Here is a 138,625-nt window from a genome sequence, read left to right on the forward strand (position 1 = left end):
TTTGTATGTTTTTGTTTATGTTTGGTCTGACAGGTGGGCAGGATGGGGGAGCGGACCGTTGGCGGCCCAGTGGCTGCGATCTCTCCAGTGCAGCAGATGCTGGCCTCTGGCACTGGAGCCCTCCTCACATCTCTATTTGGTTAGCTTATATAGAAACAACGAGAGCAAGAGTCGTAGAGTTTTTACTCCCATGTTTTCTTCCTTTTTGATTCTATTTGCACCTGTTTTGCTGCCTCTGTTGTGATTGGCTGTGTGGATTTGTTTGCAGTCACTCCGCTGGACGTTGTGAAGATAAGGCTGCAGGCTCAGCAGACTCCCTTCCACCAGGGTAGGAAAACTGATTCCTCGCTTCGCGTTAAGATGGCTGGTCTCTAACTGCTTCTTCGTTTGAAACTAACCCCTGCAAACGGCTTTCTTTCTGCTCCGCCTTGGCTTCGTTTTCCAGCTTTGGGCCGTGAATCCGCTCCATGGGGTGGAGTCGGCCGCTCATCCAAATGTGAGTATTGATCTGCTGCAGCAGTGCACCCCGGTCTGATTGGAAAATATATAGGGCTGAAACGATTAATCGGATTAATAGGGATTATTGAAATAATTGCCAACTAATTTAGTAATTGATTAATCACTAAGTGCAGTATACAGATTAAAAAATATTCAATTTGCAGAAAGAACACAGAGCTGTAATTAAGCCAAGATGTAAAATAATATAAATAGATTTTGCAGTTTAGCTAAAAAAAATAAAATGTTTCTGCAAATACATTTTTCAGTAAAACTCCTCAAGTGGCAGTTTAACTTCACTCGGTTCAAATTCTGTAAATAAAACAATTTCCTATTAAGCACCTTTCACTATTCAATCATTAACTGGAGCACACAGACTGGAAAAGGCCATTTGCTGAAAAAAAAAAACCAACAGACTCTGAGCTTTAATTAAGCCAATACATGTATACATTTTGCATTTAAGATCCAAAAAAATATTTTGTCTGTGATTATTTTCTACCCAGAACCCCTCAAGTACCAGTCTCAGCTTCAAATGGTTCAAATTCTGTTTTTAAAAATCTCAACGTTAAACACGTTTTGATATCTAATTATCAGTTAATCAACATATCAGCCCTACACTGTATTGACATGTCGAGGAGAAGGGGCTCAGCCATTATTGCATTTTATGTAATAAAATGTTTATTTGCTTATTTAAGATGAATCAGATTTTTCTTTTACATCTTTTCATGCATATGTAATATTGTAAAAAAAGTGCCACTTATTTTTCATCTCAATAATTGATAACTAAAATAATCGTTAGCTGCAGCCCTATGAATATATTCCTGTTCAGCCTGGATGAACTCTTTCTGCTTGTGAAGCTAAAATAACCTCCGATAGTTTATTTATTTGGTCACTAATCAGCCCAAAACAAACTGCATCAAGGTCGGCCCTGGTCTTATCTTCAGTGTCGTTGCCCCGTTTTTGCTGTTTCACATCCAGAAGCCAAGTTTGAGGGGAGAAAGTAAACATGTACGTTATTGATTAGCATGCAGCTTCTGAAGCTTTGCTGTGCGTTCTGTCTGCAGGGAAATGTTTTCTGTACTGCAACGGCCTGATGGATCACATCTACGTCTGCCAGAACGGAACCAGCTGCTCCAGCTGGTACCGAACGCCGACGCATTTCAGTGGCACTCTGGTGAGCTGCATCGCAGCTGCAGGTTTCAGAGGATTTTTTTAATATCTGTAATTCACTGAGATGGGTTTTTTTTTTTTTTGACGCAGGATGCTTTTGTGAAAATCACCCGCCATGAGGGACTCCGCTCTCTGTGGAGTGGGCTGCCACCGACGCTGTGAGTTTCAGGGCGGCGCTTTGGTTTCTTTCCATTTTTGAGACGTTATTGTTTTATTTAAATGCCGTCCGGCTCGTTTTGCAGTTTGTTCGGCTCAGATTCAGTTTTCCCTGAACTTCAGGAAACTTTGAAACATGAATTGAAAAAAAAAACAAGCCGGAGGCCAGAGGGGCGGGGGGGCGGACATGTTTGTCCGCTCAGCAGGTTTCTGCTCAGAGCTAACGTTCTCAGACAGTCTGGCTACAACAGACAGAAAGCTGCTCATGACTGCAGCGATGCGGCCTAGTCAAAGGTTTTTCACACATTATCCGAACCGATTCAAGTTTTGCCTGAATCTGTTTTTTGGTTAAACATGAACATCACGGTCTGCTCCTGGATGATTTTTGAGATTTTGTTCTCCAAAGTAAAAGGAACTCGAGAGTCAAACTGAATAAAGTTTCAGAGCAGATCATCTGAAACTTGTTTTACCAGAAGGTAAATCATAATTTGGGTATTCAAAGTTAAAAACGAATAAAATTCAAATTTCCATAAACCTTTCTGTTACTGAATGCCCTCTAGTTTTACAAATGTTTCTGACATTGTAACCTTGCTTGGCCTTGCAGATCTGTGCATATTTAAAACTGGATTTGTTCTTGCAAAGCTGTATTTAAATGCATAAAGAAATTATGAATGCAAAATAAACGTCCGCTTTCAGAAGTTACACAAACATTACAATGTGACTCCCAGATCAGTTTTATGTTTAACATTATAAAAGTTGAGCATAACCTTTATGGGTCAAAATCTACATTTACGCACAGACACAAATGCAGCATGGTGTGTTTAGGTGCTGTTGGAAAACTGGGTCATCTGCATGTTCTGTTATTTCCTGTGATGGAGAATCAGGGCTAAGTTAGAAAAAATGTAATTATCAGAATAAAGTCCTAATAAAGAGAATAAAATCATAAAGTCATAACAATATGAGAAATGTTTGTTGATGTGCTACACAAATAAAATTTGATTGATTGATTGAAATATCTAATGATATGAGAATAAAGTCCTAATTTGATGAGGCCTTGAAAAATAATTAAAATGTGGAAATGAGGAATGTTTAGCATCTTGTGAAGTTATGCTTTGGTATCGATTTAACAAGTAATTAATCTTTTAAGACATTTGACCAAATTATAATCCATAGCAGAATTTTGAAGTGATTGTAGAAACAACGGAGTTTATTTTTAAAGATTCAATCTGTTCTTGTCAGATCCTGATCTCTGGAAACTTTGTTTTTATTAAAATAACTTTTTTTTACTTTATTCTCCTGCTGTTATGACTTTATTCTCGTAAATAAAAAAATAATCTTAGTCTGGCCCGATATTCCGTCGTAATTTCCTTTAGTTATAACACAGACACTTAGATTTATTTTTTAATGTTGAAAAACAGTTTAGACATATATACATCTATAATCCGAACAAATGTAAATATGGGGTTAAAAGAAACGCCCACTGGGAGGTGGAGCGGCTTTGACTGGGAGAAACGATCCGTTTTTAACTCTATTGAGTCATTTATTCATTTCTAAATAAAAACAGTGTTTATTTGTATGTTTTTAATGTGTGAAGCGTGATGGCCGTCCCAGCCACAGTGATCTACTTCACCTGCTACGACCAGCTGAGGGACTTCCTGTGGTTCGGTTTGGGCCTCCAGGGCAGCCATGTCCCTCTTCTGGCCGGAGGGCTCGCCAGATGTAAGAAGAAGAAGAAAAAAAACCCTCCTGTTGTTGTTTTTCTGTTGTTGTTTATCTGTAACGTGTTGTTCTGATGGCAGTGGGCGCCGTGACGGTCATCAGCCCTCTGGAGCTGGTCAGGACCAAAATGCAATCCAGGAAGCTGAGCTACAGCGAGCTGCGCGTGTGCATCCGCTCGGCGGTGGCCCAGAGCGGCATGCTGTCGCTGTGGAGGGGGTGGGGGCCCACCGTCCTCAGAGACGTGCCTTTTTCTGGTGAGATTCACTCACATCCTAGTTAAGGAGTCTAATTTCAATTCCTTTTCTAACTATTTGGAACTAATTTGTGATTGTAGATCGGTCTGTCACAATAACAGATTATCGTCTGCTGGACCATAAATGGTCCCAGAGTTTATTACTATAAACGATAATGTTGGTTTTTTTAATATAACGGTAATAATGGCATAATAACGCAGGAACACATTCTCAGATAAAAAAAATTTAATTCTAATTAACTTTTAACACTGGAAATGAAAGACATTTTAAATATCCAAAATAATACACAAAACAACAGAAACAACAAATACAATTAATTATAAAATGTCCTTTAAAAAAAGGGCAGATTGAGACCACACCAGACTGAAGACTTTTATCATCCAGTTTTTGGTAGAAAAAGAGAAAAGAAATGTACAATAAATCATGGAAATGATTGTATGTGTTCTAATTTCTCATGCCATTAATAGATTAATTGTTGTAGATGGGTTCAGTGGCACCCGGGTCTTTGTTTTATCGCTGTTTGTGTTGTTGTTGCTGCAGCTTTGTACTGGTTTAACTACGAACTGGTGAAGGCCCAGCTGTGTGAGCAGTACGCATCGCCGAAGGCCAACTTCTCCATCAGCTTCACTGCCGGAGCCGTTTCTGGAGCCGTGAGTCTTCAGCAGCGCCAACACCGTCGACCCACTTTGAATGACTTACTGTAGAGCAGATGCTGGAATCAATGTCTCCTCAACACCAAGAGTGTTGGAGAAGAGCTGAATTTAATTTAGCATTTGGGAAAAAGAAGCTTGAGTTTGAACAAAATATGTTTATTTTCAGGCTGCATCCATCTTATCATATCGTTCTACCTTAACATGATTAGTTGGATTGTTTAAATGTAGTAATTTATTATTTCTTATGACCCAATAACTTATTAGTCTGTGTAATTAAAATAAAGGTTGGCTTATATTTTGTACGTTAAACTAACATTAATGAAATTCTGGGATTTTTTTTTTTTTTGGTTAAATTTGTTTTTTGTTCCCAGATGTAAGAGAGAAACATAATTTTGTTTGAAAATTTTTGAAAAATGTTTGAATTTTACAGCGTGTGTGTGTGTGTGTGTGTGTGTGTGGGTGTGTGTGTGTGTGTGTTCAGGTCGCTGCTGTCCTGACGCTGCCGTTCGACGTGGTGAAAACTCGGCGGCAGATCCAGCTGGGCGAGATGGACTCTCTGGGAGGTTGGTTCTTCTTCTCCTGTATTTAAACAGATTTAAAGTTTCAAAAGGTTTAAAATGAACTTGCTGCTGTTTGTTTCCAGTTTCCAGAAAGGGAACCGCTTCCACTTGGCACATCATGAAGGAGATCTGGTCTGAGCTGGGCTACAGAGGCCTCTTTGCAGGTGTGACACACACAGACATATTTTAAATAAAAATCTCTTGTTTTCTTTGCCAGGAAGTTAAAAACATATTTTTTGTTTAGGTTTTCTGCCCAGAGTGATCAAAGTGGCGCCAGCCTGCGCTGTCATGATCAGCAGCTATGAGTTTGGGAAGGCGTTCTTCCAGAAGGTGAACCTGGACCGACAGCGCCTGGCGCCATGAACTCCACCAGCAGGGGGCGCACCTCCATCCTTCCTGCATGCCTGATGAAACTTGCTAAAGGGTTGAGGAGAAGTTTGCGTGCTCACGTTTAGACATTTGGACTCACCTGTGAACCTGAACCCGCTCGCCCGCTGTGCATGGCAGTGGCGCAAACTCAAAGACTGCAACTTGATCCGTACTGTAGCATGAGGTCCAGATAAAATGCTTTACCACGTTTTCGGTTGTCCTGTTGCAGTAAAACATGACAATTTTAGCAACTATCTGCTGTGTAGATAACTTTACGAACATTTTTGAATGCGGATTGAGTTACATTTCATATGCAACGAGAGACCTGTGGGTAGAAATTGAAACTCATTGAGATCTTTCAGGAGATTCTCAGAACTTGGTGAGTGAAAACTTTAGACACTGGACCAGAAAATGAGAAAATGTTGAAGGATGTAAATGTTTTCTGTTTTATAAGAAATTGTATTAAAATGTTACAACCTAGTTTTTGTCCAATGAGGGATTTCTTTCCAGTTTTACTTAATTATGAGAGAAATCTAATTGGGGCTAAAAAATATATTCCAAAATTTATTATCTAGATATCAGGCTGGTAAATAAAACTATTCAAAAGTAAGTCATGAGGAAATGTGGATTTAATGGCGACCCATTCACCTTCCCATCCATACTGTCCAGCTTCCCTTTCTGAGAACAATTGTCCATGAATCATGATGTTGCCACCACCGTGTTTCAGTGTGTGGATGGTTTGCAAGTCTTTTTGTTTGTTGATCTAATCCAGGGGTGTCAAACTCCAGTCCTCTGCTGTCCTGCAGTTTTTAGATGTGCCACAGGTACAAAACACTGGAATGAAATGGCTTCACCTCCTTGTGTAGATCAGATCTCCAAAGCCTTAATTACCTAATTATTCTCCTCAGGTGGTGCAGCAGAGGCACATCTAAAAGTTGCAGGGCAGCGGCCCTCCAGAACCAGAGTTTGACACCTGTGGTCTAATCTAACAAGATATTCTTCATTAAATGTTCCAAAAATTGTTTCTCTTTTCAAGGAGGTGCAAACCACCAGCAGGTGGCGGCTTTGTACCATTTTGTAATTTTAAAATACAACTTAAGTATTTTCTTGTTCTTGTTCACGAATGAGGGAAGAAGGGAGCGGGAGATCGACAGGCGGATTGGGGCAGCGTCTGCCGTGAAGCGGGCGTTGTAGCGGACCGTCGTGGTGAAGAGAGAGCTGAGCCAAAAAGCGAAGCTCTCGATTTACCGGTCGATCTACGTTCCCACCCTCATCTATGGTCATGAGCTTTGGGTCATGACCGAAAGAACGAGATCACGGATACAAGCGGCCGAAATGGGTTTCCTCCGCAGGGTGGCTGGGCTCTCCCTTAGAGAGAGAAGCTCGGTCATCCGGGAGGGACTCATAGTAGAGCCGCTGCTCCTCCACGTCGAGAGGAGCCGGTTGAGGTGGCTCGGGCATCTGGTCAGGATGCCTCCTGGACGCCTCCCTGGTGAGGTGTTCAGGTCCCACCGGGAGGAGGCCTCGGGGAAGACCCAGGACACGCTGGAGGGATTACGTCTCTCAGCTGGCCTGGGAACACCTTGGGATTCCTGGAGGAGCTGGAAGAAGTGGCTGGGGAGAGGGAAGTCTGGGCCTCCCTTCTGAAGCTGCTGCCCCCGCGACCCGACCCCGGATAAGCGGAAGAAAATGGATGGATGGATGGATTCTCTTACAGGAGCTTATAGTGTATGCTGAGAAAATCCGTATGAGCGGTTTCCGTCAGTCTGCAGATGGGATGCTTGGTCGTGGCGTTTACCTCAGCAGAGACCTGCAGAAAGCAAGTCGCTATCCTATTGGTCATCCTGATGAAGACAAAGAGGTCATAATGGTTCAGGTCAATGTGGGGAAAGTGAAAGTAATTAATTACCAGAACCACCCTCTGCAGAAGACCTGGCATAAAGAAGGGTATGACACCGCCTGGGTGCCGCCCAACTGCGGGATGGTGGAGAGCGGCCTGGAGGAGGACTGCGTCTGGGATCCTACTCGCATCAGGATCCTTCACCTCATTAAACTCATTATAATCCCAGGCCAGTCCGACTCGGACAGCGCTGATTACAAGTTAAATGTTTACATGATTTACAAGTTAAAACAAGTGATGACTGATTCAAATGTTGTATGAAGAAAATCATGTTTTACTCTGTCATTTTGACCTGAGAAATAAAATTTTTAAAGTTTAAAGTTGTGACTCTGATTCTAAATTAAAACATTTCAGTCTCTGATATCAGTTAAAGAACTGCAGTTGCTTAACTTGATTTTAAAAGTTATGGAGATATATGAGCCACTCAGACATACCTCCATGTCTCCCAAACCGTTAGTCATTACTTCTAAATTAAAATATTATCGAGAAGTTAATTTATTTTAGTAATTGAGTCAAACTCTTATAAAGATTCGACACATATAGTGTGTGGTAGGAGCAATAAACAAAAAAGTTATTTATTTCAACTTTCGTTAACTTTGTTGATTCTGGATTGTAATGGAAATCCAATGTTCAATTTCTCAGAAAATTAAAAAATTATATCAGATAAACAAAAAAGATATTTTAAACTGAAATGTCAGGCATAGTGAGATTCTTTTACAAACAATTTGTTCTACACAAAGTGACCTGTAAGATTGCAGTAAATTTTATATTGGGGTATCAGATAAAAAGACTGAATTCAGGTGAAGATTTTTTTTTTGACAACTATCCATGAATTTATATTTTGATCAAATTATTTTCTTCACACCTCACATCACATAAAATTTTGTTGTAAGTGACAAAATGTAGAAAATTTGAATTTGAATACTACTGGTGTGCAATTTACCAAACATAGTTTAAATGTTGGAAACTGTGATTTTTCATTAAACCAAGTCAAGAAAAAATCTTGTTTACTCAGGATAAGCAACAGCAAATAAAAGTGCAACTAGAATGCTTTAAAAAAATATATATGTAAATGTTTAATTAAATTTTTTTTTCAGAAGGTTGTGGATATGTATGTGTTTGGCTGTTTCTTAATCTTTTCTTTTTGTTTTGTTTGGATCTTGAGTCTGAAATAAAGTTTCTATCTGATAAAGTGAACAACTGATATTTTTGTTGTCAAATAGAACAGCGACACCAAGTGGCTACATGTAGAAAGTGTTTTGAAGAGTCATAACGTATTTAGAAAATAGTCACGCAGATTCTCGCGATAGCTCCTGAGCTATATATTAGCAGTTTTCCTCGTTTCAGGCCTCTTTCAATCGGACGGGAGACAAAATGGTGAGAAGGTTTGCTTTGATTGTTGTTCATTGATCAATCCATTACTAATCTTATCCATCACTCATAGTTCCACACATAAGAACATCTAGAGTACCTTTATGTTGGTGTTTGATTTTATTTTTGCATACATTTCTTATAGTTTTAGTAGAAATTTTCAACTTTTTGGAGCGCATGTGTAGATAGTCCGCAGGCTCTGGATCCAACATGGCCTTATGAACCAGGCTGAAAGGTTACGCTTATAACAAATGATGCCCCTAAGCATTTAGCTTAATTAATTTTATAAATGAAAACAACATTTTTGTGTGTCAAGAATAGAAAGCTGTGATGTTAATTCAAACTAGTTGCATGTAGGCTAATGGCTAATAGCATGCTAAAAGCCGCTTTCCGCACCACTTCAATAAATGTAGGCATATAATGTTAACAATTTCTAAACTAATTATCCTTTACTCAACAGTCCCACCGTAAGTTTTCGGCTCCGCGACACGGATCCCTGGGCTTTCTGCCCCGCAAAAGGAGTCGCCGTCACCGCGGTAAGGCCAAGAGCTTCCCGAAGGATGACCCCAGCAAGCCGGTTCACCTGACGGCCTTCCTGGGCTACAAGGCCGGCATGACGCACATCGTCCGGGAGGTGGACAGACCCGGTTCAAGTAAGCATCGTTACTCCTAATGGCACTAAATCATGAAAGGCATAAATAAGACGCTTGAAACTGGTGACGGTTTCCAGCTGAATGCTACAATAAAACGACCATTTCACTACTTTTATATTGAATTATTGGTGAATTATCACTTATGATCGGTTATAGTTTAAGTTCTTTAATCAACTGTTAAATTATGACTTGATGACCAGAGGTTTTCTTTTCTGGTATTTTTAAATGAGGTTTGTTGGATGAATACTTAACAAAACTTAAAAATTGAGAGAATTAATCTTAATATTGCAATGATTTTTGTGACATTTGTCACCCAGCAGATTCAGTTCTGTTTTTTGATCAGTGAAATGTTTTTTTTTTTATGGAAGCATTTGTTGCAGAAACCTTAATTTTTTGTTTTTAGATTAAATATTTCTCATTGAGTTTAAAAGCGCCAGAGTTCTGCCTGTGATGAGACTCTCGACGGGCGGACAGAATGGGTTCATCCCCCTTGCTGAATGTCGAGTCCTGAGCGCAGCCGATCTATTCAGAGTGGTTACATATGGAAGTCTGTGTTAAGAGATGAGCATAATACGTTTTTATTTCAACGCAGAGGTCAACAAGAAGGAAGTGGTGGAGGCCGTGACCATCGTGGAGACTCCGCCCATGATCGTAGTCGGGGTCATCGGCTACGTCAACACGCCCCGCGGCCTGCGCTCTTTCAAGACCATCTTCGCCGAGCACATGAGCGACGAATGCAAACGCCGCTTCTACAAGAACTGGTGAGTGCTGTCCGTAGTCGGCCATCTTTGTTTGAAGCAGATGTTGGTCACCAGTGGAGACAAAGTTGAGCAAGTCTTAACGTTGGCGGCGATCCTACGGTAGCTCCGCTCGGGTGCAGCGCGCCCCGATGAGCGCCGGGCTCCGCTGGCCGGTGGAAAGTGCTGCTTAGAAACCGAGCCATGAGCCGAAACGTTGGTCCAGCCCGGTCTGATCCGGCTTGGCAGCTGTGCACCGTGCTCCTCCGCTGACCCCTGCAGGGGTCATGAGGGGCCGGCGCCAACCTCTGCTGTAATCTCAGGTACAAATCCAAGAAGAAGGCCTTCACCAAGTACTGCAAGAAATGGCAGGACGAGGATGGCAAGAAGCAGCTGGAGAAAGACTTTGCTGCCATGAAGAAGTACTGCCAGGTCATCAGAGTCATCGTCCACACACAGGTTGGTCTCCAGGAAACATAGCTCTGTATATTACTGGGTTGGACAGCGCCGGTTAGCCGCTGCAGCTGGTGCACAAGTTGCTTTTCCATTAATGATAAAGTTGCGCAATTTGAAATAATTAAAAAATAATTATTTTAGCTAGGATGTTTTCACACTGAGGTGATTTTTCAGCCAGATTGAAGTAAATTTATTTTGTGAAACTAAAATGGAAACATTCGTTTTCATTACAATAGTCACATGATCAAGATATTACTACTGGCAGAAACAACAAAGACGGCGACAGGAAGTCGTAGGTCTTAATGACTTGTTCATGTGTTCAGTTTTTCATATTCTTGGTGTAATTGTATAATTTTTGCTTAGCAACGGCGCAAGTTTACATTTCGTCCAATCCAGTAATATATACGTAAATACTCTGAAAGAAAATCCCTTCCCTGTCTGTGATGAGACCACGGAAACCGCGTCAGGCATGGCGCCCGATTCTTGTGAGGAGATCTTCCATGCTGCCTTCCTTCTGAGACGACGCAGCGTTAAACCGCGTCGTCTGCGCTACAGGAAGTTCATGCTAACGCCTTACATTTCTGTGCAGATGCGCCTGCTGCCTCTGAGGCAGAAGAAGTCCCACCTGATGGAGGTGCAGCTGAACGGCGGCACCATCTCCGACAAGGTTGACTGGGCCCGCGAGAAGCTGGAGCAGGCAGTGGGGGTCAGCACCGTCTTCACCCAGGACGAGATGATCGACGTCATCGGTGTCACCAAGGGTCACGGCTACAAAGGCGTCACCAGCCGCTGGCACACCAAGAAGCTCCCCCGCAAAACGCATCGCGGCCTGCGTAAGGTTGCCTGCATCGGCGCCTGGCATCCGGCCCGCGTGGCGTTCTCGGTCGCCCGCGCCGGTCAGAAGGGCTACCACCACCGAACAGAGATCAACAAGAAGATCTACAAGATAGGCCAGGGCTACCACACCAAGGACGGGAAGCTGGTGAAGAACAACGCCTCCACAGAGTACGATCTGACCAACAAGAGCATCAATCCCCTGGTAAGAGACTCGCCTTCCTCTGGTCAGAAGGTCTGAAACTGAAGTTTCTCAGTCGGTTTGTGTTCTGGTTTCAGGGCGGGTTTGTTCACTATGGAGACGTGACCAACGACTTCGTCATGGTGAAGGGCTGCGTCGTAGGAACCAAGAAGAGGGTGCTGACTCTGCGCAAGGTGAGGAGGAAAAGTTTTGTTTTTAATTTTTCTTTTATGCGACCAGGTTTTTCCAAATCTTTGGATTTTGAGGATGTAATTTTTTCATCAAACTTTTACATAGTTCATAGTAATATTTTATTACAAAGCTGAATAAAGACACAATTTTATTTTAAAATAACTAGAAACTGCAAAAAAAGCTTGTTCTTTTGTGCAACAAGTGTAAAACTTGATTCATGATGGTCTTAAAAAGGTCTTAAATTTGAGCTGATGAAACTAAAACCCGTTCTCTTCTTACTCAGTCTCTGCTGGTGCAGACCAGCCGCCGCGCTCTGGAGAAGATCGACCTCAAGTTCATCGACACCACCTCCAAGTTCGGCCACGGCCGCTTCCAGACGGTGGAGGAGAAGAAGAGCTTCATGGTGAGAAGCGCGCCGCCCTCTGTGAACTTCGCTCTGCACTGTTCGTAACCTGGTTCAGCCTCCAGTGTGAACTCTGGGTTCCATTCCAGTGCCACAGTGACCTCCAGTGAGGCAGGGGAGCCGGTCCCGCTTGTGCTGGCTCCCTGTTCACTCTCTGGGAACACGGCCCGCTCCGAGCCCAGACCGGGTTCTGTTTTGTCGACGTGAAACTGACCGGGTTTGTTTTCTGTTTTCCACAGGGGCCACTGAAGAAGGACCGCATCGCCAAGGAGGAGACGGTTTAACGTCTGCTGTGTCGACGCAAAATGACACTGCTTTTCTGCAGAGTTTAATAAAGATCTGGAAAGAAAAACAACTTGATTTATTTTTTTTGCTTAAGAAAAACTGCCCTGAAACGTCATGAAAGGGCAGTGTTGTGTGACAAATTCTTACGCTTTACGTTATAAAATTAAATCTTAAGAAAACAGAATCAAAGAAATCAAAACAAAAGATTTGAGCAGGATTTACCTTTAACATCTGCCTGACTGAATGGTTGGACTTAGCTCCGCCTTTGACGTGTAGCTCCTCCCCCACTCAGCTCCTTCAAACTAGCCAGCAATTGGCAAACACCTGGTGGGACTAAATCATCTGAACTCATTGGAGGAGCGACTTCTCAGAAACGCTGGGAAAATTGTTAAAGGTTTAGTAGAGAAGCCATGTGATGATTTCCTGAAGGCAGAGAGCAGTTAGAGGCTCCCAATTTAAAAATTATTACACCATGTATGCATTTACAGGAAGTATCTGAATGTAAAACATTTTAATACTCCAGCTTTAATCTACATCAGGAACCTAAATGAACCGGTTTGATGGAGGAAGAAGCAAAACGAGTTTGGTTTAGGAAGTTTGATATTCAAACTGCTTTATCGTTTGATTAAAATCTTAAAATTGGAAAACGTTTATAGCTGAAACAAGATATTTTTATACATTTGATGAGATGACCAGAGCTGGGTAGTAATTAGTTTAATTTGCTCAATTACATTTGAGAATTTTTTTTTGAAATATTGTACTTTTAGAAGTATTTTTACTACGCTTTGCTTTTTTACGTTGAGGTTATTCTCCTAAGAAGTATTTATACTCTTGAGTAACATTTCTGTATTTTATACCCACTGAATGAAAAACATGTTTTAGCCAAAAATTTACCGAAAACATTTCTGGACAGTAAGTATCACTGATATAACTGACTGGTGATGGTAACAACAAGGCAGACAAAAACAATCATGTTGTGTTTGATGCAACTGAGATTACAGCGGGAGAAATCAATTTGCTTGTGAGCCTCACACTGCTAATCTGTCAAATGAAACATATTAGGGAAACTACAGAAACATGTTTCAGCAATAAATGCTGCACAGAAATCAAAATAGACCAATGTGTGGAACGCTATGGAGCCGCATATCCCGAATTCACTGAATATGCCAAGGCAACACATGTCACCTACAATGAGGACTTTGCAGAGGCGCCGATGCCTCTGCATCAGGTGGGATGTGTAAGGATTTCCATACATTTCTCCAGGAAGTTGCCCACCTGCACAGATTATCTATGCCATACCTGGTTTTGGTTCTGTTTAAGTTTAGAAGACGGAGTTAATAAACCAGATTTTTAATAGAATTACTCCAGAGTAGAAAAAATATGTAAACAAATCACATTTTGTTCAATAATAACAAAGGAAAATTAAACAAAAAATAAATTACAAGAAATGTTTACTCAATAAATGAACAACAAACTAGTGCTTATTTAATGTTTCAATTATGAGTTCATTAAATTATTTTTTAAAAATGCTGATTTAAAAAAGAAAAAAAATCACAGAAGAATGTATTTCGCTTGTAACAAACCAGGTGACAAACGAACCTGCAGTGCCATCAAGTGGTTAAACTGCAGCACTGCAGGACATTTTCAGATGAAATAAAAATGTAAGTTTGAGACTTTTTCAATAGATGATCCACCAGATGCGTTTTCATTATCCTGATCTCTCTTTTTTTGTTAGATCAGATCCTAAAACCTAAAAGACTTTCCCCCCTCCACCAATCACAGCCGCATTGTGAGGAAAAACCCGCCTGATAAAAGACACTTTGCGGCCGCATTTGCGCAGAATCGTGGTGCCGCGGCTGCGCAAATGATCCATTTTCTGGATCGTTTGTAGTAAGTTCGGTTATTGAAGTAATCTGAAAACAATCCTGCTTGTGTTTACTGCTGCTGTGTGTCAGTCTTGTCTCAGTCAAGCACTTAAATCTTTTTTTCGCGCTACATCATGGAAAGAGTGGAAGTATTCAGTGAGTGGCGGAGTCCTTCTCAGCCTCAGAGCCTCTAAAACATGTAAACTTTCACTTTTCCCCCTTTAAATTAGACTTTATTTCTCTGAGCTGCACACAGCTGGTGACACCTAGCAACGGTTGCTGAGCTGACGCAACGTTCTTGGATGGAATCTGGTCCTTTATGACATCACAGAGTTTTCTGAGTATTTTGTCTTTCCTTCTGCCACTTTCTTTGTGAGAGACAGTTGAAGTTTGGTGAGAGACTGAGATAGTTTGCGATTTAAACAAAATTTGCTTTACCTTCAGTTACAAATCCAAGAAGCTATGAGCCACTTAAAGAATCCAAAGCCTCTTGCATTACCGGCTTTAACCGGGAATATGATCACACCGATGATGGAAGAGTTTCTTTTGTCCTTTTCATTGGATCAGATAAAGGATTTGGCCATGGGGAAACCTGATTGTGACACAAAGTCCAGCTTGAAGGATCTGCTGTTGAAGTTACTGGATAAATGTTACACTTTTATTCTCTGCAATATCCCTGAACAGGACATCAGATCCCAAGATGTGGACACGATCTTGGGCAATGCGCTGCTAACATCATTTTCAGACATCTTTTCGATTACAGGGAAGATTCATCCCATGAGCTTTGACATTTTCAATGAGTTATTCATTAAATATGTCAAAGAATCGTTGAGCTCTGTCTTCTCCACGCACGATCCTGATACTTCTGTGGTCTGCCACTTGTCTTGGTCGGAGGCCGTGGATTCCATCTTTCCACATGCACTCCAGCTGATAGAGGAATTACTACTGATTTACCTTGAAGAAAATATTGAGACAGAACCAGAATTTGCTGAATACCTGCAACGGAGAAACGACCACCCAGGTGCCGGCTCTGATGTTGGTAATGTCCAAGCTGTGGAGAAATTTCCAAGCCCTGAGAAATTAGACTCTGAGGAGGCAACGGATGAGACGTGTGACAGAAATCTTGTTTCTGAAAATCAGGAATCGGACTTGAAGATGGTGGATGAATTCATTTTGGAGGAACTTTCAAAGACCACTAATGAGAGGGAATCAGATCTAAAGATGGTGGAGGAATTCATTTTGGAGGAACTTTCAAAGACCACTAATGAGAGGGAATCAGATCTAAAGATGGTGGAGGAATTTATTTCTCAGGAGTTTTCAGATCCCAGTTTAGAGATCTCAGATGATACATTGGATGCTCTTCCACCAGCTGAAAACCGAGGGTCCAGAGATGAAGAGGCTTCTGTTGTGCTATCGGAAGAGGCACCAGCTGAAAACCCAGGGTCCAGAGATGAAGAGGCTTCTGTTGTGCTATCGGAAGAGGCACCAGCTGAAAACCCAGGGTCCAGAGATGAAGAGACTTCTGTTGTGCTATCGGAAGAGGCGCCAACTGAAAACCCAGGGTCCAGAGATGAAGAGGTTTCTCTTGTGCCTCTTCCCATAGCACAACAACAGAACGAAGCAGCTGGAGTCAAAATGAAGAACCACCTTCAAAATGACGGAAAAGATCAATGCGAGGGAGTTTCACCAGCACCAGGACATAAAGAAACAAGAGTTTCATCAGTAGAAAACGTTGTTTCCACTGAGCAGCATCTCTCAGAGGAATCAACCCTCTCAAAAGGGAGACAGTTAGTTGATGCAGAGCTGGAGTCAGTGGTTACCACAGAGCTTGAGGAACCGCTGCCAGTGAGCTCAGAAAAGGAGGAGCAGCAGTCATCCATCATGCTGCTAGTTAATACCATCATTACCAAGGCCCTAACAAAATCTAGGATAACCTGCAAGTACAAACACCTCCAAAAAATCACAGAGAGGTTGTCTGAGAAAATCTGGGCCGAGGTCAAGGAGCAAGAACTGAAGATTATTCAAAGTAAACTGGACAGTCTCAGCAAAGACATTCTGAGAGAAGTCACCAAAAAGATAGGCTGCTCAAGAAAAGACATTTTCTTACTGTTGGGCTTAAACAACTCAGTGGTAGATGAGACATTAATTTCTATTTGTAAAGAAAAAATAGTAAAAAAAGCCAAGAAACCCAACCTCATCAAACGTTTCTGGACCTCTATAGGCAAGACTTTCAAGTCCCTATAGATAATTTTCTTATTTTTATCCCATCCATAATACAAATGTATGTTGGTGTTTACTGTTTCCCCTGAGACAGACTGGCGACCTGTTATGTAGCGACTTGTTATGTTTTTCTCATTTGCACAATATTTTGGTCAATTCAAACACAAAGGGTTCAATTGTTAGGGGCTGCACAGTGGCACAGTTGTCTTGCAGCAAGAAGGTCCTGAGTTTCATGCGTGGGTTCTCTCCGGGTACTCCGGCTTCCTCCCACAGTAAAAAAAAAAAAGCCTGTCAGGTTAATTGGTCTGTATAAATTCTCAGTGTGTGTGTGGACATTTGTCCAGACTGTCTCTGTGTTGCCCAGAGACAGACTGGTGACCTGTTATTATATAAATCTAATTTGCCCAATTTTTTGGTCAATTCAAACAAAAAGGGTTCAATTGTTAGGGGCTGCACAGTGATGCAGTAGAAAGAGCTGCTGCATTGCAGCAAGAAGGTCATGGGTTCAAATCCTGGGCCGGTGTATTTCTGCATGGAGTTTGCATGCGTGGGTTCTCTCCGGGTGCTCCGGCTTCCTCCCACAGTAAAAAAAAAAGCCTGTCAGGTTAATTGGTCTGTATAAATTCTCTGTGTGTGTGTGTGTGTGTGTGTGTGTGTGTGTGTGTGTGTGTGTGGACAGGGTCGTGCAGAGACTAAAGGGGCAGTTGCTCAAAAAAAAAAAAAGGGCACATCTAACCGGATTTTAGGACAGAATATTAACAGCCTCACAGCTTTCAGAGTTTAATAAACAATGATAAACTACAAAATTGTGAGATCTACAATCAAAGCTAACAAACATCTCCATTTAGAGCATAACATTATGCCTACGAAAGATATTTTATTAGTAATTTCTTTCTGCAGGTCTGTTTTGTTATAGGAAAGTGTTGCAATATTCAAACACGCAATTTAGCAAGATATGTAAATCAGAGCTGGACCACCAGACATATTTTGTCTTTACAGAATTACTAATAAAAATATAAACAATGGCACAATGCAACCTTTTAGTGACTGTAATCTATAAAAGAGCTGCCCGTTTGCTGAACTTGCAGTGGAGATGAAGATGATCCATTCAGGAAAGCAGAGCTGCATCAAACGTTAATGTGGAACTGCAGAAAAAAATACATTTAAATTTAATTGTTAATGCATGTCACCATGAGAAAAGCCTGCTGAGTTTTGCTTAAAAAAACTTGTTTTAAAATTAAAATCCCACATTTTTGTCTCATGAAGTGAAACAATTATTTGCAAAACAAACTTATTTGCACTTGTCATAAATCTTTTCTTTCTATTCTAAGTTTTTGTTTGTGATTCTCACATGACGTCGTGGGCAAAAGATTTCTGATGTGCAAATAAATGTTTATGTTTGGCAAATAACTTTTTAAGTTCACGAGACAAACATGAGTTGATTTTAAAAGTTTTTTTAAACAAAACGTTTTACTTTTTAAAAAAAGAAATCATTACAATTCCAAAAGTTTTGATTACAGCTTTATTTTACTTAACTGAGGTTTGTTTTTTTCTCTCCATTGAATAATTGGGGGGGAAAAATTTTAACTTCATACTCTGTGAACCAGACATGAAGTCTGGATTGAGTTTTTCCCCCTTCATTAATGACACTTTAATTGGACAGGAGCAGCTTGATTGATTGTTACATACATTATATCTATCATGGTAATTCAGGGTGAGTTATTTTTAATTCTAAATGAATATCCTTGTTGGACTTTTATTCTCCTTTAAGATACATTTATCTAACGCTAGAATAAATTAAATGTACATTATGCAGCAAAGGAAATTAGAAGATCCATTTTAGAGTTGATCGGTTTTGGACGGGCGATGTTCCCCTATTGTATAAGCGATACTGAAGAATGACTGATATCATTAACAATACAGGGAATAAGCTTTTTAGTTATCTAGCTTTGCTAGCAAAGTCGTTAGCTAGCAGCTAGCTAATAGCACATCAACAACAGCCTAATGTCTGTATGATAGAAATAGTGAATCGATAGATAAGAACAGTTTCTCCTCACCTGGCTGTCTCCTCCCCTCAGTAGTTCTTCAGAGAAAGACAGACGCAGAGGCCTGTCAGTGTCTGTTGTATTTCATTACCTCTCTGCTTAAACCGCGACTCCGAGCTGAAGCAGAAACGATACTTCAACGTTTTCCATCATCTGACAAGCAGCAAGTTACTCCACTTTATTCACCAAAAACGTTTTTTTATAATTCACCAAAAACTGTTCTGTAATCTGGAACGTTCGCTACGTTGAGCTCCAGTTAGCCGCCCTGTCGCACTGCGCGAGAGGCAACTGCGTCATGCGTCACGGGCAAAAGGTCAAAGGTAACAAGGTGACCGGAGGGCTTATTATGTTGTACAAAAAAACACAACAAAAAACAAATAATTTTAGTACATGTTATTATGTGTCAGAAGAGGGCTTAGGAAATAATAATACAAAAATAAAAAATAAAATAAAAATTTGACCAAAAGGGCACTTGGGGGCAAGGAACAAAAGAGGCAGGTGCTCAAGCCCCCCCCGCCCCCCAGCCCTCCCTCTGCACGTGCCTGAAACCAGTGGTGGAGAAAGTACTCAAAAAATTTACTTAAGTAAAAGTACAAATACACAGTCAAAAATGTACTTAAGTAAAAGTCAAAGTACCACATTAACATTTTACTTAAGTAAAAGTAAAAAAGTCCTGGCTTTTAAAAATACTTAAGTATTAAAAGTAAAAGTACTCGCTGAATGCATTACCTAATCGCTAATATCATTAAGTGTACCGATCGTATTTAATTTTAATACATCAGAAATGTGCCATTTTAATTAACACTACCACAGATTAAACATGTTTTTATTTTGTTTATTCTCTGTAACAGTTTAGACTTAGATATGTGATTCTATGCATCATAATTTCAGGGATGGAAACATTTTGTCTCCTGTCCTAACATAGCATAAACTTCATTAGTCACATTTATTTAGAAAGAAATCTAACTGAAAGGGGATGTAAAGAAGGTGCGGGCGAGGTGGAGGACATGCAACCAAGGAGCCATGTAGCAGAGTTGTACTCAAGACCACCGAACCCAAGACCAAGACCAGCGCCCCGCGCTAAATGACACAATAACATTAAGTTTACCTATCAAAATTGGTTTTCAGATTGATCTGAAAGATCCACATTCCCATAAAAAACACCTAGATATTAAATACTTAGAGCTGAAATATATTTAACCAGTATCAATTAAAACTCACTTCATTCTGTTTTGCTTTCATCGCTGTGCTACAATCCGCAGAGGTCTCCTGCTATTCCTAGAAAAATAACGCCCTGGGCGGTTGCCCATATTGCATATGTCAGAAACCACAACTGAAACATCGCAATTAACGGTAAATAACGTTCAACTATGAACACTGTCCAACGGCGCAACAAGTAACTAAGCAGATGTTTGCCACCATGACAGGAGACGAAATCAATCAATGAGCAATGAGCATGCTCTGTGTTCATACGTTCAACTTTTACTTATTCAGCGATTAAATGAATGTCTATATATATATATATATATATCTATCCATCCATCCATCCATTTTCTTGCACCCTTTTTCCCTCAGTGGGGTCGGGAGGGGTGCTGGTGCCTATCTCCAGCCAACGTTTCGGGCGAGAGGCGGGGTACACCCTGGACAGGTCGCCAGTCTGTCGCAGGGCAACACAGAGACACACAGGACACACAACCATGCACACACACACATTCACACTTAGGGGCAATTTGGAGAGGCCAATTAACCTGACAGTCATGTTTTTGGACTGTGGGAGGAAACCGGAGTACCCGGAGAAAACCCACCATGCACAGGGAGAACATGCAAACTCCATGCAGAAAGACCCCAGGCCGGGAATCGAACCCAGAACCTTCTTGCTGCAAGGCAACAGCTCTACCAACTGCGGCACTGTGCAGCCCCTATATATATATATATATATATATATATATATATATATATATATATATATATATATATATATATATATATATATATATATATATATATATGAACGGCTCTCAGTGAGGCTTCAGTCCTTAGGATCCGTCCAGAAGAATCAGATCGTTCCTGAATGTCATATCACAATATTGCAGACTTTGGTCACAGCGTTGTCCCATATATGCGACACCTCAGTCAACACCTCCACACAATAATTCAGCGCATGAGTGACAACCTTTTTCATCAGATGCAACATGTGTCTCAGTACAGCTAGCTTTGCTAGCACAGATCTTACCTTTCTTTAAGCTTTCCTTCCAAGTGACGCTAAAAGTTGGACGAAGTCCCACCGTCTGTGAAAGCGAAGCGCTGCTGATTTTACATGTCGCCATATCAATTTATGCAGCGCTATTATATTATAGACAAACATCTCCTCCCGCTCAGAGGAAACCACTGCGCATGTCTGGAGCTCCGAGTGCGAGTAAAGGTGGAGCCGATGGGTGACAACAGACACTAAGTCACGTTATTGCTTGGATTTTACGGCGCCACCTTAAATCCCTGAACTTCACATTTTAACGGAAGAAAAGAGCAACGCGACTTGGATGTAACGAGTAACGCGACACTTTTGTAGAAATGTAGTGAAGTAGAAAGTACAGATACTTACTGTAAAATGTAGTGAAGTAAAAGTAGAAAGTCCCCATTATTAAATCTACTTAAGTAAAGTACAGATACACGAAAACTGTACTTAAGTACAGTAACGAAGTACTTGTACTTCGTTACTTCCCACCACTGCCTGAAACACACCCCTGTAGTTTAGTTACAAAAGTTTTTTTTATTAAAAAAACTCCGTTAAATTAAACTAAACTTTTCGTGTTTTGTGTCAGAATTAGTAAAGTCATTCCAGCTCCTAGATGTCGTGTGAAACACCGCCCTCTGGTGGCGCGATGTGAGAACTGCAACGCTGCTGCTGCTGGAACGCTGTGTTCATGAACGGACCTCGCATACTAATGCTGCGCTGCAGAGAGGGAGGTTCACGTCCAGTTTCATCTGCAGGACACCCGATTGACCTGTGGAGCTTCCTGCCGTGTGTGACATGTTTAGACGGCCGTAAAGGTAGATTATTGTCTGGCAGGAGGCTAAACATCCAGCAGAACAAAATGATAAATGCATTAAGGAAATTCTTACTAGACCGTTTCTCATCATTAGAGTTCCAAACATTTCAAAATGTACAAGTTTAAAATATATTTTTTCATTTAAAGAATAATACATAAGGAAAGTATGTAAAGTGCAAACTTTAAAGGGACACTGTTAGGTAAAATAAACTTTTTTCATCTTTCCATCATGTGAATGTTATTCCCTAATCAAAAACGAAAGAAAAACAACTTGATTTATTTTTTTTGCTTAAGAAAAACTGCCCTGAAACGTCATGAAAGGGCACTGTTGTGTGACAAATTCTTACGCTTTACGTTATAAAATTAAATCTTAAGAAAACAGAATCAAAACAATAAAAGATTTGAGCAGGATTTACCTTTAACATCTGCTTGACTGAATGGTTGGACTTAGCTCCGCCTTTGACGTGTAGCTCCTCCCCCACTCAGCTCCTTCAAACTAGCCAGCAATTGGCAAACACCTGGTGGGACTAAATCATCTGAACTCATTGGAGGAGCAACTTCTCAGAAACGCTGGGAAAAATGTTAAAGGTTTAGTAGAGAAGCCATGTGATGATTTCCTGAAGGCAGAGAGCAGTTAGAGGCTCCCAATTTAAAAATTATTACACTATGTATGCATTTACAGGAAGTATCTGAATGTAAAACATTTTAATACTCCAGCTTTAATCTACATCAGAAACCTAAATGAACCGGTTTGATGGAGGAAGAAGCAAAACGAGTTTGTTTTAGAAAGTTTGATATTCAAACTGCTTTATCGTTTGATTAAAATCTTAAAATTGGAAAACGTTTATAGCTGAAACAAGATATTTTCTACATTTGATGAGATGACCAGAGCTGGGTAGTAATTAGTTTAATTTGCTCAATTACATTTGAGAAATGTTTTTTTGAAATATTGTACTTTTAGAAGTATTTTTACTACGCTTTGCTTTTTTACGTTGAGGTAATTCTCCTAAGAAGTATTTATACTCTGGAGTAACATTTCTGTATTTTATACCCACTGAATGAAAAACATGTTTTAGCCAAAAATTTACCGAAAACATTTCTGGACAGTAAGTATCACTGATATAACTGACTGGTGATGGTAACAACAAGGCAGACAAAAACAATCATGTTGTGTTTGATGCAACTGAGATTGAAGCGGGAGAAATCAATTTGCTTGTGAGCCTCACACTGCTAATCTGTCAAATGAAACATATATTAGGGAAACTACAGAAACATGTTTCAGCAATAAATGCTGCACAGAAATCAAAATAGACCAATGTGTGGAAGGCTATGGAGCCGCATATCCCGAATTCACTGAATATGCCAAGGCAACACATGTCACCTACAATGAGGACTTTGCAGAGGCGCCGATGCCTCTGCATCAGGTGGGATGTGTAAGGATTTCCATACATTTCTCCAGGAAGTTGCCCACCTGCACAGATTATCTATGCCATATCAACAGACTTCTGGATTCAAACGAATATGTTTGTCGATGTCCCACTGGATTCTATGGAGAATATTGTGAGCAGTGCATCGACAAAAGCATAATCCCGAAACCGGACGCCATCTTTCCCCCCATTAAAACTGTACAGGACAGGCTGAAAATCCTAGAGGACGGCCTGAAAGAACTCAGATGTCACAATTTTTAGAAGATTTTCACAAAATCCTGGAAGAAGAAAGAAACCATGGCTCGACAGAATCCTAGCGCATCCCACTGTGATTGAATACATCACCACCAGATGGCGCCAAACTTCAGTCCTGCCAGTTGGAATATAGTCACGTTTCAGATTATGTTAATATTCACCAACAACTGAAATCTTTTGTTTTTTTGTTGACAGGAACTACTCATGTTTCTGAATAAATTCTGAATAAATGACTGAATTGATGATTTACTGCTTATTCTGAATAAAAACACATTTAAATGCAAATATTTAAGTTGAATGTCTCTTTGCTCACCTGGTTTTGGTTCTGTTTAAGTTTATAAGACGGAGTTAATAAACCAGATCTTTAATAGAATTACTCCAAAGTAGAAAAAATATGTAAACAAATCACATTTTGTTCAATAACGATAAAGGAAAATTAAACAAAAAGTAATTAATTACCAGAAATGTTTTTTCTCAATAAATGAATAAAAAACTAGTGCTTATTTAATGTTTCAATTATGAGTTCATTTAATTATTTTTTTTAAAAAAAGCTGATTTAAAAAAGAAAAAAAAAATCACAGAAGAATGTATTTCGCTTGTAACAAACCAGGTGACAAACGAACCTGCAGTGCCATCAAGTGGTTAAACTGCGGCACTGCAGGACATTTTCAGATGAAATAACAAAAATGTAAGTTTGTGACTTTTTCAATAGATGATCCACCAGATGCGTTTTCATTATCCTGATCTCTCTTTTTTTGTTAGATCAGATCCTAAAACCTAAAAGACTTTCCCCCCTCCACCAATCACAGCCGCATTGTGAGGAAAAACCCGCCTGATAAAAGACTTTGCGGCCGCATTTGCGCAGAATCGCGGTGCCGCGGCTGCGCAAATGATCCATTTTCTGGATCGTTTGTAGTAAGTTCGGTTATTGAAGTAATCTGAAAACAATGCTGCTTGTGTTTACTGCTGCTGTGTGTCAGTCCTGTCTCAGTCAAGCACTTAAATCTTTTTTTCGCACTACATCATGGAAAGAGTGGAAGTATTCAGTGAGTGGCGGAGTCCTTCTCAGCCTCAGAGCCTCTAAAACATGTAAACTTTCACTTTTCCCCCTTTAAATTAGACTTTATTTCTCTGAGCTGCACACAGCTGGTGACACCTAGCAACGGTTGCTGAGGTGACGCAACGTTCTTGGATGGAATCTGGTCCTTTATGACATCACAGAGTTTTCTGAGTATTTTGTCTTTCCTTCTGCCACTTTCTTTGTGAGAGACAGTTGAAGTTTGGTGAGAGACTGAGATAGTTTGCGATTTAAACAAAATTTGCTTTACCTTCAGTTACAAATCCAAGAAGCTATGAGCCACTTAAAGAATCCAAAGCCTCTTGGATTACCGGCTTTAACCGGGAATATGATCACACCGATGATGGAAGAGTTTCTTTTGTCCTTTTCATTGGATCAGATAAAGGATTTGGCCATGGGGAAACCTGATTGTGACACAAAGTCCAGCTTGAAGGATCTGCTGTTGAAGTTACTGGATAAATGTTACACTTTTATTCTCTGCAATATCCCTGAACAGGACATCAGATCCCAAGATGTGGACACGATCTTGGGCAATGCGCTGCTAACATCATTTTCAGACATCTTTTCGATTACAGGGAAGATTCATCCCATGAGCTTTGACATTTTCAATGAGTTATTCATTAAATATGTCAAAGAATCGTTGAGCTCTGTCTGCTCCACGCACGATCCTGATACTTCTGTGGTCTGCCACTTGTCTTGGTCGGAGGCCGTGGATTCCATCTTTCCACATGCACTCCAGCTGATAGAGGAATTACTACTGATTTACCTTGAAGAAAATATTGAGACAGAACCAGAATTTGCTGAATACCTGCAACGGAGAAACGACCACCCAGGTGCCGGCTCTGATGTTGGTAATGTCCAAGCTGTGGAGAAATTTCCAAGCCCTGAGAAATTAGACTCTGAGGAGGCAACGGATGAGACGTGTGACAGAAATCTTGTTTCTGAAAATCAGGAATCGGACTTGAAGATGGTGGATGAATTCATTTTGGAGGAACTTTCAAAGACCACTAATGAGAGGGAATCAGATCTAAAGATGGTGGAGGAATTCATTTTGGAGGAACTTTCAAAGACCACTAATGAGAGGGAATCAGATCTAAAGATGGTGGAGGAATTTATTTCTCAGGAGTTTTCAGATCCCAGTTTAGAGATCTCAGATGATTCATTGGATGCTCTTCCACCAGCTGAAAACCGAGGGTCCAGAGATGAAGAGGCTTCTGTTGTGCTATCGGAAGAGGCACCAGCTGAAAACCCAGGGTCCAGAGATGAAGAGGCTTCTGTTGTGCCTCTTCCTATAGCACAACAACAGAACGAAGCAGCTGGAGTCAAAATGAAGAACCACCTTCAAAATGACGGAAAAGATCAATGCGAGGGAGTTTCACCAGCACCAGGACATAAAGAAACAAGAGTTTCATCAGTGGAAAACGTTGTTTCCACTGAGCAGCATCTCTCAGAGGAATCAACCCTCTCAAAAGGGAGACAGTTAGTTGATGCAGAGCTGGAGTCAGTGGTTACCACAGAGCTTGAGGAACCGCTGCCAGTGAGCTCAGACGCAGAAAAGGAGGAGCAGCAGTCATCCATCATGCTGCTTGTTAATACCATCGTTACCAAGGCCCTAACAAAATCTAGGATAACCTGCAAGTACAAACACCTCCAAAAAATCACAGAGAGGTTGTCTGAGAAAATCTGGGCCGAGGTCAAGGAGCAAGAACTGAAGATTATTCAAAGTAAACTGGACAGTCTCAGCAAAGACATTCTGAGAGAAGTCACCAAAAAGATAGGCTGCTCAAGAAAAGACATTTTCTTACTGTTGGGCTTAAACAACTCAGTGGTAGATGAGGCATTAATTTCTATTTGTAAAGAAAAAATAGTAAAAAAAGCCAAGAAACCCAACCTCATCAAACGTTTCTGGACCTCTATAGGCAAGACTTTCAAGTCCCTATAGATAATTTTCTTATTTTTATCCCATCCATAATACAAATGTATGTTGGTGTTTACTGTTTCCCCTGAGACAGACTGGCGACCTGTTATGTAGCGACTTGTTATGTTTTTCTCATTTGCACAATATTTTGGTCAATTCAAACACAAAGGGTTAAATTGTTAGGGGCTGCACAGTGATGCAGTAGAAAAAGCTGCTGCATTGCAGCAAGAAGGTCATGGGTTCAAATCCTGGGCCGGTGTATTTCTGCATGGAGTTTGCATGCGTGGGTTCTCTCCGGGTGCTCCGGCTTCCTCCCACAGTAAAAGAAAAAGCCTGTCACATTAATTGGTCTGTATAAATTCTCAGTGTGTGTGTGTGTGTGTGGACATTTGTCCAGACTGTCTCTGTGTTGCCCAGAGACAGACTGGTGACCTGTTATTATATAAATCTAATTTGCCCAATTTTTTTGATCAATTCAAACAAAAAGGGTTACAACTTAAGGGACTGCACAGCGGTGCAGTAGAAAGAGCTGCTGCATTGCAGCAAGAAGGTCATGGGTTCAATTCCCAGGCCGGTGTATTTCTGCATGGAGTTTGCATGCGTGGGTTCTCTCCGGGTGCTCCGGCTTCCTCCCACAGTAAAAAAAAAAGCCTGTCAGGTTAATTGGTCTGTATAAATTCTCTGTGTGTGTGTGTGTGTGTGTGTGTGTGTGTGGACAGGGTCGTGCAGATACTAAAGGGGCAGTTGCTCAAAAAAAAAAAAAGGGCACATCTAACCGGATTTTAGGACAGAATATTAACAGCCTCACAGCTTTCAGAGTTTAATAAACAATGATAAACTACAAAATTGTGAGATCTACAATCAAAGCTAACAAACATCTCCATTTAGAGCATAACATTATGCCTACGAAAGATATTTTATTAGTAATTTCTTTCTGCAGGTCTGTTTTGTTATAGGAAAGTGTTGCAATATTCAAACCCGCAATTTAGCAAGATATGTAAATCAGAGCTGGACCACCAGACATATTTTGTCTTTACTGAATTACTAATAAAAATATAAACAATGGCACAATGCAACCTTTTAGTGACTGTAATCTATAAGAGAGCTGCCCGTTTGCTGAACTTGCCGTGGAAAACAAGATGATCCATTCAGGAAAGCAGAGCTGCATCAAACTTTAATGTGGAACTGCAGAAAAAAATACATTTAAATTTAATTGTTAATGCATGTCACCATGAGAAAAGCCTGCTGAGTTTTGCTTAAAAAAACTTGTTTTAAAATTAAAATCCCACATTTTTGTCTCATGAAGTGAAACAATTATTTGCAAAACAAACTTATTTGCACTTGTCATAAATCTTTTCTTTCTATTCTAAGTTTTTGTTTGTGATTCTCACATGACGTCGTGGGCAAAAGATTTCTGATGTGCAAATAAATGTTTATGTTTGGCAAATAACTTTTTAAGTTCACGAGACAAACATGAGTTGATTTTAAAAGTTTTTTTAAACAAAACGTTTTACTTTTTAAAAAAAGAAATCATTACAATTCCAAAAGTTTTGATTACAGCTTTATTTTACTTAACTGAGGTTCGTTTTTTTCTCTCCATTGAATAATTGGGGGGGAAAAATTTTAACTTCATACTCTGTGAACCAGACATGAAGTCTGGATTGAGTTTTTCCCCCTTCATTAATGACACTTTCACTACATACATTATATCTATCATGGTAATTCAGGGTGAGTTATTTTTAATTCTAAATGAATATCCTTGTTGGACTTTTATTCTCCTTTAAGATACATTTATCTAACGCTAGAATAAATTAAATGTACATTATGCAGCAAAGGAAATTAGAAGATCCATTTTAGAGTTGATCGGTTTTGGACGGGCGATGTTCCCCTATTGTATAAGCGATACTGAAGAATGACTGATATCATTAACAATACAGGGAATAAGCTTTTTAGTTATCTAGCTTTGCTAGCAAAGTCGTTAGCTAGCAGCTAGCTAATAGCACATCAACAACAGCCTAATGTCTGTATGATAGAAATAGTGAATCGATAGATAAGAACAGTTTCTCCTCACCTGGCTGTCTCCTCCCCTCAGTAGTTCTTCAGAGAAAGACAGACGCAGAGGCCTGTCAGTGTCTGTTGTATTTCATTACCTCTCTGCTTAAACCGCGACTCCGAGCTGAAGCAGAAACGATACTTCAACGTTTTCCATCATCTGACAAGCAGCAAGTTACTCCACTTTATTTACCAAAAACGTTTTTTATAATTCACCAAAAACTGTTCTGTAATCTGGAACGTTCGCTACGTTGAGCTCCAGTTAGCCGCCCTGTCGCACTGCGCGAGAGGCAACTGCGTCATGCGTCACGGGCAAAAGGTCAAAGGTAACGAGGTGACCGGAGGGCTTATTATGTTGTACAAATAAACACAAGAAAAAACAAATAATTTTAGTACATGTTTTTATGTGTCAGAAGAGGGCTTAGGAAATAATAATACAAAAAATAAAAAATAAAATAAAAAATTTGACCAAAAGGGCACTTGGGGGCAAGGAACAAAAGAGGCAGGTGCTCAAGCCCCCCAGCCCTCCCTCTGCACGTGCCTGAAACACACCCCTGTAGTTTAGTTACAAAAGTTTTTTTTATTAAAAAAACTCCGTTAAATTAAACTAAACTTTTCGTGTTTTGTGTCAGAATTAGTAAAGTCATTCCAGCTCCTAGATGTCGTGTGAAACACCGCCCTCTGGTGGCGCGATGTGAGAACTGCAACGCTGCTGCTGCTGGAACGCTGTGTTCATGAACGGACCTCGCATACTAATGCTGCGCTGCAGAGAGGGAGGTTCACGTCCAGTTTCATCTGCAGGACACCCGATTGACCTGTGGAGCTTCCTGCCGTGTGTGACATGTTTAGACGGCCGTAAAGGTAGATTATTGTCTGGCAGGAGGCTAAACATCCAGCAGAACAAAATGATAAATGCATTAAGGAAATTCTTACTAGACCGTTTCTCATCATTAGAGTTCCAAACATTTCAAAATGTACAAGTTTAAAATATATTTTTTCATTTAAAGAATAATACATAAGGAAAGTATGTAAAGTGCAAACTTTAAAGGGACACTGTTAGGTAAAATTAACATTTTTCATCTTTCCCTCATGTGAATGTTATTCCCTAATCAAAAACACACCTGGAGTATTGTTTTGAATCTTTCAAAGCTTTTTGGAGAAATCCTTTCATCTCCATGGAAAACATTCAGCTAAAACCCCTGGGTGGACTTGGTGGTCAGCTCCTTCAGACTAGCCAGCAGCAATTAGCTGTGAATCAGCTGAGATCGTTTTAGGAAAAATCATTAAACGGTTAATAGGAACCATGTTTTCATGACTTCTTGAAGGCAAAGCTTCTTAAAGAAACAGAGGCCCAATTACAAGGTGTTAAATCAGGAAATTTTTTTTTTATATATTACAACTTGAAGGTGGGCCCTATATGGGGAAAAGGAGGGCAGACAACATGGGTCCCATATGAGTTTGCCCATGTAGGGGCAAACCCATGTGGGGCCACCATGGAAACCGCATACAAACCCATATGGGACCCATGTTGTCTGCCCTCCTTTTGCCCATATGGGGCCCACCTAGAAATGCTGGCAGGGGTAGTTACTTGATTGTGCTATAAAATGCCATTATATGGCTGGAAAACACACAACACCGCCTCTTCCTGCCCCTCTCTGTTGGAGCAGGAGCTGGATCATGTGTGATAACGGTCCTGAGTCTGAAGTCGTCCCCTCCTGTCAGACGCACAGCCACTTCCCCGGCCGCTGCCGCCGTGCCAGCCGGACGTCCGCGGTGCCAGGAAGCACGCTGACATGCGTGTGTGCATGCAGAGCGCTCACTCACACCCTGATCCACACGAATCAGAGTCCTGGCCCTCCGCTCTGCTGGCCCAGCATGTCCCCTCGTTACCTGGCTGCCGTCCCACTAACAACAGCTGCTACCACGGCTCTGGACTGGAGGTCCCTCTGCAGGGCCACACACACACGCACACACACACACGCAAAGATTGTTTCTGTGTTAGGACAATTTCTGACTTCTGTTCCCTTTTCTAAACCCAGATTTAGCTTAATCTAAACATAGACATTACCCAAATACGACAGTGTAATCGGGTCATTGTAGATAAAAAAAAGGGTTGAATTTTTCCCAAAAAACTACAGAAAATTTAGAGGTTAACTTCAGAAATTTTCAAGAAATTTCTTTTAAATTTTATGAGTTTCCCAAAGTCAAAAACAAAACGTGTGTCTTTTCCAGAAGCCATTGTTCAGCGCATAGAGCAGTAAAACCAGCTTACCAAACTTGTTGGAACTCTGCTGGGGTTGCTAGGTAACTGGCAGGACTCTGCTGGGGTTGCTAGGTAACGACCATACTCTGTATTTGTGACTGTACAGACAGCTTATTTTCCGATTAACTTATTACTAGAAAATATCTGGGTGTTATTTTAAGCAGCTGGTCTGTTTTTAAAGCAGCTGAAGCCAAAATGAAAACATAAAAAATGTGCAAAATGTGACTTCTGCTCAGTAGGTCGCCTTTAATCCTTTAACGAGTCGTCGTCCTTCAGCTGCCTCTGCTGAAGGCTTTATGTGAGGTGAGCGGGACCTTGAAAATCCTCCCAGTAAATCCAGATTTCTGCAAAGAGCGCTGAATATTATGCAGCAAAGTTCCAGAGAGGCTTTTTCAGCCGGACACCTAAGTGGCCCTCAGGGGCCTCCTCATTACCTGCTGAAGTGGAGGGCTGGAGTTCTGGCTTAATTACCGTCCGCCGCCGTCAGCTGAATGAAAGCGTCACAGCTCAAGGACACGGAAAACATGCGATGGTTGCTGAAGCTGCTGTCCATCAGTTCTGCAACGGCGGCTGCTTTCATCGCAGCTGACTGCAGCACAAACGGAAAACCAGGAACAACGAGACAAAACGAAACCTTTCGACCACAATCTGAAAAATGAAGACATGCATGAGCTCAGAGGCCGTAAACGGAGACCGATCAGAAATAAAACGATCATTTAGCTGGAATATTAACTGGAAGCTATGTTAGTAAATTTAATATTTAGTTTCTAACAATAACATTTATAAATGCAGAGTTGGGCAGTAACTAGTTACATTTACTAGAGGAACGTTTTTGAAAAAAATTACTTTTAAGAGGATTTTTATTATGCTCTACTTTTTACTTTTACTTGAGTAATATTATTTTGAAGTATTGCTACTCTGAATTTCTGGATTTTCTACCCACTGAGTGAAAAACAAACATGTTTTAGCTAAACATTCGCAGACAGACACACCTGCAGTTTCTGTTAAAGTTTAGTCAGTTTTTTATTGACAGAAACTGATTTGGAAACATTTATTTTGACTGATTTTGTTATTTTTTGTTGCTTATATGAATTATTGTCATTTTGGCCCCTAAAATGCCAAAATGTCCACTTAACTTTATATTTTGGTCTGTCTGATTATATACATTTTAAATATTAAATGATAATTTGATTACTCAGTACTTGAGCAGACTTTCTTCTAAATACTTTTTTAGTCTTCCTCAAGTAATTTCTTGGTCAGCTACTTGAGTAAAAATATGTTGAAGCAGTGCTACTCCTACTTGAGTATAATTTTTGGGTACGCTACTTGAACATCCTCTATAACAAGCTAAATAAACCAAAATCTTGCTGTTTGTTTTGTTTTTCACTGTGTAACTTCACACACGTCTCCCAGGTGAACCAGATCTTCTCTGCTGCAGACATCAGTGAGTCCAGGCTCTTCTTTCCCCACTGCAGCTCCTGCAGCCCTGCATCAGTATTCCAGCCCCGTTCATGGACACAGCGTTCCCTGAGCTGATGGAGGCAGCAGCAGCAGCAGCAGCATCCCTGCGCTGCTCCATCCGCGCCACCAGGGGGCAGAGTGCTTCGCTCGTTCTCCTTCACACGTCCAGCAGAGCTGTGTGTGAGCTCTATTTTAATTCCTCTTTATCTCTCTCTCTTTTTAAATAGCTGTCCTCTTTTCAAAGCTGGATTTAAAGGCTTCAGATTATCTTGACTCAACTTTTCATGCTCGTGTAAACTCACTGGATGGACAGGGAACAGATATTGGGTTCATTTGCACATAAATTGAGATATTTTGAGTTGAATTTTATTTCCAGATCAGTCCAGCAGGCTCTGTAGTGACTTTGGTTTAGTCTAAGTATAAATGTTACACCGTGAGAAACAGAAAACTGAAGCTTGACTCCTTTGTTGGGTGCATTCACATCAGTCATGTTTAGTTCGCTTTAAATAAACAGTTTGTTTTCTAGAAAGTTCGGTTCTTTTGGGGAGGTGTGAATGTGCAATCACACTCTGCTCCGCCTGCAAACCTGAGTTCGGTTCGGTTGAAGTGAACTCTGGTACGGTTTGAATGCATATCTGAACGCCAAGCAGATCGGAGACCGCTCCAAAAGCAGGAAGTGGACTACAGCACAGGGCATTCTGGGTAAATACAACCAAACAAATACATTAGCCTAGTGCTAGCGGGAGAAATGACTTGTAGTCTTTTGCCAACAACAAATCTGACGGCCCTCCAATTTTGTTAACATTTTGTGAAGAAGGAAGTTGCGCTCAGTGTTTTCTTCAGAGGGTTTTCAGTCGTTTCCTTCAGTGGTTCTTGGTGCAGCGCCCCCACAGGCGAGGAGGGGAACAATTTTTTCAATAAGTTTGGTTCATTTGATTCAATGCAGAGTGAAAATACTGAAAAAGTAAAAAAAAAAAAAAAAATTAAAACATAGTTATATGTAATCTGAGAAAAACATATAATTCATGCAAAGCTTTCTATTCTGTTTTATCGCTGACTGTAAGTTTAGTGGAAGGAGAACCATCACCCTGGTCTCAAGTCTTTTCCTCTGAAAGATTTTCTTCGTGGATTAACTTCTTTCTTTTCGCACTCTGTCCACCCTCCCGTTAACTTTCCCCACAGTATAATGCTGCCAACACCACATGTCACAACCACAATGGTTTGTTTTGCATCTTCACTCTTGCACTTTCTTCCATTTTTTTTCTGTCTCTTCATGATTTATAGTTTTCTTCTTGCTGTGAATAATGTATTTTTATAGCTAATTTGCACCTGCGTCTCTGTCTGAGCGTTTAGTCCAATGAGGTCACAGAAAGGGCAACGTTAGGTTTGATGTGAGGTTATGCAACACTGCAGCGCCGCAGGCGACAGAAAGCCGGACAGTGAGAAAACGCCACCGTGTTCGCTCTGAATGTTCTCAGCCGCATCTCTTCCTGCCTGGCCCTGATCACACAGCACTGCATGCTTTGATCGCCACAGCAGGAAGAATGGAAAGGGAGGAAGAGGAGGAGAAAAAAGGAAGGGCAGGAAAAAAAAGATGGTTATTCATGGGAACTAAAGCTCAGATTGCCAAATTTTAGAACCTTTTTACTTCTTCTAAATATTTAAGATAAAATTACACCTTTCAGACTTAAAACAATGTCTAATTTTTTCTAACTTAATCTCTAATCATCTCTGGTTTGCAGGGGCAACCCCAAAGTGGGGCCCCTGTTCCCCCCCTTGGGGACAGCACTGTTTAAAACATAAAAATAAACTGTTTAGGCAGATAATCCAAACACCAAACCTCATAAGCCCTTCGTGCCAATGATGAGTGGATAGAAGCTTCTCTATATTTTTCAGGTACCAACTTTCCTGATCTACAAACCTTGACGAAACAAACCGATTTTAGTCTGACTGTATGTATCAGGTTCAGTATCATACGGCGTGTGAGAACTTAGAGCCGGATGCGAGGAAGTGAAAGCTATCCTTTTAGTGTGGTGGAGTAGAAAAGTGTTGCAGGAAAACCTCCAGTAGCAAAAAACCCAAGAATCTAGTGTTTCTTTTCCAAAGTTATGGCATCAGGACTCAAAAACGGCCTTTTCTGAAGCTTCTCTGCAGCATAAAATAAACATTCTCACTGTCCACATGCAGTAAACTCAGATATTTGATGGCTAGCTCTGATATTTTTGGATTACAGCTCCCAGTGGTCGTTTACAATGTGTTATCACCATTTTACAACAGCAGGCTGAGGCCATGATTTCTGCAGAGCACACAAGGCTTTACATCTGTCAAGTCAGCTTTTATTTTTATGGGAGCGCTGATGCCAATATTTTTTAGAGCTAACTTGCTTTTTTTTCTAATTTCTGTCTAAATTCATTCACTCTGTGTCCTTCCACAGGATTAAAATCATGGTTTTCTATCTGACTACACTAACTTTGACTGCACAAAAAGATCATGTAGTTGTAAGTATTTAAATTATAAGTCAGGATTTTATTCTTCTCTGCATGTGCACCACATTATTGTCAAATTAGATAATTCCTTTTAAGACCCTTTGCTGTTTCTGTCATGATGTAGCGTCAAGATAAATAAAAAAACTACGAAATGCCAAAATAAATAAATAAATAAATGTAGTTAAAAGGTGCAAATAAAAGCAACATAACATGGATACAAACCACTAAAAATAACCTAAACATACATAGGAAAGAACCAAAATCAATGTAAACTACTAGATAATTACCAAAATGTATTAAAATAAGGTCAGATGTTTCCACATGCTTCGCAGCTACTTATTTCAGTACCAGTGCTTGCTAATTATTCTGGTGAACTTTGTACTTGAAAATGTATTAATAAATTAGTCATTTTTATGACATACTACAGTAACTACAGTGCAGTGAGAAAGTACTGGTCCTCCTAAGAGATTTCCTCTGATTTGAGCTTCTTTTTTATTCCACTTCAATGTTTTTGCACATGAAACCATATGTCTACAGTAGAGCCCCCGTATTTACAGGTTTTAGTGTCCACAGCCGTCCGCGAACAACTAAAACAATTTGAAAACAATCTATAACACATATAAGTACCTATTTTAGCAGTTTAAACAACGACTACACCGCAATATGAATTAATATGGACAGCGAAACCCGTTAGTTCAACCGCAGAAGCCAAGCTAATATCCTCGCTAGCTTAGTTGTCCTTATTTCCGCCTTTTGGGTTTTCAGCCAATCAGTGCCAAGGAAACAATAGCGTTCCTGGATTGGCTGCTTTGCAAACGGCAGCCAATAGCGTGTCAGGTTGCATTATTTCTTTGCATTTAGCTTCACAAAACGCTGTTATTGTCATTTCTCCATTAATGTATGACTGTTATATACCTAAAATAATAAAGTAAGACGCTTGTTATAAAAATTTCATATGACTAAATACACAGAACTTATTCCTGTGTCTAAAAATATTTAATTTATTCCTCATGAAGTGATTCAATGTCGGATTTGATTCTATGGTTTCTACTCTTTAAATTACAATCATGTTAAAAAGAAAGTTAACTCTTTTTACGCGCTGGGATCATTAGAGTGGACATAATAAAACTGATCTTATTTTACCAGGTTCTAAAATAGCTTAATTGTATCCCTAACTGTATAAAAACACACAGCAGATTCCACAATATTATGTTTTATTAAACTAAGCACACCCTTACTGCTGCCACAGGATTTAAGACAGGAAGTAGATTAAATAGTTTATTAACTGATGAGTATCGGTGCGAACAGCTCTGTAAAAGCAGAAGATTGGGCAGTTTGACTCTTACTACACTGTCAAGGTGGAAAAAGATTAGAAATGACCTCAGAGAAGCAAATTATTTAAAGTTTTTCACTGTATGGCGAGAAGACTGTAAAAAAAAAGAAGACAGTTGCCTGGAGTGAACATCGCAGCAGATTTTCCCCAAGGTCAGGCTGTTTAATCCTCAGATGTCCAAATCAGATTCTGCAGGCCTCATTTAGCATAGGTGACCTATAATGCTTCCTTGAATAGGTTAGGATTGATCTATGGGTGATACGAAACATGGTTTTGCACAAAATCATTCTTAAAAAGTGACATTTTATTCTGCTCAGTTCTGCCTGTGTTGAGCTGTTTTAGGGCCTCCTGTCACTCTAAATCCAAATAAGCTGCTCCTGGCCACTCCCCCCAACTCAACGATTATATTCACACAGGAAAATGGCTGCAAACAGATGTGCAATTATACAACCATGCCTCTTTGAAAAGCAGAAGCGGGGCCTTCTGCACACCCAACAAGAATACAGCAAGTGGATTCTGGATGGTAAGTCAACAACAAAACACTTGACTTTTCCATCCCATACTGCGGTAAAACCAGCCGACTAAATGTGCTGGAGCTCCGCTTGTGTTGCTAGGTAACGGGACGGAACTCTGCTGGGGTTGCCAGGTAACGGCGGCGTTTCCTTCGAGGTTCTTGAAACGGCTCAATTTTCAGACATCAAAAAACATAAACTTGTTGCCAAAAAATGGTTGGGTGTTCTTTTAAGCAGTTTGGCTGTTTTTAGAAGCAGTGGAAACACAAATGGAAGCACAAAAACGTTTAAAAAGTAAATTTAACACCTGTCCCTTTTAAAATTAACATTTGATGTATTATATATTGTTAATTTGTAGTTTTGCTCTTGCTGAATCCCAAATTTCATGCATTAAACGTCAACAAGAAAACACTTTTAGATGATTGTCTCACAACAAACGTTCAAGGCCTCCATCAGAGGTCAGTGGCCAAAAATGAAAAGGAGCAGAAATGGTTTTATATCTGATTTCCATAACTACTAATGCAGGAGCGTGTTTGCAGATTTGAAGAATCAACAGACCGTTAGCAGTTAAAGCTGAGAGAAACGAAGGTGTTGTTTGGTGAAGTGTGTAAGAGACACGCAGAGAAACGTGATGATTTGTTCCCCCTGGGGTTCGTTTTTTATTCATCAGGACTTGATGCATCCAAGTTTAGGATCATTCGGTTTTTGGCACCTTTTAAAGATTTCATTTTCAATTTGAACAGCACATTAAAAATGAACAGAAACAAAGAAATGACTAAGGCTGTGTGAGTTTTAAAAATAAAACAAAAATACATACATACATACGTTTATTTATATATTTATAAAGAAACCAACCAAACTGTTTTAAAAAAGCCGCTTTGTTCAATGTAAATTGTTTGGCTTGTTTGACAAATGTAATGAGATAAAATGTGCTAAATAATAGTAATAAAAAATTATTTATAATAAAACCACGCATGAAAAGATTAATACTTTAAACTCTAGAGCCTTTGCTTTTTTCCCCTTATAATAATTAACCTTTAAAACTTAAGTTTCTCAAGAGCAAATTTGCTGTAATTTTATAGCATGCAATTAATTTCTGAAATTGTGAGTCTCTTAGCTTTTCTTGTTCTATTTCATATTAAACTTGTTTTTGTTTTTATGTCTGGCGTCCTCATCTTTTTCTTCCCCCCTGCTCATTCCTTTTCGTTTTGCAGAAGTCGTGTTTTGGAGTCGATCGCTGCGTTTCCATTACAAATGGGATATCCGTCAATATGTTGCAAATGTAAAATAATTGCTGTGTTTCTACAAAACACAATTAAAATCACACCTGAATAAATTGGTTCACGCAATAAGTCATCAAAAAATGTGCTGCACCATCAACCTCCTTTCACTTCCTGCCGTTTTATTTGGGGTTTCTGCCAGTAGTAACACCTGAATGTTGGTCATGTGACTCGTGACGTAGAAAAATGGTTTCCATTGCAGTTCATTAAAACGTTTTTTTTTAAGTTATCTTGTTTCCATTATGCACATTTATTTTTGTAACTCCAATTTGTGCAGTTTTATGTTAATGTCTATTACTAGTGTGGGCAAAACTGTCAGTATTCCACTGATGTAAAACAAAAAACACAATTTTGCATAACTAAGAAACGCAATTAAAATTACATGTAAATAAGTTTATTCACACAATAAGTCATTAAAAAATATGCCGCCTCATTATCCTCCATCTACTTCCTGTCTTCGTCCTCTTCATGGTTTTTGCCAGTAGTAACATCCGGTGTTGATCACGTGACTTGTGAGATTCAAAAATACGTTTCTTCTATTACAGTTTTGCAAAATAAAACAATTTTATATGGTTGAAAGAAACACATCATCCTAGTGCAAAAACTTTTTTTAATGTGTTTTTTCAAAATTGCGTATTTATTTTTAAAACGTCAAACTGCGCTGTTGTAAGGTCAATGGAAACGCAGCTATTGACTCATTTTCTTGGCTCTTTCTGATGGAGGGTTGGGGTTCAACGCCATCGAAAAAGAAAGAGAACAGAGACGGAGAAAAAGACGAGAAGGTTCTATTAAAAGAATATATAATACTCTACTGTTGAATGCCTGCGTCTGCTGGACCTTCGCTTGTTCTTGACCTTCGAATGAAGAGATAGAAAAGTCTTTTCTAGTATTATCAACTGCACTTGGTTGAATTTTTTCTTTTTTTTCGTTTTTTGCTTCGGTAAAGTCTGTTATCTCTTGATTATTAACGTAATAATTTATTTATAAAAGTAATACATATATTTATATATATATATATATAGTACCTTTGTTAGAGATTACAGATTGGGGTACTTCTTACTGAATCCCAAGCTGTAACAATTCACAGTTTTAATGCAAAAAAATTAACAGATGAGTCAGTAAATAATAAAAAAGGGTGCATGTAGCTTAGCGGTACGCTGGCTGAGGGGAGCTCGACCTTTTGCTCCAAACGAACTCAAGGGCAATGAAATCATGGAACTGATTATCTGGCAAATGCCCCGCCCTTCCCACCCGATTTTTGGTTCCCCCGAATCGTCAAAAAAATAAATAAAACAAACCTGTCACAAAGTATGACAGATCTTCACTTACTCGGGACCAGTCCAGTTGAAACTCTCTCAACAATGGCTATGGAAGTCATGCATCTCAACAAAAATAAACAAAAACCAAAACAAAATGTCTATAAACATGAAAATCCAGCTTCTCCGGGGGGGGGGGCGTACCGCTCCCACAGGGCTTTCCCGTGTCTCCAGGGTCGCCGGGCCTGTTCGGACTCTCATACCGGCGTGGTGCGGCGGTTCGCTGTGTTGGTGTGGCTCGAGTCTTTCAGGTCCTTCTGGATGCAGTTGTGGACCTGGAGGAAGTTGTGGTCCCTCTCGGAGTTGTAGGTGGCCGTAGGCGTGCCAGACGACTTGAGGGTGTCCCGGGGCAGCGTGTACATGGAGATCTCCGTGGACGGCAGCGCGCTGAAGCCCTTGAGGCCCACGGGCGAGGCGTCGCGGGAATGCGACGGATCTGTGGAGCGGGAAGAGGAGCGCGAGCGGCGCCGGTAGCGGTAGCGGTAGCTGGGGATCCGTGTTATGGCCGAGCCTTGGAGGTAGTCGGCGGCGCGCGCCCCTATTCGCAGCTGTCGATGGCGGTCGATGAACATGTGCACGGCCAAGACGCCAACCATCTCGGCTATTATAAAGGAAAGGGCACTAAAGTAGAAGGACCAGCCGTATGAATAGCTGTTCTTCTTTGAGTCGCTTTTTGAAGGGTCCCCAGCATTGGCTGATATGTACACGATGATCCCGATAATGTTGCTCAGACCTGGCAGGACGTTGAGGGATCATCGTCAAGCAGATTAGAAAAAAAAGGAAAGAAAGAGAAAGTGTCAGCTGAAAACAAGTGGCAATTGATTAGATTGAAGACTTTTTAATGCTTAAATACTAGAAAAATATACAAATGTTACCAAATGTTTTGGTCTACTTTCTAGTACACTTGAAAGAACAGCAACAGAGTACCTCCCTACCTACCTACCAACCAACCAACCAACCAACCAACCAACCAACCAACCAACCATTTCAGCAAGATATATTAGCTTGTTTTAGTCAATAATTCCTTAATATTGATGAAAAAATACTATATCCACTGACACTTAAAACACGTGAAAATGTCTTGTGGCATAAGTGAATTAATCTACCAGTGGAACTAACAGTTTTTATAACCCTAATATAAATGTCATATATTTTTCTGAATAGTTACTTTAAGTTTGTTTTGTCTTATTTGAAATGTACTAACATCTTTGCACTAGAAACAAACCTTGGTACTTGGTAAGATGTTGTGTTTTTACAGAGTTATTTTCTAATCAAATGTTCAATGTCATGCCAAGAGCAGAAAGTATTCTTCAGTTTGTTAGGTTCAATCAGAGAGAATATTTTGACATGGTAAATGTTGATGGATAAAAAGGAAAGTGTGTCAGGGACACCATATTTTTAGAGATGACTCCCAAAGGGTGACGTTTAGCCTAGCAACAAGATAAAAAAAACAGAATACAAAAGATGAAATGGTGTAAAGCTCCAGTACAACAGACAACCAAAAATCTCGTCTCTCGTCCACCCTGCCTCACTTTGCTGCTGCTTGACTCACCTGCAGACACAAAGAAGATCCCTGCACTGAGGATGATGTTGTGGCGTGACTTGTAGAACTCACTGGCAGCTATACACAGGCCTCCCATGAAGAGTAGGATAACGCTGAGGATGGGGAAGATGCTGGAGGCTCGCACCGCACCTGGAGGAAGCAGGACGACAAAAGCAGCTGCCGTCACAAATCTTCACAAAACCTCCATAGCTGTTTCCATTGACACATAATCGTCCATTTAGACGTTGGGAAATAAATTAGCTTAATATAAACAAACAGGGTAATTTAAAAAAACTTGACTTTTGATAAAAAGTTTGGAGCCAGGATGAGGTAGATTGTTGGCCGTATCAAAATTGGTTTATTACAGCAAAACTGTAATGGAAAAAGTTTTGTCAGATCATATTAACAACCATAAGTTGCTACTGGTGCAAACGATGAAGAAGAAAACGACAACAGGAAGTAGTTGGAGGATGATGGTGTGGCAATTTTTTTATTGATTTATTCTGTGAACAAACATATTTGTGTATGGTTTCAATTGTTTTTCTTACTTAATGGAAACACAGAAATAGCAAAATTGTGTTTTATTGGCATTAGCAGAATAGCAGCTGCGTTTCCATTTACCAAACAGTTGCGCAATTTGACATTTCTAAAATAAATTCGCTCAGTGGAAACAAGTCAATTCTGAAAAAAATTGTGTTTTTTGGTTTTAGGGGATGAAACTGCAATTTTGTGAAATTGCAGTTTCGCAAAACTTCAATTTAAACACTTTTTTTGCATCACACCATCACAATTTATTGTTGAAAAGTTAAATTGTGCAATTATATGGCCAACAGAAACACAGCTAGTGATTTAAACAAAAAGAAAAATTGGTGACAGTTGCTTCAGAGCTCAGTCAGAAGGAACGGTCAAAGAAAGGAGCGATAATCGGAGACAGAAGAGCCGTTAGGATCTACTTCAACGCTGGATCTTTGTGGGAAAGTACATCCTAATCAACACCCTATCAGGTCTGTGAAAGACTCCATCAACACTGTGAAGTGAGTGTGTTTCCCCACAGAGAGCCTTATGTAATCACCGCTCTCGTGGTTCTGAACAGTTCTGCACCAGGCGCAGGCAGCCGGTTGTTTCCAGGACCAGAACCACTTCATCAAAACTGAGTTCAAGAACCTGAATACGGATATTTGTACTAATTATTACAGTTGCACTTATTGCAACTAATTTGAAAGTGTTTTCCGTTGAATGCATTTTTTGGGTATTTCTCATACAAAGAGCATTTTTCTCTTTACAATTTGAGAGGCAGTGGAAAGTAGAGCTACTATTGTAATAAACAGAATAAAGTCATCATGCTTCGACTTTAAGGTAATAATTTTATTCTCGTAATTTAAATTTTTCATTTTATCTTAGTATTGCCCTAAAATTCTGCTTTAAAATACAAAGTAACATGGAGATTTTGGTATTTTAAAGATCAAAATGAAAAAAATAATATAAATAATGCAGCTAAAAAACATAATTAAGCAAAATAAATTAGCCAGTTTTTTAGTTTCCAAATTCTTTTTGAGAAAAAAACAGGATTTACAGATTTTCAGTAAAACTCAGATATTTGCTGGGGTTTTATTTTATTTCTAAGATTAATCTGATAATTTCAGATTTTTCTTCTAGCAAATTTTTGACTTTTCAAACTCAAAAAATTTCTTGTTTTTTTTTTTTTTAGAAAATGTCTGCGATTAATCTGAAAATGCATTTGTTTTTTTTCTGGCAAATTTTCAAACTCAGAAATTTTTTTGTTTTTTCTGAAAGATTTCTGATATTTTTAGTGAAAATTTACTTCTTTTTTTTTCTATCTACAATGGCCCTAGTACGTCGTCGTAGAACAAAACACAAATCAATCAATATTTTAAATGTTATGATGCTTCATAATAAAGATCAGCATGGCAAAAATACTACCACAGAACCATTTTTCCAAAACGTAAATGTAACTAGTTACTACCGAGCTCTGCAGACATTTTGCTGACATCGGCGTCGGTTCTTCCCTGGTTTTCGGTTCCTTCATGTGAGGCTCTGGCATATTTATCGGCCAGACTGCAGTGCAGAGAAACGCTGCCGATGTCCTTGAAACCAAACAGCATCCTCACCGCCAATTATGAAGAAGCAGAAACTAGGAGCGGGGCAGGATGTTACTTTTGAGGTGAAGCCAGGGTTAGTGCGGTGTCAGGTAAAATCAGGGTCTGCAGCGCAGTCCGGAGCCATTCAGAGGAAACTGTGTGAAAGTGTCCCATGCAGTCACCTCCTGTTTAACATGTGCACTTAAACTTTCATCAGGGTGGTTAAATTTTCACCACTTCACCTCATCTCCCCGTGCAGTTGCCTGCCTCAGCACTTTTCCCAGTTTCTCCCCCAAAGTGCTGACGCCGGGCCGGGCAGCTCATGCTGAACTTGGCTGCCTGCAGCTCCACAGGGACCGGCCGGGGGGTCCCGAGGGCCCATCTGCCTGCCTGTACCTGCTGACATTCATCACTGCCTTCCTCGCTTCGCTCTTTCGTTTATCCCCAGAACCTGAAGGCATCATGGCGGCTGCGAGGCGCGGAGGGAAAGTCACCCTGAGCTCACAGGCGGGCTGACAGGAGACGGTTAACAGCTGGCTGGACGCGGGAACAGCCGGGCTCCCGACTTCAACACAGAGGAAACTTAAGAAGCGGTGCTTAAAGGAGACATCTTTAAGTTTTCATACTTCCATTTGGCTTCTAAAAACAGCCAAAGCACCTTAAAAAACACAACCCAGCTGTTTTGACAATTAGTTCACGTTTTTTTGGTGGCTGGAAAATGAGTCATTTCAAAAACCTGCCCGTTGCCTAGCAACCACAGTGGAATTCCATCCGTTACCTAGCAACTCAAGCTGAGTTCCAGCATGCTTGACCAACTTCCATCAATTTCCATGTGAAAAGTGAAATAATCTACCAATGGAACTACTTTTTATTGATTCAAAACAAGTTCTCATTTCTTGCTAAGAGCTAGTTTAGTCTTATTTCATGTGCACTAAGATATTTGCAGTAGAAACTGGACCCAATTACTGTTAGGTTTTGTGTTTTTGCAGTGTAGTTTGTCGTTACATGCCCTCAGCTCCAATCTAAGCAGCCACCTCACAGCTCTCTGGAGAGCCTCCCTTCAGAAACACAAAACGCTGTGAAGGTCGTCTCCATCGTTAGCTGCTAGAACAGAGGTCACAGCTTTCATCTGGAAAAAAGTGACAGGGTTTTTACACGGCGTTTACGGCCGAGTCCCAGGACTGCAGCGATCTGAGCCACCCTCTGTCTCAGTAATGTCACCCTGGCAGAGATAATCGGCGTCCAGCAGGACTCCACTGAGCGCCGCGAATCTGGAACAGATGTACGACTAATGAGCGTCACAGTCACTCAGAGAAAACTGTGACGAGGTTTTCATGGCGATTCAGTCCTACTGTAAATGTGATCAAACGCAGATATTTTAGGGAATAACTAAATACACCCCGCTGCTTCCATTAGATTTAAGTGTGATCACCTTTAAAACAGCAAAGTAGGGATATAATTTATTGTCACATAGTGGGAAATTAAGAGCTGCCACCTGGAAGTTAAAGGAAAATGGAAGCACGAATATTCACTCAAATGTAAAAAAAAACCAAAAAAAAAAAAACCTTCCAAATAAGAATAAGTACTGAAGTGTTTAACCACCAGAGCTTGGAAATAAATTCGGAAGCGGTATCCTGTTCTAAGGAGAACATTACTTGCTAAAACAATAAAAGTTGATCATTTTAATGAGATGCAAAGATAACCATTACCATCTGCAATAAGTCTTTGAAGATTTTAAATTATGAGTTACAATAACATTTATTTTCCGCTTGGGATCGATAAAGTACTTTTGAATTTTAATTGAATTTGAAAACTCAACGAGAACATTCCTCCGTTTGGTGAGAGGCAAAACTCAAGCGAGACACACGACTTTGAAAAGCAGAAATGGGGCCTCCTGCACAGCCAACAAGAATGCAGCAAGTGGTTTCTGAATAAGTTGTTAATAACAAAACACTTGTCTTTTCCAGCACCCATTGAACACACTGTGGTAAAACCAGCTGACCAAACGTGCTGGAGCTCAGCTCCGGTTGCTAGGTAACGGAGCAGTGCCTGTGAAACGTTAATCTTGAGGTTTTTGAAACGGCTCATTTTCCAGACACCTAAAAACATTAACTTATTGCCAAAAACCAGCTGGGTGAGTTTTTTTTTTGGTGGTCTGTTTTTAGAAGCTGTTAAAATCCAAATTGAAGAACGAAAACTTTAAAGATTCCCTTTAAGATTCGTCACCAGTCAATTAGATAAAGCCCGAGGGTTGTGTTCAGAAAGTTTTTCAGGTTATTTTTAAACAGAATATAAAAGTATAATATAGGTTTGCGTAGCTGCATCTGAATAAACTACAATACTTATGGAAAAATGTCCAATGAGAAAAATTAGAGCAAAGCAGAAACCGTAGGCAACAAACATAAAATCCAGACATTCTGATTTCACAGCACGGTGGTGGAGGGGTGGTGATCTGGGCTTGTTCTGTAGCCTCAGGGAAGGAGCTTTCAAATCATTGATTAGTTTTGAGTCTGGCAGCCATGGTGATAACGCAGCCCAAACTGTGTTATCACCATGGCAACGGACCTAAACACAGTTTCACACCTACAAGCAAGATGCTGGAAAGAATAATCTGAAATAATGCAGAACTGTGCAGAGATGAAGCTATGAAACTGCTTCAAAACACAAAATGTTACAAAGTATTTGTAGTTTCTAGTGCAAATGTCTTAGTGAGCTTGAAATAAGACAAAAATAACTTAATAATAAGTCATTTGTCAGAAAGAGTTTGTTTGAATATTGATAAAAATGTTAGTTCCATTGCAGATTTGTTCACTTTTAACATGGAAAAATGTTAAAAGTGAAAATATTATTTCTTAACAATATTAAGAAATTATTAATTTAAAACAAGTTTCTATATTTTGCTATAAAGTTAGTTTTGTCTTTTTTTAAGTGTACTGAGATATTTGCACTGGAATTTAGACCAAAATTACATGGGAAGATGTTGTGGTTTTGCAGTGAAATCCCCATTTTTGATTAAATTTCCAATAAATAGGAAATACAGCCAAAATTTGAACCTAAAAACCAAAAACATCCCAGATAAAACAGAACTATTCAAGTAAGAAAGGCTCGTTTGGTACTAGATGTGCCAGCATGATGTAATATTTAATGAAGGCTAAGTGTGCAGAGTGTATCTGATTTCCTGTCAGCCTGCCAGTCTTTCTACCTGCTTCCCCCCAGGGATGCTGCCATGTTTAAGCATCCCTCCAGGCAGAATACAGCATCCTGACGGAGACAATCCTTAAAAACTAAACCGTGAAAATGTGTAACCTGGAGAACACGGCGAGAAAAGAGCGACTGTAAATAAAGCAGCTTGCCACACCGCCTGAGGAAACTGGCTCTGGCCGCGTCGAATGGCAAACGCAAGAACCGGGTCTGCAGGGACTTGAGCGTTTCCTTCAGAGGTGGAGCGGGGTCAGCCAAACCCAGGGCCACGTTGGTGCAGCGACCTGCAGCGCCGTCCCAGCGGAGGCCGGCCGGTCGCCTCGAAGGTCACTGCACTCCGTAGAGATCTGGATGTTCATGCAGGGGATCATGTGGATGGGAGAATCTGAAAGCCATGCAGATGCACTGGAGCCTTTTTTTATTTCTTGTTGGAAAGTTGAAGCTCCACTTTGCTTTTTAGCGAAGCAGCAGGAGATAATGAGAGAGATTTAATAGTTTAAAAAAAGATTTTTAAGAATTAGTAGCTGTTCACCATAAAATTGCACAAGTTGTAATTACGAAAACGAATTTGCTTAAAGTAAATGTAACATTTATACATATTTTTACATATTTGTTTAAATTGGTATGAGACAGATAATCGATGAAAAGTATTGATCTCCTCTGGCTTTTCTTAACTAGAACGAACCAATCAGAGTCAGGAGGCGGGTCCATGCTGCAGCTTCTTCCTATTAGCAGAACTTGTTGTAAATGCTAAGGCTAGTTAGCATTGCCAATGATGAGAGCGAATAAACGGTTTTCCTGTAATAATAAGTTGTTTTTCCACCATTAGAACATTTAGCAGCGAGTACATGAGTTTGATTGACAGCGCCGAGCTCCTCCTCCTGACTCTGATTGATTCCTTTTGTCGGTAGCGGTGCAATAGAAGCTCAGGCAGGAGGCACAGAAGATCAATCTTTTCAGATTATTTGTGACAGTTTTAACTTTTTTTATAAGCGTTGCATACGGCAGCTTTAACGGAAACACTGACATTTTGGAAAAAACGTGGTTTTTGCTTAAAATGTTTTTGTGCTAGTGTGAGGAGGTTTTTCAGCTACGTTGAAATTTGTTTATTTGGCAAAACTGCAGTAGAGACTCTTTTTTTGTATCACATTAGTCACATGATCAACAACTGGATGTTACTGCTGGTGAAAATGACGAAGAAGACAGGAAGTAGTTGGTGGATGATGGTGGATGTTTTTTAATGACTTATCGTGTTAAACTTATTTATGTGAATTTTAGTTTAGTTTCTTATTTAAAGGAGACAACACAACTTCAAAATTGTAATTTTTTAAAAATGGAGTTTTGTCAAAATTTTGCTCACATTTTTAAAGAAAATGCAGCTATTGCAGTACAAAAATCCTCTGCTTCATTTTGTAAGAAAATGTAAAAAATGATCGAAGAGCGCTCCAGAAGCAGGAAGTGGACTGCAGCGCAGGGCATTCTGGGTAAATACAAACAAAACAAACATGCTCGTCTCGTGGCTTTTTACCAAAGATAAAAGAGAAATCCTCCAGCTGCTAAAATCTGACTCCATGTTTGTTTACGTTTTGTGAAGAACGAAGTTGCAGTCAATGTCTTGTCAGACGTTTTTGTGTCGTTTCCTTCAGTAATTCTTGATGCAGCGCCCCCACAGGCGAGGAGGGGAACAACTTTTTCAATTTGTTTGGTTCGTTTGCAACATTTGTTAAATTTTTACACTAGATTGAGTCAATTTTGGTCCACCAGGTCTGAAAACACCCTAAAGACCAACTCTCCTTTTTCTCAATTTCTCTCCAAATTAGTTTTTTTTCCTTCAACTTTTGTGTCACCTTGAGATCTCACATCATTAAACATCCCACTGTCAACAATCAATAAATCCAGCTGGCCCTCTTCTCCTCTTTTGTCTTGGCAAATGAAGCTGATGGATGAAAGCGAGGCCCCATGCCCTCTCCCACGTAATGTGCTGTGAACGACCGCGTCGATACTTCCAGGAATGGAGGCAGCAGAGATGTTTGGAGATTTAAAAGGAGTTCGGGGCGGGACGGAGAATGGGGGGGGTCAAACTCTTAGGACAACTTAATATTTAATCAAGCTGCCCTCACAGGTAACTCTAAACCGCACGACTCCCCTCGTGGACGGGTGAGGAGGAGAGGAGGCAGAGATGAAATTTAATCTTTTACACCGTCCCGTACTGACTGAGTGCAAATTACATAAGAGATTGGGGTGAAAACAGGCAGTTTGAGGGACGTTTGCTGTGTGAAGTCGACAGAGAAAGAGAAAGATAGGTTAAAGGAAAACCTGAGGGGAGGAGTGAACTGCGCCGTTAAAATCCTCTTTATCAGATTGGATCTCAGAGGTCAAAAAGCAAATCATTATGGTTAAAAATGACACAAAGAATACAGGCAGAAAAATATATTAAAATATATATAAATGAGTGTCATTTAAAACACTTTACGAAAGCAACGTAAATTAGACATGGTTCTATCTCGCATCGTTCCCCAGCATTAAAGAGACAGAAGCCCAATTGTAAGGCATCAAATTTCCTTTAAGTTACGTTTGATGCATTTTTATAACAACTGAAGGCAACATAGCTACTTGATTGTAATATAAAATGGCGCCATGTCTCTGGAAAAGACACAATACTGTCCCTTTAAGGATAGGCATCTCTGGGTTATGGAGCTCCAAGACGTGCTAACAAACCAGAGTGAAAATCTGGCCTTAAAGTTGACCTATTGTACTTCCATAACAGGTTATGATGGGCCTATGGTCTATACAAAACTTATTAATTGCATTTTCTGAATAAAATCATTCTTAGGTAATGAAATTTTAGCTCATTTTAGGGCCTTGTGTCAAAGCAGAAGTGAAAAGCAGAAGTACAGCCTCCTGTACAACCAACAAGAATGCAGAAAGTGGTTTCTGGATGGGAAATCGACAACAAAACACTCTGTACAGCACACACAGCGGTAAAACAAGCTGACCAAACATGTTGGAGCTTAGCTTGGGTTGCTAAGTAACGGGCGGAACTCTGCCGGAGTTGCTAGGTAACAAAAATCTGGAGGATTTTGAAACAGCTCATTTTCTAGACACTATAAAAAAAGTTGAAACTCAAACGGAAGTGTGCAAACGTGCAAAATGTGAATTTTGGACAATAGGTCTCCATTAAGCCTATTTACAGTTACTGGGGTAACAATTCTACAAAAAAGAGCAAATCAAAATTCACCCACAGTGATGTAAAACATGCTTTGCCAATTACCAGAAACACTTGATGCCAGTTATTTTAACCAAGACTGAAATAATCAGGTGTTTTATGTAGAATCTGATTGGTTTGGATCACTTTTCCCCCTCAATAAGTGAAATCACTATTTAAAAACAGATTCCTGTATTTATTTATTCTAGCCTGAACTATGATTGTAATATTTTCAGATGTATCCCATTTTGCTCCAACCGAATATAGATTTTTGTTCCCCTTTTCGACTCCTCTAATGCTAAATCCAAACATGGTGGAGCACACCAAGCGCCACAGTACAGTAATGAGTCATATTGAGTAACAGCGCTGCCGTTCGGAGCGGTACAGTGGAGGCTGTTCCTGCCGGCACGCGTGCCAACACGCTCGCAGTCACAGGGTGCAGGAGTGGATACTGTGTGCCCTGTATTGATTGGCACGGCACCGACTCAGGCTGCTGTCCGAGCGCCACCAGTCCTCTGCTGCTGGCTGACAAACGGCTTAATGAGACTTAGCACCCATGCAGCGCTGCAGCTCGGTTTCGGAGCAACAGCGGACTCCTGCGCGCGCAGCCTTTGTTCAAACGGTGAAGAAATCCACACATCAGACCGAGTGGACTTGGCTTGGAGGGAGAGTTAGATTGGATGCAAAAATAATGATTAATGGAGCAAATTGGCATTAAAGGTCTATCCTAACCTGCTCAAGGCATAACATCTTTAATTCTTCTTTGCAGGGTTAACTTATGTTTATAAGTTTATAAATGTCTTCTGAAATGTTTACCTCATAAAAATCTTGTCACTTGTTTTATATTTTCTTGATCTTCATTAGAAAGATTTATATAAATTTATGTGTCCAGACGACCCGAATCAGTGAAACTCAGTCAAAATCTGCTGGTCTAAAAACATTAATAAATAAAAAATATCAAGAAATCTCAGACATTTTTTGGGGGAAAAAACAAGAAAATCTCTGACCTCAAAAAGTCAAAAAAGGGCAAGAAAATAACTCAGAAATTTTGACATTAATCTTACAAATTTTCTAGAATCCCCCTTCCCCCGATATTTCTGAGTTTCAAAGGTACGGAAGCGCATTGCTATCACGCAGGAAAAAAAAAATTCGAGCGCTATCACGTTATAACGTGATACGTATCTTGTTAAAATGTGATACATATCACGTTATAACGTGATACTATCTTGTTAAAACGTGATACGTATCTTGTTAAAACGTGATATGTATCTTGTTAAAACGTGATATGTATCTTGTTAAAACGTGATATTTATCTTGTTAAAACGTGATATTTATCTTGTTAAAACGTGATACGTATCTTGTTAAAACGTGATACGTATCTTGTTAAAACGTGATACGTATCTTGTTAAAACGTGATACGTATCTTGTTAAAACGTGATATGTATCTTGTTAAAACGTGATATTTATCTTGTTAAAACGTGATATTTATCTTGTTAAAACGTGATACGTATCTTGTTAAAACGTGATAATTCTATGTCCAGGAAGTGGCGGTATTATGCTAGGCTAGTACAGTGGCTGACATGAATTGGTCAGGTTTCCCTTCATGTTTGGTCTACACGGATATGGATGCTGTGGTTAAAACCATTAATAGCTACTCTGAGCAGGATCCTACACAGAACGGGGCTGCACAGAAGGAAACGTCAGTTTGGTTCTCTAGCTGTGGCGGCGTTCCTGACTGTCTGGATCGAAGCTGAAGTTGGCTTCCGTTTGTAGCTTCTGATTCGGGAAATGGCTAAAGAGCGATTAGAACGGAGGCTCAGATGTATTTGCTGAACATTTTCTGTAAAACATTTTTATTGAACAGTACAATAGGTGCATAACGGCAACGGCTGTTCGTAACCAAGCAACCAAAATAAACAGAAGGCTAGATAGTGGCAAAAGACAAAAATTAGATCCTGTTAAGCATACTTCAAAATAAAAGACTTCCTCTCTCTTCCCTTTTGTCAAAATAAATCATAAATAAAGCTTTGAATTTAATTATTTTTCACATCACCTTTTTGTAATTATGTACAATCAAGTTACATTCAGTAAATAATAATAAGCATTTAAATTATACTTAACATATGACTGTAATTAAGTAACTCCGTCCATTTTCTTTACACCCTTGTATGTTAGTGGGCTCGGGAGGGGTGTTGGTGCCTATCTCCAGCTGACATTCTGGGCGAGAGACGAGGTACACCCTGGACAGGTCGCCAGTCTGTCGCAGGGCAACAAAGAGATACACACACACACACACACACACACACACACACACACACCTAGGGACAATTTGGAGAGGCCATTTAACCTGACAGTCATGTTTTTGGACTGTGGGAGGAAACCGGAGTACCCGGAGAAAACCCACGCATGCACAGGGAGAACATGCAAACTCCATACAGAAAGACCCGTGCCAGGAATTGAACCCAGAACCTTCTTGCTGCAAGGCATCAGCTCTACCAACTACACCACTGTGCAGCCCTGTAAATAAGTAACTAATCATGGAATTAGATTTAACATGCAAGTGTTAAGAAATCACCTGATATGCTTTAAAAACAAACATACATCGACACTTCAAATCTGGAGTAGATTATTCTACGCCAATGGCAGAATATTTCAAACCTAGTTTGTGATTTGTGAAACCTTTATCTGAATTGTGAAACTTCAAACATGAGAGATTTAAAAATTTTTGTATCTGGAATGCATTATAAATGAACTATCACATTTACAATATTTGCTATTATTTTAGCTTTCTGTTTTCTTTCATTTTTTTGTCCTAGAGCACCTGCCTTTCTGTTTGGCTGTTGTGGCTTACAGGGATGCATTTTAACTTGAGAGGAAGTCTTTTATTTTGAAGAATGCTTAACAGGATCTAGTTTTGTCTTTTGCCACTATCTAGCCTTCTGTTGATTTCGGTTGCTTGGTTACGAACAGCCGTTGCCGTTGTTCAGCAAGTGTACTGTTAAAAAAAATAAATCTGAACAGAAAATGTTCAGCAAATACATCTGAGCCTCCGTTCTAATTGCTCTTTAGCCATTTCCCGAATCAGAAGCTACAATCGAAAGCCAACTCCAGCTTCGATCCAGACAGTCAGGAACGCCGTCACAGCTAGAGAACCGAATTGACGTTTCCTTCTGTGCAGCCCCGTTCTGTGTAGGATCCTGCTCAGAGTAGCTATTAATGGTTTTAACCACAGTGCAAAGCAGCATCCGTATCCGTGTAGACCAAACATGAAGGGAAACCTGACTAATTCATGTTAGCCACTGTAAAAGCCTAGCATAATATCGCCACTTCCTGGACATAAAAGTATCACGTTTTAACAAGATACGTATCACGTTTTAACAAGATACATATCACGTTTTAACAAGATATCACGTTTTAACAAGATAATATCACGTTTTAACAAGATACTATCACGTTTTAACAAGATACATATCACGTTTTAACAAGATACATATCACGTTTTAACAAGATAACTATCACGTTTTAACAAGATACATATCACGTTTTAACAAGATACTATCACGTTTTAACAAATGTATCACGTTTTAACAAGATATCACGTTTTAACAAGATAACTATCACGTTTTAACAAGATACATATCACGTTTTAACAAGATAACTATCACGTTTTAACAAGATATGTATCACGTTTTAACAAGATAGTATCACGTTATAACGTGATATGTATCACGTTTTAACAAGATACGTATCACGTTATAACGTGATAGCACTCGAATTTTTTTTTTCCTGCGTGATAGCAATGCGCTTCCGTACAAAGGTAAAAAATTGCAAGAAAAAAAACTTTGACACTAATTTTCCAAAACAAAAACAACAAACTTGGATTTTTCTGAGTTACAAAAATATTTGCAAGAAAAAAATTGAGATTTAAATAAAAATTTTCTAGAAAAATCTTGGATGTTTCTGAGTTTCAAATGTCAAAAATTTGCAAGAAAAAACATTTTTATATTTTTAGATGGATCTATAGATCTATCCCAGCTTGTTCAATGAAGCACAACAGATCATCTTTAGCTCTTCTTGGAAGTGTCATCTTGTCTATCATGTTGTTTTGGAATTTCACTAAATATCTCCTGGAATGTCAAATCTTGTCCCTTGTTTTAAATTTCCTGATCTTCATGAATTCCTGACGTCCTGAATCATTGAAACTCGGTGAAAATCTGCTGTGTGACGCTGGCAGAAAGCGCCGCCTCTCTCTACCTGCCGCCCCCCCACTGCTCCTGACAGGGTGGAGAGGAAATTAGCATTGGCTCCTAATCAGCCTCCCCCAGCCCTGAATGTGCTGATGTGCAGGACAGGGTCATGCTAATCAGGTGCCTGAGCTTGCAGGCGCATTGATTTAATACAACAAGCGCTTATTAATCCCCTCCATGCCTCCTCCTCTTCCTCAGCCCTTGTCCCCCCCCCCCCCCCCCCCCCCCCCCCCCCCCCCCCCCCCACGCTTCCCATCAACCCGACGTTAAATAAAACACGTCGGAAGTGTCAAACTCACACTGTGAAATAATAACGTTCGCTAACAATTTTTTTGTAGCTTTATAGAAATGTTTTGACAGTTTTCAGACTAAATTTAGCTTACTGTGTTCTAACTGCACACCTCAAAGCAGAAGTAGGTTCTGACTGGAGCTGATCACAAAATAATGGATGCAAATGTCGCTGGAGATATTTGTGAAGTAGCTGCACAGATGTTTCGACGGGACACTGAGGACACCTCCGGTCGTTTTCTCTTCCTGCGCTGCGATTCCTGAAAGTGCAACAATCTATTTATTCATTTTTCAGTCTATTACTCATCAGATTATATCAGCTTCAGAAGGCTTAGAGAAGATAGTTTTATCATTTGCTTGATGATCTGAAACAGTTAAAGGATTACATTGTGTAAAATTGGTTTATTTGTTGTAATTATATTCCTTCTTGTAAAACATACATCGATTTTTTCATGATTATTTGAGAAATCGTTGAATCTCTGGCAGCCATTCAGTGGCGACTCGCTCTTACTGCAAAAACACAAAGTCTTACCAAACCTTTCTGTCTAGTTTCCAGTGCAGATGTCTTAGTAACAGGGATGTCCGAAGTCGGTCCTGGAGGCCCGGCATCCTGCATGTTTTAGTTCTCCCTGGTTTAGCACATCTGCATCAAATGATGGCTCCTTATGAGACCTAGGCAGAACATTGAGAACTAAAACATGCAGGATGCCGGGCCTCCAGGACCCACTTTGGACACCTCTGTCTTTGTACACCTGAAACAAGACAAAACTAACTGATCTTTTCAGCAAGATATAGGATCTGGTTTTTAGTCAATAATCCCTTAATATTGATTTTAAAAATGTGCTGGTTCCACTGGCATATTATTTAACTTATAACGACATTTTCCCAGGTGTTGAAATAATCATCTGATGAAACTAGTACTTTTTAAAATCAATATTAGGGATTTATTTGCTTAAGCGCTTATATCTTGCTAAAAAGATACTTATCAGTTAGTTTTGTCCTATTTCAAGTATGCGAAGATATTTGCACTAGAAACTCGGTTTTCCCCAGCGTTTTATAAACCTGGCGGGCCACCAGGCTTTATTTACGCCCCGCCAGGCTAAACTTGGTTTATTTATTTTAGATTTTTCATTGTTTACCTTTTAAAGACTTGGTGTTTAGGCATTGTTAACAATATCTCCCAATAGCACATAATTACCTACTGAGATTTCCTGTCAATGTTGAACGTTTAAAAAAAAACACACTGGATGGCTGCTTTAGCATCCTTACCATCAGGCTCAGTGAGTTTTCTGTTGGAAACCCTGAAACTAAACCAAAAATACTGATACAATTTTATGTTTTTGCAGTGCATTGTGTCTTTCTAAATAAGCAAACAGATTAGATTTAAAGAGGAGCAGAAAAAGCAGAAACCAGGGATCTGCAGAGGCAACAACTTCTTTTCTTCTCATTTTTTGCATTTTGCCAGAGTTTTGCACATTCTGACCTCAGGGGAAAATTAATAGAAACAGACTGAGCTTAAAAATCACTTCTCTTGACATGACAACGACTTAAAACACTTTTACACTACAGCAATGTTCTCTATTTATATACGGATAACCAGATCAGAAGTCGGCTTCGGGTTAAATGTCTTAGAGTCCCATTAGACTTGGTGATGTTTGTTCAAATAAAATACAACCTTAAATCTTCCTAACACATATTCAGCGTTTAGGGGTGATTATGTTTGGTGAAATAAAAATGAAAAGAAAAGCAGAACGGCAGGCGATGTATCCTTACACCTGTTTCCGCTGCCGGTACCCACACATCGCTGCGCTGAAGGGATTGTGTGGGTTGTGGTGGTAGACTGGTGGCTGCATCAGAAACAAATGACGCTTTATTAACAACTTTCCTGAGGCGAAGGGACGGCACAGTTTCTGCAGAGTCCGTCTACCTGCTGCAAACCTGGAAGTCTCCTGGAGCCTGAGGCTGTTTTCACACCTGATAGTTCAGTAGAGTCAGTTCGATACGGGACCAAAGTTACAACCAGCTGCTGTGGTTCTTTCTCACACTGATCTGTGTCAAACAGTCCAAACTAGTTGAAAAACCAGTTCCCCTCCTCGCCTGGGGTGGCGCTGTACCAAGATACACAGAAGGAAATGGCATGAAAACCTCTGAAGAAGACACTTTCTTCTTTATGTAAACAAAATGTGAACAAAGATGGACTAGTGTCAGATTTTAGAAGTTGTAGGACTTCTCTTGATTGTCACGTTTCTTCTGGTGGTATTTACCCAGAATTCCCTGCATTGCAGTTCACTTCCTGCTTTTGGAGCGATCTCCGGCCGCTTGATGTTCACATACTTATTTGAAAGTTGAAGGACCAGAGAGTTTTGGTTCACCTGCTTTAATCAGACTCTAGTTCGGTTGAAGTGACCACTGCGATGATTTGAATGCATATGTGAAGGAGACCGCTCCAAAAGCAGGAAGTGGACTACAGCGCAGGGAATTCTGGGTAAATACGACCAAAACAAATGCACAAGTCTATTGCTGCTGGGACAAACGGCTTGTGAAAAGAGAAATCCTCCAACTGCTGAAACGCCACTCCATTTTTGTTTACACTTTGTGATGAAGGAAGTTGAGCTCGATGTGTTTTTGTCGTTTCATTTAGTGGTTCCTGGTGCAGCGCCCCCACAGGCCAGGAAGGGAACAGGTTTTTTAAAGTGTTCAGTTGGTTTGACACAATGCGGTGAGGAGGTGAACCACAAATCGAACTAAATCGAACTGAATCTCCTGGACTACCAGATGTGAAAACACCTTAAGAATAATAGATTCCATTAACTCTTTGCCTTCAAATAATCTGGACCCACAAATCAGAAGAAAGTTAAAGCCTAGATCAGGGGTCCCCAAACTTTTTCCTGTGAGGGCCACATAACGTTTCCCTTCTTTCCCGGAGTCAGTTTGTAACAGAAAAAGTGTTACACGTTTATCACCGGCGCTGCCGGAAATTGTTGCCGGAAATTGTTGACGGGGGGGGAACGGACGGACGGACGGACGCGTTTCTCGATTGATTTTTACCCAGAAAACACATGGGCAAAAACCGTTAGTGAAACGGTCACTGGGACTGACTAGTATATATTCCATTGAGGGAAAGTAACTTGCTGCGTTCATAACAGACACTGTGTTCATCTGCTCTACCGCTAGCAAACAACCATACTGATTAAATAACATAAAAGTCAAGCAGTTCCCTAAAAGCCCAACAGATGGCAGCAATGCGCCATGCAAAACAAAACACCCACAGTTTACAGGACCCACGTCCTGCTAACACTTCCTGGTGGTTGAAGAAAAATCCACATATAAACCGGAAAATACAATATATGAACAATTGGTATTGTTCAAATGAAAAGATAATACGCCCGTCTGTAACCCTGAAAGCCCATTTTAGTTACTTAATTTATACAGGATTTATTATTTGAGCTGTGCAATGTGTAGACTGGATGTTTTTCCTTCAACTTTGCTTTTGGCTGCAAATGTTTTTTCAAAAAGAGTCAGACCTGAATCTTGCTTGGAGGCATGGCAGGTACATAAATGTTCACCTGTAAAGTTACGTAGATGAATGAAGATTATAAGTTAGTAAAATTCAATTAGTTCTGATCTCTGCTTGTTAGGAGGATGAACTCCCTCACCTCTGTTTTACCACCTATCTATTCCCCTATAATGACACATAAAGTTTGAGGACTGGTGTTCACTCGGTCAATCAGGACAAAAATGATTGGCCATCAATTTACTGGTCCATAATTTCTATGCGGTGTGTTTTATGTGTTGGTCAACGGGTTCGTCATTCGCTGAACTATGATAACGCACCGTGTCATGGAGAACTGCAAAAAACACAAAATCCTCCTGGTGTTTCTGCTCTGGTTTCTACTGCAAATGTCAATTAATTTATTTAGGTAGCACATAAAAGCAACACATGTTGACCAAAGTGCTTTTATAAGGTTAAAACAAAATATAAATATGCTTCAATATGCTGTTTGAATTAATTACTAAAGAATAACAATTTGTATTACATAATTATTTACTTAAAACAAACTCCCAGTTAATTGTAAGTTAGTTTTGTCTATTTTTAGATGCACTAAAACATTTGCGAGGTTTGCACCAATCCAGCTTTTCACTTCCGATACTGGTACCGATGTCTGAGATCTGGTGTCGGCCGATACTGATCAAACACAGAAAATCAGCCCTGATTTAACTTAAAATGCATTTTTTTATAAACCCAGACATAAATCTACCGAATTAAAAATGTATTTTATAACTCTGCACCAGTGCAGCAGTTAAATACACCAGCAGCGTCACAAACTTGTAAAAACAACTTTAATTTGTTCAGTCAGAGAAATTAGGAGGATAAAATAAACTGAAACTGACAAAATGATGTAAAAATAAACCGCAACAAGCATTTCAGAAAGTAAAGTTAAGAAATCTTGATATAATGGATTAGCCATAAGAATTGTTTCAATATCGGGTTCAGATCTTATCGTTGCACCAGAAACTAGACCAAAACTACTTGGTAGTATTTTGTGTTTTTCCTGAGGAGCCGAACGGATAGTAAACTGTTCTGCTGAGGACGAGCGCATCCTGCTGTCATGTGACAGCCGGGCATGGCTGCTGTGGAAGCTGATATCACCCCCCGCCTCTGGCCTACATGCCCTCGCCCCAGACCCATCGATTTTATCGGGCGACACCAAAGCCAGCTCAGGCCAGCGTCCAGAACCCCGCGACGCCCCGAGGGCGACGAGGGCCTCGTCAATGTCAGAAAACACTCCCAGATCAGCTCATAACGGCGTGAAACGGAGAAGGAAGAGGCAGAAATGTTTGCCAGGCAGATTGAGATGTTCTGGATCAAATATTCTAAAAATGGAGTTGATGTTGTGGGATAGACGGCTGCAGGCAGCAGTGGGACTCGTTGCTTTGCCATAATTCAATACTGTTTAGACATCCACCCACTGAAAACAGGCTAGAGGTGACATGCAGGCACACAACCACACCTCAGGGTAATTACAAATCTCCAGTCAGGCCAACATACCACGAGCTTTTGAGGATTAGAAGGAAACTTTAATACCACAAAACATAATATACTATTAGTTAAATTTAGATTTTTTTCCATTGTTACATGTTCAATTCCCATTAATATTGTGTAGATGTGGTTTTATGTTTTCTACATGATTGTGGATTATAGGATTTTTTATCTGCGACAGACTGGCGACCTGTCCAGGGTGAACCCCGCCTCTCGCCCGAAACGTTGGCTGGAGATGGGCACCAGCAACCCTCCCGACCCCACTGAGGGAAAAAAGGGTGCAAGAAAATGGATGGATGGATGGATGGATTTTTTATATAAGCCCCTGGCCTTTTGCCTCTTCCTATACTGTTATAATTATTTTTTTCTTAAAGGTGACCTCTTATGCTTCACTACATTTTTTGCACAAAATCATTCTTAGATAATGAGATTTTAGCCTGCTCAGTTCAGGATGAGCTGTTTTAGGGATTCTGTCACTTTAAATCCACACCCCCACGCTTGTGTTGCTAGGTGACGGGCGGAACTCAGCTGGGGTTGCTAGGTAACGGGTGGTGCGTTCTGATTTGTGACATTACTTTCTGAAGGTATTTAAAATGGCTCATATTCCAGACACCAAAAATCATTAAAGTATTGACAAAAACTATCTGGGTTGTTTTTAAATGTTTGACCTGTTTTAGGACCAGTAGAAATCCAAACAGAAGTATAAAAACATGAACAATGTGAATTTTTCGTAATAGCTTTAAATATGTTTCATCTTTATTTTAATTGTGTACAATAAGCTAAGCTAACAAGAAAAACTTCACACAATAAAGGCTTTTAAAACTAATTTGAATAATGTATATGCATATGGTTTGAAGACATGTCTGAATGCCAAGCGGACCGGAGAGCGCGCCAAAAGCAGGAAGCAGGCTATAGCGCAGGGGATTCTGGGTAAATATGAACACAACAAATGCAAATTTAACGCTAGCGTGAGAAATAACTTGTAGAGAAATCCTACAACCGATAAAATCTGACGCCACTCCACTTTTGTTTACTTTTCATGAAGAAGGAAGTTGCGTTCATGTCGTCTTTGTGTCGTTTCCTTCGGTGGGTCTTGGTGCAGCGCCACCGCAGGTAAGAAGAGGAAACAGGTTGGTTTACTTTCACCCTGCAAGCTGAAATGTTGCAATTTTCCTCCCAAATGGAACCAAATCTACCAAACTATCAGGTGTGAAAACACCTTGAAACCACTTTGGTTTCAAGCTGTTTTCACACCTGATAGGTGTGAAAACAGTTTCATTTGTTTCCATGTTTTAACCATGTCAACATTTCTTTTCTGGTGGATTTCCATGAATTAATACAAATTTTCGTATTTATATGATTTTTGGCTCTTCTGCATTTCATCAAGCAGTTCTCTTTTTTCAAATCCTGATGAAGGAATAATGAAATCCAATTAAATTTGGGATTTAAGCTGATCGGTCCTGCTTGGCCTCACCTGGCCTCCGCGTCTCGTTGAAGTCATGTTTTGCGGTTATAGTATTAGCGTGTTGCATAACTGGGCGTTTTCTTGCCTCTTTCATCTCCTCTCAGCTGCTTAGCGCCCAGTAGAGCAGCGGATGATGGGAGCTCCAACACGGCATGATCTAAAAACCCACTGGCGCTTCAGCGTGCCTCAGCTGGCTTATATAACCCAGCGTGGATATGCAAACTGCCTGGCTGCTGGGGGGAGCGACGCACACACACCACACACACAGACGGCTCATCAACGTTTGAGTGTTTAGCAGAATAAAGTCAGGATTTGTGTGTTTTTTTTTCTGCTTGGCAACCGCATCATCAGAAACCCTCTCTCCTCCTCGCCACGCTTCGTGATGACATCAGCACGATTTTTGGGCCAGCCAGTTCCTCCGTGATGTCATTTCCGGCGGGTCTTCACCTGAAGTGACTTTTTGTTGTTGTTGCGTAACTCAGCCAATTTTTCAGCCAGTCTTTTTTTTTCTCTTTATGGAAACACCAGGTGGGCCAAACAATTTAAATATCGTGGGTTTGTGTTTGATAGTAATTTAACATTCAAATTTCCTGTTAAGAAAATAAAACCTCCTAAGTTTAATCTTGGAAGATGCTGTTTGCTTAACTAGGCCTGTAAAAATATTCATGAACGTTATGATTTTGTCTCATAAAACATAAAATACCAAGTATTCACTTGAAATGAGACAAAACTGACTTTTAAGAATTTTTTCTGCAAAATATAGGAGCTTGTTTTAAGTAAATAATTCCTTAATGTTGCAGTGAAAGTACCAGATTCTCCGGCAGATTATTTCACTAGTGAAAACACATTTTTCCCATGTTATAATGTGAAATTATCTGCCATCGCTGTCTTTAAGGACCACCAGATTTCATTTTCAGTGAAAAATAGCAGAAAGCACAAGACCGGATGAATCTTTTAAATCATTTTCTACTATCTTAAGGTGCATTCACAGCAGTCGCGTTTAGTTTGCTTTAATCCAAATCTAGATTATTTGTTTAGGAAGTCTGGTTCCTTTGGGAAGCTGTGTGTGTGAAATCAAATAAAAAAGCGAACTCTGGTCCACCTAAAAACTTCAGTTTCTGTTCAGTTGAAATGAACTCTGGTGCAGTTTAAATGCATATGTGAACGTCAAGTGGACCAGCGACCACTCCAAAAGCTGGAAGCAGATTATAGCACAAGGCATTCTGGGTAAATACAACCAAAGCAAACATGAGTGCAGCGCTAGCGGGAGAAATCCTATAACCACCAAAATCTGATGCTACTCCATTTTTGTTTACATTTTGTAAAGACTGTCTTCTCAGTGTCTTCTTCGGAGGTTTTTTGTAGTTTCCTGCAGTGGTTTTTGTTGCAGCGCCCCCATAGGTGAGGAAGTTTTTAAATTGGTTTGGTTGGTTTGACTCAGAGCAGTGAGAATGAGAATCACAGCAGCTGAAAATGTTACAAATGTTGCAATTTTGATCCCAAACTGAACTGAGTTTGTCAGACTATCAGGTGTAAAACCAACCCTAAAATTAAATTAAATTATGGCTCCTAGAAAATCTAATTCTTATTTTTATTCTGTCTTCGTTTACTGAACTGAACTTTTGTGCTTTATGGCTTTTTAGTCTTTAAATTTGTGACTTGATATTATTTTTATTTATAGTTATTCTCTTTAATCTGTCTGTATTTATATTTATATTGACCACAAATGGCTAACTCTGGCATATTGTCCCTTTTGAAATTCATAAAACTACAACAACAAATTTGCATCCGCCTCCTGTGACCCCATCGTGCACCGAGCAAAGAAAAAAAAATGGAGATCTTCAGAAGTGTAACGCTATGAATCACCACGACTGTAAGTGCAATAGCAGGAGTGTGAGGGTGAAGAGATGCAGAGAAAGACGGCGATCAAGAGGCCTGACCTATATAAGAACGAGGCTGAAATATTTATGGATGTGAGTGTCCTAATTGGCAAGCCACTGGGAGGAGCGCGGCAAAGAGGTTAACGTACACTCAAAGAACACGGCGGATCATCCCCGCCCTGATGGACGCCTCATTACGACTCCCACCTCCCGCCGCCGCGGCTCCGGCTCAGTTAGAACCATTACCAGAACCGTTGTCATAACCCGTCTCCATCGCACAGACGGACTGGAACAAGCGCTCAGAGCGCCGAGTGAAACGCAGCCTAATTGGCCGGGTTTATCTCCAGCGCTGGCACGCACGGCGCGGCGCTGCGAGAGGCCGCCATGGCTGTCGCCCGCAGTGGGAGATGATCAGAGCGACGCTTTCTGATCACTGAGAGAAAGACCTGAAGGGACTCCAACCGTCCCCATGTCTGCAGAGGGGGACTGAGGGCCGAGCTCATTCAAAATAACATAAAATGATGAGAATAAAGTCATAAAATTAAGAGAATAAAGTCTGTTCAACATGAAGACAAGAGCTGGGGACTGACTATTTACACTTCAGTAACTTTTTTGAAGTACTTCACTTTTAGAAGTATTTTTACTACGCTTTTTACTTGTACTTGAGTAATTTTATTATAAAGTATCTCTTCTCTTACTTGAGTAAAATTTCTGGATTTTCCACCCACTGAATGAAAATAACCATGTTTTAACCACACAGACCTGCAGTTTCTGTTAGTTTCATCAGTTTTTATTGACAGAAACATTTTATTTTGCCTGATTTTGTTATTGTTTGTTACTTATATAAATTATTGTCATTTTGGTCTTTAAAATATAAAAATTTCCTCTGAACTTCATGGTTTGGTCCATCTGATGATGTCATTTTAAATATTAAATGAATGCCACTCCGCAGGGTGGTTGGACTCTCCCTTAGAGAGAGAAGCTCGGTCATCCAGGAGGGACTCAGAGTAGAGCCGCTGCTCCTCCACGTCGAGAGGAGCCAGTTGAGGCTCGGGCATCTGGTCAGGATGCCTCCTGGACGCCTCCCTGGTGAGGTGTTCTGGGCACGTCCCACTGGGAGGAGGCCTCGGGGAAGACCCAGGACACGCTGGAGGGACTATGTCTCTCGGCTGGCCTGGGAACACCTTTGGGTTCCTGGAGGAGCTGGAAGAAGTGGCTGGGGAGAGGGAAGTCTGGGCCTCCCTTCTGAAGCTGCTGCCCCCGCGACCCGACCCCGGATAAGAGGAAGAAAATGGATGGATGGATATTAAATGAATGATAATTTGATTAGTTACTAAGTACGTGAGTAAATGTTTTACCAAATACTTTTTTACTCTAATTTCTGTAATTTATTGGATGGTTATGTTTTACTCTTACTTGCGTTCAGTCTTTGGTTACTCTGTCCTCCTCTGATTATGACTTTATTGTTAAAATAAATGCTCTGTCATTTAAGGCCTCATTTAAGATATTACAAGAATAAAGTTTTAATAATAAAAAAGCTGTGATATTACCAGAATATTGATGGGAGATTATTTCAGGGGAGATAATCTGCTAATGGGACTAGAACTTTTTCATCAATATTAAGGAATTACTGACTTTAAAGAAGCTTTGATAACTTACTGAAAGTGAGTTTTGTCTTTTCTCAAATGTAGTCAGATATTATGAGTATAAACTACATAAAAACACTTGGTAAGATGTTGTGTTTTGCAGTGTGTAGCTCTTCCTGAGCTGCTGTGATGTTTAGGATTTGTAATCAAATGACTCCGACAAGCATCTCTGTCTTGCTTGCACAAAGGGGACGGGAGCAGAAATCGATGTGTTGTGTTTACAGGGCGCACAGCTGACGGTAACACTGCACGTTATGTTACACACAGCCGAGCAGCAGGAACAGACGAGCCTCTTTTGGCTCGGCCCGGTCCGACCGGCACCGTCTGGAGCGGGACGCAGGCGGAGGAACGTCTGGTACTCACGTAAGAAGTACTCTGATGGATCCGCTTCGTAATCCGTTTCCTCGGGAAAGTGGTCTATCTGTTTACACATCCCTTTGAAGTTTCCTGCAGGGAAGAAACACAGAAAGTTGGAGAGAGTTGACCCACAGTTAGACAGAGAACGGGCAGAGGAAGGCTGGCTGTAAATAAAAAAAGATTTTCATTAGGGGGATAAATTCATTTTACAGATTATTTACATTTTTGGTTTTTAGAATATTTAATTTTGGGGAATATCTGGATGTTTATCATTGACAAACTTTCCATAGTTCAGAGTGATGTCAGCACTCCCGCGGCGGCCATCTTGTTTCACATGTTATGTTTATTCAGGTCAACTATACGACAAAATATAAGGGTCGGGATATTTTATAGTTTAATTACCAGAACAAAGTCATAATTTTATGAGAACTCCAACACCAAAAACTAAAACATTAAATGAGGATTGTTGAGCATCTTGTGAAGTGATACAGAAATATTACAGATAATACTAAATACTTTATAGGAATACTTCACCATTTAGCACATCTGCATAAAATTGTTATCAGTACCAGGATTTTTAAACTATCATGCAAACAACTGAGTCAATTTGGTCATAATGACATCCTGCATCCAAGCTTTTTTTCTTCTTCATTAAAACAACTTTTTCAATATATATCTTTTTCTGCTACAATAAAACAAAAATTATCAAGGAAGAAAAAGTTATGTGATTATTTTTATACATTAATGACATAAATGACATAGGCCTAAGAATATTCATTCATTTAGATTTTGATATAGAATGACACAGAATTACAATTTAAAGCCAGAATTCTGAGATTAAAATGAAAATTCTGAGAAAACAGAATTCTGACATTAAAGACAAAATTATAAGAAAAAGTCAAAATTCTGAGATTAGAATTAATTTTTTTTGTTTGTCTAGTTTTTGTTGGCCCTAATCTTCTTCCGTTGAAGTTTTTTGTAAAGCCAAACATCCCAGCCCTAATATTCAGCAGAAAAACACCCGAAGGAGGAATTAATTTGGATTTAATTTCCTGTTTGCCTCCATGTTGGTTTCGTTTAAACAGATTACCGTTGGTTCTGGCTGCTTCCTGCTGGCTTACAGGTGGGTTTAATCTGATCATTTAAGTGATATCAAGTAGCGTCCAGCCCGGATCGCGTCAAAGCAGCGAATATTAGAGGCTCCGTTTGAGGACCTGCAGCAGTTGGCGGCTTGTAAACAAGAGCGCAGCAGCTGCTGCGACCTGGAGCCGCTCCAGCTGCGGCGCCGCGGCAACAGCCCACGTTGTTCCCCGACACCTCCCTGTCCAGAGCCGCCCGCCCCGGTGTGTCCTCCCGCTCACCGACATGAGGCGGTTTGACACTGATGAGGTCACTCCAGGTGGCGCTGGCAGGGGGAGGCCTCCGTAAGGCGGCCATTACGGCGACCCGGTTCTTCAATGGCGGCGAGCAGCAGGCAGATGCCGGGGCATTTGATTGGAGCAGATTAGTGTTTCATAAACGTTTTCATCTCCTCTCCCACCGGTGTCCCGCTAATTAGGGGAGCAGGTGTTGGTTGCCATGGCGCCAGGTGTTGCAGGGCAGGTTTTGGCAGCGGGGTGTGATGGACACAGCGGGGTGAGCTTTTTACCTTGTGAACGAACAAGAGGTCGCTAAAAGTTGTACTAAAGCACAACTTTAACATATTTTTACTCAGCTACTGAGGAACTGATCAAAACATTAATCATTTATATTTAAACATTATGGGCTGCACAGTGGTGCAGTTGGTAGAGCTGTTGCCTTGCAGCAAGAAGGTTCTGGGTTCGATTCCCGGCCTGGGGTCTTTCTGCATGGAGTTTGCATGTTCTCCCTGTGCATGGTGGGTTTCCTCCCACAGTCCAAAAACATGACTGTCAGGTTAATTGGCCTCTCCAAATTGCCCCTAGGTATGAGTGTGTGTGTGCATGGTTGTGTGTCCTGTGTGTCTCTGTGTTGCCCTGCGACAGACTGGCAACCTGTCCAGGGTGTATCCCGCCTCTCGCCCGAAACGTTAGCTGGAGAGCCACCAGCAACCCTCCCGACCCCATTAAGGGACAAGGGTGCAAGAAAATGGATGGATGGATTTAAACATTACTGCCAACAGAACAAGATTTGGTTTTATCGGGACATTTTTGAAATTTTTCTCCTTCTATAACCCTGCTATTATAGCTAACTTTCTGCTAACATCTTTCCTCATGAAAACATAACAACAAATATAAATATTTAATATCAGTCGATATCGAAAATTGTCAATCAATAATTTTGTTTGGTTTAAATATCTGAAGTACTGCCATCCTGGAGGGCTGAGTTTAATGTTTTATCTACAGTTTTCACTGCACGCCCTTATGAAACCTGAAACTTCTGCTGGCAAGCTAACATGTCGTTGCTAGGTAACCAAAGAGTGAATGAGTTGCTAGGTAACCAAAGAGTGAACGAGTTGCTAGGTAACCAAAGAGCGAGGAAGAGTGTTGATTCCACCAACTTTTTTTCAGCTAGCAGTGAGAAATTGAACAGCTAAAGTTTTTCCTCTGCCTACATAATATTCAATATCCTATAATTTATATATTGATACTGATCACGTATCTGTTATTGATTTATTGTCCAGTCTTAAATCTACCTCACAAATTATCGCCAGATTTGTGACTGACCAATAAATTATGCAACCTTGTTTTTCTCCTACTTCCAAACAAGCGTGGGAACCACTGGACTAATATTCCCACTAATCCCACTTACTCCCAATCCATCGTTCTGTAACACTTATTTTTTTCCTGCTGACTCAGCGTTGGCACATAATAAAAAAAAAAACATCGATTTCGTTCCACAGGTTCTGTAGCAATTAGAACAAGCATGTGGGTTAAAAAAAAGAGGAGAATTTCACGGAGTATGGTAGGGAGAGATAATAGCAGGAAGAGCAGGTAACAGAAAGGCTTTGAAGGACAGGGAGCAGGAAGACGGGGAGGAGGTGGAATACATCAGTTTTAAGTGGTACAGTAACTGCTGAGCCGTGAAAAAGCCCTCCAGAGTTTAACAGAGCTGCACACTTTTTGAACTCGATGCTCCGATCAAAGTTCCTTCAGACTGGAGATTAGAGTCGGGTTCTCTGTAATCAGCTGGAAGGTGAACGCTGAATCTTACTGAAAATAAAAGGCACATAATCCACTAAAGCTTTGTTCACACACCGCTGAAGGTGTCAACCCGCCGCCTACCTGAAATAACAATACGTCCGTCTGAAGCGGGGTTGCCAGATCTGAATAAAACCCACCAACTCCAAAAGAAATCAACCCAAATCTCAGAATGAAACTCCTCCAGGAACTCTGTAGCTGACCGCCATCTTGGTAGGTATCCGAAACTGTCCGTCATGACAGTTGCTATGACAACAATAAGCAAGCCAACAAGTTTAGAGCTAGCTCCCGCCTCGTTCTCATCTAATTCATAAACAATATAAGAACATTATAACTCCATTATAATTCTTGAGTCCTCTTACTTCCTTTGTGTTGGTTGCTTTGTGCTCTGCTTCCCTACCAAGATGGCGGTTCAGTGGCGTGGATCACGGTTCAAACTTATGAGAACTATGAATAAGATAACACATTTTCTGCCACTTAATGACAACTATTTCCAAATCATTTCCCTCTGAACTCTTTCTAAAAACTCATCAAATGTTGTAAACAGCAGCTCAAATTTAAAGAACTCGTCCAAAGTTGTTTTTTTCAGCCCGATGTGTTTAAAAATTTCTGCTTCCACTGAGCGTTTCAGGAAGATGACTTGTGTTTACATACGGCTGCGTTACTCCGTCCCAGTGGAGCTGTCTGGGCTAACTAGCAGCAGCAGAGGCGCCATGTGTGTCCTAATAACGTTATAAAGTGGGTGCAGGAATTGGTTTGCAGCTGGCCGACCCGTCAGCTGCTGTTGGGAGGGGAGGGACTTCAATTAACGCGTTGAGAAGATTTATATGACAGGCACCGCTGTAAATGTACTGCGTCTTGTAATGCATGTCAACACAGCAGGTTGCTAACATAAAACCAACATCATGAATGTCAGCGCAGGGAGGCAACAACCTTAATAAGTATTTTAAAATCGTTTCTAGTGTAAATATCTTACAGAAATCAGAACCAGAATGCTTTTATTGTTATTGTGCAGAAGCACAGCAACATTTCGTTTCAGTAGAGCCAATCCAAGAAGACGTGGTTCGTAGGATGCTCACTTACAAGTAACTTTTCATCAGATATAGGAGATTATTTGGTAACATTTTGTTTGATGGGATAAGGATGACATGACCTGTCATAAACATGAAGGAGTGTTTGTAACTGTTGTCGTGTCATTCGGTAAATAACGACACTTTTAATGCCAAGTCTCATTAAAAGTGTCATTATTTACCAAATTACTCTTCATAAACATTCATAGAAAACTCCTTCATGTTCACACCAGGTGTTATGTTTATGACAGGTCATCACAGTCTTATAAAGTCAAATAAAGTGTTACAGATTGTTTTAAGTCAATAATTCCTTAATATTTATGAAAAAGTCTTAGTCCAATGGTGGATTATCTCACTTATGGGAAAAATGTCTTGCTGTAAATGAAATAATCTGCTAATCAATACTAAGGAATTATTGACTCAAAACAAGCTGCTATATCTTGATGAAAAGTTACTTGTAAGTTTGTTTCGTCTTATTTCAGGTGAACTCATAAGTCAGAAACCAGCATTTTCTTATATGACTTTTTAACCTGACGAATGATTTGTGTCACAAATGGCTTTCTATACTGCGAGGCTTGTGAATGTTCATCTCCATGTCCTTTTTTTTCCAAGCAGATGATTATAAATGAGTTTGCAGGCGGATCTTCTTGGTGCTGCTCCCACAGACCGAAGCGCCTCCATGTCGCTATAAGGAGCTACATGCTAGCCCCCAGCCTCCCCTCCTGTCTTCCGCAGCCATAAAGCACTTCACTGCCACCAGCCTGCAGAGACTGAGGGCCACTCAAGAGTGGAGTGCAGCAAAGAGAGCGGAGGCTTGTTGTGGCAAGGAGACAGAGGGCGTGTGTGTTGAAGATTTATAGTCGCACAACACAGCAAGGCTCTGGACCGAGTCCTGAGGGAGCGGGGTTTATCCGGTCAGCTCGTTTTCAGGCACAAACACAAACTGTGCGGATCGACTGTTCATGGCGCCGTGACGTAGCCGTGACGCTCTTTATTCATGCTGCTGGGAGAAAGGCAGCTTTCCCCAGGCTGCGTTCAGGTGGAGGTGCAGAGTTCTGGTCCAGCTCCAGCTCGGATGAACACGACCGGCACTGCAGACGCGGATCCTGGCTTCCAGTTGTTAAACAGCAGCAAGACCCTCAATGCCTCTCCTGCAGGTCTACTGGGGAAAAGAAGGATTGTCTGGAATGTTGCTCTTAAGTTTCTGTCACTTTTAAGGCAGAAACGTATATTAGGGCTGCACCGATTTCCTTTATTTTGGGAGATATAAAACGGATCTTATCTACTGATTTCCTCTTCTGCCACAAAAGTCTGTAAATCAACCACTGTCACCTACTTATTGCAACTTTCTTGCAATATTTAGCGACATTTCAGACAAACAAAATCTGCTGTGTTGTACTGAACTGCCTACCAAGATGGCAGTGCAGATCACTTTGTCCACAACCGGTGGCAAAAAGTTACGTTTGATGTCATTGCAAACATTTCTATATTCATCCATCCATCCATTTTCTTTCACCCTTGTCCCTCAGTGGGGTTGGGAGGGGTGCTGGTGCCTCTCTGGCTGGTGTGCCGGGCGAGAGGCGGGGTCACCCTGGACAGGTCGCCAGTCTGTCACGGCAACACAGAGACACACAGGACACACAACCATGCACACCTAGGGACAATTTAGACAGTCATGTTTTTGGACTGTGGGAGGAAACCGGAGTACCCGGAGAAAGCCCACCATGCACAGGGAGAACATGCAAACTCCATGCAGAAAGACCTGGGCTGGGAATTGAACCCAGAACCTTCTTGCTGCAAGGCAACAGCTCTACCAACTGCTCCACTGTGCAGCCCCACTTTGTTATTGGGTTTTATCAATACATTCGGAATCTTCCTTTAAGGTCTTCATTTTGCCCAAAATGAAAATGGGTTTGACGCCTTAAAGTGTCTTCTTTAAAATAAAAATAAAAATCATAATTAATCTGAAATGAATTAAGCAGCATTTCATTTGAACTCAGCTCTGAAGTTACAATTAGGAATGGGAAAGTGAAGAGATTCTCATTAACCAACATAAATGCTTCACATAATCAGAAGATAACCTGAGTAAGACCAAAAAAAGACGTTTTCAAATGATGATTTAATTCAAAGTGATCAAAATCAAGCCGGCCCTCCGGGAAAAGTAATTGACCTTCTTGTCAAATCATGAATGAACTGATTGAACTACAGTTGTTAGAAAGCTGAGCTCAATTTCCCAGGCATGATTATCACCTGACCTGGAGATGTAATAACGAATGACAGCTGAAAGCTCTCAAAATGCAAATCATTTTCTGAAAAAATGTAAAAAAAACAGCAGAGAAGAAAGTGGCTGACCTGACATCTCTCAGTCTGAAAAGGCTTATGAAGACGTTTCCAAGACCAAGCAGAGAAAACATGCAGCACGAGAGATTATTACGTCAAAATCACCCAACCAGGAAATCAAAAACCAACCCAGAAAAACCCAGAAAGTTCTGTGAGATTTAACAGCAGGAAACAGAAACTGGGCAAAGATGAGAGAACGAAAAGCTAAAACCTCCAAAATATTCTGTTCACTGACAAAACAAAACTGGATCATTTTTGGAAAGTGTGTGTGATCGCCTAAAACTAACACAGCGATTCAGAAACACGAAGTGGACTGTACCGCCGGGCATTCTGGGTAAATACAACCAAATGCTACGGCAAAAATGGTTTGTGGTTTTTAAGCAAAGACAGAAGAGAAATCCTATAAAATCTGACTAAATCAAGGTTGCGCTTGGTGTCTTCTTCAGGTTTTCTTGTGTTTTTCTTCAGTAGTTCTTGGTGCAGCGCCCCCGCAGGTGAGGAGGGGAACAGGTTTTCCAATTAGTTTGGATGTTTTGACAGTTGGGTGCACCGATTACAATTTTCTGGTCGATCTTTAAGAAGTCAGATTTTGGCCGATGCCAATTTTTTCTTTCTGGAATGTCACAAAATATAGTTAAATGCAAATGTGTAAGTAGCTATACTTGAATGGTTGATTTGTAGACGTTTCTTGAGGTCGATAAGATCAGGGGATAAGATCGGCTTCATGTGTAAACATCAGCCGATCACCAATCTTCCAAATTTAACTAAATCAGCGCTGATAAATTAGTGCACCCCTATTTGACAGTTCAGTGTGAAAACAAACAGCTAAAGCTGAAAATATAACTAATTTTACAACTTTTGTTGCCAGTTGCACCGAGTATGAGCAACTTTAATGATTTGGAACAACGGTGTTGATAACTGAGAGACAGAAAAAGATTTGTTGGCGTTTTTTTTGCTGCTGATTGTGACTCTGTTGCCATAATACATGACGGACTCTGTAACACTGACGGTGTGTTGGTCCTGACGGCAGGTAGAAAGAAAGTGAGACTTGTCAGCTTCTTCCTGGACGCCATATGAGAGAGACATCCGGGTCAGAACTGCCCACTCATGACACGGATCAAATGGATCCACAGCTGCCACAGCTCCACACAGACAAAGGTTCTGATGAGACACAAACACGTAGGAGGCGCCTGGCGGAAAGGGGAGGGCGAAGCGGCGAGGAGGCTGCAGGGGGTCAGAAGGACTTGACTGAGTAGGAGGTGCAGTTTAAAACAGACAGAGTTCGAAACGGTTAGAGACGGAGAAGATTGGAGCTCGCTTTGGATCCGGCAGTGGGCGGCATTCTCGAAAACTTTCCTGTTGGCCACTGAGTGCGTCAGCATCCAGAGTCCCCCTCCCTTCATCCCTGCCCCCGTGTCCTCCTCTTCCTCCCACCTCCGTCCTCAGTCCCAACAGCAGCCGTTGCCATGTGGACATCAGAGAGCTTTTCGCTTCAGTTGCCATGGCGATCTCTGGGCCCGTACGAGGCAGAGGCCGACACGGACAGAGCTGCTGGTGCGTTTTTAACACCTGCATTTCCTTTTCTAATGTGCACAAAACTTTTTTGATACTCTGCAAATGTCGAAAAAACACAGTTTTGTGATCGCGGTGTTTCCTTTAAGTAGGAGAAGCGACTAAAATCACATGTGAATAAGTTTGTTCACGCTGTAAGCCTTTAAAAAACATCCTAAAACCACTTCCTGTTCATCATCTCCGCCAGCAGTAACATCCAGTTGTTGATCATGTGACTCGTGATGTGAAAAAATTTGCTTTTATTGCCGTTTTTTAAATACACTAATTTCAATACGACCGAAAAACCATCTCACCCAGCGTAAAAACTTTTTATCGAAAAACTCTTTTCAAAATTGGCGTGTTTCCATTAAACAAATGCATATTCATAATTCCAATTTGGTCAATTAAGGCAGCTAGTGAAACAAAAAGACAGTTACAAAGTCAGCCTTCTATCACCTGAAGAACATTTCCAGGATTAACTGACTAATGTTTCAACAAAATCTACAGAAACTCATCCGTTCATTAATACAGCTGATCCAGAACTCTGCTGCTGGTTCTGACTAAAACCAGGAAGACAGAGCACATCACCCAGACCTAAAGTCCTTCCACTGACAGAATAGCCTTTAAAATACTGCTGATAGTTTATAAATCTCTGAACGGCTTGGCAACACAACACATAAAAGATCTGCTGTTGTATGAACCTCCAGACCTCTCAGGTCGTCATACGTGTTCGCGTACATGAACCCCTGTGGATGGAAACGTAACGTGTTCCTGAATGTTACACGACGACAGCCTCTGGCTCCTTCTGAACCGCCTCCCAACACGAAGACAAAACTCCTAATCGCCTTATTCATCTTCATAATCTTGATATTTGTCTTAGTAATGAGCCTGCAGAGCCAGGGAGGACCTTATCGCTACGGCACAAATACTGCAAAAACACAAGTACTTACCAAGTATGTTAGTCTAGTTTCTATTGAACATGTATTAGTACACATGAAATAAGACAAAAAAAAAACTCAGAAGTAACTTTTTAACAAGTTCTAAGAGCTTGATTTAGGTTAATATTTTGCTAAAAAGTTATTTTTAGGTTAGTTTTGTCTTATTTAAGTGTGCCAAGACATTTGCACAAGAAACTAGACCAAAATACTTGGTAAAACTTTGGAGGGCTGCAGTTTTAGATCAGGCCTTAGCAAAACGTTGTGTAAAAACCTAATCAAAACGGTGGAGGAAGTCAGATATCTTTTCTCTGTAGAGACAAAATCTGTATTTTGAAAGATAAACACCAGGAGTGGAGTGAATTCACTCCATGAAAAGCGATTCCAGGAGCAGGAAGAGGCGTTTTTAGGTACGACGGCTGCTGCAGCTGCAGGTGATGATGGAGTCAGACTAAAGGAGGCGGTGAGGAGCCGTCAGCTTTCGGCTCTTTGAAAGACGACTGACAGATGTTAGACAGTCGCTTGACCTCTGATGACCTGGCACCAAGTCGGAGAGCTTTCCGTTTCAATCAGGACGTTTAAGATAACGATACCTACGGGTTTTTAAGAAAACACTCGATGCAAAGCTTGTGTTTGGATGTTATATTGATACTATTTTGGATAAGGATGTAAAATTTAACCTCCTGCACTGCAGAAACAATATTTCTAGTGCAACTATCAAGAAACTTACAAGAAACTTTTCAGCAAAAAATATGAGCTTGTTTTAAGTAAATAATTTCTTAATATTGGTTAAAAATACCTACTTCCATTGGCAGATTATTTCTCTTATAACAAGACATTTTCCCGATGTAATAAGTGAAATAATCTGCCAATGGAACTAGTACCGGTACTATGTAATAATTATTGAATATGGAGGCTCCGGACCAGAAGCTAATGCTGCTCTAACATGTTGGTAATACAAACAAAAGCTTCTAATGTTGAACCTGAAACAGTGAAAATTTCATAAAGCAAATATTTACGGCAGGAATTACCGGTCAGTTGCTCATCCATATTTACTATTCTCTTAAAGGTGACCTGTTATGTTTCCTTGAACCAGTTAGAATCGGTCTATGGTCTATACAAAACATGTTAATCACACTTTCTGCAACAAATCATTCTTAGATAATGAGACTTCAATCTGTCACTTCAGTCACTTCAGAATGAGCTGTTTTAGGGCGTCTTGTCCCTTTAAATCCAAGTAAGCTGCTGCTGGCCACGCCCCCCCCAACTCATCATTTACGTTTGCATGAAAAAATTGATTTTTGAAAAGCAGAAATGGGGCCTCCTGCACAACCAGCAATAACGCAGCAAGAGGATTCTGGATGGTCAGCCAACAACAAACACTTATCTTTTCCAGCAGCCATTGTACAGCAAATACAGCGGTAAAAACCAGCTGACGAAATGTGCTGGAGCTCCGTTTGGGTTGCTAGGTCACGGGTGGAACTCTGCTGGGCTTGCTAAGTAACGGGTGGAACTCTGCTGGAGTTGCTAGGTAACGGGTGGAACTCTGCTGGAGTTGCTAGGTAACGGGTGGAACTCTGTTGGAGTTGCTAGGTAACGGGTGGAACTCTGCCGGGGTTGCTAGGTAACGGGTGGAACTCTGCCGGGGTTGCTAGGTAACGGGTGGAACTCTGCTGGGGTTGCTAGGTAACGGGTGGAACTCTGCTGATTTGTGACGTTACATTCCGGAAGGTTTTTGAAACAGCTCATTTTCCAGATAGTGTTTTTTTTTACAATATCCGTTTACTGCTCTAATTAATTATGATACATTTAAGTTTTATTTAGCATGACTCTGTCATAGCTCACAGTTCCTTTTTTCTTTCTGAGCAAATCATCCCACCAGCTGGGGATCCGTCGTCACAGGGAGACGGAGGGGTTCCTCCTGCCTGCACCCATCTGTGCAACTCGGTGGAGTTTACAGGGAATGGTGGGATGAGATTTCCCAGTTTCAGGAACAGACGCACCAGTGAGTCACGGCAGCACAGTGCATCATGTCCTTCTGGTTCAGACTGGGTCCGGGGGGAGGAGAGGCTTTCCCGCACTGGAACCACACAGTGACAAATAACGGCAACACTTCACCGACGTGCATCACAATCATGTAATCAGCTCCGCATGGGGGAACGGCGATAAACACAGAGAATGCTGGGAAAACTGCAGCGAACCCTCATTAACAGACGGGGGACGTCTGCATGAAAACAACGATGTAAAAATAAAAGAGGAATCATCTCCGAGCAGACACTACGATGCTCACTCTGAACCGTTGACTCATTCTTGGGCTGAATGTCAAACTAATTCACTAATTAGGATGGAAACATTCAGTTCATGCTAATCCTCTGGTTGTTGCTTAAAAAGAAAAGCTGAAAATGATCTCAAAACTAAAACGTTCACTTACTGAAAACTGTAAAATTTGACCAGCAGGTCAAGAGAAAAAAAATCTGGGATATTTAGTTTTTATAGAAAATTACACAGAGTTTAGTTTCAACTAAATCTGACAGGTAGCTGCTTTTTATTGTGATTTATTCCTGATTTTCAACACAACAATGAGCATCTTTGTAGCCATTCAGGTGATGATGTGAAACAGTAATTTGAATAATAAATACGAAGCAACAGAAACCAAAGATAAAACAAAACACACAAAAAACACAGCAAATATTTCAACAAGTAACTTTTTTAGCAAGATAAAAGTCTTGATTTAGTCAATTATTCCTTAATATCGATTAAAAGAAAATACTACTGGCACATTGTTCCACTGAAAACAAGGAGAAATGTCTTATTTTAAATAATAACTGTTTTGGAACAGTTTTTATTTATTTATTTATTTATTTATTTTTTTAACCTAAAACAAGATTACATATCTTTCTAAATAGTTACTTGTAAGTTTGATTTTTAAAAAGTAAAATAAATAAAAATCAAACAAGTATCAAATTTTTTTGTAATAAAGATGTTTTTCATTGTAAATCCAAAACTTAAAAGTGATTTTGCACATTTGCTTTACAAATTATTTTAAGGTAAGTTGGACAGAAATAAATAGAAATAAATTATACAAATAAATTTAATATGAATAAATTGTTATAATAAATTAAAAGGTGATTTGTGTGAATCTCTGATAGAGCTGGTTCTACTTTTAAAGTTTGGTTATAAAAGGATACATATTTTGTATTATTAACATTTTTGATTGTAAAAAATATTGTTTCATAAACAAATTTGCATAAATCTTGAACTGCAGTTTGGGGCCACAAGAAATCAGTCCAAGGGCCACAAATGGCCCCTGAGCCACACTTTGAACACCCCTGTCCAAGATCTTGCTAAAGCTGGTAAATTAGTTTACTGAGAGATTTGCAATAGAAACTGGACCAGAAATACTCAGATTTAGTGTTTTTGCAGTGCAGTTTGAATATCAGTCATAATCGAATTCACTGCTACTGAGAAATTATTATTTTTTTGTTGCATTTTTTATTCCAGTTGGCGCCTTAAAGCTGATTCTGACTCACGCTATGTTCATATGTCAGTCTCCGCAGCGCAAACAGGATGTTTCTGTCGTCCGTCTCCAGCTAAGATCACAGGCGACGCAGGACACACTCACGCCGTGTCCTCGCAGAAACGCGGCCGCTGGCTGCCAACTGCCTGTGACATGGATGGAGGGGCGGATGGATGGATGGATGGATGGATGGATGGATGGATCACGGCCGTGTGACTGGAGGACGTGTGCGATCGTTTTTAAAGATCGAGACGGAGCGCAGACTGATTAAAACAAACAGTGACTCTGGAAGCTTAATGGGTTTAAGACCAATCTGACAAAAAACAAACATTTCCAGGGTAAGTTTGCCAAGTTTTCTCACTTTGGAGAGAAAAACAGCACAGATTAACTGAAAAAGACACGATTATGTGATGTAATTTGTTACTATTATTAATAATAACTTATGATAGTATGCTACTTTGAAGATAAACTAAAATATAACAATGTTTGATGTTTTGAAATGTATCTAACACACCTGACTGGTCCGCTAAAAAACACTAATCTATCAAAAAAAATAAATAAATCTGACAATTTCAGTAACATTAAACATATAAAATATAAGACGATCAGTAAATCATTGAGCAATTAGGAATGATAAATATTCATTACGTTGAATCAATACAAACTAATCGTGTTAAAGTAAATCACCTTAAATTAAATGCTTAAACACAATATACAGAAAAAGCTACAAATAAATGTTTCCTTTAAGTTTTCTAGCATTTAGCAAATAGAAATAATTTTGGTTATTTTAACAAACAAGAAAAGTTTCATCTGGTTTAATTTTAGACAGTGAGAAAAATGTGTATGTGTCTTATTAGGTGCATGAAAATATCTGTTTTCATCTGTAAATAACAAAACTTAGGCTTTTAATTTTAAATTGCACTTTATGACAAAATGTGCAGTTTGAATACCAAACACTTTACAAACCTTGAAAACAATTAAATTTCAAGCATTTTCAAGGTTTTCAAGCACCCTGAAATACGTGTTGCAACAATATTCTTTAGTTTGTGAGAAACCACATTTTTCTGTTTGTTCAGTCTGTATTTAAAACAGGTGACACATAATACTGTTACAATTTATTTATTTTGTTTTATTCAGCATATTATTCACATTTTAGCCCTTCATGTGGAAAGACAGTCGACTCTCATGATGCAAAAGAAAACTTGAATTTTTAAGAAAATGGTTGTTTATCAATTAAAAATTTTGAGATCAGTCAACTTTACATTAACTTGATTGATTCCTTTTTGGTATTGGCTTTTCAAAAAACACATTGTATCATTTTTTAACTACAGTTGGGGCCAAAGAAATCAGTTAAAGGGCCACAAATGGCCCCCGAGCCGCAGTTTGGACATCCAAATATGTAAACAATTAATTCTTTCAAATCATTTGCAGAATGGCAGAGTGTTTTTTTTTTTTTGTTGTGACTTGATTTTAGTCTCCATGTTTGATGGTTTTCACAGACGTGAAGAGCGACTTCGTCTTCCTCCCCTCAGTGTGAATAATTCCAAACACGTCTTCCTGCTCCTGAAACTGCGCGCCTCAGCAGCACCTTTTAGATAAGGTTTTTCAGAAAAGATAAAGTCTCTCTGGAGATAAAAGTGGCAAAAAGGCCAAACTCAGCGCAGCACTTTACAGGAAGTGAGGTAAATGCAGTTATGTACGGCAGGGATGAACATAACGCCGGCTGAAGTTATTCTGTTACAAAATCACATGATTCAGATGGACTGATACGGCAGGCCGTTTTAACATATAATCAGTTTCACCACACTTACATTCCACATATATAACATTTGTTTTTAACTAGATGTATTACTAAACTAGGAAATCTCTAAATATATTTTGAATAGACAGAATATCTATTTGAGAAATATCTACATTCTGACTAGCATGGATGATGCTGATTTACTGCTAAGTAGCGTGGTTAATTCAAGATGTTTACAATGAATTTCTAACTACCTGAAACGTGTATTTCAGCAATTAACAATTAAATTATGACTACATATGAAGTACAAAAGAACATGTTTGAGAAGCAGAAGTGGAGCCTACTGAACAACCAACAAGAATGCAGCAAGTCAACAACAGAAGGTTTGCCTTTTCCAGCAGCCATTGTACAGCGCAAAGACATGCTGGAGCTCCACTGGGGTTGCTAAGTGATGGGCGGAACTCTGCTGGGGTTGCTAGGTAACGGGCTGACTTGGGTGGAGTTGCTAGGTGCGCTGCACAAACAAAATGATTTACCAACTATTTCTGGTCTAGTTTCTAGAGCAAATATCTTAGTACATTTGAAATAAGACAAAACTAACTTAGAAGTGACTTTTAAGCAAGAAATATGAGCTTGTTTTAACTAAATATGTCCTTAATATTTAATCTGCCAGTGGAACAAAAACTTTTTCATGAATATTAAGAAATTATTGACTTAAAACAAGCTTCTATATCTTTACTCAGTTTTTCAAGTGTAGTAAGACATTTGCACTTGAAACTGGACAAAAAATACTTGGTAAGGATTTGTGTTTTTGGAGTGTGACGGGCAATTACTGCTGATTTATGACGTTACATTCTGGAAGTTTTTTTTAAATGGCCCATTTTCCAATTGTCTAAAATTATGAACTTTTTTCCAAAAACAAACCCAAGTGTGAAATTTTTAAGCTTTTAGGCTGTTTGTAGAAGCAATAGAAACCAGTGGTGGAGAAAGTACTCAAAAAATTTACTTAAGTAAAAGTACAAATACACAGTCAAAAATGTACTTAAGTAAAAGTCAAAGTACCACATTAACATTTACTTAAGTAAAAGTAAAAAAGTCCTGGCTTTTAAAAATACTTAAGTATTAAAAGTAAAAGTACTCGCTGAATGCATTACCTAATCGCTAATATCATTAAGTGTACCGATCGTATTTAATTTTAATACATCAGAAATGTGCCATTTTAATTAACACTACCACAGATTAAACATGTTTTTATTTTGTTTATTCTCTGTAACAGTTTAGACTTAGATATGTGATTCTATGCATCATAATTTCAGGGATGGAAACATTTGTCTCCTGTCCTAACATAGCATGAACTTCATTAGTCACATTTATTTAGAAAGAAATCTAACTGAAAGGGGATGTAAAGAAGGTGCGGGCGAGGTGGAGGACATGCAACCAAGGAGCCATGTAGCAGAGTTGTACTCAAGACCACCGAACCCAAGACCAAGACCAGCGCCCCGCGCTAAATGACACAATAACATTAAGTTTACCTATCAAAATTGGTTTTCAGATTGATCTGAAAGATCCACATTCCCATAAAAAACACCTAGATATTAAATACTTAGAGCTGAAATATATTTAACCAGTATCAATTAAAACTCACTTCATTCTGTTTTGCTTTCATCGCTGTGCTACAATCCGCAGAGGTCTCCTGCTATTCCTAGAAAAATAACGCCCTGGGCGGTTGCCCATATTGCATATGTCAGAAACCACAACTGAAACATCGCAATTAACGGTAAATAACGTTCAACTATGAACACTGTCCAACGGCGCAACAAGTAACTAAGCAGATGTTTGCCACCATGACAGGAGACGAAATCAATCAATGAGCAATGAGCATGCTCTGTGTTCATACGTTCAACTTTTACTCATTCAGCGATTAAATGAATGTCTATATATATATATATATATATATATATCCATCCATCCATCCATTTTCTTGCACCCTTTTTCCCTCAGTGGGTCGGGAGGGGTGCTGGTGCCCATCTCCAGCCAACGTTTCGGGCGAGAGGCGGGGTACACCCTGGACAGGTCGCCAGTCTGTCACAGGGCAACACAGAGACACACAGGACACACAACCATGCACACACACACACTCACACATAGGGGCAATTTGGAGAGGCCAATTAACCTGACAGTCATGTTTTTGGACTGTGGAAGGAAACCGGAGTACCCGGAGAAAACCCACGCATGCACAGGGAGAACATGCAAACTCCATGCAGAAAGACCCCAGGCCGGGAATCGAACCCAGAACCTTCTTGCTGCAAGGCAACAGCTCTACCAACTACGCCACTGTGCAGCCCCTATATATATATATATATATATAATATATATATAATATATATATATATATATATATATAATATATATATATATATATATATGAACGGCTCTCAGTGAGGCTTCAGTCCTTAGGATCCGTCCAGAAGAATCAGATCGTTCCTGAATGTCATATCACTATATTGCAGACTTTGGTCACAGCGTTGTCCCATATATGCGACACCTCAGTCAACACCTCCACACAATAATTCAGCGCATGAGTGACAACCTTTTTTCATCAGATGCAACATGTGTCTCAGTACAGCTAGCTTTGCTAGCACAGATCTTACCTTTCTTTAAGCTTTCCTTCCAAGTGACGCTAAAAGTTGGACGAAGTCCCACCGTCTGTGAAAGCGAAGCGCTGCTGATTTTACATGTCGCCATATCAATTTATGCAGCGCTATTATATTATAGACAAACATCTCCTCCCGCTCAGAGGAAACCACTGCGCATGTCTGGAGCTCCGAGTGCGAGTAAAGGTGGAGGCGATGGGTGACAACAGACACTAAGTCACGTTATTGCTGGGATTTTACGGCGCCACCTTAAGTCCCTGAACTTCACATTTTAACGGAAGAAAAGAGCAACGCGACTTGGATGTAACGAGTAACGCGACACTTTTGTAGAAATGTAGTGAAGTAGAAAGTACAGATACTTACTGTAAAATGTAGTGAAGTAAAAGTAGAAAGTCCCCATTATTAAATCTACTTAAGTAAAGTACAGATACACGAAAACTGTACTTAAGTACAGTAACGAAGTACTTGTACTTCGTTACTTCCCACCACTGATAGAAACCATATGGAAGTACAAAAATGTAAAAAATGTAGAAATAACAGACTTAAATTACCATGTGGGAAAGTCAAAATTCATTTTTAGGATTCTAGAACAGGGATGTTCAAAGTGTGGCATGTGGGCCATTTCCAGCCCTCTGGATGATTTTGTTTGTACTACAATTCAAGAATAGAAAGAATTCACAACTAATTTGAAATTTTTTGGAGAGGTTAATTACAGCAACCCTACAAGACCTTGTTTATATTTTGGAATAACAATGAGTAACCAATTCCTTTCCTAACAAAATTAGACTACTTTGCTCTCTTAAAATATTGTGCATTTACACTATTATTGAACAGATGTCTAAGATGTCTTATGTAAAAAAAAACCTTTTAATTAAAAAAGTGGCTCTTGAGTTCTCCCAACTTAACAATTTTGGTCCTAATGGCAAAAAGTTTGGACACCTCTGATATGGAATGTATTTACGGACAGTGAGATGAAACTGATTGTATGCCAAGACGGCCTGCCATACTCTGATCAATACCTATGAGCCACAGGGTGTGATGTCATCAGTGGAGCGGCTCCGTGACTGATGACTCCACATATCGGAGGTTTTCTAGTGAAGCTGAGATAACGGTGTGGAATCAGAAATTTCATCCTCACACGGTGAAAGTCACCTTCTGTTCAACGGCGAAGCTCAGCGACTCGCTGCTGCCGTAACGAACTGAACCGGTTCATCGCCTGAGCGCTGAAATACCGACTGCGTCACTTTAGTTTCAGATTTCAGAACATTTCAAACTCTGAGCTGAAGAGATTGCAAGAAAAAGTGGAAGGAGAGAGGAGAGAGAATCCACAATGGGGCTTCCTTCCTTCCTTCCTTCCTTCCTTCCTTCCTTCCTTCCTTCTTTCCTTCTTTCCTTCCTTCCTTCCTTCCTTCCTTCCTTCCTTCCTTCCTTCCTTGTCTCTCCATACATATTTTCCACGAGTGATCTGCGCCATCTTGGTAGGCAAACGCATGTGCAATGCATAGCGGACTGACAGCTTCAAGAATAAAAAAATAAAATATGTGAACGCTCTTGACTGATCTGTGAGAGAAAGATACATGAACAAAATGGCTGCTGTCAGGATCGACCCGTATGAGACGGAGAATAAAAATGCCAGACAATGTGGAGAAGCTGCCTCCGATCTTATTTCTATAGTTAACTACCTGGTGAACATGAAGAGTGGAGAGGCTTCACAGCCTGAAATCCATGGATGCACACAATCAATGATTAAACAGATTGTAAGGACCGTTTGTGTGAATATCGAGGCTCTGGAGACTGGCAGAATAAATACATGTAGCAACAAACACATAGGCTACATGTCTGTCTTAGCTAGCAGATAAAATTAGCTAAGCTAACTTTGCTAGTTCAGCAGTAAGTACTACAGTAAATCACTGATAGTGCTCAAAAATTGTGATCCAGCAATACCTGTAAAGTATTTTGTTTAGAAATTAGAAAGTTCAAAGCTTGTGGCTTGCTTACTGTTGTCATAGCAACTCCATAGCAACCGTCTGTCAGTTACAAAATTCACGGAAATGCGACGTCACATTAGAACTACGCAAGTAGACGGTTGAATGAAACATGATTTTTGCCCTCATTTTGTGGAAAATCAGGAGATTTTAAATAAACTTTAAGAAATAAACGTTCTTAGAAACTTTCTTGAAGTGGTTAAATGCCCCGGTCCCCACAGCCTCCTCCCATTGCTCTGCCCATGGCAGAATGATTAATTTGTGGCTATTGATTCCTCCTCCTGTGTGGGAGACAGAGATCGAGAGGGCGAGGCAGCGTGAGAGAGGGTCAGAGAAGCACGAAGGAGTGGAGCAGCTCGGAGCGGGATGAGAGGTGGAGGTGTGCTGGGGGGAAGCATTCGGTATTCAGCGTGGCGTCTCTCTGCAGATCTTTTTTTTTTTTTTCTTCTTTCTAATCTTTAATGTAGAAAAAAAAGCCGATGGTTGCAGTATGGATGCGTCAAGCCACCTCCTCTTGGTCTCTCTCCTGTTCGGTTCCCGATTAGGAATTCACTGAGTGTCCGCATGTCATCTGTTGACCTGCTGCAGCAAGGCATGCTGGGAGGAGGAAGAGGAGGAGGAGGAGGAAGAGGGGACGGATGGAGGCAGGCGTTTGTTCATTTTACTGTTTCAGTATGTTTATTTAAACGCTGCCGGCTTGTTGGTGCTCACATCCCTTCCTCGTCTTCCTCATCTTCCTCGTCTCACAGTCTGATAGAAGACGACCTGCGAGAGGATTAGGGCCACTGAGCGAAAAATCTGACTTTAATCGCATAATTCTGAGTTTAATGAAAGTAAAGAAGCAGAATTTTGAGTTTCAAGTAAGAATTCCAAGAAAAACATTAAAGAATAGAGTTTAAAGTCAGAATTCTGAGAACCAAGAAAAATTAAATGAGAAACAAAATTTAGAATTCTGACAAAAAAAGTCAATTCTGAGATTAAAGACAGAAAGTCAGAATAGCAAGAAAAACATAAAAAATTTAAAGTCAGAAAACAAAGAAAAATGTCAGAAATTTAAGACTCCTGAGATTGAAGTCAGATTAAACGAGAAAAAAGTCAGAATTATGAGAAAATTTTAAATTTTTTGTTTAAAATCAGAATTTTGAGAACAAAGACAATTCTGAGATTAAAGTCAGAATTCCGAGAAAAACGTAAAAATTTTGAGCTTAAAGTCAGAATTCTTAAAGAAAATGTAAAAAATGTGAAATTTACGTCTGAATTCTGAGATTAAAGTCACAATTCTGAAAAAAAAAAAAATTCTAAGAAAAACGTAAAAAGTTTGGGATAAAAATCAGAATTCTTAGATTTTTTTTTCCCAGTGGCCCTAATCCCCTTCCGTACTCGTCCCTCCCTTTAATCTTCGGTTCCTCACGCCGCTGCTGCCAGCCTCTGCAGCCAGCCTCTGCAGCCTCGGAGAAGCAAAGTTAGCAGGTCGGGTTGTGGAAGATGACAGGCTGTCTGATCGCCACTTAATCCTGCTGGATTATCGTTTTAATTAAGCCAGCACGCGGCGAGCGTTTGCTCTGACGAGCCAGACTCTCTGCGAACTACGAGAACGTTTCTGAAGGATGTTTGGAAAAGATCAGCAGTCTGACGAGCAGAAGACACAGAGTCAACGAATGGAGACAGAAATGAAAGAAAAAAAATATAAATCTGCTAAATATTTGCATTTTCTCCAGTTTACAAACATTTAATGAAATAAATTTGAGGTATAGATGATGATGACAAGCTGAGCTGAGAAATCCAAACAAAGTTCCCAGAATTGAGGTAAATACAACAATATTTAGTGACACATTCACTGTAAAACATCTGACGGTGATTTAACTTGAAAACAAAGCTTGACAATAAAGTTCATCTAAGTTGTTTAAACTTTTTTTAAATCCTGACAGATTAAAAATCCTCAGATGTGAGTTATTATAATCCAATATTGTAATTTACACCAGAAATTATTTCACATTATGCAAGAAAAATGCTACATCTACATTTTTGTGTTGTTTTCACTCACATTATCAAGTTAAAAAAACTACTTGTTAGGAAAATGTAAATAAATTATTGATTTCATGAATAATATATTATATTTTTTACATTATACTGAGTTTTGTTTTCAGATTTGCAAACTGACTGATTAATTTTACAGAACAGTTTCCTTAAGAATTAGAGGTGTGCCGATCGATCGGCCACCGATCATAATCGGCCGATTTCCGTGAAAAAGTGTTTGATCGGTGATCGTCGATCACGGTCTCTTGTTGCCGATCACACAAACCGATCACCTGCATCTCATTTCGCAGCCTGCCTGTGCAGCTGGTCTCCTCTTTCCTTCTCTCTGCACAAACGCGCAGCAACAAATCCTAAGCGATGTGTAACTATAACGCACTGAGTGAATGGGGACGTTTGCGTGTTGCAGCGGAAAATTGAAGCACATCAAAATGCATCAACACGACGAAGCTAATACAACATAAAAACAAAGCCATATTTGACGGAGTTTGGCTACATCGAGGCTCACTGCAGTAAAAAAGACATATGGAGGATCCGATAGCAGGTAAAGCATCGCACAGCTACAAACACTGACCCGGATTAGCATGACGGTCAGAAAGCTAAACAAATAACCCACAAAATTATTTAAGTCTTGGAGCTGCAATGTAAGACGCTGGTTCTGCTCTCGCTGTTGAACCGCTGCTACGCTACAGGTAGTAATATTTCACAGACGGAGCGCCGCTTCTGCTCCACCTGGTAGTGACTCTCACACCGAACCTCTGCTTAAAGCTGCAGCATCTAACCTAAAAAAATACATTTTACATACGTATTAAAACTTTCGCTGTCCTAACATGAGACAGATAATCTCAAAAAAATAATCGATCTCCTCCCTGCTCTGCATAATTACTCTGCTCAGTCAGAAACAGCCACTCAGAACTAGCAGTAATCAGCTAGCCGCCATGCTAACAGGAAGTTTTCATTCAGTAACTCTGGATTGTTTATTGTAATGGATCCTGTTTTTGCCTTTGAATGTTAAGTTTTATACTTGAATTTTTTTAGCAATGTTGAGAGGTTTTATTTTGGCTCTTTGCATTATTTAGCCTCTTCAGAGCCTTCATATGTTTTCAGTCTGTTAAAGATAATATTACCGATAGTACAATTTGCAGAATGCCTGTTTTGTTTTTTTCTTGGAAAAAGTTATTAAAAACAAGTTTTTGTCTAAATTAAGGAGAATTTATGGTTCCTTTTTCCACATAATGTAACCGTAGTGCTTTTGATTAAAAAAATATTATGTGATCGGTATCGGCAGGAAAAAACCTCTATTAAAACCTCTATCACTATTAAAAACACATAATTGACAATGTATTAATAAAAAGTTAACAACTTTCTAGTTTAAGTTCATCTTATATCTTTCACAAATTCATACACTTAAGCTCAAAATAAAAAACTTGGAGTATTTATTTATTTGTATAAAAGTTAGGAGGCACAACTACATATAAAAATTCGAAACATAAAGTTGAATGGAAATGTTGGTATTTTAATAACGAAGCTGGCAGTAATTCATAATAAAATAAAATAAAATAAAATAAGGCCCAAAATCAGTGTCTTTAAATATAAAACGTATGAAACTTTAACAGAAACTGGAGGTCTGTGGTGACTTTTTGGTTAAAATATTTTTGTTTTTCATTCATTGGGAAGAAAATCCAGAAATTTTTACTCAAGTAGGAGCAGAAATACTTCATAAAAAATTACTCAGGTAAAAGTAAAAATACTCCTAAAAGTAAATTTTGTTCAAAAAAGTTACTCATGTAGATAGTTACTACCCAGCTCTGGTCCAGATGACCGCGTTTTTGTAAATAAATAAAAATAATCTTTAGGGGCGTTTTTTTTTTTTTTTAATTGACAGTAAATTTGACAATAATTCAGGTTTTTTTGCTCGTAAATCAGCTTTAAATGCAATTGATAAGAATATGTGCCATTCTATACACAAACAGAAATGCACTTCTGCTTGTTTTCCCACTTCAAATATATCTGAAAACTCACATTTGTTGGGTTTTTATTCGGAGAAATAGTTTTTAAATAATGGGGAGAAGTTATTTCCAGGGTTTTAGTTGTGTTTATCGGCGCAGCGCGGTGTGAAAACAGTGAGCGGTGTAAGGAGCTCTGTGGGCAAATAAAAGATTCATTTTCACAACTTGTCCACGCAGTCACCCAAAGGACCGGCAGGGAACCGCGGCGGCGACGTGAGGAAGAGCACAGCGACATGCGTGTGTGTGTGTGTGTGTGTGTGTGTGTGTGTGTGTGTGTGTGTGTGTGCGCGCGCGCGCTGCACAGCGTTGATTTCCAGGTGAAAGTGTGTTTGTGTGTGACTCTTCTCACCCGGCGCCGGCTGTGTTTCACGCCGCTGTGATCATGAGAGACACGCCGTCCTGGAAAGCGATCTGAGGGAGCGGAGAGGAGCCACGCTGCGTTTCATTAAAAATTCATCCGCATCCTTACTGCTCTCCAAGAGACGGAGACACGATGAGGAGCGCTCACCTTACACGCATGCGCAGTCACAGAGGCACGGCAGAGAGAGGGAGGCGGGGGAAGGGAGCAAAGCGGATCGGAGGAAATGACGTCACGGCGCCTCGGCGGACTCAGCAACACTTAGCATGAATTAAATGGATAACCAGATGGTAACTAGTTCCGTTTACTCAGATTACGTTTACTTGAGTAATTGTTTTGAAGAAGCACGGGGTCTCTGTGGGACGTTTCCACGGCGGGAGGAAACGGAGCGGAGCTGCGAGGTTTAAATAAACTTTCCACTGAAAATCACTTTAACATGGAAACCCAGCATCTTCAGTGGTTCATTGGATTAAATCTGAATTCAAATTTAACTTGAAATGATGATCAGGTTATCTAAATAAGATTTATTTGCACAGATTTGGGTATAACTAGTTATATTTACTCAAAAAATCTACTTGAGTAACTTTTTTTTTTTTATGTAGCTACTTTTAGGAGTATTTTTACTACGCTGTACTTTCTACTGTTACTTGAGTACTTTCGTTATGAAGTATCGCTACTCTTATTTGAGTAAATTTCTGGATTCTTTACCCACTGAATGTAAAACAAACACAAATTCAACAGACACACACCTGCAGTTTTAGTTAAAGTTTCATAAGTTTTTTATTGAAAGAAACTGATTTGGGGGGAAAAAAATTCTGCCTGATTTTATTTTTGTCACTTATATTAATTATTGTATTTTTTTTTAGCAGAAAGCAACTGCTTAAAACAAAAAAACAAATAAATTGCTTAACATCATGTGAAAAGCTCAGTCTTTTCTGCGTAACGTCAACACAGTGTAGAGATGATCTGGTGATTGAAAATATATATATTTTTTACAGATTTCGTATCAGTGAAGCTAAAACTGCGACTTGAGAAGTTTTGGGTAGAACATATTCATCTCAAATGCAAAATGTGTGTATTTTTTTGAACAGTTTTGGCTTAATTTCTTCTCTGAATGTGTTGTTGTTTCAGTAAATTTCCTTTTTAAAAGTCTGTTTACTCCATTTAACGCTTAAACTAAATGATAAATTATTTGGTGATTGTTTCAATAATCGACTAATCGTTTCAGCCTTAATCCAGTTCCTAATATTAAGTCTCTGCGGTTGGACATGAGTCACAGGAACCCGGATGTCAGAAGGTTTCTGCGTCACGCAGCCAGTCTGTGTAACTTAACAACCTTTAGCCTCTTCCTCCGTCGCCAGCCTCGTGTGTTTTGGAGCGGCGCGGCGTTCAGCAGCCTCTCTGGCAGACCCAGTCTCATTACGACTGTTTGTTTTCCCAACAGCACCATTTGCTGTGGCAGTGGGGTCTGCCAGCCCAGTAAATACTCGCTCTGCAGCGCAGCAAAAGCAGCCAGTCTGAGCAGCGTCACACGAAGGCGGCGCCGGCGACCCAGAGGCCACCAAACATGGCCGCCCAACATGGCCGCCAAGCAGTAAGACAGCAAGACGAAGCCATTCTTCTGAGACTCATCGTGAGAAATGTTTGCTGAATGGAAACTGGAGAAGCAGCTCATGTCTGAGGTGAAGTACAGCAGAGGATCTGTGATGCTGCGGGCCTGAAAGCTCAGGGAAACTTTCATCTTGGATCATTTGAAACATAACCACATAAATAATGATGATAGTAACTATAAAAACCACCAGAAAACTCAGAATATTCCCTGGATCTATCAGCGGAATAAGAATCCCAAACAAATCAACAGAAACGGCTAACGAGTTTCTGTTACACATGTTAATGTTACACATTAAAAAGCTAAAAGCAATAAGAGTAAAACTTGGGGTTAATTTTTCAAAGTCATATTTTCATCATGCTATTCTTTTTTTATCAGTTTTAAACTAAATACTTAGTTTGCAAGCTAAATATCTAGCATGCTAATTAAATAAATAGCTAGTTTGAATGATTTGCTAGCTAATTAAACATCATTTAGTTTGAAGCTGTCACATTTATAAATTAATGAATAAAATGGAGAAAATATGACTGAAAAATAAACTTTTTTTCTCTAATAAGAGGCTAGAAAATCCATCCATCCATTTTCTTTACATCCTTGTCTCTTAGTGGGGTCAGGAGGGTTGCTGGTTCCTCTCCAGCTAACGTTCTGGGCGAGAGGCGGGGTCACCTGGACAGGTCGCCAGTCTGTCGCAGGGCAACACAGAGACACACAGGACACAACCATGCACACACACACTCACACCTAGGGACAATTTAGAGAGGCCAATTAACCTGACAGTCATGTTTTTGGACTGTGGGAGGAAACCGGAGTACCCGGAGAAAACCCAGGGAGAACATGCAAACTCCATGCAGAAAGACCGGGAATCGAACCCAGAACCTTCTTGCTGCAAGGCAACCGCTCTACCAGTGTGAAGCCTGTTAGAAAATCCAGAAGATTAATATCTAGAAGTGGAACCCCATCCCGTATCTCTATGTATTGCAGTTTTCTGACATAATTCCTGTTTATAACTGTAGTTTGGAGGTTACAGATTTGGAGACGTAAATCTGTTTTCTGAACTTTTCCTCCATCCTCCTGTTTGTACCGTCACCGTGTGAGAGGAAGTGTTCACCTTCTCGGCCAGGTCGCCCTTCAAATGCAAATCAGCGCTGCAGAATGTCAAACACCGACAACAAACTTGCATTTGCATTTCAGATCGCAGCAGCAGATGTGTTCCTGGGCCATCTGGATCAGATCACCTTCATCCTGATCACACATCGCAGCAGAGCGACATCATGTTAGGCGTGAGCCCTCTCACTCCCCCATCTGTCACCGCGGCGACGCCCCGCTGACTTTACCTCCAGCTGTCCTCCACCCGGCCCCGCTTTGACCCGGGAGCCTCCGGCCCGCCGCCTGCCTCGGTCTGGGCTGAAACTTGCAGCGCGGAGCTTTTATTTATCTTCCAGGAAGCTGCAGAGTGAGAGCTGCTCTCCCGCCGGGCGCTAAGAGCGGCTAGCAGAGGTGGGAACGTCTGAGTTTCACCTGCAGCTTAACAGCTACAGCTGAGCAGTAACTAGTTACATTTACATGAGTAACTTTTTGAAAAAATTAACTTTTAGGAGTAATTTTACTACGTTTTACTTTTACTTTTGTTATGAAGTATTTCTACTTGAGTACAATTTCTGGGTTTTCTACCCACTGAATGAAAAACAAACATGTTTTAACCTAAAACTCACCAGACAGACACACACCTGCAGGTTTTGTTAAAGTTTCATAAGTTTTATAAAGAAACTTAGTAAAAATGTATTTTGCGTGATTTTGCTATTTTTGTTACTTTTATGAATTATTGTCACTTTGGTCCTTAAAATACCAACATTTCCACTTAACTTTATATTTATGTCCGTCTGATTATGTAATTTTTAAATTTAAATTTTTTTTTTTACACTTGTAAGGTTAAAATCACCAGCAATAACACTGGTATGATGTAAGCTAACTATAAATGATGCTAATTACAGTAGGTATATTACACACATAGAATACATTAGGAATAATAAAGCATCTGGTGTTGGGGGCCCCCAAATAAAAATCTGCTTAAGGCCCCAAAAAGGCTTTGGCCGGCCCTGGTTGGTATTAACATCTTCAGATATTCCTGTGGGGAAAAACCACCAGTAAACCCAAACTCTGCCCTGAACCGTCTTCCAGCTCTGACATGATGCAGTGTGTTCAAGGTGCGTTGTGACACAAAGCAAATACTCCGTAATAGATTGCAAATGAACTGCGCCGCAGACACCACCGATTAATCAAAAAGCAGATTGCTGTGCATGCTCCGTGCCGCTGCAGGAGAAGGAGAGAAGAAAGAGGAGGAGTGAACTGCACCTCCTTAAAATGAATGGATTGTATCTGCAGTTAATTATCATTTAGCAGAGGGTCTCTTTGGGACATTTCCACGGCGGAAGGATACGGAGGAGCGGAGCGGAGCTGCGAGATGGGCCTGCTGGTAATTACACTTTCTCTGGGATCAATTCAGCGCAAACCCACTGAAAATCACTTCAACATGGAAACCCAGCGTCTTCACCAGTTTATTAGACTCCATCTGAATTAAAATTAAGCTTGAAATGATGATCAGGTTGACGAAGGCCACATTCACACTGAAAGTATTAACGTCCATTTCAGATTCTTTTGTGAAATCTGTTTTTTTGTGCGTATGGTTGTTGGCAAAAATACGATCTTTTACATGCCGCGGTAGAACAGAAACGTCACCAAAATGAACCCTGGACTTGTAGGGATTATTAATTCAGAGCGGTGCGCCGCAGCAAACTAAGGTAGAAAAACCATTAAAGAGCAACTCGACACCACTTTTTTTCTGCTACGCTACAACCAGACCCGTTGCCATAGCAACTGACAACCATGCCAGTTCATGTTTCAGGATTCAACACCAAAAAAAAAACAACAAAACACTCAAATATTTCCCACACAGAGAACAGAACATTCAGTCTGTTACAGTTTTATGTTTCCAGGCTTGATGTTTATTAAATAAGTGATCGCTGTGGTAGATTAGCTATTGTTGCTATTAGCTAAGCTAACACCATCGTGGTTAATTAGCTAATTTAAACACCCGCCCTACTGGTGATCTGTCAAATTTGGTGTGCAGGTTGACTTAAAAAAAATGTTTTTTAACTGAACTGAAAAACGTCGAATTCCACATCACATCTTCATGTTACGTTATTATAGTCAAGCTAGCATAACTGAGCTACTTCCCTGTCCATCGCTATTTTTTTCTAATTTAAAACTTTTTCCTGGCTTTATTAGCTGCTGACAATTTGTAGCAAAGCACTGAGTGCCTTTTATATATCAGGCGTATATTTAAGATTTAGCGCGTCATACTGAGGACTTAACCTGCTTGCTAGTCATCGACAGCAAGCAGCTACATTTCAGAAAGATTCTATAAAAAATAAAGGAAATTTCTGAGCTCCAAGTGAAAAATTTGCTAGAAAAACCGAGAAACTTAAATTTGTCCCACGAAATTCACACATTTTTTCTCAAAATTCTTCATTTTTTCTCGCAAATTTACTTGTTTTTTTAATCTATAATGGTGGTAGCAGGTCGTCGTAGTTTTCTTATTTCAAATGGACAAAAATATTTGCACTAGAAACTTGAAAAAAAACTTGGTAAGATGAATTTACTTTTTTTTTGCAGTCTAAAAATAAACATAATCTCTTGAGATGCTTTTAGAAAAAACGTGTAAATAGTGAATTTTTGATGGACGGTCCCGTTTAAACTGCTGTTTCTCCACATCCCCCAGGATGGGTGATGAAGCTCTGGAAGGAGCCGCCGTCTCCGAGCCGCAGGGCTTCAGCGCGCCCTGCTTCCTGTCATGCTCTGGTGAGTTGTGGCGCCCCACTGCATGCTTACACAAATATTGGCCCATGATATGTTTCGTATCGATTTGTTCTCTGGTCACACAGGATAGAGATAGACCCCACCCAACGGGACCAGCTGCGGCGGCTAAAAATAACAGGACACACCCGCCGCTCCGCCGGAGTCAAAGTTGAATCCGTTCAGTGATGTCATCACAGGTCGGGTTTTAGTTTTTAAATCTCTGATGTGGTGGGTCACGTGTTTACAGTCGGGTTTATTTACCACCTCCTCCTCCTCTGTCCCATCGATCAGAGACATTAATCATACACTAAACCAATTACACCTCCATCACAGTCCTCTGCTGCCCATTCAGCCTCTGATTGGCTGTCAGCAGAGCCAATCAGAGGCTGGCTAGGCTGATTGGCTCTGCTGACAGCCAATCAGAGGCGGAACGTACCAACCAATGCTAATGTACAAGATGGCGCTCATAATGATGTCTGCTGTTATCGCAGGTTTGATGGATGAGATCATGAGGAAAATGATTCTTTAGAATCAGAAATCTGAGGAAATCCAGAAAAAATTATTTTATCCATCCATCCAGTTTATGCCAGTAAATCTGGACAAATATTTCCATGAAGCCGCCGCCCCAAAATCAAAACCTGTCAAATGAAATGAGTCCCTCTTCATCATGTCTACACAGATTCAACAGTAACATTTTTCTCTCAACCTTCAGAGTTTTTAAAAGTCATTTAATCTCCAGAAAATGTTTTTCCAGTGAATAATTGATGGAAATGTGTTTTGAACCATATCAGTGTTTCATTAGCAGATCCTCATCGGTTTTGGCTCAGATTTCACCACATGTTGAGTTTTTAGCAGCAGCTGCAGAAACATCCTGCCTCCAGCTGTCCACAGGCTGGACTGCGACCAGGAATTTTTTATTGTTTTAATAACAACTCCTTTTATTTTTTTAGTTTTTCTGACTGTGACCAGAATCACAGTTTGGTTTTAATCAGCTGCAGTTGTTTATGGGCTGATTTTATTAAATTTGGATGAGTTAAGTTACAACAGTTGTACTTAGTGACATTTTGGTTAAAAAACATTTACAAGTAGTATTGGTTTTAGTGTGAATATCTCAGTACACTTGACGCTTAAAGTCAAAAACTCCTTAATATTGATGAAAAAGTTCTAGGTGCCTTGGCAGATTAAACTCAAAGCAAAAATATTTTTGTAAGTAAAATAATCTGTTCTTTTTCATCATTAGAAAGAGATTACTGCCTTTAAATGTTACCCATAAGTTAGTTTTATTTCAGATGTACCAACATATTTGCACTATACTTTAGTTCTGGGTAAAATTTAGCATCAGGTCCGGTGCAGCAGCCTGATCCTCGGGGTTCTCAGTTCTCCACTAATCTGTAATTTGGCTTCAGTGGGTGATGGAGGCAGCAGAGCTGAGGCAGTAAGCCGTCATGTTCGGTGGAGGCCATTCAGCGCGGCGCTGCGGTGGAGGCGAGGTCAAAATGACCGCCATCCATCGCCGGCTGCAGGCGGGCGGACTGACAGCGTGGCGTAACGGAGCTCCGTCACTTTACTCAGGCTGACGTCAGACGAACGAAGAGGCAGGAGACCCTTCACCTCCCACGGCTGGCCTTCAGGTTGTTGTCTCTTGGCTTCGCCCCCAACGTTTAGCTGTAATCTGGATGTTTGGTGAGTTGGTGTCATAATGCGGCGTAATGCCACTCTAGAGACGGACATTAGCCGGGATGGCGAGCTCCAGCTGGGTAATCCCTATCTGATTGGGCTGGGAGGCTAATCCTGCTCTTATCTGCTTTCATAGCACCCAGACGCTACCAACGTTCAAGCATACACACGACACACTCCCACTGGGTTTTCTGATGCGTGAATGTGCATTACGGTGTTGCGCCCGCATGCTTTCATGCATGACGTCATGAGGCATGGCGTCCAGAGTGACTGATAGGAGCCGCGGGACGCTGCAAAGAGCAGCAATGAGCCACAAAGAGCTGCAAAAAGTCGCAAAGTGACGCAAAGAGTTGGAAAGAGTCGCAAAGAACCTCTAAGATCTGCAACTTATTAAACTGAGATTATAATTATTAACCGTTAACATTCACAGAGGAAGAAGAGAGAAATTATCTGGTGTTTGATTCCTTCCTTCCGTTTTCCATTCCTCCATCTTTTCCTTCCTTCCTATCTTATCCATCCTTTCTTCCCTCATTCAGATATAAAATGTGTGGTAGCCATGCTGCTGTGGTCGGGTCAAAAAATGAGAAAATATTACCACCATCTCTCTCTCTGTCTGCTGGAAGCGGTTTGTAATTTGGACGCGGTGAAAACAACACGCTGCTGTGGAAATGTAAAAACCTGCCAGCCCTCCATCATGAAGACCAACGTTTCTCTACGAAGCGCCGCTGCAGACGGCCTGAAGGTGGGGCTCTAATGAAGACAAATGCCTCCGCTTAGCAGCGCAGCCACACCTGGCGCAGGTGGGGGAGGAAGCAGGCGGGGCGTCTCATAGCAACGGCCCCCAGGGGCCAATTCACCAGAAACACACATGTATGTTTACTGGCTCACCAGCTGAATCTGCACACACACACACACACACACACACACACACACACACACACACACACACACACACACACACACACACACACACACACACACACACACACACACACACACACACACACACACGGCTGCGACCAGAGGCAGGCGGAGTATAGAAAACACTAAGAGGCAATAATTCAACATGTTGTTATTCAAGTAAAATGCAGCCATACAAGAAATTACTGAAGGAAAAAGGTATTTAATAAAAAATCGACTCAAATTATCAATCATTTCATATTTAAAAACTGACATCAGATGAACTAAAATATAAAGTTAAGTGGAAATTTTTATATTTCATGGATGAAAATTACAATAATTCATTCAAGTAACAAAAAAATAACAAAATCAGGAAAAATAAAATTTTTCCAAATCAGTTTCTTTTAATAAAAAACTAATGAAACTTTAACAGAAACTGCAGGTGAATTTTTAGTTAAAACATGTTTGTTTTTCCATTCAGCGGGTAGAAAATGCAGAAATTATACTCAAGTAAGAGTAGAAATACTTAATAATAAAATTACTAAAAGTCTTTTTTCCCCATAAAAGTTACTCAAATATGTAAAGGAGTAAATGTAACTAGTTATTAAACAACTCTCTCTACGACGGAGTATTAAGAAAAATAAAAACGTAATAATATCAGAATACAGTCGTAGTAAACTAGTAGAGCTAATGCTCCCATATTTAAATATGTGGTTCAAACACTATTGTGTTTATTTCATGCACAGTTTGAACAGTTTAGCCTCAATCTGGACGCTCGTCATAAAAACCCACTGCAGTCTAAGGGCTCTGCGATTTATCAATTTCATCAATTAATATATATATATTTTAAAATTTTGGAAAATGTAGATTTTTTTCTGCAGATGCTCTCCTTGGGTCAGAACGCTCAAAGCCGCCATCTTGATTAACTATCAACTTTTACAGCTTCTGTTTGTTTGGACTTTGACTTCAACTGACGACAACATATTTTATATTTCAATAATTCAGTTGTAGAGATGCAAAAATAAAGTCATATAACAATAAAGTGGAAATAATAGAGTCATAATAACAGCAGAATGAATCATATTTGGAGAATGAAGTGGTAATTTTATGAAAACTCTGACGGAGTATTAAGAAAACAAAACATTTTATATTTTCTCATCATTTTAAGACATTCCTCTAGTAAAGTTAATCTTTTTTCAACCCGTCTGACTCTGTTATCATAATTGAATATAAATTCTTGTAGCCTGACCCCAATACTCTGTCACACAAGTCATAAACGATGAGTTAAATAAAAGCCAATCTTAAAAATGTTTGTCTTTTGTCATTTCTTTATTAGAAAAAAAATTAAATCATAAATCTCCAAACATGATGAAACTCCTCATCAAGGCACTGCAGCATAATTACCATCTGAAATATTCAACCTGATTTGACTGAAATGCAGTTTGCAGCAAGTCGCCTGCGTTTCTCCAGCTGTTTCACTGCATTTCCTTAATATAAGGAGCTTAAACTGCCTCTAATCAGACCTACTTGCTTTTTAAGACCCAATTTCCTGCACAGGAAGTCATTTGAATGAGAATTTAAATGAATCTGACCCCGGTAAGTGAACACAGCGCCCCTGATTTTCCACTCCCATTTCTCCTTCAGGGCTGAGCATCATCCGTGAATCACAAATGACAAATCTGGGTTTATTTCCTGCCTAAATGCACGCTCAGTTCGAAGGAGGAGCTGATCGTGGCGATGCAGAAGAAGTGCCCAGAAACACAGCGAGCTGAAAGTGTGAAGCGTTTTGATGTCATCCTGACTCCGGCTTGTTTTGTTTGCTGGTTAAATAACGACTTGGCCTGGATAAAGGCCGGTCGCTGCCGCAATTACAGTCCAGCTGTGATTAATCCTGCGAGCGGCACAATAACCAAAGCACTGTCTCACATCTGAAGCAGAGTGGGAGAGCAGCTCGGTTTCCGATACATGAAGGGGGTTATCGGGTGTATTTAATGTAAATTTATAGTTTATTAGATCCAGAAGTGGGTACATTTTACTCAAGTAAGAGTAGGATATTATAGATCAAATTATCAGTCATTTACTATTTAAAAGTTACATAATCAGATGGAACAAAATATGAAGTTAACTGGAAATTTTGGTATTTTAAGTAACAAAATTAACAAAATCAGGCAAAATAAAAATTTTCCAAATCAATTTCTTTCAATATAAACCTAAAAACTGCAGGTGTGTGTCTGGTGGATTTTTGGTTAAAACATGTTTATCATTCAGTGGGTAGAAAATCCAGAAATTTTACTCAAGTAAAAGTGAAAATACTTCATAATAAAACTACGTATGTAAAAGTAAAAAGCAATTTTTTTCCTAAAAGTTACTCAAGTAAACAAAACTTCAATCCAATCAATTAACTAATGAAGTCGCCAGACCATCTTTTCAGTGTAGTTTAGCCGCCGTCCAGCAGAGGGCGCCCTCTGAGACCGGTGATACAGAAACGAACAGGTGTTCTGAATGCGTTTTATGCGTTTCTGTTGTGAAATATAAACGTAACAGAATATTTAGTTTAGTTCTAGTTCCACTGGCAGATTGTTTCACTTACTGCTAGCACTTTTTCATCAATATTAGGGAATTATTGACTTACAACAAGCTTCTATATGTTGCCGAAGGGACGCTGCTAAGCTAGTTTTTCTTAATTCAAGTAAGATATTTGTGCTATAAACTAGACCAAAAATGAGGTGTGTTGAAAAGAAAAGAAGAGGATGGACGCTCTAAACAGTTTAGACAGAGTTGTTTTTGGTTTCACCACTATTTACCTATTTTTCCTGCTATTCCAAGTATTCTTAAAAGATTGTCTGTTAGTCAGCAGCTCATGTGACCAAACCAGCTGAGGAGATGAAAAGCTAAAGCACTCAACAGTTAAAACTTGAGATGACTTAAAACTTAAGTTACTTTTTTAAGTTGTAACATTTTAACTCATTGTTAAAATGTCAACATTGCTTAACTAGAGGTAATGTTAGCTAATGTTACCTCTAACTAGAGGTTTTGTGCGAGTTGCACTTGTTATGTAACCCCAAGATCACTGGGTCTTCTTAAAAGATAGAGTGACGTTTCTTAAAAATGTAGCCAGTGTTTTCAGCTAAATTGAGCTGACTGTCCTGGACTGATCCAAGGTATATAAAATTTGCCATAGTTTCAACGGGTTGGCCATCGAGTGAAACTGGAACCATTTTTCAGATCTTGTTTATGTCATTTAATTAGCTATACTTCCTTAAGAAAATTAAAAGGTATGGTGTTTTGTGAGGGACTTTCTTTTGCGGTGCCAGTAATGCCAGAATTAATAATAAATAATAAAGACTTTGGTATTCTGACTTAGTAATGTATTTATATTAGTTGTGCTACCACCCCCACGCCACTAGAGGTACTAGCAGGCCCGAAAAGATGCGAAAAAGGAGCAGATTTAGAAGTACACAGAAAGCAACGGAAATTGTTAAAAACTGTGAGCTGCACTGAAGTAAATAAAAGAGAGAAGTTCAAATACATGCTGAGAGAGAAACTCCTTTCTAAAGATGAAGCTAAATCACAGATTTAGAAAGAAAATTAAAACGGGAGACCGCGGATAATATAGGAAATAGCGCCCCCTTCACTTCCGGGGTGCAATGATCCCATTTCCAAATAAGGTAAGAGGCTGACAGTGGTCAAAACCTTGCTGGTCCAGCTTAACTAAACAAAAGGCAGCACAGTAATCCTTAGAAATAAAATTAAACCTCAAAGTAAATTAGAAACTGGAGAAACTCTTGTTAGCTTTGACTCTTCTAGCTAACCGGTACCAGTCGAACCAGAACAGAACCTCACTGGGTAACTTGAGAGCATAGTGCTGTTTGTGTTTTTAAACAGCAGATTTGGACTACAGCCCACAGCAACGCGATCGATTGGAACTTATAACCCAGGTTTGCAAAGCTTAAACGTCAGCTGACAACTCTCATTAAGCTCCATAATGTTTAATCCTGTACAGAAAAATCCATAATGTTGCATCATCACAGCAGCTTGTGGTTAAAACAAAAACAGTAGGACTGCAACTAAAGATTCACAATTAATAATCTGATTAAAAATTAGCATATGTCACGTCTCCATTTTAGACATTTTAGAAATATGTTTAAAGATGAGTAAATAAGGACATAAACACTCATTTAGTGAAAACTTTATCACTTATAGAAAATGATACATGTACAGCTTAAAAAAACTTCTAAGAATACTGAGCTCAGCCGTTTCTGCTTGATTTAACACACAGTGTGTAATTTCATGATTATAATTTGGATTATCTGATTAATAATTGAATGCAAAAGGTGGTTAATAGAAAAATAGTTTTATTTATTTAAAGAATTTGAACCAGGTGAAACTGAAACTATGACACTTGAGGAGTTTTGGGTAAACCAAGTTTTTTTTGGCCTTAAATGCAAAATGTGACATTAAAAACGTGCGCAAAACATTGTAGGTATTCTGCTAAGGTTGAAAATACACAATTTCACAATTTCCATTGAATAAGTACTGCAATTAAAGTCACACATAAATACGTTTGTTCACGCAATGTCATCCTCCTACCAGTTCCTGTCTACATCTTCTGTGGCGCCTCTGACAGTAGTAACATCCTGTTGTTGATCATGTGAATCCTGTGATGCGAAAATAACTGTTTCTATTGGAGTTTTGTGAAATTCACCAATTATGATACGGCTAAAAAACAAACCAAACCTAATCCTAAAACATTTTATTGAAAAATTTTAGTGTTTTTCAAACTTTTGTGTTTTCATTAAGCAAATTTATTTGTCTAATTCCAATACGCATAATTTTATGCTTACAGGAAACACAGTTTCTGTTATTCTTTCAGCAAACAACATTTTTTAAGTTTGTATAATCCAGTTGACTTTACTAAATTAGTTGATGATTATTTCTGTTATTGATTAATTGCAATTAATCGTTTCAGCTCAATCTGAGAAACCGTTTTCCTGCAGACCTGAAGCTCTGCAGCCTCACAAGGTAAAGTTTGTCTCCTCCCTCCGGAGTCACGACAGGAAACGCGTCTCCTCCGTCTGACAGGGCGACCCTGGAGGTCGTCTGGAAACCTGAGCTCAGGAGGCGACGCTGGAGACAGGTCAGAGGTCACGTGACAGCGACTGCTGCTGTCATCATGGCTGTCAGGCAGGTCAGCTCCAAACGATCAGCAGAGCATCGCTGCACCTGCACGACGTTTAGCTCCAGACACAAAATACATGCTGCCAAATATTTCTGTCCAGATTCTACAGCAAATATCTTAATATCTGAAAATAAGACAAAACAAACTTATAAGTATCTTGTTTTGCATTAATAATTCCTTAATATTAATGAAAAATGTCTAGTTCCACTGGTAGATTATTTCACTTACAACATGAGAAAATTATCTTGTTATAAGTTAAATAGTCTTCCAGTGAAACTAAAACATTTTCTTCAATATAATCAATTATTGATTTGAAACAAGCTGCTATATCTTGCTGAAAAGCTGCATGTAAGTTTGTTTTGTTTTATTTAAAACACACTAAGATATTTACTCCAGAAACCAGAAGTACTTGGTAATATTTAATGTTTTTGGAATAAATTTGCCAATCCTGAGTCACAGCAGCTTCACCTGCAGCTTCCCTTCATTAGAGTAAAATTATAGCGAATATTAGACAATAAATCAGGAAAATAATCCATATTTCATTATTTAATCTGACTAAATTCACTGTTTCATGTTGCTTTAATGATCCAACACTGAATTGTTTCGCTGCTGAAATAAAAATCTGAAATTAATCTACTAGTCTGGATTTTTACAACTTGAGTTTTGTAAATTAAAAATGCATTTAAACACTTAATATTATTTCTTTCAATGACCTACAGAAGATTTTAAACTATTTTTACTCACAGAAAATTAACTTCTTAAATGCAAAGTTTTGCTTCGTTGATCCAGAATATTTTTGTTTAGTTGCATGTCTGACACTAATAAATAACATTTTTTTTTTTTTTGTTAGATTTGATGCTCAGTTTATAAAGTTTTCATCGTTTCATGTTTCTCTGAGTTGTTTTTTCTCTTAGATGAAACTTTGGAAACATCAATAAATGTTTAAATCAGAAACTTATTTTCATTTTGAACCAAATCTTTAAGATTATATTTATGTCTCTTCCAATTAGCTCCTAATTCTTCTGTGTAAATATGAAATAAAATAAACTAATGTTTAAAATATTGTTTTCTCTCTTTTGTCATGGAAAAATTTCACTGAATTTCCACAGTTGAAGATGTTTATTAGATTTATTAGGTTTAAAACTATGTGGATTTTCCCCCCCACAAATGTCAACTTCCCTATTTTAACAGAGTTTTAAGTTTATTTATCTTTTCTCTAAAGTTTTATTTCACTGAACTGAGGAAAAATTGACTCTTTGGATTAAGTTTAAACTCATTTTCATTTCGGGTCGAATCCTTAAAGGGCCGGTTGTTGCAGGATTTAGACAACCGTTTAACAAACTGGTAAATTATTACACCCAACACTGTTTCATGTTGATGTAATTTGGCAGGTAAAACCTGATTTGATTTGACTGATAGAATAATATTTAAGCACACAGCTGTTATGTTAAAGTTTTATTTCTGTGGCTTCAGCTCGGACTGAACGGATTCACTTGTTTCTAAAACTACAAATGAAAATATTGCTGAAAAATTTAAATCATAGTTCATAATTTCTTCTGTTTGCTGATTAAAAAAAAAATCTGTCGGAGGAAATCCCAGTGAATGGGAGAAAGCACAGACTGAGCAGGAGGTGAGATTTAAATCGAGCTGCACAGGAAGCTGACGGCCAGGCTGATAGATTAAAGAACTATAAACACACAAAATGAGCTTTTCTCTCTTCTAACAGATAAACAATCCTCTGATTCCTCAAAATTAAGTTTTTTCTTTTCTGGATTGTTTCATTTAAAGACAAAAAACTAAGATTTGTGCTGTTTATTTTACACCAACATTCTCCTTAACTTGCTGCTTGTTATGATCAATATTTATATTTCACAACAGAACAAACTTTGCATTTTCACTGCAAAAACATGAAATTGTACCTAGTATTTTGGTCCAGTTTCTAGATCAAGTATCTTAGTTCACTTGAAACAAGATAAAACTAACTTACAAGCAACTTTTCAACAACATATAGGAGTTTGTTTTAAGTTGATAAATACTTAATATTGATGAAAAAGTTATTGATTGAATGGCAGATTATTTTATTCATAACATGGAAAAAAGTTTTGTCACAAGTGAAATATTCAGTCACTGGAACTAGAACTTTTTCATCGATATTAAGGAATTATTTACTTAAATCAAACTTCTTTATCTTGCTGAAATGTTCCTTCTAAGTTAGTTTTGTTTTGTTTCAAGTGAACTAAGATACTTGATCTAGAAACTAGTCAAACAATACTTGGTAAGATTTGGTGTTTTTGTAGTGTAGTTAGTTGATTGTGCTATAAAATGTCACTATGTGTCTGGAAAATACATCATACATTCATAAATACAAGCAAAAGCAAGTTTGAAAACCAAAAAAGCACAAAAAAGAGCAAATCAGAAATAAGGTGACAGAGCTGCACACTTTTATCTACACTTATAATGAGATAAAACTAACTTTTCACAAGATAAAGCAGCTTGTTTTAAGTCAATAACACTATTTAGCTCCACACAGATTATTTCTCTATAAGACATTTTCCACAAGTGAAACAATCTAGCGGTGAACTACTACCTTTAAAATCAAGATTAAGCAGTTACTGTTTTACAACAATCTCTTATATTTTGCCGAAAAGTTACTTGTAAGTTAATATCTTATTTCAAGTGAACTAAGATATTTGCTCTAGAAACTAGACAAAAATACTTGGTAAGATTTGGTGTTTTGCAGTGTAATTTGTTGACTGCGCTATAAAACGCCAGTCTGTGTCTGGAAAACCCATCAAGAACACAAACAACACTGAATATGAAACCCCCCAAATCAACGCATCAACTAAAACAGAAAACCAAATCAGCTGATATTTGCTCAGACTTTGCGTTTCGTGGTGTTTGTTTGTTTCTGCATCGACTGAGACGTTGCAGAAGTTAAACTACCAGTTGCGCGAACATCCCGGAAGCTCCAGAAGCGGAAAAGTTTGAGAGAGCCAATGACTTCCTACCTTCCAGGCAGCAGGTCCTCCACAGGCCCGAGTGGGTCATCACCTCCTCGTTCTTCTTGCTCGTCTCGTTCTCGCTCATCGACTTGGTCCTGCAGACGCCGCGGGAGTACAGCCAGTAGTCCGTGCCGACCGCGATGGTCATGAGGCTGAAGGCCGCGAAGGCGCCCACCGTGGTCAGCAGCATCTGGACTCCGCGGTCGAACAGACCCATGTTTCCGCATTCCATGAAAGGGGGACCCCCTTTCCTCTTGATGTACAGGAAGTAAATATTTGAAAATTTGCGGGACCAAACCAAGCCGAAAAACCGGGCTAGACTCGAGCGGAAGGAGAGGGAGGAAGGAGGAGGAGGATGCGGTAGGAACCTTATGGTTGCGTTGGGTGAGGACCTCCAAAAGAGAAAAAATAAACGACCAAATTTAGAGTTTATGGAGAGGAAGAGGCAGGAATGTCTCTTCCTCTGCTGTGGGTTTCACTTTTTCCTCTAACAGGAAGCGGAAAACGACACGGCCTGGAGCTGCAGAGGTAGCCCCCACTTGCAGCGAGAAAAGCTGCAAATGTGGATAAAAACACGGAGTTACAGAGTTAAAAGCCTGAGGAGGCTGAAAACAAACCCAAAGGCTGGAGCTGAATCTACAGGAGACCAGCTTACAGTTCAATACCACGTCACTGTTAGCTAATATTACTAATAATTATTATATTCTAGAGGGTTTGTTAGTCGGTTAAGGGTCATAAATGAATGACGGAAGGCATTTCTCTCGTTTTAACAGAAGAGAGTAAACAATTCAAGTCTTCTTCCCAGGAAAAAGCTCTCAAATCAACACGGTGGAAATGAGGAAATCAATGATGAATTAATTCATCGGCAGGCCAGGAAAACAGAAAATACCAGAAATAATAAGAATGGAGGGAGGGAGTGGGGAAATAATAAAAAAATATAAATAAATAAATAATAATTAACCGCTCAGATTTTCCTTTTTTCTAAAATTTTGGTCTCCAGTTTCCATATGGAGCCTTAGAGCTCTGGGCAGGTTTCCGCCGAAAATGGGGGTCTGCGGTCAGAGGAGGCTCGGCCGTCGACGATCCGGAGAGAGCGGGGCGCATCCGGCAAGGCAAGCCGACCATCACTCGACATAAAGCCGACAGAAGAGCCAGGAGGACGGGGAGTCAGAGTGGGCGCCGATGGAGGAGGAGGAGGAGGAAGATGCTGCTGCTGCTGCTGCTGATGAAGCCGCCGCTGCTCCAGTATCCAAATTCACCGCGGCGGGATCACACCCAGGACAGTCCCGCTTGTGTAGTAGCCCTTGCGCCATGTATTGGGAAGAAGAAGAAGAAAAAAGAAAAAAGGAGCTCGGATGAACGTTGCAATGCTCCCCCTCCTCTGCCTCTGGTTCCTCCTCCTCTTCTTCCTCTCCTCTTCCTTTGCGCTCACGGATGGATGCGGGTTTGGTCGCTTTTGCAGGAAGAGAGGAGGAAGGAAGAGAAAAAAAATCTATATTACACAATCAGGAGAGGGAGACGGTGCTGGTGTTGTCACGATGTGAGCGTTCACACGCTCACTTCGGCTTCTCTGCGCTCAGTCAGAGCAGTTTGCGGAAGCCGCTCTGCAGCTCGTCCGGAAACGCATAAGAAATAAAAATTATAATAAAAACATCTGCTGAGGGGATTTTATCCTCTTCTTCCGTTTCACTTTTTGGTGAATATTGAATTCGTGGGTGAGATTTACGCATTTCTGGATCCAATTGTTGCAGCGTGCTCTCTGAAGCACATCCAACTTCACTTATTTCCTGCCAAATAACTGATAAAACCGCAAATATGAACAAAAATGTGAAGATTTTCATTTTATTCATGCATTATATGTTTGATTTCATGATAAAATATACATTTGTAGCTTTGAATGGCGGATATTTAAGCAGTTAAGTCGCTGTTTTAAACGGAGTGGTGCTGAAAGGACAGCTCCCTGCAGCGCCCCCTCTGTGGACTATGTCTCCCTCTGCTGGCCAAACGTTGTAACTACAACAAATTAAAAAGCGAACGTCCTCTTGTCCTTAAAAATCATATTTTCATCTTAAGTTACACAAAACATATCAACAAATAAATATCAAAGCAGTCCTATTAATGCTAAAATACTTTACATAACTTTTATTTTAACTAAAACATTTAAGTGAAAACAGTAAATCGGCGTCCTGGTGCAGGAACAGAATGTTCTGTCTCATTTAGAACAAACTGTTTCTGCGGCCATAATCTGTAAGGAAAAAATGATCTTAACTATGATTAGTGACTTCTTTTTTTTTGATTGGTTGTGATCAAATTTATATTTGCATAAATAAATCAAAGACGAATTATTTTTTTTAATAAATTCACATAAAACAGAAAAAAAAATCAATATTTGAAACATAGACGCACTGATCAGAATTTACCTAATTCTGTCTGAACTGCTGATTCCTTCCTTCCTTCCTTACAACAAAGATACAGAAATAAAATCTTTTAAATCAAATTTACTGTTTTTATTTAAAGCGTGATTTTTTTTTTCTTTTCAATTTTTTGTAACCACGAATGAATTATTTTCTTTCATCTGTTTTTTAAGTAAATTGTACATATCTCCTAATGAGATAATAAAAAACAACTTTAATTGTGACGGATTTGGTTATTTACTCCACAAAATGTAAACAGATTTACTTCCGGTATGAAGTTCTGATTTCCTCAGAGCCATTTGGTTCGTGGAAACTTTGCCAAGTCAGCAATGTTTCCACCCAGAGTGTCTGTGCTTCACGGAGGGCAGCTGAACGAGCATCTCACACACACACACACACACACACACACACACACACACACACACACACACACACACACACACACACACACACACACACACACACACAAACACACACACACACACACACACACACACACACACACACACGGCCGTTGGGGCCAGACGCAGTGCAAAGCCTGAGTAACTTTTAGTAATATTTTTACTATGTACTTTTTATTTTGACCTGAGTATTTTTATTATGAAGTATTTCTGCTCTTACTTGAGTAAAATTTCTGGATTTTCTACCAAATGAATGAAAAACAAACATGTTATCCAGACACATACCTTTAGTTTTTGTTAAATGAGAGGAACTGATTTGGAAAAATTTGTTTTGCCTGATTTTATTTTATTTTATTGTTACTTATATGAATTATTATCATTTTGGTCCTTAAAACACCGAAATTTCCACTTAATTTTTAATTTTGGTCCGTCTGATTATGTAATTTTTAAATATTAATTGACTGATAATTTGATCAGTACTTCTGTTACTTTTTTACCAAATATTTTTTTACTCTTGAGTAATTTATTGGATGATTACTTCTTACTTTTACTTGAGTACAAGTAAAAAAAAAAATACTACAAGTTCCTTACATTTGAAGCTAATGCTGTATTACTTTTAGACTCGATAAGCTGTCAGTTTAATCCTCCATGCAGAAAGAAGCCGCATTGTCTTCTCTTTCTTCTGTCATGGTTCATGCGCAGAGAAACACTTTGGCAGAATCTGCGGCGCCCTCTAGCGTTGGCGGTTTGTACAACTTTTTCCTGAATCATTTCAAAAGTTTGAAGCAAACATATGGAGTCTGTTTTCAGATTAAATATATTTTCCAATACTGCTGTTATGTTTTTACTGTGTAACTTTACAAACGGCACCCGTTTATTTAAAAAACGTAACTATCTTTTGGCATCCACAGCTGAAAAGATGAGAAAATGATTATATATGCCCGTTAACTGTCAGGCGGCGAATGACCTGGCAAAGAAATGAGGCTGAAAATGTGGACGGGGTTTGCCTGATAATGTCAAACATAGAACTGTCAGAGCAACTCAACGTTTATATTTCATGATAGCAATTCAAGAAAACATCATAAAATTGAATAAAATCTCCTGTAGACTTCGCTTAGCGCCGCTCCGCGCGCCGGCTGACAAATGGGGCGCACCCAGAAAGCTATAAAACCTTAAATGGTTTAATAATAATAAGCGGTTTGTTTGAACGGAACAAAGAATCTACTGAAATGTCGAACGACAGGAACCCTTTTCTGTGATTGGTTGTTGTAGTTAGCTGGTTTTCTCTGATTGGCTGTTGGAGTTTCGCTGGTTTGTGTGGGACTGAAAAGTTGCTTTGTTTTCATCTTCAGCAGCAAAACAGACGCGGATCAGCTGACTGCGGGGCTGAACGGGTTAACGCGGGAGGGTGTGGTTCAACCTGCTGATGTGGAGGAACGAAAACCGAAACCGAGCTCAGATATGCAGGTTAAACCAGAAACTTTCTCAGTTTACCAGGTCCAGTCCACAGCTCCGCATCAAATCTTGTGTCCGCTCGGAGATTTTTGTTGGGAATAAAACAAAACCTGCAGGAAGTGGAGAGAGAGGAGAAAAGATGTCTGCAGGAAGGTAAGAGAAGCGCACAGACAAACTGAACTGAGAGAATAACACCGATTAAAATGTCGTATCTTCACAAACAAGCAATAACTTTCATTTTTACTCAACTCGTCCTGTACTCTGCTCTTATCGCGTATTTAAAGGCTTTAAAATACATTTTAAACTCTTCATATAGAGAAAAAAAGCGCCACATGTCTGTATTAACAGTGTGATAAATTAAAAGCATGAATGCTGAAATTTTATTTTTATATTAATTTGGGACAAACTTTGATCTGAGCTCAGTTCGGTGAGATCTGGGGCCCTCTAGTGGTCAGTTCCTGGAACTGAGTGCCACTAATGCAAATAAAGAGACGTTTATATTTCAGCAACAAGAAACGACATTCATAAAGCTTTAAATGGTGAAAATATAAAAAGTACAAGACAGCGGTATAATAAAGGAATGTAATGAAAAGTTTGAGTAAAAGAATAAAAGATAACCATCTTGTTGAAACTCTAGAACAGGGTTTCCCAACCCTGGTCCTCAAGGCTCACTGACCTGCATGTTTTAGATGTTCCCCTGCTTCAGCACACCCCATTCAGATGATTTCAATTCAGCAAAACCCTGTTAATCAGCCATCAATTGAAATCATGTGTGCTTGAAGCAGGGGAACAACTAAAGCATGCAGGTCAGTGAGCCTTGAGGACCAGGGTTGGGAAACGCTGATCTAGAAGCTTCGCGTGTTTAAAGTGCCACTCATAACCGGTTCCCAGACGGTGTCAGTAGAAAAAAGACGAGGAAGTGAAAAGATGGTGGTGAGAATTTAATCTGCAACCATTTGCAGGTTATTCAGTTCGGCTAAAATGTAATTACTGTAGTTTTTGTTGGGTTATTGATGTCGTTTACATGTAACATCATTTATTTTGACTTTATTCTTTTCACCACATCATCAGTGATGCAGAGTTAAACTTATCCAGATAATCTTGACCAGAATAATGTTTAAGAAACATTATCTGAGGATGTTTTGATGTGGTAATGGCTGCAGATAGTGGAGATTCATCACAGCCAAAGTCACTGGAGCGATTTGAAAATCTTTAGATATTTAAAAAATGTCACTTGAACAGAACCGTCTTCCAGTTTTAGATGCTTGGAGTCTTTGGAGGATCTGAAGCTTTAGGAGCCTCTGTTCTTGTGTCTTAATAAATGACAACCACAACATTTATTATAATTTTAACACCTTTTATTGCAAATTTATGTTTGGAATGAAAAATAACTCAATAATACTTTATGTCAGGATGTCAAACTCATTTTAATTCTGATTAATGGTTTCTAGCCATTAGAATGTAATGATAAAACTCATAATAAACTGTAAAAAATAAAAACTACAGATTCATTTGAGTCTTCATAAAATTAAATGATAATGAACATCTTTTCACATTATTCAGTTGCTCTAGAATTATTTTTAGAGATTTTCTTCTCCAGTGGTTCTAATTTAGAAATATTTTCTAGGAATTTTGCAATATTTTCACGTATGTGCACCACGTGAGAAGGAAAAACCGATAGATGGGAAATTTCTGCCCCAAAACTCAGAAATGTTGTAATTAATTTTAAAACAATTATAAAAAAATTAATAAATCTGGAAATTTCTGAGCTAGAAGAATATTAAGAATTTTCTAGAAAAAAACTCAGAAACTTTCTAGCAAAACATTTTTGAATTTCAAAAGTAAAAAATGTTTGACTCTTGAATCTCAGAAACTTCCAAAGTTTTTTTAAATCATATTTTTGACTTTTAAATTTCCTTGTTTACTGGAAAATTTCTGAGAATTCAAAATGTTTTTGCACTGCTTTTTTCCATCTCCATTGCCCTTTATATGCCGTAGTAAAAAGTCACATTTGTTGTTTGAACCTGTTATTATTCTCTTAATTTTGACATAACTTGAGTTTCGCTCCACAGGAAGGAGCTGGAGGAGGCTCTGAGCCGCTACGTCTCAGAAACGCTGGCCTGCATGCAGCTGGCCAGCGGATTCTGTGCCATGTTCTCCAAGTGGATGCTGTGGAGGGAAACCGAGTTGGACATGATGCTGGACATCAAAGACAGAGCGGACAAGGTGAACCTGAACATCAGCCACGTGACTCAGTCGGAGCAGAAAGGGAAGGCGTTTGTGGAGTACATGAAGAACAAGGTGAGCGGTCTGACGGCGGACAGCCGGCTGGCGGAGCTGCAGGGCGAGTTGGCGGCGGTGCTGAGCGACACGCTGGACGGGCTGCAGAAGCTCGCCGGCTTCCTGGACGCGGTGGAGAAGCTGGCGGTCACTTCGCTGCACGTCTTCGCTGAGAACAAGACGCTTCACCTGCCTGGAGACGTCGGCGCCGACCTCGTCCAGGCGGTCGTCACCGCCGCGCGCCTCATCTGCCCGCTGCTCCTGGTGTTCAAGAGGGACGCCAGCGTCTTCTTCCTGCCTAAACTGCAGAACGTGGATGTGATGGCTCACCAGCTGGACCGATACATCCAGACGGCCAAGAAAATCTGTGACAAGATGGAGAAAAGGTGAACTCACAAGTTAAAGTCACGCAGCGTGTTTATGCAACTCAACCAGAATCCGCCACACGTTTAATTCAACACAAACAGACACAAAGTAGCATCGCTTGTGAAACATTATTTTATTTTGAAATTTTATGAAAACTATTATGAAAACTTCACATTTTGCACAATTTTATTTATTTATTTAGGGCTGCACAGTGGCGCAGTTGGTAGAGCTGTTGCCTTGCAGCAAGAAGGTTCTGGGTTCGATTCCCGGCCTGGGGTCTTTCTGCATGGAGTTTGCATGTTCTCCCTGTGCATGGTGGGTTTTCTCCAGGTACTCCGGTTTCCTCCCACAGTCCAAAAACATGACTGTCAGGTTAATTGGTCTCTCTAAATTGTCCCTAGGTGTGAGTGTGTGTGTGTCCTGTGTGTCTCTGTGTTGCCCTGCGACAGACTGGCGACCTGTCCAGGTGACCCCGCCTCTCGCCCGGAACGCCAGCTGGAGAGGCACCTGCACCCCTCCCGACCCCACTGAGGGACAAGGGTGTAGGAAAATGGATGGATTTATTTATTTACTTATCCTTTACATCCATATTTTTATATCCATTGAGATATACTTATTTATTATTTTATTAAATAATTTGACCTGCCTTCGAGAGTTGCTACTTTTTAAATTTTGTTGTGCTTTCTTTCATGCACAAAGACAAGTGTTTTGTTGTAGTTTTTACCATGAAGAAACTACTTGCTGCGTTCCTGTTGGTTGTGCAGGAGGCTCCGCTAATGCTTTTCAAAGATGCACAGTTGTGTAATTGTGCCTCTGTTGACATGGAGGCCTTAAAACGGCTCATTCCAACCTGAGCAGAATAAATTCTCACTATTTAAGGATGAGTTTGTGCAAAAACTGTAGTGAACAAGTTTTGTTTAGGCCATATATCGATCCTAACTGGTTTACCTTTAGGAAATAAAAAGTCTTCTGTGTGCATTTGGATTCAGTTCCTGAACTAACAAGTCTCTGACGCGAGTCTGTCAGTTTGTCGTTTTGGTAGTTGATGTCCTGAACTACTTCCTGTAAAAACGTGTCGCTGTGTCTTTAACAGCTGCTTCAGTGACGTTTCCGTACAGCTGATGGGGGAAGAAGCTCAGGTGAAGGTCGGCGTGGATTTACCTGAAAATGATGTTCAGAGGATGTTGGATCACATCAACCAGCTTCATCAAATCAGGTTTGTGATTTCATCCCTGAACGGCAACAAAAGATCAACCTGAAGCAACTTCTGGAGGAAAAACTAGAAAAACTGGTTGTTTTATATTTTTGTATTGTGGTAATTAGTGGTATTTATTATTAACTGTGTTTGCTTTTTGCATATTTATGTTATCATAAAACCCATAAAATTGCAGAATAATGTCGTACAAATATGAAAATAAAGTCAAAATAATAACAAATAAAGTCAAATATTAATAGTCATATTACAATTTTATTACAAAAATAAAGTAATATGATTTTCTTAAAATATTTTGAATATTCTTGTGTTATTTGGATTGTATTCTCATAAAATTAGTACTTGTATGACATTATTCTGTAATTTTATTTTACATTTTTTGCTACTAACCTAATAATTTGTCGTAAAACTGTTTTCTTTAGTTCATTTTTATGATTTTTTTCTCCAAAATGTGGGGCTGAAAAATTTGAAAACTTACCTGATTTCAACACAAAGTGACACAAAGTAGAGCATCACTTATGAAGCATTATTTTATTTCTAAATGTTTTAAAGGAGACTTATTACAGAGTCCCTTTTCTTATGGTAGTTGATTTTCTGAACGACCATAAAATTCTTGGAAAGTGCTTGAATTTGTGGGAAAAGCGTCCGAACCCTGAAGGACGGTGGCGAATATTCCACTTCCTGTTCTAATATTTTAAGTGAAACGTCTAAATGATCCGTTCTCTCTTCGGGTCTCAGGACGGATCCAAGCTTCCGAACCGTGTTCCTGTTCCAGGACGATTCGCATCACGACTTCACGGAGGAGTTCACCAAGCGCGAGCCGGGGATGTCGGCGTTCCTGAGCGAGCTGGAGGCGAACGCCGTCCAGCTGGACAGCATGAACAAAGGAGCCAAGATCTCCAGCGTGGTGGGCAGCTCCGTGGGCGCCGTGGGCGGCGTCCTCTCCATCATCGGCTTGGCGTTGATCCCGGTCACGGCCGGAGTGTCTCTCGCCCTGACCATGACCGGGATCGGGATGGGGGTCACCAGCGGGGTCAACAGCATCGTCACCACGGCAACCGAGGTGGGCGTCAACCGCAAACACCAGAAGAAAGCCAGCGAGGTTTTCCAGAGCTTCATGGACGACGTGATGAGGCTGCAGGAATGTCTGGATGAGGTGATGCAACAAACCATCACCAGAGTGGAAACCAGCGACATCGACGTGGTTCTGGGAGCTGGGAAGGTTGTGTGCAAATTGGGGACAGTCGGGAAAAGCATTGATTCAATCGTTGACTTGGCTTCTGCTGCCAAACTGTTGAAAACCGAGGAGTTTGTGGCCAGCGCCGGGAAGGTGGCGGCTCAGGAGGGGCAAGCTCTGCGGAGCCTTCCCCGCTTGGCGTCGGACATCCCAGACGTGGGTCAGGCGGCCGTGAAAGGATCGCTGGCCGCCTCCAAGTCCGCCCGAGCCGGCCTGATCGCCGTCAACGCGCTCTTCCTCGGCATGGACATCTTCTTCATCTGCAAGGACAGCGTCGGCCTGGCCAGAGGCAGCGAGTCCGAGGTGTCGCAGTTCATCCGGGCCCGGTCCGCCCTGTGGAGCTCGGAGATGGAGTCATGGAGGAAGATCCACGAGTCGCTGAGCGACGGCCTGCCGACGTCCGGGAAGAAGGAAGCCGTGCTGGAAACGCCGTTTTACCCCGACGGTGGGAACGAGGAATAAACCGCCAGCGTTTTATCTGAAGGGCCATAAAACTGACATGAACATGAAGGAGGCGAACGTTTGGTGTGAAGAATCATGCAGTAAATAAAGACACTTTTAATGCAAGGTTGATCATTTTAATGCGACTTTGACTTAAAAGTTTAATTATTTACAAAATAATACTAATAATAAAAACCCTGTATTCTATATGATTGCGTCTTATTGCTGCTGGTCGTCGTCACTGACATGTTGCAGGAATGTTAAATGTGCTGCTAATCCTGTGATTTATCATGAAATTAAAAGATTTTCATTGTCATACATTATTTTAAACTAGTTTTTTTTTTTTGGTTGAAATTCAAAACATCTTTTTTTTTTTTTAATTTTAACTTAATATTTTCTGTCCAGCAGTTTGAAATTCATTAAATGCTGAGGAAAAAACTAACAGATTCACTTTCACAGATTATATAACTGGAAAAAAAGATCTTAAAATGATCAGTTTCTGTGATTTTACTCTTTATAGGTTTATATTTGAGTAAAATTAACATAATTCTTTTATCCTATGTATTTATTTGCAGAAAATGAGAACTGGTCAAAATAACAAAAACGATGCTGTGCATTCAGACCTCAAGTACTGCAAATAAAACGAGTTTCTATTCATTTAGAAACATTATTGTTTTAACTCAGGAAGAGTTCAGAAAACATTTGGTGAATAACCATCAGGTTTTCAACGGGGCAATCGGCTCACTGCAGAGCTGTGTATGAAAAATGATTAGAAATTTCTTTGGGTTCATTTCAAATGCAACAGATGAAAAAGGAAAACTAAAAGAGTTGATGAAGAAAACTATCTGCTTCCACACCTGCAGAAAGGGAGAAATTCGTGATGTTTCTTCATATGAACGGAGCCACAGACCCGAGGCAGACGTCTAAAGAATATAAATATGGAAATAATTCAGTGGAAAATATATAAAATTATTTCTAAAGCCGTAAATGTTTAAAGAAAATGTCAGCAGCAACATGTCTCATTTTTCTCAGATGCTTCCCTGGGTTACATTCAAACAGCTTAAACTTTCAGTTTGATGGTTATTTTATTGAGTTTTTATTGTTAGATCTGAGTTTAAAGTAAAAGATAAACTGTGGAACTTCCTTAGCGCTGCGTAGATAACGATCTGACCACAGGAAGTGAACACATCAGACTTCCTGTCTGAGAAGAAGTCAGACATCTGCTGCAGGTTGTGGGAAATATTTGATCTTCAGCTTTATCTGTTTGCAGCTGTTGTTTATCACGAGTTAAAGCTAAACACTAATTACTGTTTGGTCTGAATAAAATGATACTCAGCATTCTGATTATACTATTCTAACTGCATAATACATGTTAAATATTTAAGATTTCCCCAAATTACACGAAAAACAGTCAAATAAGATAATGAAGTTTGAACAGCAATAAATACACAAAGACATAAATCAAATTGGACTCATATTATTGTTCTCAATTCAGTTTTTTAATGACATAAACAGACAGAAGTAAAACATGTTTGTCTATTTAGTTTAAAATTTATATGAAGGATTGTAGAATATATAGTGAGAAAACAAAGTTTAACCTAAAATACATAACATTGTAAACATTATTTTTTATCCTTTGTATATAATCATCCACAGCAATGAATGAAATACCAGCAAAAACTGTAAATCAAGGCATACACTGTAAAAAAACAAAAACGTCTCTAGTTTACGGTAAAATGTCGGCAGCTGTGGTTGCCAGAATTTTATGGTATATTTTACTGTAAATTAGAGACATTTTTATTTACAGTGAACATTAAAACAGAAATAAGGAAGAAACAACAACATAAAACATTAAATGAAAACTAATCAATTCCTTCTGGAAGCACATCTGGAAATGTATGTTTAGATTATTTTAAATAGTTTCATTTGCAAATGAATGAACTAAATTCTAACAGAGGCAAAATTTTGTATTTTCCAGGCACAAGTTGCCATTTTATATCACAAACAAGATACAATCAATTACCTTCAGTTGTTATAAAAATGCTGTTTATATCAATATGAAAAAGAATTTAACTTCACAATTCAACGCCTTGAAATTAGGTTTCTGTCTCTTTAAGAAGCTCCTGCTCTTTCTGACAATCCACCTTCAGCATGTGGTCCTCCATTATGTCGTACCTTTTTAATGCCATCCATCCATCCATCCATTTTCTAACACCCTTGTCCCTTAATGGCGTCAGGAGATGCTGCTGCCTCTCCAGCTGACGTTCCAGGCGAGAGGCGGGGTCACCTGGACAGGTCACCAGTTTTCTATGTCATCCATACTTTTATTCTCTTTATCATTCAGATCTAGTTTCTTAAATGCCCTCTTGAAAAAATGCCATCTGTAGGATATTTTTGTTTTCTTCTTTGGTCAGTTTGCTTTGACACAAAGAGTTGCAGATCTTCTCCCATGACTCCATCTGCGAGCAGAACAATGCAGCTCTGGCTCTGAGGAACTTTGAGACTTTAGTCTTGCTGCCTTTAGCCAGACTCAGGCTTTCTTTGGCGATGAAGAATATATCCATGCCGAGGAAGAGGGCTTTAAGGGCAATGACACCAGCTCTGGCTCCCTTGGTGAGAGCAAGAGGCCCTGTAACTGCTGCCTGACCAACATCAGCACTATCAATAATGGAATCAATACCCTTTCCTATGCTATATAGTTTATGAGCACTCCTGACTACTCCCAGCAACACGTCTATGTTACTTTGCTCCAGATTAATTACTTGTTTCATCACCTCATCAAAAGAATCCTGGACCTTTTGGAAATCCTCGTAGAACTTCCCAAAGACTTGATTTGCTTTTTTCTGTTGAGTAGAATTAACTCCCACCTCTGTTAAGGTGGTTACCACGCTGTTGGCTCCACTTGTTACCCCCATCGTCACACCGGCGATGGTCAGTCCTACAGACGCTCCGGCTGTGACTGGGATTAAGGCCAAACCAACAATGGAGAGGATTCCTCCAGCGGCTCCCACTGAGCTGCTTGTGATACTGGAGATCTTTGCTCCTTTGCTCATCTTGTCTAGCTGAACGGCACACTGCTCCACCTCATCTAGGAACCTTAGCAGTTTGGGTTGTTGCTCATTAAAGATGCGGATGAAACCAGCTGAAGAGACATCCTGGAACAGGAACTCCATCCGAAAGTCCTCGTCCATCCTGTGGAGCAAATTTTAATTCAATAAATAATTCTAACATGAAATGGAAAAGAAAAAAAAAACAGAATAAAAATTATATACAAGATAAAAATTCTAGAAATTTATTGTTAGAAGATTATTTAAAACTTTTAACGCACATTAAAACAAGAAAAAAAAATGTTTTGACACAAATGCATGTTATACACTGTTATAAGGACATCCGGAAATTTTGCGCATGCGCACCACACTATGGGCAGAAAGACGATTCTTTATAAATTAATTAACAATTAATTTATTAATTTAATGCAGGGCGCCACAGCAAAGGGGAGAATAACGTAAAAAACCCGTTAAAGGACAACTCAAAATTACTTTTTATTTATCGCTCTCTGCGTTGACGACGTTACACGCACACTCGTTGCCATAGCAACCGATAACAACGCTCGTTTCAGGATTCAACAACCCAAAAGACGAACATTTTCCGAACAGAGAACAGAACATTCAGTGAATTAGAATGTTATGTCTTTAGGCTTGGTGTTTATTTTGCGATTATTAATAAGCAATCACTGTGGTTGATTAGCTACCGCTGCTATTAGCCATTATAACAGCGGCGGTTGATTAGCTACCGCTGCTATTAGCCATTATAACAGCGGCGGTTGATTAGCTACCGCTGCTATTAGCTAATCTAACACAACGCACCTAATACAGAATCCTAATTTCGTGACTGACTGTAGTAAATTAAGACTATTGTTCTACAAACTGTTCTACTATAAATACTCTGCTGTGGAAAATTTGTGTTTGTATTTAGCTTTGTCTTCATCATGACAATAACGCCACACCTTAGTGCAGATTAACCTGTTTCCCATTAGGAATATGGACTCATCCTGAACAGGGCCACATTATCTGCTAAAACTCTGGTGAATAGACAGAACAAATAGGATCGGTGACAAAAATTAGTTTTGGTGAAAGTCCAATACACACAATGAAAGAGGAGCACTTAGTTCTGAGAATGAATGGTAGAGAACCCAAAAATATTTATCAAGTAAAAGTAGCATTACTTCAACATATCTTACCTGGCAGAAAATAAAGTTTAAAAAGTAGCCATTCAAGAAATGAATGAAGATTAAAAAAGTATTTGGTAAAAAGTCTACTCAAGTATTGCGTAACTGATCAAATTATCAATCATTTGATATTTAAAACTTAGATAATCAGACAGACCAAAATGTAAAGTTAAGTGGAAATTTTTGTAATTTAATAACGAAAATGACAATAATTCAAATAAATAACAAAATCGGGAAAAACAATATTTTTTCAAATCAGTTTCTTTCAATAAAAAACGTATAAAACTTATAAACAAAAACTGCAGGTGTATCTCTGTGTCTGGTGAATTTTTGGTTAAAACATGTTATTTTCAATCAGTGGGTAGAAAATACAGACATTTTACTATAGTAAAAGTAAAAAGTACAGGATAGTAAAAATACTATTAAAACTACTTTTAAAAAAGTTGCACAATTAAATGTAACTAGTTACTACCCAACTCTGGTCCTGACAATATAATATGAGATAATCTATATAAAAAAAAAATCAATTTCTGCTTTCCCTCAAAGCTAACTAGAAACAACCAATCAGAGCCAGGAGGCGGGTCTTAGCGCTGTCAATCACTCTTGGGTGTGCTAAGTTAGTTCAACAATAAACAGTTTTTCTGGAACGGTAAGTTGTTTCTATTGTTTCCTGATTGACAGATCTAAAACGCTCCAGCTTGAACAAATGTGTGGAATTTTTTATTTTTTTTAATGAAAATTACATGTTATAGCTTTCAAGTTGCAGGATCTAAACGGCCATCCCGGCTGTAAAATGATGTTTTCAGGTTTTCTACTTGTATTTTTTATGTTAAAAGAATCTACAAAGGTTCCAGCTTCCTTGCAAATATTCAACTGAAAAAATAGTGAAAAATTACCTGATTTTGTCAAGCAGCTTAATCTGATCTGTCATCTTTTGCATGTCGTTTTCACACAGGTCGTCAGGATTCACTGCAATTTCTTCATCTTCAGCCATTTCCATGCAGATGTCAACGTTAAAGCTGTGAAAGATAAAAGCTTAAAATGTTATTTTATTCAAAACAACATCACAGTTCATTCTTTATGTTTATAAATTACCTCTGGCTGTGAATTACACATATCCTGTTGGCGGTGTCTATGTAGTTCTGCAGCTGGAATGCCAGAACCTCCACATTGTGAAGCTTTGGGAGGAAGAAGGTCTTTGCGTCTCGTTTGAACTCCAGGAGGAGAGGACAGATTTGTTGTGCAGAGCTGATCACAGCTTGAACATCATCAAAACTGATCTTTTCAGGAAGGTAGATGATCTGGTTCTCAGTGAAAACCTGCAGAGATGTGACCGCCAGCTTCTCCACTGCATCCAGGAAAGTGTTGAGTTTCTCCAGACCTCCCAGCGTGTCTTCCAACACTTCAGCCAGCGTCTTTTCCAGATCTAAAAGTTTACTCTCCGCCTTGAGCTGGAAGCTGCTCTTGATGTATTTACAAAAAGACGGCCATTTGCCCTCTGACTTGGCAAAAGTGGGGTCAATTTCATCAGCCATTTCTTTCATACTCATCATTTTCACATACTCCATCTCCCTGCAGTCCTTCCACTCTGAGAATATCTCATAAAAATGTTTCACCGTTGCCATGTAAGTCAGAGTATCAGTGACGTACTGACACAAGGTGCGCTGTAGCCTCCACCTGTAGGACAGGAAGAGTTACTCTGTTTTAGAAAACAGAAATGAGCAAAACAAAGACAAACATCTCTAATAATAGATATATTAGAGATAAAAAGTGTTTAACAGTATATATAAACTATTAGCTTGTTTGCTGTTAGGAACGGTTAAGTCTGGTGTCCAATCATTTGGACATGAAAGCTGAAAGCACTTTAAGGTCACAAATTATTTTAAAGGGACAGTTTTATGTGTTTTCCAGCCACATTGTGTTATTTTATAGCAAAATCCAGTAGTTATATTATCTTCAGTTGTTCTAAAAATGCTACTTACATCATGCATGATTTCATTGGATTTTTTAATTTAATGCCTTGAAATTGGGCCTCTGTCTCTTTAAGAAACTCCTGCTCTTCTGCCATCAGGAAGTCATCACAGCCTAAATACTGCACTTTTAAAATAAACTTATTGTGCCTTTTTTTGCATAGTAATAAGCTAAAAATAAAAAAACAAAAACAGTCAACAAACTCTCACTAGTCAGATTTTTGTTGAAAAATTATTTTGTACAACTGATATTTTCAGATAGTTTCAAACTTTTTGGGATCGATTGTTTTCTTAGTGTTGCAGATGATTTGTGTTTGAGTAAAAATGAGTCGATGTTTGCAGATGAAAGCAGAAACATCGTTAATTATTGGGAAATGATTTCTGTACCTCTTTTTTATGTCATTTATCTGTAAAAAAATGTTTCCCTACAAGATGAAAAATGGTTAATCTGCAGCATCAATACATACTCGTGTGCCAGATTTAGTCCATTCTTGAAATGAGGTCAGGGACGACCACATAAAATCCTCCAGAGGACCATAAATGGCCCGCGTCCCTCCCTTTAGACATCCCTGAGTTAATCTATTTAATAGTTAAGCTATTTATTTTACTGCTGGCTTCTGTTGGACCTGATATGCTGCAGTCAAGTGTAAAACTGTTTTATTATTTGCATAATTTAAACTTTGTCTTGACATGTAACTTACTGGCTTTATGTCTTTTTAAATGTTTTAGATTTTTCAAGCATGGCCCATTCTCCTATTTAAATGTAATTTTAACCATTTGAATGATCTTAAATGCAGCACATCTTACATCAAGTTCAGTATCTTTGAGTCAGATAGATGTTATATCACAGCAGATTGTTGGCTAAAACAAAGCTTGATTTTAGACACATTAAAAGTTATTTTCCAGTATGGAGTAAATAAAGTGGAAACATTCACGTCATGTTTAATCAAATCATTATTAACAGGCTATATTTCTTTCTTTATCTTGAGAAAAATACATTAAATATATTTGTTTAGAAAGCATCTGCTCTCTGCTTCTCATTTTAAAGAGATTTAAAAATGATGGATCTGTGTTCACAGTTTCAGTTAAACAATTTCAAGTGAACAGATCAATCAATCAATCAATCAATCAATAAATCTTTACTCTAGACACAAAAAGGTCCATAGTGAAAAAAGGTAAGAAACAAACAAAATAAGAGAAAAATAAACTAAACATGAATTATTCACTGAGTCACAAATAAATGATGACGCCAATGATTCCACAATCTTGAAGAAAATCTCACTGTACTAAAAACAGGATTTACTAAAATTGCAATTACATTATTGCATGACACAGATAATCTACACATGATTTATACATAATATTCCTGAGCACAGCTGCACATGTGGAACAGCATCATGTACAAACTTACGGCTAGCACGACTCCATCTGGGCACTTTGAGTAGGAGCCTCATGCCATCACCAACAGAAGCAAGTACATTTTATTACTTATGCTGTGAAGCTGTTGATTAATTAATCACAGATGTAAATAAATAGTGTAAATTAGTTATTTCTTTACCTTTCTCCAGGCATGTTGTTGGATTCTCAGCGTGCGGTTCTGCTGTCTTCAGCTCTCCAGAGCTACTGATAAAGACCCGTCCGATAATTAAATCAGAGCAGTTTCAGTTTCTACCTATTTAGTCTGGACTTTCTTTATAGTCTCAGTTTCTTTTTGCCAGTTTTCGCGAAACGCGAAAACTGGTCAGACGACATTTCAAGCTCGCCAGCCGGACCCTGGAACATTTATCTTTTGGACACCTTTCTGCCACCTCCCTGGTAAAGTAAAATAAATAAAAACACATTCTTTTCTGTGAATAATGTTTTGAAATATTTGTAGTTTACTTCGTTTGACTTCGTGAGACTCCTGGCACAGTCTGTAATTACAAACTGTTTTGCAGTCTTTTTTTTTTTTTTTACAAAATGGTATATATTATTTTTACAATGCTGTGTTTGCTTGTGTATTATAAAAGTAAAACGCGGTGGTTGCTGTATTACTATTATTTATGTATTTTACCGAACTCCGGCCATTTTTTCAAGTCAAACTGAACCGGGCGCGTGAAAGCTAACCGTTCATGACGTCATGCTACTCATGTCTCAATCCTGCTTTTTAAAAATATCAAGCTGCAGTTGTTTTATTTGCTAAACATGATTTGATGTCTGAGAATCTGACTCAAGTTTTACTGAAAGACTTCAGATTGAAATAATTATAAACCTCACATTAAGCATCTTTTGCTGTTGATTAATTAAAATAATCAATAATCAGTTCTGTTCTGTATTAAGTCAGTTTGATCTTTTCACATGTTGATCTTAATGACTTTTAGCTGCAGATGCTTCATTTGCTAAATGTTCACTAAAGGAATGTTTTTCCTGCATTTTGAGCAATAAAATGTAATTTTCTAGTTTTTAAAAATGATTTAATTTGCATTATTTGTTTCTCCAATATTGCATAAAAAGGCTTGAGAGGTTAAACGAAAAATCTGCAGAATGTATCAATATTTATCTGATTGTCAGTAAAAGAACAATCGATTATTAAACAATCATTAGTTTCAGCTCTACTTCCTGGTGGAAAGTTTGAATCTCTGAGTTTAATTATTGAGACTCTAAACCTGAGAATCCTGTCGTCTGGTTCTGATCCACTCAGCCGCCCTTCAAACACCTGGATTATTCCTGCAGCAGATTATCTCCAGATGCTGGAATAATCCAGGTCTTTATTTTCTTTATTGAGTTTATATTGTTAGATCTGAGTTTAAAGTAAAAGATAAACTGTGGAACTTCCTTAGCGCTGCGTAGATAACGATCTGACCACAGGAAGTGAACACATCAGACTTCCTGTCTGAGAAGAAGTCAGACATCTGCTGCAGGTTGTGGGAAATATTTGATCTTCAGCTTTATCTGTTTGCAGCTGTTGTTTATCACGAGTTAAAGCTAAACACTAATTACTGTTTGGTCTGAATAAAATGATACTCAGCATTCTGATTATACTATTCTAACTGCATAATACATGTTAAATATTTAAGATTTCCCCAAATTACACGAAAAACAGTCAAATAAGATAATGAAGTTTGAACAGCAATAAATACACAAAGACATAAATCAAATTGGACTCATATTATTGTTCTCAATTCAGTCTTTTTAATGTTATAAACAGACAGAAGTAAAACATGTTTGTCTATTTAGTTTAAAATTTATATGAAGGATTGTAGAATATATAGTGAGAAAACAAAGTTTAACCTAAAATACATAACATTGTAAACATTATTTTTTATCCTTTGTATATAATCATCCACAGCAATGAATGAAATACCAGCAAAAACTGTAAATCAAGGCATACACTGTAAAAAAACAAAAACGTCGCTAGTTTACGGTAAAATGTCGGCAGCTGTGGTTGCCAGAATTTTATGGTATATTTTACTGTAAATTAGAGACATTTTTATTTACAGTGAACATTAAAACAGAAATAAGGAAGAAACAACAACATAAAACATTAAATGAAAACTAATCAATTCCTTCTGGAAGCACATCTGGAAATGTATGTTTAGATTATTTTAAATAGTTTCATTTGCAAATGAATGAACTAAATTCTAACAGAGGCAAAATTTTGTATTTTCCAGGCACAAGTTGCCATTTTATATCACAAACAAGATACAATCAATTACCTTCAGTTGTTATAAAAATGCTGTTTATATCAATATGAAAAAGAATTTAACTTCACAATTCAACGCCTTGAAATTAGGTTTCTGTCTCTTTAAGAAGCTCCTGCTCTTTCTGACAATCCACCTTCAGCATGTGGTCCTCCATTATGTCGTACCTTTTTTAATGTCATCCATCCATCCATCCATTTTCTAACACCCTTGTCCCTTAATGGCGTCAGGAGATGCTGCTGCCTCTCCAGCTGACGTTCCAGGCGAGAGGCGGGGTCACCTGGACAGGTCACCAGTTTTCTATGTCATCCATACTTTTATTTTCTTTATCCCTTCAGATCTAGTTTCTTAAATGCCCTCTTGAAAAAATGCCATCTGTAGGATATTTTTGTTTTCTTCTTTGGTCAGTTTGCTTTGACACAAAGAGTTGCAGATCTTCTCCCATGACTCCATCTGCGAGCAGAACAATGCAGCTCTGGCTCTGAGGAACTTTGAGACTTTAGTCTTGGTGCCTTTAGCCAGACTCAGGCTTTCTTTGGCGATGAAGAATATATCCATGCCGAGGAAGAGGGCTTTAAGGGCAATGACACCAGCTCTGGCTCCCTTGGTGAGAGCGAGAGGCCCTTTAACTGCTGCCTGACCAACATCAGCACTATCAATAATGGAATCAATACCTTTTCCTATGCTATATAGTTTATGAGCACTCCTGACTACTCCCAGCAACACGTCTATGTTACTTTGCTCCAGATTAATTACTTGTTTCATCACCTCATCAAAAGAATCCTGGACCTTTTGGAAATCCTCATAGAACTTCCCAAAGACTTGATTTGCTTTTTTCTGTTGAGTAGAATTAACTCCCACTTCTGTTAAGGTGGTTACCACGCTGTTGGCTCCACTTGTTACCCCCATCGTCACACCGGCGATGGTCAGTCCTACAGACGCTCCGGCTGTGACTGGGATTAAGGCCAAACCAACAATGGAGAGGATTCCTCCAGCGGCTCCCACTGAGCTGCTTGTGATACTGGAGATCTTTGCTCCTTTGCTCATCTTGTCTAGCTGAACAGCACACTGCTCCACCTCATCTAGGAACTCTAGCAGTTTGGGTTGTTGCTCATTAAAGATGCGGATGAAACCAGCTGAAGAGACATCCTGGAACAGGAACTCCATCCGAAAGTCCTCGTCCATCCTGTGGAGCAAATTTTAATTCAATAAATAATTCTAACATGAAATGGAAAAGAAAAAAAAAAACAGAATAAAAATTATATGCAAGATAATTATAATTCATTCAAGAAATTTATATTGTTAGAAGATTATTTAAAAATTTTAACGCACATTAAAACAAGAAAAAAATGTTTTGACACAAATGCATGTTATACGGACATCCGGAAATTTTGCGCATGCGCACCACACTATGGGCAGAAAGACGATTCTTTATAAATTAATTAACAATTAATTTATTAATTTAATGCAGTGCGCCACAGCAAAGGGGAGAATAACGTAAAAAACCCGTTAAAGGACAACTCAAAATTACTTTTTATTTATCGCTCTCTGCGTTGACGACGTTACACGCACACTCGTTGCCATAGCAACCGATAACAACGCTCGTTTCAGGATTCAACAACCCAAAAGACGAACATTTTCCGTACAGAGAACAAAACATTCAGTGAATTAGAATGTTATGTTTTTAGGCTTGGTGTTTATTTTGCGATTATTAATAAGCAATCACTGTGGTTGATTAGCTACCGCTGCTATTAGCCATTATAACAGCGGTGGTTGATTAGCTACCGCTGCTGTTAGCCATTATAACAGCGGTGGTTGATTAGCTACCGCTGCTATTAGCCATTATAACAGCGGTGGTTGATTAGCTACCGCTGCTATTAGCCATTATAACAGCAGCGGTTGATTAGCTACCGCTGCTATTAGCCATTATAACAGCGGTGGTTGATTAGCTACCGCTGCTATTAGCTAATCTAACACAACGCACCTAATACAGAATCCTAATTTTGTGACTGACTGTAGTAAATTAAGACTATTGTTCTACAAACTGTTCTACTATAAATACTCTGCTGTGGAAAATTTGTGTTTGTATTTAGCTTTGTCTTCATCATGACAATAACGCCACACCTTAGTGCAGACAACTCTTCTGTCATTTCCACCATCTTTAATAGCAGCACATCAAGTTAATTCATCTCCTCCACTTCAGGCCAAGCCTCATCCCTGACTCTGAGATTAACCTGTTTCCCATTAGGAATATGGACTCATCCTGAACAGGGCCACATTATCTGCTAAAACTCTGGTGAATAGACAGAACAAATAGGATCGGTGACAAAAATTAGTTTTGGTGAAAGTCCAATACACCAATGAAAGAGGAGCACTTAGTTCTGAGACTGAAGACAGCCCCAAACTGTCACCATGTCCTGACCAGAGGTGGGTAGAGAACCCAAAAATAGTACACAAGTAAAAGTAGCACTACTTCAACATATCTTACCTGGCATAAGTAAAATTAAAAAGTAGCCATCCAAGAAATGAATGAAGACTAAAAAAGTATTTGGTAAAAAGTCTACTGAAGTACTGCGTAACTGATCAAATTATCAATCATTTGATATTTAAAACTTAGATAATCAGACAGACCAAAATGTAAAGTTAAGTGGAAATTTTTGTAATTTAAGAACAAAAATGACAATAATTCAAATAAATAACAAATTTAGGAAAAATAATATTTTTCCAAATCAGTTTCTTTCAATAAAAAAACGTATAAAACTTATTAACAAAAACTGCAGGTGTGTCTCTGTGTCTGGTGAATTTTTGGTTAAAACATGTTATTTTCAATCAGTGGGTAGAAAATACAGACATTTTACTATAGTAAAAGTAAAAAGTACAGCATAGTAAAAATACTATTAAAACTACTTTTACAAAAGTTGCACAAGTAAATGTAACTAGTTACTACCCAACTCTGGTCCTGACAATATATTATGAGATAATCTATATATAAAAAAAAAAAAAATCAATTTCTGCTTTCCCTCAAAGCTAACTAGAAACAACCAATCAGAGCCAGGAGGCGGGTTTTAGCGCTGTCAATCACTCTTGGGTGTGCTAAGTTAGTTCAACAATAAACAGTTTTTCTGGAACGGTAAGTTGTTTCTATTGTTTCCTGATTGACAGATCTAAAACGCTCCAGCTTGAACAAATGTGTGGAATTTTTTATTTTTTTTAAATAAAAATTACATGTTATAGCTTTCAAGTTGCAGGATCTAAACGGCCATCCCTGCTGTAAAATGATGTTTTCAGGTTTTCTACTTGTATTTTTTATGTTAAAAGAATCTACAAAGGTTCCAGCTTCCTTGCAAATATTCAACTGAAAAAATAGTGAAAAATTACCTGATTTTGTCAAGCAGCTTAATCTGATCTGTCATCTTTTGCATGTCGTTTTCACACAGGTCGTCAGGATTCACTGCAATTTCTTCATCTTCAGCCATTTCCATGCAGATGTCAACGTTAAAGCTGTGAAAGATAAAAGCTTAAAATGTTATTTTATTCAAAACAACATCACAGTTCATTCTTTATGTTTATAAATTACCTCTGGCTGTGAATTACACATATCCTGTTGGCGGTGTCTATGTAGTTCTGCAGCTGGAATGCCAGAACCTCCACATTGTGAAGCTTTGGGAGGAAGAAGGTCTTTGCGTCTCGTTTGAACTCCAGGAGGAGAGGACAGATTTGTTGTGCAGAGCTGATCACAGCTTGAACATCATCAAAACTGATCTTTTCAGGAAGGTAGATGATCTGGTTCTCAGTGAACACATGGAGCGAAGTGACCGCCAGCTTCTCCACTGCATCCAGGAAAGTGTTGAGTTCCTCCAGACCTCCCAGCATGCCGTGCAGCACTTCAGCCAGCGTCTTTTCCAGATCTAAAAGTTTACTCTCCGCCTTGAGCTGGAAGCTGCTCTTGACGTATTTGCAAAAAGACGGCCATTTGCCCTCTGACTTGGCAAAAGTGGGGTCAATTTCATCAGCCATTTCTTTCATACTCATCATTTTCACATACTCCATCTCCCTGCAGTCCTTCCACTCTGAGAATATCTCATAAAAATGTTTCACCGTTGCCATGTAAGTCAGAGTATCAGTGACGTACTGACACAAGGTGCGCTGTAGCCTCCACCTGTAGGACAGGAAGAGTTACTCTGTTTTAGAAATCAGAAATAAACAAAACAAAGACAAACATCTCTAATAATAGATATATTAGAGATAAAAAGTGTGTCTAACAGAATATATAAACTATTAGCTTGTTTGCTGTTAGGAACGGTTAAGTCTGGTGTCCAATCATTTGGACATGAAAGCTGAAAGCACTTTAATGTCACAAATTATTTTAAAGGGACAGTTTTATGTGTTTTCCAGCCACATTGTGTTATTTTATAGCAAAATCCAGTAGTTATATTATCTTCAGTTGTTCTAAAAATGCTACTTACATCATACATGATTTAAAATACATTGGATTTTTAAATTTAATGCCTTGAAATTGCGCCTCTGTCTCTTTAAGAAACTCCTGCTCTTCTGCCATCAGGAAGTCATCACAGCCTAAATACTGCACCTTTAAAATAAACTTATTGTGCCTTTTTTTGCATAGTAATAAGCTAAAAATAAAAAAACAAAAACAGTCAACAAACTCACTTGTCAGATTTTTGTTGAAAAATTATTTTGTACAACTGATATTTTCAGATAGTTTCAAACTTTTTGGGATCGATTGTTTTCTTAGTGTTGCAGATGACTTGCGTTTGAGTAAAAATGAGTCGATGTTTGCAGATGAAAGCAGAAACATCGTTAATTATTGGGAAATGATTTCTGTACCTCTTTTTTATGTCATTTATCTGTAAAAAAATGTTTCCCTACAAGATGAAAAATGGTTAATCTGCAGCATCAATACATACTCGTGAACCATATTTAGTCCATTCTTGAAATGAGGTCAGAGACGACCACATAAAATCCTCCAGAGGACCATAAATGGCCCGCGTACCTCCCTTTAGACATCCCTGAGTTAATCTATTTAATAGTTAAGCTATTTATTTTACTGCTGGCTTCTGTTGGACCTCAAATGCTGCAGTCAAGTGTAAAACTGTTTTATTATTTGCATAATTTAAACTTTGTCTTGACATGTAACTTACTGGCTTTATGTCTTTTTAAATGTTTTAGATTTTTTCAAGCATGGCACATTCTCCTATTTAAATGTAATTTTAACCATTTGAATGATCTTAAATTCAGCACATCTTACATCAAGTTCAGTATCTTTGAGTCAGATAGATGTTATATCACAGCAGATTGTTGGCTAAAACAAAGCTTGATTTTAGACACATTAAAAGTTATTTTCCAGTATGGAGTAAATAAAGTGGAAACATTCACATCATGTTTAATCAAATCATTATTAACAGGCTATATTTCTTTCTTTATCTTGAGAAAAATACATTAAATATATTTGTTTAGAAAGCATCTGCTCTCTGCTTCTCATTTTAAAGAGATTTAAAAATGATGGATCTGTGTTCACAGTTTCAGTTAAACAATTTCAAGTGAACAGATCAATCAATCAATCAATCAATCAATAAATCTTTACTCTAGACACAAAAAGGTCCATAGTGAAAAAAGGTAAGAAACAAACAAAATAAGAGAAAAATAAACTAAACATGAATTATTCACTGAGTCACAAATAAATGATGACGCCAATGATTCTACAATCTTGAAGAAAATCTCACTGTACTAAAAACAGGATTTACTAAAATTGCAATTACATTATTGCATGACACAGATAATCTACACATGATTTATACATAATATTCCTGAGCACAGCTGCACATGTGGAACAGCATCATGTACAAACTTACGGCTAGCACGACTCCATCTGGGCACTTTGAGTAGGAGCCTCATGCCATCACCAACAGAAGCAAGTACATTTTATTACTTATGCTGTGAAGCTGTTGATTAATTAATCACAGATGTAAATAAATAGTGTAAATTAGTTATTTCTTTACCTTTCTCCAGGCATGTTGTTGGATTCTCAGCGTGCGGTTCTGCTGTCTTCAGCTCTCCAGAGCTACTGATAAAGACCCGTCCGATAATTAAATCAGAGCAGTTTCAGTTTCTACCTATTTAGTCTGGACTTTCTTTATAGTCTCAGTTTCTTTTTGCCAGTTTTCGCGAAACGCGAAAACTGGTCAGACGACATTTCAAGCTCGCCAGCCGGACCCTGGAACATTTGTCTTTTGGACACCTTTCTGCCACCTCCCTGGTAAAGTAAAATAAATAAAAACACATTCTTTTCTGTGAATAATGTTTTGAAATATTTGTAGTTTACTTCGTTTGACTTCGTGAGACTCCTGGCACAGTCTGTAATTACAAACTGTTTTGCAGTCTTTTTTTAAATTTTTTAATTTTTTTACAAAATGGTATATATTATTTTTACAATCCTGTGTTTGCTTGTGTGTTATAAAAGTAAAACGCGGTGATTGCTGTATTACTATTATTTATGTATTTTACCAAACTCCGGCCATTTTTTCAAGTCAAACTGAACCGGGCGCGTGAAAGCTAACCGTTCATGACGTCATGCTACTTATGTCTCAATCCTGCTTTTTAAAAATTATCAAGCTGCAGTTGTTTTATTTGCTAAACATGATTTGATGTCTGAGAATCTGACTCAAGTTTTACTGAAAGACTTCAGATTGAAATAATTATAAATCTCACATTAAGCATCTTTTGCTGTTGATTGATTAAAATAATCAATAATCAGTTCTGTTCTGTATTAAGTCAGTTTGATCTTTTCACATGTTGATCTTAATGACTTTTTAGCTGCAGATGCTTCCTTTGCTAAATGTTCACTAAAGGAATGTTGTTCCTGCATTTTGAGCAATAAAATGTCATTTTCTAGTTTTTAAAAATGATTTTATTTGCATTATTTGTTTCTCCAATATTGCATAAAAAGGCTTGAGAGGTTAAACGAAAAATCTGCAGAATGTATCAATATTTATCTGATTGTCAGTAAAAGAACAATCGATTATTAAACAATAACTAGTTTCAGCTCTACTTCCTGGTGGAAAGTTTGAATCTCTGAGTTTAATTATTGAGACTCTAAACCTGAGAATCCTGTCGTCTGGTTCTGATCCACTCAGCTGCCCTTCAAACACCTGGATTATTTCTGCAGCAGATTATCTCCAGATGCTGGAATAATCCAGGTCTTTATTTTCTTTATTGAGTTTATATTGTTAGATCTGAGTTTAAAGTAAAAGATAAACTGTGGAACTTCCTTAGCGCTGCGTAGATAACGATCTGACCACAGGAAGTGAACACATCAGACTTCCTGTCTGAGAAGAAGTCAGACATCTGCTGCAGGCTGTGGGAAATATTTTATCTTCAGCTTTATCTGTTTGCAGCTGTTGTTGATCATGAGTTAAAGCTAAACACTAATTACTGTTTGGTCTGAATAAAATGATACTCAGCATTCTGATTATACTATTCTAACTGCATAATACACGATAAATATTGAAGATTTTCCCAAATTAAATGAAAAACAGTCAAATAAGATAATGAAGTTTGAACAGCAATAAATACACAAAGACATAAATCAAATTGGACTCATATTGTTCTCCATTCAGTCTTTTTAATGTTATAAACAGACAGAAGTAAAACATGTTTGTCTATTTAGTTTAAAATTTATATGAAGGATTGTAGAATATATAGTGAGAAAACAAAGTTTAACCTAAAATACATAACATTGTAAACATTATTTTTATCCTTTGTATATAATCATCCACAGCAATGAATGAAATACCAGAAAAAACTGTAAATCAAGGCATACACTGTAAAAAAAACAAAAACGTCTCTAGTTTACGGTAAAATGTCGGCAGCTGTGGTTGCCAGAATTTTATGGTATATTTTACTGTAAATTAGAGACATTTTATTTACAGTGAACATTAAAACAGAAATAAGGAAGAAACAACAACATAAAACATTAAATGAAAACTAATCAATTCCTTCTGGAAACACATCTGGAAATGTATGTTTAGATTATTTTAAATGGTTTCATTTTCAAATGAATGAACTAAATTCTAACAGAGGCAAAATTTTGTATTTTCCAGGCACAAGTTGCCATTTTATAGCACAAACAAGATACAATCAATTACCTTCAGTTGTTATAAAAATGCTGTTTATATCAAATATGAAAAGAATTTAACTTCACAATTCAACACCTTGAAATTAGGTTTCTGTCTCTTTAAGAAGCTCCTGCTCTTTCTGACAATCCACCTTCAGCATGTGGTCCTCCATTATGTCGTACCTTTTTAATGTCATCCATCCATCCATTTTCTAACACCATTGTCCCTTAATGGCGTCAGGAGATGCTGCTGCCTCTCCAGCTGACGTTCCAGGCGAGAGGCGGGGTCACCTGGACAGGTCACCAGTTTTCTATGTCATCCATACTTTTATTCTCTTTATCCCTTCAGATCTAGTTTCTTAAATGCCCTCTTGAAAAAATGCCATCTGTAGGATATTTTGTTTTCTTCTTTGGTCAGTTTGCTTTGACACAAAGAGTTGCAGATCTTCTCCCATGACTCCATCTGCGAGCAGAACAATGCAGCTCTGGCTCTGAGGAACTTTGAGACTTTAGTCTTGCTGCCTTTAGCCAGACTCAGGCTTTCTTTGGCGATGAAGAATATATCCATGCCGAGGAAGAGGGCATTAAGGGCAATGACACCAGCTCTGGCTCCCTTGGTGAGAGCGAGAGGCCCTTTAACTGCTGCCTGACCAACATCAGCACTATCAATAATGGAATCAATACCTTTTCCTATGCTATATAGTTTATGAGCACTCCTGACTACTCCCAGCAACACGTCTATGTTACTTTGCTCCAGATTAATTACTTGTTTCATCACCTCATCAAGAGAATCCTGGACCTTTTGGAAATCCTCCATGAACTTTCCAAAGACTTGATTTGCTTTTTTCTGTTGAGTAGAATTAACTCCCACCTCTGTTAAGGTGGTTACCACGCTGTTGGCTCCACTTGTTACCCCCATCGTCACACCGGCGATGGTCAGTCCTACAGACGCTCCGGCTGTGACTGGGATTAAGGCCAAACCAACAATGGAGAGGATTCCTCCAGCGGCTCCCACTGAGCTGCTTGTGATACTGGAGATCTTTGCTCCTTTGCTCATCTTGTCTAGCTGAACGGCACACTGCTCCACCTCATCTAGGAACTCTAGCAGTTTGGGTTGTTGCTCATTAAAGATGCGGATGAAACCAGCTGAAGAGACATCCTGGAACAGGAACTCCATCCGAAGTCCTCGTCCATCCTGTGGAGCAAATTTTAATTCAATAAATAATTCTAACATGAAATGGAAAAGAAAAAAAAATAGAATAAAAATTATATGCAAGATAATTATAATTCATTCAAGAAATGTATTGTTAGAAGATTATTTAAAACTTTTAGCGCACATTAAAACAAGAAAAAAATGTTTTGACACAAATGCATGTTATACACTGTTATACGGACATCCGGAAATTTTGCGCATGCGCACCACACTATGGGCAGAAAGACGATTCTTTATAAATTAATTAACAATTAATTTATTAATTTAATGCAGTGCGCCACAGCAAAGGGGAGAATAACGTAAAAAACCCGTTAAAGGACAACTCAAAATTACTTTTATTTATCGCTCTCTGCGTTGACGACGTTACACGCACACTCGTTGCCATAGCAACCGATAACAACGCTCGTTTCAGGATTCAACAACCCAAAAGACGAACATTTTCTGTACAGAGAACAGAACATTCAGTGAATTAGAATGTTATGTTTTTAGGCTTGGTGTTTATTTTGCGATTATTAATAAGCAATCACTGTGGTTGATTAGCTACCGCTGCTGTTAGCCATTATAACAGCGGTGGTTGATTAGCTACCGCTGCTATTAGCCATTATAACAGCGGCGGTTGATTAGCTACCGCTGCTGTTAGCCATTATAACAGCGGTGGTTGATTAGCTACCGCTGCTATTAGCCATTATAACAGCGGCGGTTGATTAGCTACCGCTGCTGTTAGCCATTATAACAGCGGTGGTTGATTAGCTACCGCTGCTATTAGCCATTATAACAGCGGCGGTTGATTAGCTACCGCTGCTATTAGCTAATCTAACACAACGCACCTAATACAGAATCCTAATTTCGTGACTGACTGTAGTAAATTAAGACTATTGTTCTACAAACTGTTCTACTATAAATACTCTGCTGTGGAAAATTGGTGTGTTTGTGTTGAGCTTTTTCTTCATCATGACAATAACGCCACACCTTAGTGCAGACAACTCTTCTGTCATTTCCACCATCTTTAATAACAGCACATCAAGTTAATTCATCTCCTCCACTTCAGGCCAAGCCTCATCCCTGACTCTGAGATTAACCTGTTTCCCATTAGGAACTATATGGACTCATCCTGAACAGGGCCACATTATCTGCTAAAAATCTGGTGAATAGACAGAACAAATAGGATCAGTGACAAAAAAAGTCCAATACACACAATGAAAGAGGAGCACTTAGTTCTGAGAATGAATGGTAGAAAACCCAAAAATAGTACTCAAGTAAAAGTAGCACTACTTCAACATATCTTACCTGGCATAAGTAAAATTAAAAAGTAGCCATCCAAGAAATTTAGGTAGTAAGACGTACTGCGTAACTGATCAAATTATAAATCATTTGACATTTAAAACTAACTAGATAATCAGACAGACCAAAATGTAAAGTTAAGTGGAAATTTTTGTAATTTAATAACGAAAATGACAATAATTCAAATAAATAACAAATTTGGGAAAAATAATATTTTTCCAAATCAGTTTCTTTCAATAAAAAACTTATAAAACTTAAACAAAAACTGCAGGTGTGTCTCTGTGTCTGGTGAATTTTTGGTTAAAACATGTTATTTTCAATCAGTGGGTAGAAAATACAGACATTTTACTATAGTAAAAGTAAAAAGTACAGCATAGTAAAAATACACCTAAGACTACTTAAAAAAAAAGTGGCTCAATTAAATGTAACTAGTTACTACCCAACTCTGGTCCTGACAATATAATATGAGATAATCTATAAAAAAAAAAATCAATTTCTGCTTTCCCTCAAAGCTAACTAGAAACAACCAATCAGAGCCAGGAGGCGGGTCTTAGTGCTGTCAATCACTCTTGGGTGTGCTAGGTTAGTTCTGGAACGGTAAGTTGTTTCTATTGTTTCCTGATTGACAGATCTAAAACGCTCCAGCTTGAACAAATGTGTGGAATTTTTTTATTTTTTAATGAAAATTACATTTTGTAGCTTTCAAGTTGCAGGATATAGCCGGTCATCCCAGCTGTAAAAATGTCATTATCAGGTTTTATACTTGTATTTTTATGTTAAAAGAATCTACAAAGGGTCCAGCTTCCTTTCAAATATTCAACTGAAAAAATAGTGAAAAATTACCTGATTTTGTCAAGCAGCTTGATCTGATCTGTCATCTTTTGCATGTCGTTTTCACACAGGTCATCAGGATTCACTGCAATTTCTTCATCTTCAGCCATTTCCATGCAAATGTCAACGTTAAAGCTGTGAAAGATAAAAGCTTAAAATGTTATTTTATTCAAAACAACATCACAGTTCATTCTTTATGTTTATAAATTACCTCTGGCTGTGAATTACACATATCCTGTTGGCGGTGTCTATGTAGTTCTGCAGCTGGAATGCCAGAACCTCCACATTGTGAAGCTTTGGGAGGAAGAAGGTCTTTGCGTCTCGTTTGAACTCCAGGAGGAGAGGACAGATTTGTTGTGCAGAGCTGATCACAGCTTGAACATCATCAAAACTGATCTTTTCAGGAAGGTAGATGATCTGGTTCTCAGTGAAAACATGGAGCGAAGTGACCGCCAGCTTCTCCACTGCATCCAGGAAAGTGTTGAGTTTCTCCAGACCTCCCAGCGTGTCTTCCAACACTTCAGCCAGCGTCTTTTCCAGATCTAAAAGTTTACTCTCCGCCTTGAGCTGGAAGCTGCTCTTGATGTATTTACAAAAAGACGGCCATTTGCCCTCTGACTTGGCAAAAGTGGGGTCAATTTCATCAGCCATTTCTTTCATACTCATCATTTTCACATACTCCATCTCCCTGCAGTCCTTCCACTCAGAGAATATCTCATAAAAATGTTTCACCGTTGCCATGTAAGTCAGAGTATCAGTGACGTACTGACACAAGGTGCGCTGTAGCCTCCACCTGTAGGACAGGAAGAGTTACTCTGTTTTAGAAAACAAGAAATGAGCAAAACAAAGACAAACATCTCTAATAATAGATATATTAGAGATAAAAAGTGTGTCTAACAGAATATATAAACTATTAGCTTGTTTGCTGTTAGGAACGGTTAAGTCTGGTGTCCAAACATTTGGACATGAAAGCTGAAAGCACTTTAATGTCACAAATTATTTTAAAGGGACAGTTTTATGTTTTCCAGCCACATTGTGTTATTTTATAGCAAAATCCAGTAGTTATATTATCTTCAGTTGTTATAAAATGCTACTTACATCATACATGATTTAAAAGACATTGGATTTTTTAATTTAATGCCTTGAAATTGGGCCTCTGTCTCTTTAAGAAACTCCTGCTCTTCTGCCATCAGGAAGTCATCACAGCCTAAATACTGCACCTTTAAAATAAACTTTGTACCTTTTCAAGCATGGCACATTCTCCTATTTAAATGTAATTTTAACCATTTGAATGATCTTAAATTCAGCACATCTTACATCAAGTTCAGTATCTTTGTGTCAGATAGATGTTATATCACAGCAGATTGTTGGCTAAAACAAAGCTTGATTTTAGACACTTTAAAAGTTATTTTCCAGTATGGAGTAAATAAAGTGGAAACATTCACATCACTTTTAATCAAATCATTATTAACAGGCTATATTTCTTTCTTTATCTTGAGAAAAATACATTAAATATATTTGTTTAGAAAGCATCTGCTCTCTGCTTCTCATTTTAAAGAGATTTAAAATGATGGATCTGTGTTCACAGTTTCAGTTAAACAATTTCAAGTGAACAGATCAATCAATCAATCAATCAATCAATAAATCTTTACTCTAGACACAAAAAGGTCCATAGTGAAAAAAGGTAAGAAACAAACAAAATAAGAGAAAAATAAACTAAACATGAATTATTCACCGAGTCACAAATAAATGATGACGCCAATGATTCTACAATCTTGAAGAAAATCTCACTGTACTAAAAACAGGATTTACTAAAATTGCAATTACATTATTGCATGACACAGATAATCTACGCATGATTTATACATAATATTCCTGAGCACAGCTGCACATGTGGAACAGCATCATGTACAAACTTACGGCTAGCACGGCTCCATCTGGGCACTTTGAGTAGGAGCCTCATGCCATCACCAACAGAAGCAAGTACATTTTATTACTTATGCTGTGAAGCTGTTGATTAATTAATCACAGATGTAAATAAATAGTGTAAATTAGTTATTTCTTTACCTTTCTCCAGGCATGTTGTTGGATTCTCAGCGTGCGGTTCTGCTGTCTTCAGCTCTCCAGAGCTACTGATAAAGACCCGTCCGATAATTAAATCAGAGCAGTTTCAGTTTCTACCTATTTAGTCTGGACTTTCTTTATAGTCTCAGTTTCTTTTTGCCAGTTTTCGCGAAACGCGAAAACTGGTCAGACGACATTTCAAGCTCGCCAGCCGGACCCTGGAACATTTGTCTTTTGGACACCTTTCTGCCACCTCCCTGGTAAAGTAAAATAAATAAAAACACATTCTTTTCTGTGAATAATGTTTTGAAATATTTGTAGTTTACTTCGTTTGACTTCGTGAGACTCCTGGCACAGTCTGTAATTACAAACTGTTTTGCAGTCTTTTTTTAAATTTTTTAATTTTTTTACAAAATGGTATATATTATTTTTACAATGCTGTGTTTGCTTGTGTATTATAAAAGTAAAACGCGGTGGTTGCTGTATTACTATTATTTATGTATTTTACCGAACTCCGGCCATTTTTTCAAGTCAAACTGAACCGGGCGCGTGAAAGCTAACCGTTCATGACGTCATGCTACTCATGTCTCAATCCTGCTTTTTAAAATTATCAAGCTGCAGTTGTTTTATTTGCTAAACATGATTTGATGTCTGAGAATCTGACTCAAGTTTCACTGAAAGACTTTAGATTGAAATAATTATAAATCTCACATTAAGCATCTTTTGCTGTTGATTAATTAAAATAATCAATAATCAGTTCTGTTCTGTATTAAGTCAGTTTGATCTTTTCACATGTTGATCTTAATGACTTTTTAGCTGCAGATGCTTCATTTGCTAAATGTTCACTAAAGGAATGTTTTTCCTGCATTTTGAGCAATAAAATGTAATTTTCTAGTTTTTAAAAATGATTTTATTTGCATTATTTGTTTCTCCAATATTGCATAAAAAGGCTTGAGAGGTTAAACGAAAAATCTGCAGAATGTATCAATATTTATCTGATTGTCAGTAAAAGAACAATCGATTATTAAACAATCATTAGTTTCAGCTCTACTTCCTGGTGGAAAGTTTGAATCTCTGAGTTTAATTATTGAGACTCTAAACCTGAGAATCCTGTCGTCTGGTTCTGATCCACTCAGCCGCCCTTCAAACACCTGGATTATTCCTGCAGCAGATTATCTCCAGATGCTGGAATAATCCAGGTCTTTATTTCTTTATTGAGTTTATATTGTTAGATCTGAGTTTAAAGTAAAAGATAAACTGTGGAACTTCCTTAGCGCTGCGTAGATAACGATCTGACCACAGGAAGTGAACACATCAGACTTCCTGTCTGAGAAGAAGTCAGACATCTGCTGCAGGCTGTGGGAAATATTTTATCTTCAGCTTTATCTGTTTGCAGCTGTTGTTGATCATGAGTTAAAGCTAAACACTAATTACTGTTTGGTCTGAATAAAATGATACTCAGCATTCTGATTATACTATTCTAACTGCATAATACACGATAAATATTGAAGATTTTCCCAAATTAAATGAAAAACAGTCAAATAAGATAATGAAGTTTGAACAGCAATAAATACACAAAGACATAAATCAAATTGGACTCATATTGTTCTCCATTCAGTCTTTTAATGACATAAACAGACAGAAGTAAAACATGTTTGTCTATTTAGTTTAAAATTTATATGAAGGATTGTAGAATATATAGTGACAAAACAAAGTTTAACCTAAAATACATAACATTGCAAACATTATTTTTTATCCTTTGTATATAATCATCTACAGCAATGAATGAAATACCAGCAAAAACTGTAAATCAAGGCATACACTGTAAAAAAAACAAAAACGTCTCTAGTTTACGGTAAAATGTCGGCAGCTGTGGTTGCCAGAATTTTATGGTATATTTTACTGTAAATTAGAGACATTTTTATTTA

At 39.1% G+C, this 138,625-nt stretch overlaps 6 protein-coding genes, 2 non-coding genes and 1 pseudogene across 12 annotated transcripts in view; 5 read left to right on the forward strand and 4 right to left on the reverse strand.

Moving 5' to 3' along the window:
- The window catches only part of slc25a39 (solute carrier family 25 member 39), a 9,924-nt gene extending 4,068 nt beyond the window's left edge, over positions 1 to 5,856 (forward strand). For 2 of the 3 annotated variants that reach the window (XM_008416439.3, XM_008416438.3), the window contains exons 2-12: positions 34 to 139; positions 269 to 328; positions 446 to 496; positions 1,560 to 1,669; positions 1,756 to 1,823; positions 3,416 to 3,540; positions 3,621 to 3,794; positions 4,335 to 4,444; positions 4,929 to 5,010; positions 5,091 to 5,171; positions 5,252 to 5,856. In XM_008416439.3, the coding sequence (XP_008414661.1) occupies positions 43 to 139; positions 269 to 328; positions 446 to 496; positions 1,560 to 1,669; positions 1,756 to 1,823; positions 3,416 to 3,540; positions 3,621 to 3,794; positions 4,335 to 4,444; positions 4,929 to 5,010; positions 5,091 to 5,171; positions 5,252 to 5,370 (1,077 nt within the window). In that variant the 5' untranslated portion in view covers positions 34 to 42 and the 3' untranslated portion in view covers positions 5,371 to 5,856. The remainder of the gene's footprint in view (positions 1 to 33; positions 140 to 268; positions 329 to 445; positions 497 to 1,559; positions 1,670 to 1,755; positions 1,824 to 3,415; positions 3,541 to 3,620; positions 3,795 to 4,334; positions 4,445 to 4,928; positions 5,011 to 5,090; positions 5,172 to 5,251) is intronic. The other variant, XM_008416440.3, reaches the window with a different exon arrangement.
- A 2,712-nt stretch (positions 5,857 to 8,568) lies between these two features.
- Positions 8,569 to 12,458, forward strand: rpl3 (ribosomal protein L3). The gene is made up of 8 exons (XM_008416443.3): positions 8,569 to 8,653; positions 9,108 to 9,300; positions 9,893 to 10,061; positions 10,361 to 10,496; positions 11,083 to 11,532; positions 11,607 to 11,702; positions 11,984 to 12,103; positions 12,343 to 12,458. Exons 1-8 carry the CDS (start codon positions 8,651 to 8,653, stop codon positions 12,385 to 12,387), a joined length of 1,212 nt encoding a protein of 403 aa, XP_008414665.1. The 5' UTR covers positions 8,569 to 8,650; the 3' UTR covers positions 12,388 to 12,458.
- On the forward strand, positions 10,926 to 11,018 carry LOC145552703 (small nucleolar RNA U83B). Its single transcript, XR_014088834.1, has one exon. It is a non-coding gene; the product is annotated as a small nucleolar RNA U83B (small nucleolar RNA).
- Positions 12,137 to 12,269, forward strand: LOC145552700 (small nucleolar RNA SNORA54). Its single transcript, XR_014088831.1, has one exon. It is a non-coding gene; the product is annotated as a small nucleolar RNA SNORA54 (small nucleolar RNA).
- Positions 12,459 to 36,982: 24,524 nt separating the features above from the next.
- Positions 36,983 to 105,278, reverse strand: cacng2a (calcium channel, voltage-dependent, gamma subunit 2a). The gene is made up of 4 exons (XM_008416444.3): positions 103,499 to 105,278; positions 63,925 to 64,008; positions 40,499 to 40,639; positions 36,983 to 39,679 (listed from the first exon to the last, which is right to left on the reverse strand). Exons 1-4 carry the CDS (start codon positions 103,722 to 103,724, stop codon positions 39,144 to 39,146), a joined length of 987 nt encoding a protein of 328 aa, XP_008414666.1. The 5' UTR covers positions 103,725 to 105,278; the 3' UTR covers positions 36,983 to 39,143.
- A 2,213-nt stretch (positions 105,279 to 107,491) lies between these two features.
- apol (apolipoprotein L) lies at positions 107,492 to 113,622 on the forward strand. 3 transcript variants are annotated; one of them, XM_008416446.3, is made up of 4 exons: positions 107,492 to 107,915; positions 109,835 to 110,428; positions 111,502 to 111,624; positions 112,360 to 113,622. In XM_008416446.3, the coding sequence occupies exons 1-4, from the start codon at positions 107,734 to 107,736 to the stop codon at positions 113,318 to 113,320; spliced, it is 1,860 nt and encodes a 619-aa protein (XP_008414668.2). In that variant the 5' UTR covers positions 107,492 to 107,733; the 3' UTR covers positions 113,321 to 113,622. The 3 variants fall into 3 exon arrangements, with proteins under 3 accessions (XP_008414668.2, XP_008414670.2, XP_008414669.2); XM_008416448.3 differs by lacking the exon at positions 107,492 to 107,915 and adding an exon at positions 108,605 to 108,695; XM_008416447.3 differs by lacking the exon at positions 107,492 to 107,915 and adding an exon at positions 108,723 to 108,745.
- A 1,065-nt stretch (positions 113,623 to 114,687) lies between these two features.
- LOC145552680 (uncharacterized) lies at positions 114,688 to 121,069 on the reverse strand. The gene is made up of 4 exons (XM_081610462.1): positions 121,056 to 121,069; positions 118,623 to 119,204; positions 118,424 to 118,546; positions 114,688 to 116,491 (listed from the first exon to the last, which is right to left on the reverse strand). Exons 1-4 carry the CDS (start codon positions 121,067 to 121,069, stop codon positions 115,654 to 115,656), a joined length of 1,557 nt encoding a protein of 518 aa, XP_081466588.1. The 3' UTR covers positions 114,688 to 115,653.
- Positions 121,070 to 123,193: 2,124 nt separating this feature from the next.
- On the reverse strand, positions 123,194 to 128,202 carry LOC103469002 (uncharacterized). The gene is made up of 4 exons (XM_081610463.1): positions 128,189 to 128,202; positions 126,755 to 127,336; positions 126,556 to 126,678; positions 123,194 to 124,363 (listed from the first exon to the last, which is right to left on the reverse strand). Exons 1-4 carry the CDS (start codon positions 128,200 to 128,202, stop codon positions 123,526 to 123,528), a joined length of 1,557 nt encoding a protein of 518 aa, XP_081466589.1. The 3' UTR covers positions 123,194 to 123,525.
- A 3,322-nt stretch (positions 128,203 to 131,524) lies between these two features.
- Positions 131,525 to 136,714, reverse strand: LOC145552681 (uncharacterized; annotated as a pseudogene).
- Positions 136,715 to 138,625: the final 1,911 nt, after the last annotated feature.

The sequence above is a fragment of the Poecilia reticulata genome, chromosome 8, assembly GCF_904066995.2.
Source record: "Poecilia reticulata chromosome 8, P_reticulata-male-v2, whole genome shotgun sequence".
Classification (NCBI taxonomy): domain Eukaryota; kingdom Metazoa; phylum Chordata; class Actinopteri; order Cyprinodontiformes; family Poeciliidae; genus Poecilia; species Poecilia reticulata.

What these genes read in the sequence shown, in the direction of transcription:
- rpl3 (XM_008416443.3), top strand. An exon ending in GGGTGCTGACTCTGCGCAAG is followed by an intron (nt 11,703 to 11,983) that starts GTGAGGAGGAAA and finishes CTTCTTACTCAG; the next exon opens with TCTCTGCTGGTGCAGACCAG. An exon ending in AGGAGAAGAAGAGCTTCATG is followed by an intron (nt 12,104 to 12,342) that starts GTGAGAAGCGCG and finishes TGTTTTCCACAG; the next exon opens with GGGCCACTGAAGAAGGACCG.
- cacng2a (XM_008416444.3), bottom strand. Translation starts at nt 103,724, where the DNA reads ATGGAATGCGGAAACATGGGTCTGTTCGACCGCGGAGTCCAGATGCTG. An exon ending in TCCATCAGAGTACTTCTTAC is followed by an intron (nt 40,640 to 63,924) that starts GTGAGTACCAGA and finishes TGCTTCCTCCAG; the next exon opens with GTGCGGTGCGAGCCTCCAGC. An exon ending in GATCTTCTTTGTGTCTGCAG is followed by an intron (nt 39,680 to 40,498) that starts GTGAGTCAAGCA and finishes ACGTCCTGCCAG; the next exon opens with GTCTGAGCAACATTATCGGG.
- apol (XM_008416446.3), top strand. Translation starts at nt 107,734, where the DNA reads ATGTGGAGGAACGAAAACCGAAACCGAGCTCAGATATGCAGGTTAAAC. An exon ending in GAAAAGATGTCTGCAGGAAG is followed by an intron (nt 107,916 to 109,834) that starts GTAAGAGAAGCG and finishes TTCGCTCCACAG; the next exon opens with GAAGGAGCTGGAGGAGGCTC. An exon ending in TGTGACAAGATGGAGAAAAG is followed by an intron (nt 110,429 to 111,501) that starts GTGAACTCACAA and finishes TGTCTTTAACAG; the next exon opens with CTGCTTCAGTGACGTTTCCG.
- LOC145552680 (XM_081610462.1), bottom strand. An exon ending in TGTGTAATTCACAGCCAGAG is followed by an intron (nt 118,547 to 118,622) that starts GTAATTTATAAA and finishes TATCTTTCACAG; the next exon opens with CTTTAACGTTGACATCTGCA. An exon ending in AAGCTGCTTGACAAAATCAG is followed by an intron (nt 116,492 to 118,423) that starts GTAATTTTTCAC and finishes TTTGCTCCACAG; the next exon opens with GATGGACGAGGACTTTCGGA.
- LOC103469002 (XM_081610463.1), bottom strand. An exon ending in TGTGTAATTCACAGCCAGAG is followed by an intron (nt 126,679 to 126,754) that starts GTAATTTATAAA and finishes TATCTTTCACAG; the next exon opens with CTTTAACGTTGACATCTGCA. An exon ending in AAGCTGCTTGACAAAATCAG is followed by an intron (nt 124,364 to 126,555) that starts GTAATTTTTCAC and finishes TTTGCTCCACAG; the next exon opens with GATGGACGAGGACTTTCGGA.